This window comes from Cebidichthys violaceus, unplaced genomic scaffold (assembly GCF_023349555.1).
Source record: "Cebidichthys violaceus isolate CVI_PGR_0920_01 unplaced genomic scaffold, fCebVio1.0.p SCAF_4, whole genome shotgun sequence".
Taxonomy (NCBI): Eukaryota; Metazoa; Chordata; class Actinopteri; order Perciformes; family Stichaeidae; genus Cebidichthys; species Cebidichthys violaceus.
This window is the reverse complement of record NW_027176594.1, coordinates 9,012,098-9,156,276: the sequence shown is the minus strand read 5'-3', so window position 1 is coordinate 9,156,276 and position 144,179 is coordinate 9,012,098. Positions and strand designations below refer to the sequence as shown.

The 144,179-nt window shown below is 41.0% G+C and overlaps 4 protein-coding genes across 8 annotated transcripts; 3 read left to right on the top strand and 1 right to left on the bottom strand.

Moving 5' to 3' along the window:
* Window positions 1–912: 912 nt before the first annotated feature.
* LOC137885173 (NADH dehydrogenase [ubiquinone] iron-sulfur protein 8, mitochondrial-like) lies at window positions 913–8,693 on the top strand. Its single transcript, XM_068727331.1, has 8 exons — window positions 913–1,001; window positions 1,809–1,864; window positions 2,510–2,575; window positions 4,617–4,706; window positions 5,125–5,233; window positions 7,003–7,066; window positions 7,318–7,446; window positions 7,930–8,693. The coding sequence occupies exons 2-8, from the start codon at window positions 1,822–1,824 to the stop codon at window positions 8,059–8,061; spliced, it is 633 nt and encodes a 210-aa protein (XP_068583432.1). The 5' UTR covers window positions 913–1,001; window positions 1,809–1,821; the 3' UTR covers window positions 8,062–8,693.
* A 3,283-nt stretch (window positions 8,694–11,976) lies between these two features.
* On the top strand, window positions 11,977–38,979 carry patl1 (PAT1 homolog 1, processing body mRNA decay factor). The gene is made up of 20 exons (XM_068726769.1): window positions 11,977–12,045; window positions 14,153–14,258; window positions 14,831–15,034; window positions 15,344–15,607; window positions 18,956–19,044; window positions 21,944–22,024; window positions 24,288–24,485; window positions 24,961–25,062; window positions 25,567–25,653; window positions 26,213–26,424; window positions 26,664–26,808; window positions 29,396–29,513; window positions 29,619–29,716; window positions 31,058–31,117; window positions 32,453–32,598; window positions 34,121–34,280; window positions 35,520–35,645; window positions 36,886–36,977; window positions 37,144–37,293; window positions 37,537–38,979. The coding sequence occupies exons 1-20, from the start codon at window positions 12,031–12,033 to the stop codon at window positions 37,556–37,558; spliced, it is 2,475 nt and encodes an 824-aa protein (XP_068582870.1). The 5' UTR covers window positions 11,977–12,030; the 3' UTR covers window positions 37,559–38,979.
* Window positions 38,980–64,000: 25,021 nt separating this feature from the next.
* LOC137885391 (fibrinogen-like protein 1) lies at window positions 64,001–68,678 on the top strand. The gene is made up of 7 exons (XM_068727639.1): window positions 64,001–64,079; window positions 65,790–65,958; window positions 66,596–66,755; window positions 67,117–67,214; window positions 67,295–67,383; window positions 67,862–68,067; window positions 68,281–68,678. The coding sequence occupies exons 1-7, from the start codon at window positions 64,023–64,025 to the stop codon at window positions 68,495–68,497; spliced, it is 996 nt and encodes a 331-aa protein (XP_068583740.1). The 5' UTR covers window positions 64,001–64,022; the 3' UTR covers window positions 68,498–68,678.
* Window positions 68,679–68,680: 2 nt separating this feature from the next.
* Window positions 68,681–132,356, bottom strand: LOC137885390 (microtubule-associated tumor suppressor 1 homolog). Of its 5 annotated transcripts, none has more exons than XM_068727634.1 (19): window positions 132,174–132,356; window positions 117,678–119,227; window positions 117,191–117,595; window positions 114,017–114,242; window positions 109,278–109,475; window positions 107,062–107,313; window positions 104,647–104,811; window positions 88,077–88,118; window positions 84,387–84,505; window positions 83,370–83,717; window positions 78,053–78,119; window positions 74,248–74,371; window positions 73,963–74,053; window positions 72,968–73,073; window positions 72,663–72,736; window positions 71,586–71,684; window positions 71,128–71,244; window positions 70,780–70,877; window positions 68,681–70,108 (listed from the first exon to the last, which is right to left on the bottom strand). In XM_068727634.1, the coding sequence occupies exons 2-19, from the start codon at window positions 118,815–118,817 to the stop codon at window positions 69,895–69,897; spliced, it is 3,885 nt and encodes a 1,294-aa protein (XP_068583735.1). In that variant the 5' UTR covers window positions 118,818–119,227; window positions 132,174–132,356; the 3' UTR covers window positions 68,681–69,894. The 5 variants fall into 5 exon arrangements, with proteins under 5 accessions (XP_068583735.1, XP_068583736.1, XP_068583737.1 ...); XM_068727635.1 differs by having other exon boundaries at window positions 107,062–107,295; XM_068727636.1 differs by lacking the exon at window positions 88,077–88,118.
* Window positions 132,357–144,179: the final 11,823 nt, after the last annotated feature.

Here is a 144,179-nt window from a genome sequence, read left to right as displayed (position 1 = left end):
GAAGATGATTCATTAATGCGACTAGCCAAGAAGAAAGAGAAAGGACGCAGCCAGGTCAGGTGGAACAGAGAGTTTGTTTATTTGTTTATTAGCTTTTGCATTGTGATGATAAATAAATTCTATATTGGTAAATATGACAATGGATATGGATAGATCCCTGTTTGCAGATGAAAGTGCTCTGTGGAAAAGAGGGAGAAATCTGGCACATATAATTAAGAAAAAACAAGATGTTGAAATGTGGGGGACAAAATGGAGATTTAAATTTTCGGTGGAGAAAACCAAAAGTTATGTTCTTCACAAGAAAGAATCTCAGGACTGGTAATAATCTGAAATTATATGGAAATTTAACTTTAACCCGAGATTGATATGGAGGGAGAGACATATTAAAAGTGTGGAGGATAAGTGTAAATAAATTTGATAAATGTCATGAGATGTCTTGCATGAGTGGAGTGAGTGGGTTAGATATGCATGTAGCTCTATTCAGATCAAGGCTAGATTATGGAAGTATTGTGTGTGGATCATCACCTAGATCTGAGTTTGAGGTTAGATAGACTCTGCCTTTGAGAGTGTGTTTAGGGGCAGTGAGAGCTTTGCCACTGTACTTTGTTAGGTTAGCTTCTAGAAACTAGTTGCAGGAAACATGTAGCAGAGAAAAGGACATGGCGGAAAAATTAAAGGATTATAGCTCACAGGAACAGGACTAAAGAGCATACTGGAGTGTTTTGGTAATGTGCATGGCAGAAGACGTTTGATCATCTTCCCGAGGAGAACTTGACTGGTGAGGAAAATCTGACACTGTAGAAGTAAACTACATCCAAAGATGGCAGTAATTAAATACCAAGGACGCAAGCTGTCGTTATTAAACACCAAATACGCCAAAGAAGAAGAAGAGAAGGAGGACGTCCATGACGCCATGACGTTGGAGAACTTCCTGTACACGCAAGGTCCGTTCCGCATATCGTCCGCTGTTCTGGTTTAGAAGGCCAAATAGCGACTTTTCGGTGAGTTTAAAATAATTTAAATTCATACAATCTTATTTCTTACAAGGATAATTTAAATGTATTATTTTTTTACATTTGACATTGAAAGGAACAGAATAGCCCTTAAATCCCCTCAAGCGACCTTTGTGCAAAAGTCCTTGACAGCATTTTATGTTCTGGTACTTGGCTACTGACACACAAACTAAACCCAAAACCAACGACCATTTATTTTGCACAGAACAGTTATGATGTGCTGTGAAGTTGAGTTGTCACAATGGTATTTTGTGTGTGTTTTGCAAGGTACTATTGGCTAACGTTAGCTAAACAATGTCATGCTAGCGGAGTACGTTAGCGGGAATTGCTAGTGTTAACGTTACATCAGGGTAAGCTTAGGTCAAGAAGTCCTGTTTTACGTTAAGAGTTCAAATCAAAGTTTGATTGCTGTGTTTCAATATTAGAGTTCGTAATAGTGAGTGGGACAAGGCTAACGTTAACAGCTGTGAAACAGCACAGCTAACGTGTATGTCGGTATTCAGCGATAGTTGTTTTGGCTGTGAAGCGGGTTTAACTTCACAACCTAGCTAACGTTACAGTACCATTAACAGTTAGCAATCGGGCTCGTACTATGATCCAAAATGTCGCAATGTCATCGGATAGTGTTTGTAAGAATCTACCTTACGTCATTTAGGTTATGGCAAACAACTGGGAGTATCGAATGACTGTTTACTATGTAGAGACCAATTTTAGTTTCAAATAATAAATATACGATCATGTTTTGATGCAGCCGTTGTGTGAATAGTTCCCTCATGGTTTCTTGTCTGGTTCCAGCTTCAAAGACGTGATGGCTGCAACGTTGCGTTTACTTTCCTCCGTATCAAGGCCAGGTAAGATTTCTCAGCCAAAGGAACGGTTGCACTTTCAAAACACTAGTAATTACAGTGCAACTGATATGATAGTAGTTAAACATTTTTTTTTGAAAATAAGTATATCATTTGGAAACGACACAACAGAGTGTTAAGATCTCAAATCACATAGGTTGTCAATAGGAGCCATGTCAGATTACACAACTAGATCTGCCTGCTCTCAGCAGAAGACCAAACACAAGAAGATGTGTCTTTGTCATAGTAAGATGTTGTTAAGCACACGTCAGGTATTTGTGTGTACTATCCTTCAGTTGTATAGTCAATGGGATGTAGTATCTTAATGAAGTCTCAAGAAGTACTACCCTGAGCCTTCCACTCAGCACTTATTGTATTCACACTAGTTTGTTGTACTTATTGTATTCGTATTGGTTTGCTGCACTTATTGTATTTGTTTGTTTCTGCACTGTACTTTTGCTCTGGTTTATGCTCTGTTTCATGCTCTTAGATGCTTGTGTAAACAAGGAGATGCACTTATGGCTTCTGGTGACTAGTAGTTCTCTTGAATACCTATGTTGAATACACTTATTGTAAGTCACTTTGGATGAAAGCGTCTGCTAAATGACTGTAATGTAATGTAATGATAATTCACTTTATCTTTCTTTTCAGGCACTTTTTTGGCCAGCCAGATTCTAGTGAGGTCCTTCAGTGTGTCCACACAAAGGGAAGGATTCAGTAAGTGCAACAACAACACACAAAGGCAGCTCAATGTGTTGTATTGGAAGTAAAAAAGTATACCCAATATTGTCTCTTATGATGGGAAAAAATCCCACACTGTCAGCGCTCAATAAATGATAGATGCAGCATTTGATCAGAAAGACCCTATCAGGCCCTTTTCCTCCACTGTCCACTTTACTTTGGCAGCAGAAACAGCCTTGCAGTACTTTGAACTTTTCTAACTATAATAGCTATTCATAATAGTGTGTTCATTGTGAGGCACAAAAACTCTATACTTGTGAACATGTTGAAAAAGTCATACCGTATGTATTTAAAAAGACATATACTAAAAATAATTCCTACACTTATTTCCAGCCTGGGCCTTAAATTTAAAGTTAACCTCCTGTCAAAACCTTGCTTGTCATCTTCTGGAGTTTGACACTAGAAGGCTGCATCTGCTTATTTGGAAAATGTTCTCTGTGCTCACCTCAAATGTAAGTTTAACACCTGGATATATCCGCAGGATTTATGACTTGAAACTTGTTTGATGCCAATCGGACTGACTTTGAGAATGTAGGAGACATCCTGTGTCCAGCACAATTTAAGATATGAACAAACAATATCTACACACTCATCTGTAGGGAGGAGTTTTTTCTAAAATGATGAACTAATCTAAAGAATTGTGGTTGTTTTTTTCCAATTATCATAACAAATAATGCATAACAGGAATTGATTTCTATTTTAATTATAACTGAATATTGTTTCTAGAGCAGCAACAGAAGAGTCTCAGTCAGCAAAACATTGTAGAGAACTCTCACCGTAGTTTCCTTCCTATTCATTCGGCTACGGTGCCTTAGGTGCTGCACTGACTTTTTTGTTTTAATGGTAGGAGTCACTTTTTGTTAATTTAGCACATCTCCTATAATCTGTAATATAAGATGCTTCACCTGGCCTTGGCCTCAGTTTAGTATGTAATACTGGGGTTCTGATGTGTTTCTGAAGGAGAAGCCTCAGCACTTTTGAAACATGCTCACAGTCAGAATAAAAGGGAAGGAACAAAGTCATCTCTATGTGGTGTGTTCATGTGCTGCTGGGAAACTTGGACATTCAAAACTCATGTCAGCTGCTGCAAAGCTTTGCATTCATGGGATATATATTTTAGGGAAATGAAACCTGTCTATAAACAAACATTATCAATATGGTTTCGGACACATCCTCTCCAGCAAAGACAGGTTTATCCATAGGTCATCCATAGGTTTCGTTGCACAACCCTGTTGTACAATGACGATAATGAATAATGAACCCTGAAACCTTGCAAGTGCTCAGTCACACCAGAGAGTGGGCCATTGAATTAGGGGGTTCTTTAAGCTTTGTGACGTACAGAAGTGACTGCTTTCACTCTGTGTCCAGCAGACATTACATGGTAAACATACGGTAGTTAATTCAACCCTTCCTGTTTTACTTTCTGCTGTTCACACATCCAGACTCAAAGTAGGAGGCCCACAAGCATAGAACCTTGCAGGTATGTTTAGCATTGACAATGTCATTCGTATATTGAGCTCTATTTTGTGCAGTTCTTTTTTCCATTGTGGAACACAACAATGTAGGTAATTTCCTGAGTAATGTGTTTCCATGCATCATCTGTCTGTTTGAAGTCCTGAAACCTGTTTTTGCTGAAGAGAATTTTGAAGCAGTATACTGACAATCACGTCAAAGCTGTCAATATTGATTACTATAGGTTGGTAATGAAAATTTGCGTGTCTTTGTCTTTTCCTTTGCAAGTGAATCCACCAATTATGAAGATTCCATTAAATGGTATACATCAGGGAGATGTCATACATATTACCCAATTACAATGCAGCCTGACAACACAAAGCTTGAAGAAAAGACTTAGACCAAATGACTTAGAAAGATTGATGAAAGTGATTTCCTCTTTTGTGATATGTGCTCATAAATGTTTAGCTTTCACACATAAATAGTCATCTGTTTAATCCCCTCACAGTTTACACTAACAACTCTCAACACCAGCTCACTGACCTATTTGTGTTTGTGTGTGCAGAGTATGTGAATGCCCAAGAGATCCCCACAGACATGAAGTCCATCACAGACCGAGCTGCTCAGACGCTGCTGTGGACAGAGCTCTTCAGAGGTCAGCTGAATGTCACACTTGTACATAACGGTGCTTTTTACTCATGTGAGACTTTTCAATTGTGAATTTTTCCCTTTAACAAACAACTAATCTTGCATTTATCTTCCTTTTTACTAGTAGTCATGCCAAAAATAATGAATGCAACCTGAGTTCTACCCAATAAGGGTTTGTGATTGCTGAGATATTTGTTTATTCTGTGCCTTTTGTTTCTAGGTTTCATTTATCACTATGTGTTGCAGTGCTTCATAAGGAGGTTATTGCAGGAACACAAGAAATCTGACCAAATGGATCTCCACCACTGGAGGTGGACTGGCTGCTGGAAAATAATCTTTGTCCATGTGCTCTGTATGCGTCAGTTAAAGAGATATGTTCTCTTTTTTCCCTCATTCAAACATGAATGCTTGTGTTGTGATGTCAGGTCTGGGCATGACAATGAGCTACCTGTTGAGAGAGCCCGCCACCATCAACTACCCATTTGAGAAGGGGCCACTGTCACCTCGCTTCAGAGGAGAACACGCACTGCGCAGGTGAGGATGACCACTCAGTGGACTGTGGGTTGTATACATTTTGAAAATAACTTGCATGTTTTGAGATGTCGGTCAAATTGATTTAAAAATGATAAGATGCTCAGACGTTAGATTGTGAATAACTATTCACACAGGGATTATTTGTTTTTCACAATGATGGACTCCGCATTTAACAACACTTATCAATTTAGGAAAAGTCAAGCTCATTGCATTCTTCTTTTGCAATACGGAACAGTGCTTTCTAATACTGAGTGATTGAGTCATTGTAGAGACTAACCCAAGAGGTGTCAAGAGGAGACAGTAATGAAATAATCATGATTTACTGATTTATCATGCTAAAAATAAAATGCTCTCTAATCGCTGAAAAACAGTCCCACACTTGGCCCATTAACCACAAAATGAACTGGAATTTTAAATGTTATGCTGTTGGACTGATGGCCGGAGACTGATGGAAAGGTGCAGATTTTGTGCAGAGATCTACGAGCTTCGGAAACCCCTCCCCTCAAACCTTTCCACTGTCAGATTAGGGGGAGCTGTACCTATAACCACTTTGGATTTCAGACAACACGTCATGTGAACCAAATAGTTTTTCTTAAAAAGGAACGAACAAATGGGTGGTGTTTAAGAGACACTTCTGAAAAATGTTTAAAAAAACCTTGTTCTGACACTAGAAATAAAAGTATTAAATAAGTACATTTTGTTACTTCGAGGTGTTTGAGACAGCGAGCGGTAGCTGCCGACGTCTCCCTTTTTAACTTGACACTATAGCAGTGCCAACGGGTGGAAGGATGGCTGCAGCTCTCGTGAACTCAACTTCATCAACTTGCCGCCACGGCTCACATGGCAACAACATAAACTAAAGAAAGGGAATTAATACAGGGGCTGATTTCATGAGTACTCTTCTTCACCAGAGAGCGATCTGTGAGCAACGTCAGCTACAGAGTCCGATCGTGGACAGTAAATTTAACTTATCAAATCCTTGGAATGGTAGCCATGACAAAGTGCAAATGGAATGGTAAATGGACTGTACTTGTATAGTTATTTTCTAGACTTCCAAACACTCAAAGCACTTCAACACTACATGTCATCATTCATCCATTCACACCCATTGATGACTGGGCTACCTGCCCATCAGGGCTAACTAACTATTCATACCCATTCATATACCCAACTTCTTCTTCTGCAAATCTTGTCTCTCATGGATATCTGTGAAAGAAAGCTGCTGCGTGCCAATTACATTGCTGGCTATTATATCGATGTTGAGCAAATGTTTTTTGTATGTAGAAGGGGCAGCCTAATGTCTACAGTACACACAGTCTCTCTGCTGTGATGTGCTTACACAGCTGCTGGAGGACATTGGCTGGTTGATTTATCTTTCCAATCCAGCTTTTATGATTAATGTGCCAAATCAGAACTCATCTGTGTCCGCATATTTCTGTTCACCCTTGACAGTTGAGTTTCACCTACCTGATTGGATAGTGATCAGTTATATTTCGTGGTTAAATGTTAAATATGCTGTAGAGGGGTGGATAACACTTTTTTAATTCTCTAGAAATTCTTCACAATAAAAGTCCCCCATTATTTTTGCTGCTTACGCTTTCTCCCTGCTGTTTTATTAGACTTGTTTTATTTAGGAGGAGCTGCTAACAAAGTGTTGCTAATTCAAGGATAAACATTTTGCAAGCGTCTTTGAATTTCTCCAGATTAATTACTTTTGGGGTCCTTGGTGCAGTATCAGCGCTCTCTAGTTTGTTGTGATGTTTCACCAGGTACCCTTCAGGAGAGGAGCGCTGCATCGCCTGCAAGCTGTGCGAAGCTATCTGCCCTGCTCAGGTATTCACACACAAACGTACAGATGTACTTTTAATATGATCAAGACAAAGCTACTTCGGCTATATGTATGTTTAAACCATAAGCAACTGTCTTTACTGCGAAGTAACACATAAAATGCATGGTTAATATGCATTTTATCTCTGGTGTGAATAAATATAGCCATTTATAGTCGATCTCAATGCCAGATCAGAGAAAAGTCTGAGATGGAGCTCTGTCTGTGTCTCTTCATCTCCAACAATGTGTATATCCAGGCCATCACCATCGAAGCAGAGACTCGTGCTGACGGCAGCAGGAGGACGACTCGCTACGACATTGACATGACCAAATGCATCTACTGCGGCTTCTGTCAGGAGGCGTGTCCTGTGGACGCCATCGTAGAGGTTCGTGTATGATCACTTTTTGTTTCAACATTGCATTTTATCCACCAAATGTGATACTAATGATTCCCCAGCAGATGTCGCCATTTTGACTTCTCAAACACTTTTGCAGAATTGCTTGGTCCGTGCTTCTTTTAGAATTTAATGGTGTTTGTTGGCAGAAGTGACGGTCTGACTACCAGCAGGGAATGCAAATAATCACCAGACATGAATGTTGTGAAAACTTTGTGAAAACGAACCAAAAGCAGAATCTAATGATAATGGCTACATTTTAAGTCACAACTTGTTAAGGTCAGAGAAAAGGCCAAATAAAAAACAAGCACCATGGTAACCTGAAAGCTCCATCGTCTGTCCATGCTGAATGTGATGATCCTTAGCTTTGCTTCTGTCCTCTCCTCGCTTCCTTTTAATCCTGCTCTTACCCATGATCCTGTTCTTCTCTCTTACGTTCCCCTCTCCATCCTCTCTCTTATCTTCTTTTTTCAGGGTCCTAACTTTGAGTTTTCCACTGAAACACACGAAGAACTGCTCTACAACAAGGAGAAGCTCCTCAACAACGGAGACAAGTGGGAGGCAGAGATAGCTGCCAACATACAAGCTGATTACCTCTACCGATAGACACCCCACACACACGCACGCACGCACGCACGCACGCACACACACACACACACACACACACACACACACACAATGTACAGTTAGCACATGCAAGAATAACCTCTCTGACACACACATACGTCCATACTGTACATACTGTAAGAAGACAGACTCAGCTGTGGATGTGCTTCAGGATGGGATTTCGGTTTGTCGATGTCAAACCCAAATCTTTTATTTTAAATCAAACATCACCAACATATTTCCTCTGGTTTCAGTGTCATCCCCTTCCGATATGATGAATATACTTTGATATGTTTCTGATTTTACCATGTCACTGTTTGGATTACATATTTATTGAAGAATGATGGCTGTCTGTGTGATTAGTGTACAACAGTCCAGCTGTCTCAGCATGCTCCTGTCAGTGATCATCCAGTCATCCATGTGGTTGCGCTGTCACACAAGACTAAAAATGCACGGAGACTGAGTCATGCTGTGGCTGTATTGTTGCTGTTTATTGATTGCAGATAGAAGAATTCTGATGTCCCACACCAGTATACATGGATTATTGTTAATATCTGGATGTCAGTACAGAGTTTTGTGGTCTTTGTACTCTTTCCACTCTGACTCAAGAAATAAAATTTTGGGAGAAACACTGTGGAGTGTGAGCATTCCATCTTGATTTTCATTTCAAGGTCACCAAACTACAGACTCCATGATGAAGACTGTGACCCCTGTGTTTGAAAGCTCTTGAAAAAGCTAGTAAGTGGACTGTTTTTGTTTTGTCTGAATTGGATACATCAAGTATTATCATAAAGGGTAAGATGGCGGAAGATGCCCACCCACATGCAATTCAGCCGTGACTATTAAAGGTCACTGAAGTTAATGTGTGATATTAGGATAACTTGGTCAAATGTTTCCTTAATGCTTTTAAGATTCTGTACATTTGACAAATATTGACTTGAGTATTAGGAGATTCATGTGGAGAACTTATTAGTTTTGAACAAAATATTAAATACATTTTTGAAATATTTATAGCAGCAGTTTTGGGTAAAACACCCTGGAAAACATATTTTTCCACAATTATGTTTCTATGCAGGTCTGATTTTTGGGCCATGTGTAAAAAAATTAATACAAAAATGATCTCTGAAATAGTAAGATAATATATTTCCAGGAAATATACTGAAGTGCTACTCGTTCAACCTTACTGATGAAATATTGTTTGATAATTTTCTTAGTTTTTTTCCACATTTAATTGTCTATAGTCCCCCAAACTGGGTCTGATTATGTGTGATCATACTGTTGATACTGACATTATATAAGCCGCTGATCACATCTCAGTAGGTAGATGGTGTCATTAAGGGGGAATCTTCCCCCATTGTATCCATACTTTCGCATGCTAGTGTCACATAACATTACAATGACATAGACTAGTTCTATTATCTTTCAACATTATGAATATTAATATCAAAATTAACACAGCATGCTTCCTATTGATCAATTCCTGTTAATTGTACTGGAATGCATTTAGACCTTTTAGCAGCTTTCCGTCAGTATTCTAGAACAGCATGATATCATCTAGAGCGGTCACAGACTTTCTGCTGGATTCATCTCTAAGGTATGGAAGCCTGTTCCGCCAGCAAAAAAAAAGAAAAATAATTCAGTTTTTTTTCAATGTACTTAGAATCGAAATTATGAGATACTTTAACACAACAGTCATAGGAGCAGCTCTTTTTTTTTTTTTTTGGGAAGGGGTTGTTTTTGTTTTGTTTTTTCTCTTTTTGTGTCTGGGTTTGGTAGCTTGTGGGGTTGGCAGGTATGTTGTGTGCTGTTCTGTTTGTGGGTGGCATGCCACATGTAACCTGTGTAAACTGAAAATAAAAAGATTGAAAGAAAGAAAGAAGCAGCTCTTTGGCAGGTTACCCTACATTTGACATATAAATGGATTATGAGTACATTGAAGACTACTTTAAATGTGGCTTTACAACAGATGAAATTCTTCAACTGCTTGCTGTTTCACATGGGATTGTACTAAGCAAACACACCCTTGCATAGAATTTTAAGCAAGAAGCAGTTCTGGAGTAGAAAGAATAAAACCGATGTGGCATCCTTCATTGAACAGCAACTGGAAACATCTGGTCAGTGTTATGGTTACAGATGGATGCACCAAAAGTGTTGGTGCATTTATTTATTTTATTTTTTTTGCTGGCGGAACGGGCTTCCATACTAAGGAGATAACAGTGTAATAATAAGGAATTCTGAAAGTCACATTCAAAAACAAAAATGACATGGACTGCCCACAAAAATAACCTGGAAAAATAAGGCAAACAAAAAATAAATCACATCAAAGCCCTCCACTAAAGCACTCTTTTACTTTATATTATCATTATGCTTTAGCCTACTTTGATTCAAACCATATCCACCCTGACTGGCTGCTCAGTTCTTTTGACACTTTTCAGTTATATTTATTTTACTTCATTGTGTATTAATAAAACTACATAATTGAATAAATTAGCTCAGGTTCATATTACCTCGTAAGGGAAACGAGGATGCAATTAAGAGACTTGGGACGTACCCTTGGATGTACCCACAGTGGTGGGAAAACACACAAAGACAGGAAGTGAAGTTATCTAAAACGAGATAAGAGGTAAGTAACACAAAATAAAACAGGAAATATTGAAATGACTAAAATGAAGAAACCTTACTAGGGAACAGGACGAGAGATAACAAACAAAGGTGCTGCACAGAAAAAAGGAGGGAAACAAACACGGGACACAATAGGCAGGGAACTTCAAAATAAAACAGGAAACCAATAAAAACAAATCCAAGATCATGACAGATCTGCACTCTACTGAGTACGCCTTAGTATACTTTCAGATATGCGTTTTCTTATATCACAGCTTGTGTTGCAAATGACATAAAATCAAGCACTTAGCCTAATTACATAAAGAGGCATAGCCTATGTATGCTCTTTTTTTGTTCATGATGAGAATACTTTTGCAATGTAGCAAAATTAAAGTTTTTAAAATGTGGTGGCCCGTTGTGGATAGTGACAGCTGTTTTTGCACCGAACAGCACCTCTGAGTACCCGGCCCTCATGGAGTCTCTGGGTGGTGTCCTGAAAAGTGCGCCAACTGGGGACTCTATAGTTCTGCTGGGGGACTTCAAGGCGCACACACACACACACACACACACACACACACACACACACACACACACGTATAAAATATATGTATGTGTGTATATGTATATATATGCACATATATATATATATATATATATATATATATATATATATATATATATATATATATATATATATATAAATGTGTGTATATATATATATATATATATATATATATATATATATATATATATATATATATATATATACTACTGTATTACTACTATTTACTATATTGTTAGATGTATGTATTTTTGTACACGTTCCCTGATATAAGTTAATTTGATAAACTAAACTAAACTGCACGTTACACGATGACACAAAAACTAATTCAGACAGAAAATTATGCATTTGTACAAACGACGTTTTAAAGATTAGTTATCTTATTTCTAAGTTCTCCACAAATGGAAGAGGTGGTCACGCAGAGAAATGCCCTCGATCTCGTCCAAGCGCGAGTTTGGAAATGATTAGACCATATTGCATGAAGTAAATACAAAGCGATAGGCTACAGTATCTACAGCAACTGAGGATGGTAATGAATAATACAAGATTAAAATGATGTTGGCCAGTTTAATTTACCGTTCCTAATGTTGCCTGTGTTACTGTCTTTATTTAATAGATAGCTTTCTGATTTCCAACAGTGGAGAGAAGTATTGACAAGACGACTACAGTCAGCAGCAGCGCCGTATCAAATGCGTGCTCGTTCACGTCGTTCCGCAACGCACGTTCAAGCGGACGACGTCCCTTCTGCGTCATTTGCGCGCCGCCTCGCTCCCGATGCACTTCTTTTCCCAAAAGCCCAAAGATAGATGTTCCGATTTCAGGTGAGTATTGTACCCCAGGACAAACATGCACTTTTCCTGAAGACAATTTCAGATGTTTTACCGAGAACTGGTAGTAATTACAGAATGCGTGTGATGTAGAGAGTGAATGTTGTCTATTGTTTATGCGACTGCTGAATTCAATGCGGTTGGCGGCCTGTGAAGCACCCCGCTTGCCTGGTGACATGAGCGAGAAGGAAGATGAGCGCTCCCTTCCAATTGTGACAATGATGAGCTTGTTGTTAAATAAATTGATGAACTTTATGAAAGGCAAATGTGTGATAGTTATAAGCTGTGTCTAAACAGTATTAAATTGATTAGTTATTGGGCAGCAGTGGCAGTTTTCCATCGACGTGGTTCTGCGTGATGTAACATCAGCATTAGCATCGTGGCTAACGAGTTCTCTTGCTAACGTTACCTATAGGGTGTCAGAAGGTCCTGGAGAAGACATCCTGGGTACTACGTATTTGTATTATTTGAACTGAGTAAACAGGAGCTACTATTGGTATATGTAACGTTACCTATATTTTTCTAGTCAGTCTGCGACGCTGTGATGCTTTTCACAGTGAGAAATCCTGCTTGGTCACTGCTGACTTGGCCAACTGATGAATGTTATTAGGCTAACTTAATTGTAAATTACGTTGATCTATTTACAGATTTTCGCTTTGTAAAATAAATTTGGCACGATCTCTGTATTCCATACGTTTAATGCTACTTGACATTTTATCATGGTAGCTAAGGCTAGTTAGATGTTTTTGGCACATAGGTTAATGATTGCATTAACTTAACTTATTTTCATTGGCTCCTGTTCATTAGCTGGGACTAAAATCAAGTCATCACACTTATTACTGTGGTCTATGTGGCATTAGCAGCAGCAAATGAATGGTTGTTTTTGCTGTTAATGTCAAAATGTACAAACACTTGTTAATTTACAGAGGCCATCTGACAAATATGACATATTAGCTACTAGCTAGTATACATTATTAATCACCTGCTACGTGGTAACCCATCAGTTTCTTCATAAACTGACCCCCGACATGACTCGCATTTAAATCTACAGATTACTGAACCATTAAGCCTGTGGTGCAAGTGATGACCCATGCACTAAATGGTATCATTAATGACTGGCAGACATTAGAAAGACAACATTCAGAAAGTCTCCTGACAATTGGTCCAAGTGGTGTTTTACACTTCCGGGGCCCTTGTGTTGTGCATGTGGAAATTTCTTTCTGGGACACTTAATCAAACTGAGTCTTAGTTACTGTTATTAGCTAATATAGCCTTATTCCAGAACTTCTTGGTGTTGCATTATTCTGAACATTTTGATGTTTGACTTTTTACTTTACTTTAATTTACTATGGTAAATTATCTTTCAATCAAACCTGGTCAGAAGCAGATTTAAAGGCTAAATCTGAAAATAAAGCCAAACACTGCAATTGAAGAATGTATGTTAATGCCTGTCAGTTGATTAAAATATTGATATCATGATAAAAATTGACAGATAACATTTTAGCATTAAGTAAACTGACAAAGCATTAATGGTATTGTTTAAAAACCTTTTGTCTTTCCTCTGTTGCTGTTACAAATCTCTATTATTATTATTATTATGATGATATATATATATATATACATATACACACACTAATATTTCTAGTGTTCCTGTACAAGAAAAAACTTTAAAATGTAATTTACTGTGATTTCTTTCACAAAGGACTGTCTTGTTTTGGTTAAGATAAGAACGTTAATCCAGGAAGTCATTTAAAGTGGAGTGTAGTAAAGTGTTGTGTAGCCTGCGAGACTGCAGCTAGTGTAGCAACTCCTGCACGTTGCCATGTCTGTTTTTCAGCTCACCTCTTTTATTTGCTTCAAATCCAAAATGTTTGCTATTATGACACATCCAATTGTCTTAAAATCAAATTGGTTTAAGCTCAAACACCAGACTGGGCCATCAAAACTGTCAATTAACTTTAAACGTCCTCCTCTGTCTTTTCTCTAACAGTGTCATTTCTTTTCCCCATTCCTTGACCACGTCATCATGCCCTGCCTCTTTCCCACCTTCCTCTTAATCTGTTCCTTATCCCTTCATCGGTCTTCCCTGCTGTCTTTGCAGTCCCTGGATGAAGACTGTACGTTGGAGGAAGAAGACGAGGGACTGGTAGAAGAGGAAGATGAAATTGATCAGTTCAACGACGACACCTTCGGAGCTGGGGCCAATGGTGAGTCCTGCATACAATTTGAAATGTATTTGCATTAAATCACTATACTTAAGGGTGTGCAAAATTATCGCTCCTATGCTCATTCATAATTACTCAATTTCAGTGGAGTTCAGTTTCAAGAAGGGGGTCTAACAAAAGTCCCACTTACTCATATATTTGAAATATATGAAAATACATTGTAAACAGATTTTTTGTTCAATCTCAAAACATTTCAATCCGCCATTTTTTTGGGGTGACTGGCTCAGTGGAGCTCACAGGGTCCTCCTTCAATCAATGGTTTGATCTCTGGCTCCGCTAGTCCATGTCGGTGGCAAGACACTTAACCATGTCGTGACACCGGTGGCGATGATGAAACCGGTATACTGCCCACTACAAGTACAGGGCTGTTACAATGGTGTAATGATTGTTGGTCAACTACATGAATGCAATACATGACTACTGTGATTGTTAAATAGTTTGTCAAAGTTATAAGCCCAAAAAAATATATAGTCTCTAGAACTATACTTACTAACACAGATGATTCATCGCCATAGAACAAACAACCACTCTGTTCGGCTCCTCTCTTCTTCCAGATGACGACTGGCAGGAGGAACACAAACGTCTCGCTGGGCTCGATGAGGGGGGCGGGCTAGGAGGGAAAATGGGAGGAGAATCAGATCGAGGTGGAGCTGAGGACTCATCCTCCACCCATCTCCCTTCCTCAGCGGGCCATCTCCCCCTTCAATCTTCCCTCCCTTCACTAAAATTCTCCTTGTCTTCCTCTGGACTACCTCCAGGTCAGTGATAGGCAGCGAGACTTGACTCGACTCAGGAATCCTGTTCAGTTCTCTGTGAGAAATTCAGTATTCCTTACTTCATTGGATATTTTTTTAGGTCTTGAGATCATCTAAAATACTTAGTTTGATTTTTAAGAGAGTAAAATTGGGCTTAGCAACAGGCCAAATTTATTGAATAACTGAACAGAATTGCTGGTCACAGATTTTTCCCTGACTTATTATTTAATATATCATATGGAGAGCAATAATATACGTGGACAAAAATACATACACCTGGTTGGAAAATCCGAAGTAAAACTGTCCTTTCAGATGTGGAGGATCGAGGAGGGGGAGGTGACTTGGCTGAGTCCCTGGCCAGACTCATCCTGGAGGCTGACCCTGCCATCGCTGGGGTCGGAGCAGCTGAAAGACCTAGTCCATCCCCCAGCTCTTCACGTTCCAGCCTGTCCGCTCTGCAGGGCTTGGACCGACCCAGAGTCCCACCCCAGCCCTCCTCAATCCCTCATCCCACTCAAACACACCAGCATTGCCATCACCCCCAGCACCAGCTGCCTCCTGGGCCCTCCGCCTCAGGTGAGAATAAATGCAATAATTTTTTGGTATTGGTAACTTCAGTTACCAATCAGATAGCCAACTTAAAGATACGATGTGTAAGATCTGGCCTGAAACATGGACATTGAACATTACCACCAGAATATGAATAGGTTACAATGTTGACATTTTGTCAAAGAGGTCTAATGTATTGTGTTGCAGAGATAGTAGAGGGGAAATGCTGCCCCCTATTTGTTTGGAGCATGTGGCCAGGTATTATACGTTGCACCAAATTCGGCACATTTTATGTGGATGTCTAATCAGTTCTGATGGTAAATATAGTGTCATAGAAAAGAAGTTCAGACTGGGCCAGTAGATGAAGTCTAAACTACTGCTCCAACTCTATTCTTATTCTATACTTAATACCTATTGGTGTCCTGATGAACTTTGAAGAACGCACTGGAATCAGTCAGAGTTCGATGCAATAGAGTTTATTCTTCAAGCAAAGAACACAACCCGAGTCATTCTCCGGAGAGGAACTGATTTATTCTGTTCTTACATAGTCTTATACTGTATAGTGTGGCTGATATCGCTTTTGCCCTTTTAAGCTCTTCCTCCGTTTTCTTTGATCTGTCTATTTTTTAATTAAACCCAGTAAATCACAGTGTGTTACTTAGGGCTGGGTGGTATGACCAAAAATGTATATCACGGTATTTTGTAAGATTATACCGGTTTCACGGTATATCACGGTATTTTTTTTCTTGTGTTAACACATTAACTAATTAACGCTGAAAATTATTTTATCAAGCATTTAATTATTAAGCGGACATTTTTAACACCAACCAGCAGTGAGCGGGGAACAGCTGTTTGTGTGGCGTCTCTTCCTGCTTCCTTCACCTACATTCCCCTGGGTCCTAAGACCCTCCAAGTACAGCTTCTTATCACCCTCTATGTACCAACGTACATTTATAACAAATACCACACATATTACACTCTAATCAGCATTGCATATGTGTCTAATAATTATTTATTTTTTTGAGTTTTTAAAGTGTTTGTGTTTGTAATATGTATAATAAGCATATACCGTATTTTCCGCACTATAAGGCGCACTTAAAAGCCTTTAATTTTCTCAAAAAACGACAGTGCGCCTTGTAATCCGGAGCGCCTTATATATGGATCAATTGGTTAATTGGTTGATCCATACTGGTTGTACACGGCGCTCTGTCAAAATGTTTCAGTACGACTGGTAAACTACAAAGCCGCACCGCTTGCAGCATTACGGCTACTGTAGTCAGGGGCGTCGCCGAAGTAATAGCGGTAAACACCGGTACTGTGCTTACTCCTACTCTATTCTATGCGCCTTATAATCCGGTGCGCCCTATATATAAAAACAGTTCTAAAATAGGCCATTCATTGAAGGTGCGCCTTATAATCCGGTGCGCCTTATAGTGCGGAAAATACGGTAATTTAGTTATCGCTACTGATAATTTAACAAACAAAAATATGACCTAGATAGGTTTGCAGTTTTCAAGATTTCAGATTGCATCTATTACACACATGAAAATAACTCACTTTTTCTGCTGAGGTGATGTAAGTTGCTTGTGTTACCACCAGCAGCATCAACAGTGGCTCCAAACTCGCAAAACGTCGGATTTTTTAAAACCAAAACACTTCCAAACAACAGACACAGCTCCTCTCTTGGGCACGGACTCTATTGGTGCATCTCCGGTCTCTCTTTGTTCCGCCTGCATCGCTCTTTTCTGTTCTTTAAGTAACACGACGGAGCCTCTCCCAGCTGTTAGCAGACTGTTGTGCTAACGTGCTAGCTACCGAGTTGTACCCAGCATGCTGTTCGACGGTGAAATTTTATAAATGTACAATTATTAGTGTTACAAATTGTTTATGTGTTACAAACTGTTGTGTGCCGTGGTGTTGCCCTGTTAAAGAGCGTTAGTTGTGGGTTATTAATTGTTGTGTTATAAAGTTATAACCATAACTTAGGGGTCCCTCTCACTACATAAGTAGCTCCAACTGTAGCACTCTTCGCTGCGAACAATATATTTTGCTTCCTGTTGAAGAGTGACAACAGTTGTTTTGGCTATGAAAAATTCATATATCATCTCATCTTCGACCGCTTATCCGGGATCGGGTCGCAGGGGGCAACAGCTCCAGCTCCAGCAGGGGACCCCAAACTTCCCTTTCCCGGGCCACATCAGCCAGCTCTGACTGGGGGATCCCGCGGCGCTCCCAGGCCAGTTTGGAGATATAGTCCCTCCACCTGGTCCTGGGCCTCCCTCGGGGTCTCCTCCCAGCTGGTCGTGCCTGGAACACCTCCCTAGGGAGGTGCCCAGGTGGCATCCTCACCAGATGCCCGAACCACCTCAACTGGCTCCGTTCCACGCAAAGGAGCAGCAGCTCTACTCCGAGTCCCTCACGGATGACCGAACTTCTCACCCTAAATTCATATCATACGGGAAAATTAAAACCGGTATACCGCCCAGCCCTAGTGTCACTTTCCCTGTCATGTGGGTTTGAGTTATGTTCGTATGGTTTCTAATGTGTGTATTGCATGTACCAGTTTGTCATAGTCATTTCTATCTTTCTAATGGGGGTTGAAAGACTTTTCCTGTCGCGCCTATCACAGCTCACTCCTCCTATCACAGCTCACTCCTCAAAAAGAAATGGAATATTCTTCAATGGCCAAGTCAGTCACCTGATCTCAACCTAAGCGAGCAGGCTTTTCACTTTCTGAAGATAAAACTGAATTCAGAAAGACCCACAAACAGGCAGCAGCTGAAGGAGGCTGCAATAAAAAGTCTGGCAAAGCATCTCAAGGGAGGAAACTCACCGTTTTTGGTGATGTTTATAGGTGCCAGACTTCAGGCAATCATTGACTGCAAATGATTTTCCTCCAAGTAATACAAATAATGATTTTATTGACAGTTATGTTAGTTTGACCAATTACTTTTGAGCCTCTGAAAATGTGGGGGACTGTCTAAAAATGGCTGTAATTCCTAAATGGTTAATGTGATATTTTTGTTATATCCATTGAATTAAAGCTGAAAGTCTACACTTCAACCTCATATTGACTGATTAGTTTCAGATCCATTGGAGTCGTGTAAAGAGGCAAAATTTGAAAAATTGTGTCACAGTCCAAATACTGGCCCTGACTGTACAGCTTCTGAATTGACGTTTCTCAACTTTTACCTCGAGATTTGTCTACATAATTGTTTACATAGTGTGATAGAGACTGTGTAATGTGTTGAATGTGTCCTGGTATTGTTCTGTGTGTACCTGCCCAGGGAGATGGATGTATTTTGTGTATGGTCCTTGTTTGATTAAGACTAACAATAATATTAAAATCTGCTGTGTCCTGCTGTACTACTCCAGGCCTTCCTCCTGGCCCTGCTCTCTCGTCCATGCTCAGCTACCAACAGCAGCAGCATTTACTGCGTAGAGGGACTGCTCCTATGGCCCAGGTTAGTTTTTAACTGACTATCTGTATCTACTATTCTGTATACCAGTATTTTTAAAGCTTGCAAAGCAGTTTGTAAAAATGCAATCACCTCATATTTATTCTGTCGGATTATGCGGTGGGACATGTGGGAGAAGAAGCTTGCTATCACATAGTGGGTGCATTACTTATAATTAGTGCTGGGCAATGATAACATTTTTTAATCGCAATTAATTGCATGATTTTCTGCGATTAATTGCATTGTTATGCGCAAAGTTCAATAATGAATTCAAAAGTAGTGTATTGCGCAGTGCAATAACATTTGGTTTGCAAACACTAAACAAATTAAAGCTGCAAGCAGCGATGAACGGGCCCTCGCATCCTCCCGCACGTTGGGGGTGCCGGCGGGACTCCAACGTACGCGGCCGAGGTCGTCTGCGACCGTCGGACAACGCGCCTACGAGTCCGATGCTTTTTTCTGCTTTGACCGCGTGATGCAGGAAATAATGCTATGCAAATAGTCCACCGCTTCCTGTATCTACTCTGTGGCGCTACAGAACACGCGCAAACATGTATTATGTTGCTCTATTTCAAGTGTAAACCACATTGTGAAAAAGTCATGTAAATCGGATGCTGTTTATCAGAAAACGCAGATTTTCTTTTGCCAGCAGGTGGTGCTGTGAGTATGAAAATTAGCTTGTAGACATTGTCAGGCCATGCTTGTTATCAAGCATGTGAAGTTTGGGACTGTTTGGAACAAGTCCAGCTGAGTTACATCAGATTTTTTCTTGGGGAATCACATAAAGTAGCCGCGCGCTACGGCTAAGCCATTTCGTCAAACGTAAAGCTTTTGATAACTTTTAATCACAACAGTGTTGAGATTGTACTGATGAAATTTGAAGTGGATCTGACAGTCCCTAGGAGGAGTTCATTAAACTATAGCGACTAGAAATGGGCCAAAATCTATCCAAAAATGACACAAAAATCAAATTGGCTGACTTCTGGTATGGTTTAGAGCATGGACCCAAGAGACTTTTTTTTAGGTCTCTCTGAAATTCATCTTCCTTACAAGTTTCATATAGGTACGTAGCACTGGGGCTGCTGTTTTGAAATATTGTATTGCATAAGAAGTTTTGTGCAGATTGGATAATGTACTTTGGAGTTATAACAACTTCATTTTTTATGGTGAATGAGGCAAAATGGCTGCCCCGCCACGTCAAGGTTCTTTGATGAAAACTCTAGCTTTTGATAACTTTTCATTACAAAGGTCTTAAGAGCATCCTGACCAAATTTGAAGTCGACCGCATGAATTATGTAGGAGGAGTTCGTTCAAATACAAAGGCTGAAAATGTGAAAAATCACAAAAAAAAGAAATTGAGTGAATTACTGTAGCGCCCCCTAGTGGTTGAATGGAATGAAAATTGCAGGGTATGTTCCACCATGCGATGTGCACTTTTGCGATGGGCTTTTTTGTAGATCTAGCGCAGGGGTGCCCACACTTCACCGGCTTGCAAGCTACTTTTAAAATGACCAAGTCAAAATGATCTACCTACATTCAAAATACAAAATATCTATCTATCTATCTATCTATCTATCTATCTATCTATCTATTTGCAGCACATAAATGTAGCGAATGGCTCGAGTAAAGCAAAGTCTTGAAAGCGTTTGTCAAACTCTGGCAGACACTTGTCAATCTGCTCTGTGTAGTGCGCACTGTCAAGTTGCCCACACGTCTTCCGTTGCGTCTCCAGCTCTGACGCGAGGTTTTGGAAGTTCCCCAAATCACGGCGCTGCAGCTTTAGCTTCTGTAGTAGAAATAAATTGGGAGGCTAACTAATTAGCTCGCCGGAGTTGTGCGGTTGACCGCGCATACGTGGTGACCCATGTGTTAGAAAAGACGTGATCTCAGACTGGCTGCCATGTACTTCAATCAAGTGGCAAATGCCATGAGGACATCTAATTTTTTTTGAATGGCCTGCGATCTACCCGCACTACTTCTCGATCGCGATCGACGTATTGGGCACCCCTGATCTAGCGGATCTGGACATGTGTGTTGAATTTCAAATAAATCAGACATACCGGCCAAGGGGCGTCGCCGGTCCGACTTGTAGGGGGCGCTAAAGAGACATTTTTTTACACAGAAATATGCAACCTATCTCAGGTGGCTATTTTCACCAGACCTGACAAGTCTGCAGAACTTGGTGAGTTTTCATGCATGGAAAGTACCCCAAAAATGCTCCCAAAGCTTAAAAATAAAAATCCTGAAAAATAATAATACTCCTTACAATTTCAATAGGGCCTTCGCTGGCCCGACGTTGTCGGTTGCTCGGGTCCTAATAAGGTGCTTTTTAATAGCAGTATTCCCTTCAATGCTCTGTAACTCCGAGGTGATTATGGTTACCCAGCAATTATCCAGTAGTCTCCAGTGAGAGCAACAGTTCGTGCACGTTGTAACGGCTTCGCTTTTGTAGTCCTCTCCTTTTCATACAACTCGTGTATTCTTCTTGTGATGGTGCGTCTTGATGGAGGCTCATACGTGCCGTCATTCGTTGCGATCCTAAGAACGTTCCTCAGACCGTCATCTTCCACAATACTAATCGGCCTGCAGTTTGTAGCTATCCACTTCGCTGTGCTATTTGTTAGCTTGTTTTGCTTTTGTTTATCTATACTTCTCTTCTATAATGAATTAGTGCGTTAACTTGCCCAGCACTAATTATAATGCTTTATGACTGTTAAGATATTAATGAGGGGTGGATTCATGGTTTATATTTCCACAATTTACTAATCAGCAGCTTCTTTTCTGGATTTGAGTTTAAGCTGTGAACTATATTTTGTGTAACTGGCTGTTTGCAGTGATGTTTATTTAAACTTTGTTTGTGTAAAATCTTTCAGTTTGAAAATATATTTTCTCTCATTATCTCTAGATGAACTCTCACAGTATCTGGGAGAACAGTATGGGTTTTGGGCCGGTCAGTGTCTCCCCCGGACTGGTTACACACATGGAGGTGAGGGATACTCACTCTTCTGCTTCTACAAAACACTGAGAATGCATGTCTAGTACAGCATAACTAAAAACATAGATTCAAATGAACCTAATGGAACACTTGGCATTTAATTTGCTTTAACACATCACTAACGAAACAAATTTTAAAAATGCTAATTGCCTCTTTATTGCTAAATCATTGCATAATGGCCACCATCTAATTCCATCTACATGTAATTATGATGGCAGACCTTCCAACCTGTACACATTTTGTGTAGCAGGCCCTTGTTTTTGACATCAAAGTATTCTGGTACAATTTATTACTTAAAGGTATTTAAAAAGAGGACGGTTGTCTTTTTTTTAACACCTAAGTATAGGGTAAAAAATATAGCCGAGTTAATAGACAGACATTGGATGATTGTTTCTTATTTTTTTGCTGTGTCATCAGTATTCATATCTATACGACCAATTGGCTTATCATTGAATGATGAATCTTTGAATTTTTTTAGTTAAGTCAATAGTAATATTAGTGTAAAAATACGTAATACTAAGTCTGAATATCAAAATATACTTAAAGTACCAAAAGTAAAGATAGTACTACTGGATTATAATCATTGATATATATCTATATATATATATATATCTATATATATATATATATCTATATATATATATATATATATATATATATATATATATATATATATATATATATATATATATCTATATATGATAATTCTATACTTCTTAATAATTCATCGTTTTTTTTAGTTAATTTATATTTTGTATTAGGAATCTGAATCTGCAAAGTAGCTGGTAACCTATATTGTCAAATGTAGCGAAGTAAAAAGTATGTATGTCCCTCTGAGATGTTGTGAATTATAAAGTACAAGTGCCACTTATGTATAGTAGGTGACTTAAGTAGCCTAAATGCACCTAGTTAGATTCCACCACTGCTAGAGCACACAATTGTTTACAAGAGCCCAAAGTTCTTCATAGATCCGGCCTCTTAGTTTTGCTCTCAAAGTGCACTAGATTGGTACATTTAAGTTTAGAATGTGCAAAATGTTCTTCTAGGGTCCGAGGTCCACCCACCACAGTCTCTCAAAATTCTGTGGGAAACACTGATGTATGCAAATTATGTACAGTAATTTATTGTGCGAGGAGCAGTGATTACATTTTGACGTATATAGGTTGCCGAAGTACTCAATAAAATTGTCCATGGTTGACGGACCTGTGATGGGGATGTAAAATATCCGTAACGGACCCAATAAACGCACATAAGAAATGAAATCTTCTGAATTCGGTGTCAATTACATAGTGACCGACTGTATAGTGTGAGGAATTTAAGTTTAGAAGTATATTAGTATAATTAAAAGCACACCTAAAGAAAGTATAAAATATCACATGTTACACAATATTCAGTTATGGAATGTATAATAGGTTTACAGTATATTCACTTGTAGAGGATAGTATAAGTGTAGCATATATTACTTACACAAGTGTTAAACCATACAATCTTAATCAATTAAATGTATTAGACTAGAAGTATAGTAACTGAATGTTTAAAGTAGAGAGGGCAAGGAGAGGAAAAGCAAGGGTTTCAGAGTTTTTCATGACCATATACGGAGATGAGATGAGTCGGAGTGGAATCGGCGCCAATGGAGACAGGACCGTGGTCAAGCGAGGGGGTCGGATGGACGGAGCTTTTACGAGGAGGTGGACAGGGCAGACCAGCGGACATTATCCGGAGCATCTATTAGACCAATAGAGAGCATTGTCTGAGGCCAGGAGGAGACAATTTAATTTTAGCCAGTCACTGAAGCTGATACTAGATTTTTAAAGTAAACCACTGACTTTCGGGTATAAAAACATTGTTCGGAGTGAAGTTATTTAGTTCTTGGCGATCCTTTTTTACAGTTAACTGGCGTTGGTTGGCCTGTTGGGGAGGGGAGTGTTTGAACTCGGCTTCGCGAATCCTTACTATCGATAGTGTAATTCAGTTTGTAACTGTCTTTTAGCTTCTGTGAATTATTAAATATTTTTTTATTGTAAACCGGATCCAGCTGATTTTTTTCCTTGCGTGACTTTGTTGCTCAAACAACAATAGAGCGAGAGGTCCGTGGCCTCCTGCGAGGTCCCACAGCATCACAATAGACACACAAAATATTTCTCCGAATTTTATACAGTAGGTTCAGCGTAAAAAGGGCTCAACCAAGCTGTTGATTTTGGTTTAGTCGTCTGTATTTTTCTAATATTTTATTCACCCTTTTTGTCCTTCTCAGGATAGTCCTCTGATGTCTATAATCAAGGAGGTGGGACTTCCGAAACAACTGCCTCAGTGTAGGAATGATGGACGGGATTTGTCAGAGAGGGTACCACCTCCACGCTCTTCTTCCCCTGTGATTGGCTCCCCTCCGGTGAGGGCAGTGCCCATTGGAACCCCGCCCAAACAGCCAATGAGCCATGCTCTAAATCATCAGGTGAATAACAGACGACAGTTCTTCTCACTCTACACTTTTCCTATTTTTCCACCATCATTTCCCCCTTTTTAACGATTTCCAAGGTCCGAATGAACACTAAATCTCATGTCTCTAAAATGCCCCCATTATTGTTGCTGTTTGTCAATCTGGAAGGTTATTTGTGTTTTTTGAAGACAAAGGTTTTCAAATACACTTGCCTACAGTAAAAGGTTATGCGGTATTATGTTGGTGTTTCTGGGGTCTGTTTGCCACATCTCAGTGAGTCTGACAGTCTTAATAGTTGTAGTACTTGGCATGCTGCATCATGTTGTTTATACGTGTGTGTGTGTGTGTGTGTGTGTGTGTGTGTGTGTGTGTGTGTGTGTGTGTGTGTGTGTGTGTGTGTGTGTGTGTGTGTGTGTGTGTGTGTGTGTGTGTGTGTGTGTGTGTGTGTGTGTGTGTGTGTGTGTGTGTGTGTGTGTGTGTGTGTGTGTAGATCCACCATCCCACAGCGGTTCATGTGAGAGCCCCGGTCCAGCATAGATACCCTCCTCCTTTCCCTGAGCGAGTGTCACCCAACACCCTCCTCAATATAGCTGTGAGTGTTTTTCCTCAGCTTTTCAGCTTTGTATGCACATTAAATCAAAGAACGTTCTAGGGTTCCTTTAAGTGAAATGGCACAACACATCTCAAGAAATCAGTGTTTCTGTGATTTCATCCATGAACGGCTTTAACATTGGGTCTGCAAAACTAAAGATGCTAATTATGACTTTTTTTTCTGACCGATAGCTGACCCTCCCTAACCAATCATTTGCTCTTAATTTTAGGTTGGGAAATTAAGCTTTTTTAAAATGTGATATTAGGTTTCTAACCTTTGGTCTGAAACAGGCTAGCTGTGCCCCCATTTCCAGCTATTCTGCTAAGCTAAGTTAGTCGGCTGCTGATGGTAGCTATATATTTGCAGACATATATACAGACATGAAAGTGGTATTGATCTTCTCATTTAGCCGTTCCTTTAAAAAAGGAGTAGACAAGAGAGACAAACCAACTTCCATTTTCGTTATTCAGGGCTTTGAAGTGTTTATCTGCCGTTTTTGTTCAGAACTCTCCGCTGTGTCGCAGTCCGTTCCCTCCCGGAGTTGGTACGGTCCTGTCTCAGATTCAACGGGCCCAGCTGCTGAACTCTCAGGTTGGTATCATAGAAACACACTCTTTTTAGATTGCTGCATATAGCTCCTGGTTTCTTTGATAAGTGGTCGGCAATACCTTGGGATAAGAGGAATGGGGTTGATAATGAAATACAGAAAACTAAAGTCATTGGACAAGAAAAGTCAAATTAGAGGCAATGCTTTTTTTTTTTTTTTACAGTACTAGTAGAATGACTACGCTGACATTCTGAGAAATGCGATTGTTTGCTGTCCTGGCTGTACTTTGATAAGAAGATTGACATTAGTTTTACTTCTGTTTTTCTGAAGCATTGTTAGTATAGTATTTCTTAAGCTCAGCTTTGCTCTAGAAACAGGAGAAGACACCTCACCTCCATCAAAATGGAAAAAGCAAATCTTTAGTACAAATGGTGTCTCATTAGCTAGCTAGTATGCTTGGGTTTCTTCAGACTTATACGGCATCATAGAAACCTGGCGAATCCATGATGGGTGCAGAAACTGCTTCTCTGAGTAATAATGACACAGCAGCTCCAATACTTAAATAGTTCCCTCCTAAATCACATTGTCTCTCTCTTTCCCCAGGTGGCTGGTTTTCCTCGCGGTGGACCAGTGCCTCCTTTGTTACCGGGTGGTGGTGGCGGTTTCAGGCCATTCTTCGGTCCTCCACTCGGTCACAGAATCGCCCCCCCCCCCCATGGCCACCTCAACCACACGCCACCAATCCGGCACAACACCACCCACCTCCACCCCCAGCACCGCCGCATGCTCACCCAGCGCATGCAGAACCGGGGAGGGTAAGCAAGTGTGCATGTTTGTGTACACACAGTACATGTGAATAATGATAGAACTGTGAGGTTACACAGCACTGTAGACCTGGATCACTAACCAAGAAGCAACATTATCCTAAACACTACCTTGAGCAGGTTACAGGCTAAGATCACACTCTGAACAGAAAATGGCAGCTGTTGCTTTTCAGTTAGATTTCAAAGGTCATTGGGTAGACCTGTGTTCTTGTCTCTTTGCCTCCCTTTAGGGACCGTGGCAGGACTGGAGGGGACAGGCGAAGCAGGGACCCCTACAGTAACCTTATGACTCAGAAGGAGAAGGAATGGGTAACCAAGATCCAGATGATGCAGCTGCAAAGTACTGACCCTTATCTGGATGACTACTACTATCAGGTTGGTTTTTAGATGCTGCTGTTGCCCTGTTATTTGCATTCATGTAGGGAGCTCAAAATAGCTGACCCTTTTTAATTATATATATATATATATATATATATATATATATATATATATATATACACACACACACACTGCATTTCCAAAGTTTGGAGTTATCTGTTATATTGATTTTTTTCTGCTTTCCTTCAGTAATGACTATTTTAACAGAGACAAAACGAGTATAATTCAGGCACCAAATGTATTAACATTTTAAATAATCTGAGCTTGAGCAGCCAAATATGAATACAATCGCTCGGCACCGCCTGGCTTTTAAGACTGCGGTAAAGTCAGCAGACACTCTGATCTCCATGGTCAAATCAGCCAACACTGAAATTTGAATGCACCTATATACTGACATTCATGGTGAACTTGTTCAAATTGTCCAGGTCGGCAGCGAGCAAGAGAGTTAGCAAAGGGATCGATGTGAGACAACTTCCGGTTTTCAAAATAAGTTGTCAACAATGCGTATATACAAATTGCATGTATGGAAATGAGATTAATTGAACTATATTCTCATTAAGTATAAAACATGTTACCTGTGAGTTAAAGGTCACACATTTTTACTTAAGATATTTACCAAAGTACCAAAAATTCCTAAATTTTTACTATCAAATAGCTAATTTCTGAATATTTGAGGTGGTATAAAAAGACCTTTCTCAATAATTTCAGACAATGGCTGATGCATTTGTGTTCAGTACATCGCTGACTACACTAACCATGAAAATCAAACACTTTTACTTTACCATTTAAAAGATTTTACAATATTTGAAGTTCTACAAAAATCATTTTCTCAGTAATTACAGACAATGACTGATGCATATATAATCAGTATGTCTCAGAATTAACCCATACTGATTTTTTTTTTTTTTTTTTTTTACTGTACCAATTAATAGATTCTTTTAAAGTAAAAGTCCGACATTTCTACCTTCAAATATCTAATTTCGGTATATTTGAGGTCCTATTAAAAAAACTTTTCTTAACATTTCCAGATAATGACTAATACATTTGATTTCAGGACATCTCGGTCCACAGACTTGCAAAAAGTCAAAACATTTTATTGTTCTAATTAAAAGATTTTACAAAAGTAAAAGTCCCTATATTGAACCGTGAATTAGGTACATTTATGAATATTTCAGATGCTATAAAAATATTTTTTTTGGTAATTCCTGCTAAAGACACACATTTGTGTTCAGGACATCTCTGACTACACCAATAATGAAAATCCCAAAAATGTAATGTACCAATTAAGAGATTTTACAAAAAATCATGCAAAATACATGTTTTAGGCCACCATTCATGTATTTTCTTTCCTGCAACCCTCAAATTAAAGAATAATAAGTCCCGCACAATTTAGTTGTATTTTACCTTTAACTCACGAGATACAGGTAACATGTTTTATACTTAATGTCAATATAACTCAATTAATGTTATTTTCATACATGCAATTTGTATATACACTTTTTTGACGTCTTTGAAAATCGGAAGTTGTCTCACATCGATCCCTTCGCTAAATTTGCTAAGTCTCTCGCTCGCTGCCGACCTGGGCCATTTTGAACGAGTTCACCATGAATGTCAGTAAAATTTCAGTGTTGGCTGATTTGACCATGGAGATTGGTGTCTGCTGACTTTACTGCAGTCTTAAAAGCCAACGTATGGAAGCATTTCGCTTCTTCCTCCACCCAAAGGGCGAAGTGAACCACAAAGTAGATTTGCTAAGGATTTGCACCCCTACTCAGCCATTGAGAATCAGAGCTTTCACGCTATATTGCACACTTTGGAACCGAGATACAACATTCATCTCAACGTTTTTACAAACACAGCAATACTCTGCAAACAAACCAAAGCTAAGGTCATGGAGTCACTGAGGAAAACGGGTCGGATGGTAACAACTTGCTATGCGGGACATCCGTTACCACAGAATCTTGTGTCACTGTAACCGCGCACTTCATGACTTTATGTATAGTTTTATCACATGTTCCAGAAAGTGTTATTTTTGTACAAGAGCTGAATTTTGATTGCCTATAACAAGGGGATTTGGTTGGAAGAGAAGTCTATATTATTTATTTGTGAATAAGGGCAGCTTGTTATGTCACATGACTCAGAACATGCTGAAGTCTGTGTTTTTACTATGAGGATGCTGCTACAGGCCCACTTTTAGTTCTTTTGTTGTTGGTTATTTTTTCAATGTTGGACATAACCCTCCAGTTGACACATCTCTTCAATTTGTAACTAATATTGAAGTGATAAAATATAATGGAAGTAAATTCATCGATAATGATGATTTGTAATGATTCATGTTATGAATCATTACAAATATGCAGTGTTTTAAAAATACCAGATAGTCACAGTAAAATCTATCGAAAAAATTTGGATGCATCAAGATGAATCGTTAATCGTTTTATAATCGCATAATAGCTCTTTGAATCGTAATTGATTTGTGAGCTGCCTAGAGATTCCCACCCCTACTTGCAGAGATATTTCATCTGGTAGTGTTAAAGTTGGTTGAGGATCAATGAAACTTGTGATGCGTGTGTTGCACATGTAGAACTACTATGAAAAGATGGAGAAACGTCAGGAAAGAGAGAGAGACAGCAGCAAGAAGGAACACGCCACCAAACTGATCACTCCACAGGTCGCTAAGGTTGAACACACCTACAGACCCGGTAAATGACAACAGAACACATCAGAGTATTATCTGCCCTCCATAGTACGTGATCACATGCATGACACTGGAGACCTCTAATGAATGCTTATGTGTTTGTCAACAGTTCAGTTTGCAGGCTCTCTGGGTAAGCTGACTGTCTCCAGCGTCAACAACCCTCGCAAGATGATTGATGCTGTGGTGACAACCCGCACAGATGACGAGGTCTGTTTGCATATTTCATTGTTTCTTTTCGTGAACACAATGTTCTCTTTTTGTAAGACAGCATTATTATCTGAAGTTGCAGTTCCCTATAAGACATAGTGTAGGACAAATTCAGTGTTTACAACTGAACACTTCCTATAGCCATATACCATTGTCTTTCACTGTCGGACTGTGAAGCTGCTGCAGGCGGTGCTGAGTTTACGTCAACGGCAGTGCAACTCTCTGTAGGCAGATGGGGAAAAAACCCTACAAGTTTGAAAGGTTGTGGAGTCCCTCTGCTGCACAAACCACTGATCATTGGCCTCATAGTGTCATGGACAAAAACACCAGTCAGCTGCCCTTTGATTGGTTCTTGGTAGGGATGTGAAGGTTAACAGGTTAACCAACAAGAACATATTTGACTGGTTACACATGCCAGTCTACACATTATAATTTGCGGTCTATACATTATTTGACATGGGTACTGAAAGAAAGCTTCAATTGAGTTGTTGAAACAGGACGTTCCTTGGTGAGCTCTGTTCTGATCAGCCTTTATAGAGACCACCATGCAAACAATTTAGAACGAATATCACCTGATAACAATCTGTGGCTATTCGACCGGAGCACCTGTGACCTCATCAAAAAATAGCAATAAAGTTAAGCAGACAAAATAAAATAAAAGGCAAGACGGTTGCACCACAACAAACATTCAAATTGGATGCATATATTGCTTCGAAATGTTGCGCCAGAGCTCATTGATTAAATGTAAAGTGCCTCTTATATGTCACGTCATTTTGCGTTTTTTGTCTTAATAATCAATCAGTTAGCTACCGGTTAATGGGTGTCGGGCTATTGAAAACAAAATTGACAAAAACTGACATCCATGGTTTGTGGTCAATATCCTGTTTTGCATTGGTTCTTGAAAGTTAGACAGGCACAGGGGCTTCCACCATTATTACTGAAAATTGCAATCTAGTGTTTAATGCCATAATGTTCCTATTTTTTTTTTTTCTTGAATATTTCCTTATTAATTCTGTACCGATTAATCAATGCTACTTGAAGTATTTTTTTCTATTCAGTTTTGAACAAGGATGCATGATGGGATTTTGGGCCGATGCTTACTTCAACAGCTGGATTTGTTATTAATGACAATGGGGCTAATCTCTTCAGTGCTATAAACATTGTATGCTAGAATGTTAGTTCCGGTTTAAGTTTTGAGCAATTTGTTGCTGTATTAAAAATGTTTACTCTTAAATTGTAATTCCTGTTCATTTTGAAGATTTTTTACCAAGTTGCTGGTGTATGATTTATTATTTTAACAATTCATTTTGAAGTCTTATTAGTCTGTCTGTCTACCTCCAGGAGAAAAGAGAGAAGCAGGTTTGGAACAAAAGGCGACAGATCCTCTACACTGTGGAGAAGGTAGGACGCGGACGGCTGTACATGTTGAGCTCTAGTTCAAAGTGCAGGAAACATTCAATTCAATTTCAATTTTAGGATTGATTGATCGTCCTGGCAGTTGAAATATACCCATTTATACTAGTAGTGCAACAGCTCATAAAACTTACGGTTCAGATTGTATCACGGATCGGATCAGCACAAAAGAAAAAAGGGAGCAAATGGAACTTTTAGATCCCGGATCACGTTTTCTTTGCCACCGATACTAATTGCAGATCATTGATGATCCATATTAACAGGTACAGATCACTTTGTTGTTTGATTATAGCAGCTGGTCTACAAGTTTTCAGACTATTTTTTTGGGGGGTTTTTTGCAACCATTCAAAAAATAATTTCAACTGCCCTGAAGTCTGTAAACCATCAAACATTTTAAATGTTATCTTTTTACTTTGTTAAAGTAATTCATAGTGTTTTTTTCTTTATAAAAACAATACAATTTGAATGATAAGTTTGTATGTTATTGAATCTTGTCATTAGAGATGAATATGAGCTGTTTACCTTCCTAACACTAGCTATGATACATTATTAAAACTACTAATATCTTTTATATTCATGTGAAAACATCTCCTTCAAACTACTGGATTTATTCAAATTTCTCATCAAAACTACATTTTACAGATTACATTGAACACATGATGACGTCATAATTTACCTTCGCTCGATACTCCTTTTCACTGAACAGAGCCTGAATGCATCATAATGTAACTGAAGGGAAACTTCGTTCTCCTCGTGTCAATTTAAACACAGACTGGTTGTTTACAATGTAACATTATCAGATCTCAGAGACTAGAGAGCATAAATGCCGATGTCCTGATCATATATTTTACTGTATATTGGTGGATAACGATCGTCAGTAAAACTTTATTTCACACTGTGATGAACAACAGTGGTCCGTTACACCGCTAATTCATACATGGTCCGGGAAATTTGATGCGTCATCATTTGGTTTGAGTAGCCTTTAAATCATTATAGTTCATGTTGTTCCCCATCTTTATTGTCATGGTGGTGCGATGGCAGTTATTTTGAATTTAGGACAGGATTTATGCCTTAGGATCTACCTGAGGATTCCTAACTTGGGTAATCCTTAAGTTGGTACAGTTCTGTAATAGCCTAATTTCCATTCTAAATTATAAATAGGATTTTTCCCTGAATTCTGTTAGGAAACATGTTTCTGTAATACTAAAAATACTTAATGTCATCCTACCTGAGATAAGATGGGATTTAGACATCAAGGAGCTCATTACAGAAAATTCCTGTGTGACGCTTGTCTGTGTCCCTTCATCTACTTCTGTCCACCAGATGTACAGTATGCTGTTAGAGGTTCAAGACTTTGAAAAACGTTTTGTCCAGGCGCCAGAGGAGGACAGGGAGGCTCTTCTGGACCAGCATAAAACCAACACCATGCAGCTGTGCAGCTCTTTGCGGGAGAAGGAGTGGGACGACAGGTTAGCAAGAGGGGTAGATCAAATGGATACATAGGAATACCATAACTATCTGAGCAATCCTTATTTTTACTCACCTCAGTACATTATGCAATTGCGTACAAAACCGCTTGTAGGACAGCAGTGTATTGTTTTGAAATGTGCTACAGTTATGTCCTAAATAATAGCAGTGTGTTTATAAAAGTGAGTAAAGCCCAAAATCCTTATAATAGCTTTTATTTCCATACAAGCCAGTGCATGTGGGTGTCCGTGACTAAGTGGAGAGGAGGGGTTCGATCCCCAGCTCCTGCTCTACTAGTCTCATGTCAATGTGTCCTTGAGCAAGACACTTAACCCCAAAAATTGCTCCCGTAGCTGCATCTACGGTGTGTAGATAGATACTGAATTGTAAGTCGCTTTGGATAAAAGCGTCTGCTAAATGACTGTAATGTAATGTAATGCATTGGGAACACTGCACATTCTATTCCAAATCAAAACATCAAATTTGTTATTACTTTACAGAAAGTGAAGAAAAAGGAATATTGGGCTGTTCAAAAAAATAGCATTTGTCTTTACAAACGCAAACATTTACTGTATAAACTGAAAAATGCTTGAAGATTTAGCTTTCCTGTGAATCACTGAACTAATATTTAGTTAATAACCACTGTTTCTGAGAACTGCTTCAGTGTTTTGGGGGTCGTCTGCGGCCCCTAGACCCCCAAACACTGAATTCAAGCCACAGTACACTGTGAAGACAGTGAAGCATGGTGGCGCAAGCATCATGATATGGGGATGTTTCTCATACTATGGTGTCGGGCCTATTTATTGCATACCAAGGATCAGTTTGAATACATCAAAATACTTGAAGAGGTCATGTTGCCTTATGCCGAAGAGGAAATGTTTCAACAAGACAACGACCCCAAACACACCAGTAATCAGATTAATGTTATGGAGTGGCCAGCCCAATCCCCAGATCTTAATCCAATAGAAAACGTATGGGGTGACATCAATAATGCTGTTTCTGAGGCAAAACCAACAAATGCAGAGAAATTGTGGAATGTAGTCCTGGAATACCTGTTCACAGGTGCCGGAAGTTGGTCGACTCCATGCAACACAGATGTGAAGCAGTTCTCAGAAACAGTGGTTACACAACTAAATATTAGTTCAGTAATTCACAGGAAAGCTAAATCTTCAAGCATTTTTCAGTTTATACAGTAAATGTTTGAAGTTGTAAAGACAAATATAGACACTGCTATTTTTTTAAACAGCCTAATATTCCTTTTTCTTCACTTTCTGTAAAGTAATTTTTCTTCATGTTTTGATTTGGAATAGAATGTGCAGTGTTCCCAATGCATTGGCGTGTATGGGAATAAAAGCTATTATAAGGATTTTGGGCTTTACTCACTTTTATAAACACACTGCTATTATTTTGGACACAACTGTATATAAATAAAGTTGTTGTTGTTGTTGTTGTTATGAGGTAATTTAAACTGCTAAGATATGCCCATCTATACACATTAACTATTTTTCTCTTCCTCTTGATAAGAGTGAGTGATGAGCAGTGTGTGATGATCATGTCAGTGAGGAAGGGCAAGCGGCTCATCTCCAGGCTCCTCCCCTTCCTTCCCTCACCTCAGGCTGCCGCCGTTGTCATGGCAATTTCCCGCAACCTTCCTGCCCTGGCCAAGAAGGACAAGCAGGACCAGGTAACTGGTGCAACATCATGTTCACACACAAATCCACACCGTTCCAGTGAAAACGCCAGGTCCCAACTGTTTATTCTCACTACGTAGGACGAGTAGGCATCCACATCAGCATCTTTGTCTGTGTCGGTAAAATACATAAATGTGTAATGAAAATGAAACATATTAGTTTGTTGTTAAATATTTCAAACTTAAAAATATATCTCAATGGAGAATATCGAGTTACTGATTAGTATTTGCGGCAGATCCAGTAATTTGTTCCATAATTTTGTTTTCTCATAACCTGTGCATAACCACTGAACAAAATCTGGATCATGCATTTCACAATTGTCTAATTATTTAAAAAAAATTTGACTTAAGACTTGTATTTTTTTTTTTGTCCATCGGATACATTTGATCTCAAACATAATCAAACTTAGAATCCAATAAAATAACACAAGACTTCTTGTTGAGGTCACGAGTCAGTTGACTTAAAAATGCCTTCAGTTTGTTTGTTGTTTCACAAACTCACAAAATTCATGTTGATTAGCTACAGCTGTGTGACATTTGTCATCAGTTAAAACTTGTACTTGCTACAACTTGTTAAGACACTTTTATTATTCAGGTTATTATTAAAATACAATATCTTTGATGTTTAAAATGATGATTTTTGATCTTCTCTATATGGATAAAAACATAAACTAATTTAATTACAGCATACAGTACTAAAATATATAAAAGTATTTTAGTGATATATTAACAGTTTTGATTTAGTGTTTATTTTAGATGTTTCCTTCCTCAATAACTCATGTCGCAGGGTTTCTATTGACTTTTATAACACATGTGGGAAGCTGTCTAGACCCTTACTTGGTAACTAACAGCCTAAACAAAAACTGCTTTTATTAAATGCATGCAGTTGCTGGGGAAAATACTTTCAGGAGAGCTAGCCCGCAGCCACTCTAAAACTCTATGGGAAACCCTGTGCTGGTGTCACGTGATTAAAAACAGCATTGTGTTACAATCGGATGAAATAAGACAAATGAATTGTACCTGTACTGTAAGGTTTAATCTATTAAATGCCACTTAAAGACATCGATGCCCTACAGTTAAGAGTTATTAACTGTCTTGTTCTGCAGTTTGTCATTCTATCAATAAAACATGTCTCCTACACAATGGAATAAAACCAGTTTAATAAACTCTGAAGTGCTCAGAGCTTCCTGCTACCAGCAGCTACCTTTCATCCTCAGTCTGTGCTCTGTTCAGGTGCTGTGCTGGTTAGTGGAGCCGGTTTCTGCAGTGATCCAGTCATTGTCAAGCTCCGCCCTTACAGACTTGCTCCAGGAGCTTCAGGGCAGTGAGGGTCAACTGGCTACAGTACTGCACAACAAGGTACACGCATGCACACACACACACACACACACACACTGCAGAATGATCTAAAATACAAAGTAATTAATTAACTTTGGAGCAAAGATGAGAGATAGTTGATCCTCTGGTCAAACTGATAAGTAATGTTCTCGCTTCAACATCAAACCAACTGACTACGGATTTAAACATTTGGAACTACACTACACTGTAGTTCAGCAAACTGTGTGTGCTGATTCCTGCTCAGTCCAGTTTGATGTTTGTAGAGCATGCAGTTAACGAGTACTGCATGTCATGTAGTAAATGTATTAAACTGGTGTCATGTCACTAGACTGATAATCATCAGTCAAGGCTGTCGATCTTCTGTATTTCCTAATCGACAACAAATGGCATTAAGAGACCAACACCAGCAATGAATGTATCTACTGACAGGTTGCCTATTGTAAATGTATTCCTTGATGCCATAGTTGTCCAGAAACTATTAAACACGCATCAACTGTTGCACTGGGTGATATGTTCCTTCATTACTATGGCCGCTGTAGTTTTATTTTTTGTGAATTCCACATTCACTATCCGGCTGCCATATATACTCACTAGCACACCACTTGTGTATTAATCCTTATCTGAAAAATGTACTACTATTTGAGTAACATTTGCTAAAAACTAAAATGCCCAGCGCTTCACATTACCGCTTTTAATAATCATCACGGTCTCTAAACATATGAGACATACTGGTTTTAAACTGTCCGTGGGAAGAATGAACCTGTAAGAGTCTGTTCATTGTTGGTTAAAGACTCTGGTCTCTCTGACCACTTTTCTCTTTTTGGAAAACGTCATGTGAAATAACTTCTCTGACTCACGTAATTCTCCTTCTCTTCATTCTCTTTCCTTGTCTCTCCCCTGTGTGTGTAAATCTCACTTGAGTCGGGAAACCTGCCAAAATACACATATTTGATTGGCTGAGCTGCATCACGTGATGTGATTTACAACGCATGTACATTAATTGGTCAGTGCGTTTCCTGCACTGCTGAATGAGCTGTAAAGGCTAGAAAAGCTGCGTCGGTTAAAGTAGAAGTGCTCCGTCAAAATTGAATAATTCTCAGTTATTTATCTAGGTCCTGGGTCTGGATACTACTGCGCTTGGGTCCGGATCCGGACCGCGGTCCACCTATTAATGACCCCTGTTGTAGATGATCAAGAGAAATGGGAGGCACCGGAAAACAAACACCAAACATACACACACCTTTTGTTTGTTTCTGTCTAGTTCGGTGTGACACTGCTGTATCTGATCCTGGGTGAAGGAGAGAGGATGCAGAGCTCTGATCCCAACTGTCAACTCATGGACGACAATCGATGGTACGCTATTGGTGTCAGTGATGTCATACTGACTCATCCCAAAATGGTTCCATTCCCTGAGACAAAATGTTGCCATCAGTTATTTGTTGTTCCCTCGTGTCTTCTCCTCTGCACACTTGCTGCTTTTTCTTTTTCCACTTCTGCTGACCACCACCTTTCCGTCCAGGACTGAGTTGGTGTTTTCAGTGACGAGGGAGTTGCTCAGCGAGCCCAGTTCATCCCTCTCTCCTCCCCTCTTCATGCCTCCCAACCTGCTCTCCCTCTTCTCACGCTACGTTGATCGGCAGAGGCTGGAGCTGTTACAGGACAAGCTACAGTGAGTTCCATCAACAGACACAAAAAGTGGCATGTTGCTTTTTTGTGAGTTGCAGCATTCAGTGTTGTGTTGTGTGTTTATTTAGAATATTTGTTATTTAGTTATTTACTGGTCACATGCAGATCATCATCGTCAGAGCAAACCGCTACTTGATTGAACATGTTCAATTATTTCACTGTTGCAGGAACACAATGTGCACATGTATGGAATTAAAAACTAATAGTTTGTTCCTTTCCCTCACAGGATCACTTCTTTGTCCAGTTAGAAGTTACAACAGATATTGAAACAACTCCTGTGTGTGTGTGTGTGTGTGTGTGTGTGTGTGTGTGTGTGTGTGTGTGTGTGTGTGTGTGTGTGTGTGTGTGTGTGTGTGTGTGTGTGTGTGTGTGTGTGTGTTAAATCCCTCGTGGATTGAATTTTAATACCGCAGAATCTCTTGTCACTTGTTTTTCTTTGTCTTTAGTCTCTGGAGTGTGTTGGTCTGTGTGAGTGAATGAGTGACAGCGCATGAGAGACACAGTGTGATGACTATAATGAAATCTGCATTTTTAAATATCTTGTTTACGATTATGCCTGTGATGAACCTTCAAATTAAAAAGTATTTCTATTTCTAGTGTTTCAGTCCAATCTTACAGTACTAGGACCAAACATTGTGTGAAACAACATTACGTGCTTCACTTACAACATTGTCACACTCACGATGGACAGTTCTGAGAAAAAAAAGAACCAGAAATGTCTTTTCCAAGCATTCTTCCACCGCCTGCATTACCCACAGTGCAAATCGACTGCATACAGTAGTTGGGTTTTATGCTAGTAGCAGCTAATGTAGCCTCTTGCCTGAGGCAGTGATGAGCAGCGGGCTACAGAGGTCTATTAGGCTCACTTCGTTTCAATTCCACACCCCCAGATTTTCTTTCATTTTGAAACCGTGTTCAGCACCAACAGAAGACTCAAGGTCCCCTACATACAACAAATGACATGAAAAACCCATAACTCTATCTAGAGTTCATGTGTGCTCAAGATTCATGTTTAAAAGTTGGTGTTTGGTGAGCCTAACTGGATTAGCCATCAAAAGATTCTATGGCTGGCATTAATATTTTAAGTGTTTCAAATGGTCAGCATACCCAGATGCTTTCTAATAAGAGGAATTAGTTGAAAATACATGTTTATACTTTTTCAAAATTGATTGTATCGTAAAGGGACCCGACTCCTATAAAGAAAAAAAGATTAATAATCAAATGGAAATACAAAAGTGAATGTCTTCAAGACTCGTAATATGTAGTAATGCTTATGACACCAGTGTATTGGATCTTTCAGACTTTGTATTTAATAAAGCTGCAGAACATTTTTAGACCTCACTTAGCCATAGAATCCTCTGTGCCATCTCCAGGGGTCGCATAAAAGCAAATGCTACAGTACAAGTCCATGAAAGTCAAAATGAATACTAATTTATATTGTCTGATTCTGAAGAGTTTTTAAATTCATGGATAGGCCATCGCAACACTGGAATGTTATTAAGCCACACTGCTCAGTTGTTTGTGATGATGTACCGCATTCAGAGGTGTTACTGTACATGACTGACAGTAACACGCCAAGGATTTGTAATGTTCACAATATAAAACAACCCCGCACATGTGCATCTGTTCCAGTAAGTACAGGGGAATAAATAAAATGTATTAAAATGTTTTTATGCTTCCAGAGAATGTGTAATTTGAGAATGAGGGGTGTTGGAGAGGAGGCAGTAAACAAGGAAGTGAAGGATTCAATTCAGTTGCCTTCACTGAGTGACTGTGGCTCAGTGGTTGAGCAGGGTCATCCTTCAATCAGCGGTTCGATCCCCGGCTCCTCTAGTCCATGTTTAGTCCTTGGGCAAGACGCGTAACCCCAAATTGAAAAGGTTGGTTAGTCCTGATGGGCAGGTGGCACCTTGCATGGTAGCCCCTGCCATCAGTGTATGAATGGGTGAATGACAAGTACAGTCCATTTAAAATATTCCAGTGACGTGAGTCACTAATGTCCAAAATTTGAAATAAACCATCCAAATGCAAATCATTTAATTACTGTTGCAATTAAATCATTTCTAAAATATAAGATATGGTAAACATTCACATTATTTGTACAAGCCACAGTTAAAGCACAGCTGTGGAAATGCAGTGAGTAATGAGGTTATGCACGGTACCTCTATCTTAGTAAAGGAAATTGAAAACATTGAGGCTAATGCAAATGAATCCATGGCATGAGACAATTAAGCAACATTTTTTACAACTAACAACTCAAATTAGAATGGATTATTCTGTTGGTACTGTTATGGCAAACATCAGTTAGTCCATGTTAAAATAACGAGTACATTTGTGAATACCATTTGCTTCTCATAATCATCACGTCTTCCCTGCATTTTTTGTCCCGGTGTACGCACTTCAATACATTGGCTTTAATTGTTAAACACTAATATAGCGTGCATTGCGGCCGTGTCTGCCTGTCTTCAGGGTGAGGACCATCCTAGCTTCATGCCCCATCTGCTGCCCCCTGATGGCCTGAAAAGGCAGCACAAAGACTTATTTTACATTTGCAGGGAAAGGAGAAAATGGAATGGTTTCAGTGTGCTCTTGAACAGTTAAAGCACATCTGATGCAATCTGGCATGGTATTCAAGTAGGGACGATAATAAAAAGATGAAGCTGCTTCGCCGACATCAGATTTAACCCTTGGAATAACAAGGCCAGAGACGGTAAATAGATTACAAAGTCGGTTTAGGAATATACAATAATCAATGGTGTCACAAGCTCTACTGAGATCCAGCAATAGAATTTTAATTCATAGTAAACAGAAGATCAGTCACCACTGATCAATAGAATGCAGTTTCAAAAGAATGACAGGCCCTGAAAGCAGACTGAAAAGATAAGAAAAAGATGAAATAGTTGGGCTGAAAGTTGCAAAGTACTTTTGAATAGAATGGAAGGTTAGAGACTCAGAAAGGTGTGGTTTCTTATAAAGAGCTTTAACCGCAGCAGTCCAGTGGGTGTGAAAGAATCACTCTGAAATTTCACTCAGCTTCTAAATTGAAGAGAAGAATCTTTATTTGAACTTCAGAAGAAAACAATGATTATGGTGAACATTTTCATGCAGCAAGGACACACACACACGCACTTTAAAACGTTTCGCTGGTAGGGGTCGAGGAGGCAGGTGGTAGTAAGGCAGTGTTACAAGGATTTATTTAATCTATGTTTGGTTCTAATCAGAGTTCAGCAAAGCTATGTTTATAATAAGAAAATCCAGATTTAAAATTAAGTGGAGCTCTGTTGCACAATTACTAAAATGGATTTACTAAACTAGTCTCTGTTTAGTAAATCCAACTATAAACCAATAGAGTTTAATCAATACATTGCTTACCCAAAGATGAATGAATTCTCAATTTACTTGCTGTCAGGACCAGGTAGGCTCATAATGGCTGAGCAGAGACGCTTGTAGGCTAAATTAAGCAGCAATATGGCCAAATAATAGTTAATGGGGTGTATTGCTGGGGACCCAATGGAATGCTGTTTTGAATTCGGTGCAATCTGCACACTTTCAATAAACAAGCACATGGCATTCTGAGCAGCTGGGGGCGGAGCTTTGGGGCTCTGCCAACTCGCACATGTAGTCTGCAGTGGGCGGACCGTTATAGGCTGCGGACGCTACATGAATGTAGGACAACGTCCAACCAAACCTTTTCTTCACGTCCCTGGAGTCAACGAGCACCTACGTCAAAATAACTATGTTAAGCCAGGCAACGCCTGTGAGTCCTTCGGCTGTGTTCAAAATATTAAGTATAATTTTACAAGCACACTGCACACAAGCACACTGTTACATTACATTACATTACAGTCATTTAGCAGACGCTTTTATCCAAAGCGACTTACAATAAGTGCATTCAACATTGGTAATCAAAAGAACTGCTAGTCACCAGAAGTCATAAGTACATTTCCTTTTCCAAACAAGCATCTAAGAGCATGAAGCAGGGCATAACTTAGAGCCAAAGTACAGTGCAGAAACAAGAAAAACAGTTAGTGCTATAAGTAATACGAATACAATAAGTGCAACAGGCTAGTATGAATACAATAAGTGCTAAGTGGAAGGCTCAGGGTAGCACTTCCTGAAGAGGTGGGTTTTCAGCCTGCGCCGAAAGATGGGCAGCGACTCCACTGTCCTGACGTCAGTGGGAAGTTCATTCCACCACTGTGGGGCCAGGACAGAAAACAGCCATGACCGGGTCGATCGGCCGCCAGGACCTCTGAGCAACGGGGCAACCAATCGCCCCAAGGCAGCAGAGCGAAGTGGTCGGGCGGGGGTGTAAGCCTTGACCAGGGCCTGGAGATACGAAGGAGCTGTTCCTTTCACTGCCCTGTAGGCTAGCACCAGAGTCTTAAACTGGATGCGAGCTCTTACAGGTAGCCAGTGTAGAGAACGGAGAAAGGAAGTTGTGTGGGAGAACTTGGGGCGATTGAACACCAGGCGAGCTGCGGCTTTCTGGACAGAGGTCTGATGGCCGACGCCGGGGCTCCGGCGAGTAGAGAGTTGCAGTAGTCCAGGCGGGAGATGACAAGAGCCTGGATGAGAACCTGCGCTGTCTCGTCAGTGAGGAAGGGACGAATCCTCCTGATATTGTAGAGCAGGAATCTGCAGGAGCGTGTAACGGATGAAATGTTTGCCGAGAATGACAGTTGGTCATCCAGGGTCACACCCAGGTTTCTCACAGTCCGAGTTGGCGTCACCACGGTATCATCAATGGTGATGGACAGGTCCCGGTACGGGCAACCTTTCCCCGGGAGGAACAGTAGCTCAGTTTTGTCTAGGTTGAGCTTGAGGTGGTGTGTCGTCATCCACTTCGAGATGTCAGCCAAACACGCAGCGATGCGCGTCTCCACTTGGGTGTCACCGGGGGGAAATGACAAGACCAGCTGGGTGTCATCGGCATAACAATGGTAGGAGAAGTCATGCGAGCAAATAACAGAACCCAGAGATGTGTAGAGCGAGAAGAGAAGGGGGCCCAGGACTGAACCTTGCAGAACCCCCGTAGTCTGCATGCGTGGTTCCGACACGGCCCCCCTCCAGGTCACCTGGTAGGATCGACCCGTCAGGTAGGATGCAAACAGGTAGAGTGCAGAGCCTGAGACGCCCATCCCCTCGAGGGTGGAGAGGAGGATTTGATGGTTCACAGTGTCAAACGCCGCAGACAAGTCCAGGAGAATCAGGACAGAGGAGAGAGAGTTAGCTCTCGCGGCGTGAAGCGACTCTGTCACCGCAAGGAGGGGGTGGGGGTTGGAGGAGTGAAGTGAAAGTTTCAAAGAGTTTTTTAGGATTGGAAGCAGAGGTTAGGATTTTAGAGCGGAAGAACGCAGCTTTAGCAGTAGATAGAGAGGAGGAGAAAGTGGAAAGAAGAGCTTGGAAGTTAAGAAGGTCCTCCAGGAGTTTGCCTTTTCTCCATTTACGCTCAGCCTCTCTTAGGCTTCGTCTATCAGTACGCACTGAGTCCGACAGCCACGGGGCAGGTGGAGTTGGGCGTGCAGGCCTGGAGGTGAAGGGACAGAGTTTGTCCAAAGAAGAAGTAAGGGTGGAGAGGAGAAGATTAGTAGCAGTGTCAGGGGATAGGAGAGAGAAGGATTCAGGGTCAGGGAGAGCAGAGGTGACAGAAGAGGAAAGATCAGCAGGGGAGAGGGAGCGGAGATGACTCCGGGTAGAAACCATGTGGGTAGTTGGAGGAAGTGATGGGGCAGAGGATAGGGAGAGGGAGTAGGACATGAAATAGTGGTCAGAGAGCTGGAGGGGAGTGACAGAGAGGTTAGTAGTAGAACAGTGCCTAGTGAAGATAAGATCCAGCTGGTTGCCGGCCTTGTGGGTAGGAGGAGAAGAAGAGTGGTAAAGGTCAAAGGAGGAGAGGAAGGAAAGAAGAGGTTCAAGATTATTGGTCTGGATGTTGAAGTCACCGAGCAGGATGCGCACCGAGCCATTGTCATGGAAGTGCGAGACTAATGTGTTGAGCTCCTCCAGGAACTCACCAAGAGGCCCTGGTGGGCGATACACAACAGCAATGGTGAGCTTGACTGGATAAGTGACAGTAACAGCATGAAATTCGAAAGAGGACGGGGAGAACTGAGAAACAGAGACAAGAGAGTATTTCCATTTTGGGGAAATTAGCAGGCCAGTACCACCACCCCGCCTCGCAGCTCTGGGAGTGTGAGAGAAAGAGTACACATCTGACAGAGCTGCGGGTGTGGTGGTGTTTTCTGGCGTGATCCAGGTCTCAGTTAGAGCAAGAAAGTTAAGGGAGAGCAAGAAAGCGTAACCTGAGATGAACTCAGCTTTCGGCACTGCCGACTGGCAGTTCCAGAGCCCCCCCGCCACCACTTGCTCGCCCCGAGCTGAGAGAGTAGGATAGATGAGGTTAGTGGGGTCACGGCTCCTGAAAGCTGCCCAATGTCTACGTGACCGCCGGGCAGAGAAACGGACAGAAATAGGATGCAAACACATGGTAGTACACGCTGGAGAAGTCTTAGCTTGACGAAGTCGGGCTTGAAAAAGTCGGCCTATTGCCTTTGTTTGCCAGACGCTTCCAGCAGTGGTTAAGTACAGCTATCTACTGATTGCTCATTGTCTGCCAGGAGTGGAAGCTCCGCCTTTTGCAATCAGCAAACAAGGCTTGATCAAACAAGCAGTTTCAAACAAGCAGAAACTCAGACAGCACTTCACAACTGAGGCCACTGAGAGTACATCCACATTACTCCGTTTTCGTTTGGAAACGCATATGTTTTGCTACAGTTACACTGAGCGTCCACACTACGCCGGCGTTTTGGAGCACCGTAAACGGAGGAGTTTAGATACGATCCCGAAGCCGGATAACTTTGGAAACTCCGGGTAGCGTATTCGTGTGGACGGACGGAAACGCATACGTTTGGAAACGATGACGTAACACCCGCGATCGACTACCAGGTTAACTGACAACTGATTACAGGCATTGCTGACCTTGTTGTCTTTACTAGCAGCTGTTGTCCAGTTAAAGTCTGCATGTCTGCGGAGGAAACAGCTGTTATTGTAGCGATCGGTGAGCAGAGAGAGAGAGAGAGAGAGAGAGAGAGAGAGAGAGAGAGAGAGAGAGAGAGAGAGAGAGAGAGAGAGAGAGAGAGAGAGAGAGAGAGAGAGAGGCAGCGCTGTAACTAACGTTAAGTCTCAAAAATAAAACGTATTAAACGTATTGAGTTTATAGAGGAAGATTTGAGAGAAGATCTTAAGTATCAAACACATACTTACGATCATTAAAGACTACTTTATTACTCTGGTTGCTTAGTTACAAAATACGACAATTACTTCCTGTTTACATCAGCGCATGCCCAGTGAACGTGAAGAGTCACGTGATATTCGTTTCCAGGCGTGTAATATGGACGGAGATCACTTCGGAAACGATGGCTGAAACGCCGTGTGGACGGAGATCGTTTTCGTTTGAAAACTCTGTTTCCAAACGAAAACGGAGTAATGTGGATGTAGCCTGAGACAGGCCTAAGTACAGCTATCGAGACAGTTTATAGCAAGTTACTTTAAAGCAGGCCTAAGTACAGCTATCAAGACACTTTAGTTTAGAGTAAGAACAAGATACTTATCAAATGCAGGTGAGTTTAGAAGTTCAGCTGGTCCACCAGGAGATGGATACACTGAAGTTAAAACTTCTTACTACTACTTATATCCTTGAGAGGTGGAAGCTCCGCCTTTGCAATCAGCAAACAAGGCTTGATCAAACAAGCAGTTTCAAACAAGCAGAAACTCAGACAGCACTTCACAAGTGTTCACACCATGGGTTCACTGAAGAATGCAAAGCCAAGGCGATGCCAATTTAAAGGCTCTCACATCTCTTAAAATGTTCGCAGCAAATTTCCAAACGTTCAAAATGGCTACTTTCTTGCTTGAAAACATATTTAAACTTAATGAGGTGACATATTCAAATTTAAAACCACAAAGTAAAAGTCCTTCATTCAAATGTTTCTCTCAGGTGAAGATTTAAAGAGCACTTTGGCATTAGCAGCACAAAGTGCTTCAATGTTTTTAGTGAGTTTGGCTATAGTGTCAAAGACAAATCTAGGATTGTGCTTATTGTTACTGATTAAACGAGAGAAATGAGCTGCTGTGCGCTCCGCTTGTAATTCGTGCCATGAGAGGGAGACAACTTCCACTTTTGAGTTTCATCAATAAATCACGATTTAGACCTCTTTAACGTCCTGTTTTGGTAGAATGAGTTGCAGTGAATCCAGGAGACTAGAAAGAGCTGTGTTTAAGTCACTGGGGCAGTGTTCAACAGGACCTGTTGCTGCAGTGAAAGGTGCCAGAATCAGAGACTCACCAAGTGCAGTTTAAGTTGACGGACGAATGTACAAGTGCTTGATGATCAACAAAAATTGAAAGCTACCTGCTCTAAGGTGGTTAAAAGTCTGATCCGTGGAAAAACAATAATAAGTCAGTCATCATTTGTGTGTTTATCCTTCTCGTTTAATAAGGCTACATCCACACTTTTACGTTTTTGTTTTGTTTTCAAACCCAAATCTTTTGCTACGTTTGCGCTTACCGTCCACACCACTCTGGAGTATTAGAACCCCTAAAACGTTTGAAAGTTTGAAAACGCTACCAACGGCTTTTTAGTTAGAAAACTCTAGGGTTGCGTTGTTCGCTACTTGATTGGGTCCTAGCAGTCATGACGTGTCCTGATTCGTCACGACGCCAAAAGAAAACAAACAAATATCAGCCTTGATTACCAATTGATTATCAGTGGTTAATTCAACATTGATGACAAATCACAGGCGTTCTATTTCATCCTTACTGACCGCCAGAGGCAGTGTTTAACACTGGATATCTTCTGTCTTGCGCATGCGCAGGTCGAGTCTTTATATCAACAAAGTCACCTGTGACCTCGGATGACCCCCGTCGTCTATAAGTTCCGGTGTCATCCTGAGATCAGTCCTTTTTCATCTTCTCGCTACCATGGTAGTAGAAGCTTAAAGCGAAAATTAACTGTCTATGATCAAGACACATTAGAGTCTGTCGCGGTAGCCTTGTGACCACCGGTCAGAGTTGCGGATCTTCGCCCTCCAGAGGCTGCGACAAGCTGTCTCTCTTAAGAGGGAACGGCGTGTTTCGCCGTTCGGCCCCGGACTCAGTCTGATACGGGCCACCTAAATCACGAAGACAACAATCGGTGAGATCGATTAACATTGTTTCTATAACCATTGTTCGTTTTTTCCACGGTTGGCAGAGCGCTTCCGCTCTAGCTAATCCAACGGCGGCGTGCTAGTGGGAGCGTAGAGTTACGCTGTCGGGCCGCCCTTCACAGTTAACGGAGCGCGCTCGCTCCGGCTAACTTGGTGCTAACTAGACTACGGTAATACTCGGATGGTGTCCATTGTTTTTGTAAACATTACGGCTATCAAAGTTAGCAGAGTGCTCTCGCTTAGGCTAACTGGTGGGACACCAATAGTTACAGCAACTGTCCAAGTGAAGAGAGTGTCCTCGCTCCCCTCTCACTGTAAGGACTGTTTTTTCTTTGGCCTGTTTCCACAGTGGCAGAGTGCTCTCGCTCAGGCTAACTGGTGGGACACCAATATCTGCAACAACTGTCCAAGTGAAGAGAGTGTCCTCGCTCCCCTCTCACTATAAGGACTGTTTTTTCTTTTGCCTGTTTCCACAGTGGCAGAGTTCTCTCGCTCAGGCTAACTGGTGGGACACCAATATCTGCAACAACTGTCCAAGTGAAGAGAGTGTCCTCGCTCCCCTCTCACTATAAGGACTGTTTTTTCTTTGGCCTGTTTCCACAGTGGCAGAGTGCTCTCGCTCAGGCTAACTGGTGGAACACCAATATCTGCAACAACTGTCCGAGTGAAGAGAGTGTCCTCGCTCCCCTCTCACTGTAAGGACTGTTTTTTCTCTGCCTGTTTCCACAGTGGCAGAGTGCTCTCGCTCAAGCTAACTGGTGGGACACCAATATCTGCAGCAAATATCCTAGTGAAGAGAGTGTCCTCGCTCCCCTCTCACTATAAGGACTGTTTTTTCTTTGGCCTGTTTCCACAGTGGCAGAGTGCTCTCGCTCAGGCTAACTGGTGGAACACCAATATCTGCAACAACTGTCCGAGTGAAGAGAGTGTCCTCGCTCCCCTCTCACTGTAAGGACTGTTTTTTCTCTGCCTGTTTCCACAGTGGCAGAGTGCTCTCGCTCAAGCTAACTGGTGGGACACCAATATCTGCAGCAAATATCCTAGTGAAGAGAGTGTCCCACTTCGGCCCCCCGAGTCCGTGCTCAGCCCCCAGCTCACACCAGTAGCCATCACAGGCCTCAGCGTCCCGCTGGGAGGCCAGCTCGCTACCCAGACAACCCTACTTATGCCCCCCCCCCAGACAACCTCCGAACTTGCGGACTAACAGTCGCCCCCCCAGAGCCTCCAGAGGCAGGGGTGCCAGGAGATGATGTCTCCGGGCCGGCCGGCGGTTTTTTCTCTCAGCAGCAGATCAGCTACTGGGCAGCTCATGCTTCAGACCCCTGGGTGGTGTCCACCCTAACCCAGGGGTACAAGCTTCAATTCCGACGCCGGCCCCCAGCCTCCAGCCGGGTCAAAATGACCAGCATCACCGACCCGGCAAAATCCCTAGCCCTTTCCCAGGAGTTAACCGCACTCCTAGCCAAGGGTGCAATCGAGAGGGTGGACCTCCTGTCACAACCCGGGGGGTTCTACTCAACTTACTTTCTCGTAAAAAAGAAAGGCAGTGGACTGCGCCCAGTCCTAGACCTGAGGGGACTCAACAAGTTCCTGAAGGTATTACCATTTCACATGCTGAGCACAGCAGACGTCCTTCGGGCTGTTTCCAGGGGAGAGTGGTTCATGTCTGTCGGCCTGAAGGATGCCTATTTCCACGTTGCCATTGTACCTCACCACAGGCAGTTTCTGCGTTTCGCCTTTCAAGGCCGTCACTTCCAGTTCAGGGTGCTCCCATTCGGACTCTCCCTCTCCCCACGGGTGTTCACAAGGTGCGTTGCTGCTGCCCTTTCCCCCCTGCAATCACAGGGCATGAAAATATTGCCGTACTTGGACGATTGGCTGATCTGTGCACCATCCCGTCTTCAGGCAGCACAGGACACTGCTCGCCTCCTCTCTCACGTGGCCCGGTGGGGCCTCAAGGTGAACATGGAAAAGAGCTCCCTCACCCCTTCCCAGAGCATAACCTTCATTGGTGTGGCCCTGGATGCAGCCACTATGAGGGCCTGCCCGTCACCCCAGCGTGTGGACGACATCCTCCACAGTCTCTCCTCCTTCCGAGGGGGCAGGCGGTTGCCCTACATTTTCTTTCTCCACCTGTTGGGCAAACTGACCGCTGCCTCAGCTGTCGTTCCCTTAGGCTTGCTGTCACTGCGCCCCCTGCAGAGATGGCTGAACAGCCTTCACTTGGACGCCAAGTGGCACAGGCACAGGGCAATAGTAGTGGGAAAACAGTGCCTACTCGCTCTATCCCCATGGAGGGAGAGAGCATATCTTGCAAACGGTGTCCCCATGGGCTCGGTCCCATTCTGCCGAGAGGTGGTCACAACAGATGCCTGCCTCTCAGGATGGGGTGCAGTGTGGCAGAACAGGACTGCTCGAGGGCAGTGGTCTGCTCACGACCGCATGGAACATGTCAATGTTCTAGAGCTACGGGCTGTGCACCTAGCGCTCAAACATTTTCTGCCAAACTTGAGGGGAAAGCATGTGCTTGTCCGGTTGGACAACACCTCTGCTGTGTTCCACATAAACCATCAAGGGGGTACCAGATCCCTAGAGTTACTACGGGTGTCCCGTGCCCTTCTGACTTGGGCTGCCCCTCGCCTTACCAGCCTTCGGGCAATGTACCTGCCGGGAGAGCGGAACCAGATTGCAGATTTCCTGTTCCGTCACAAGCCTCCAGCGGGGGAGTGGCGGCTTCATCCAGACGTGGTACAGAACATTTGGGGTTTCTTCGGCAGAGCAGAAGTGGATCTCTTTGCCTCGGAGACGTCGACCCACTGTCCCCACTGGTTCTCCCTGACGGAGAGGACCAGTCCTCTGGGTCAGGATGCCCTTGCTCACACATGGCCAGAAGGGCTTCTTTATGCCTTTCCACCGTTCCCTCTGATTTTGCCAACGCTTCTCAGAGTTCTTCACCAGGGCCACAGACTCTTGCTAGTGGCCCCCCTGTGGCCAGCCAGGACTTGGTTCTCCCTACTGCACAGACTCTGCTGCAGGACACCCTGGCGCCTCCCCGACAGGAGGGACCTCCTGTCGCAACTTGGAGGCCAGATTTGGCATCCCAATCCCAGCCGCCTCCAACTATGGGTCTGGCCGCTGGAGGGCCCGACCGGCTGCTGACTGGCTGCATAGAACCAGTCAGAAGAACTATCCTGAATGCCAGAGCACCATCTACCCGTCTGCAGTACGAAAACAGGTGGAGGCTGTTTTCTGACTGGTGTGCAGTTCGGAACAAGGACCCAGTACAGTGCCCCGTGCCTGCTGTACTTGAGTTTCTGCAGTCCCTCCTAGATAAGGGCCGGTCTCCCTCTACCCTGAGGGTATACGTGGCGGCTATTTCGTGGCAACATGCTATGGTCAACAATGACACAGTGGGGAGCCACAGACTGGTGTCCCTCTTCCTAAGAGGGGCTCTGTGATTGCGTCCCCCGAACGCCCCAAGGGCCCCTGCATGGGACCTACATTTGGTGTTGGACACCCTATGCTTGCTGCCTTTTGAACCCCTGGCACAGGCGGAGCTGAGATGGCTGGCGACCAAAACGTTTTTTCTCCTTGCCATCACTTCAGCTAAACGTGTAGGCGAGCTGCATGCCCTGTCGGTGAGTGAATCTTGTCTGAAGTGGAACTCGGATGGCTCGGGGGTTACTTTGTGGCCTAATGCAGCGTTTCTCCCAAAGGTGCTGACACGCTCGCATATCAACCAGCCTATCCAGCTTGCACAGTTTGACCCCCCATCAGGAGAGGAGAAGTCAAGGCTGCTGTGCCCAGTGCGGGCCCTCAGAGCTTATGTGGAAGCCACCGTATGCATACGCCGGTCGGAGCAACTCTTTGTCTGTTATGGTGGGCCTAAGAAGGGCTGTGCTCTTTCAAAACAGCGCCTGTCCCACTGGATAGTGGAGGCTATTGCCTATGCATACAAGGCGAGCGACCGTGCTCTCCCATCCGGAGTGAAGGGCCACTCTACCAGGAGTGTCTCCACGTCATGGGCAGCCCTGAGAGGTGTGCCTGTGGAGGATATATGTGCTGCGGCCTCATGGGCATCTCCAAGCACATTTACCAAACACTACAGAGTCAACGTTGCCACCCCTCACCCATTGGGGAGGGTTCTTTGGCCAAGTTCCTCTGCCTGAGCTATATGAAGTATGTACTTGTGCTTTCTCGTGACTCTGTTGATATAAGTCATCCAGTGTTAAACACTGCCTCTGGCGGTCAGTAAGGATGAAATAGAACGAAAGTTACGAACGTCACTACGGTTCTATGAATCCTGGATGACCGCCAGAGTTCTTGGTCACTCGGAATCCCGTGAGCTCGCGAGAAGATTTCGTAGGACTGATCTCAGGATGACACCGGAACTTATAGACGACGGGGGTCATCCGAGGTCACAGGTGACTTTGTTGATATAAAGACTCGACCTGCGCATGCGCGAGACAGAAGATATCCAGTGTTAAACACTGCCTCTGGCGGTCATCCAGGATTCATAGAACCGTAGTTACGTTTGTAACTTTTGTTGTTGACCTTGTTGTCTATGCTAGCAGCTGTCTGCATTTTATAACTCTACTACTGCCGACATGCTGAGGTAGCAAGCTATTATTGAGCAATTTGCGAGCGGCGTGTCCACCGGTGTTATCAGTCCTATGAAGCAGACGTTTGAAGTGGATGCTGCTTTGAGGAGGTCGATGGACACCAAATGAAGGACTTTCCTTTTTTTATCAATGTTTATTTTATTCTATACAACTATTGTGAAGTTCACAAAGGAACAAAAGCAGAAATGCTCTCCAGTACGATGGAGATTTCAGCCACCAGCAGAGCTACAAGTGTGAAAACAGACAACGACGTTCGTTGACCAAATTCTTGACCCATAATCTAGTAAAACTTTTGATTTGTAAATGTGATTGATGTGTGTGTGTGTGTGTGAGAGAGAGATCTGCAGCCTTGTTGCTAAGTTTGAAAAATAAACAAGAATAAATACATTTCCCCACTAAATTTTTTTGTTTGAGCATGTGTGTAGGAAATATAGAGGTATCATGCACAACCTTTTATTATTGGTGTGAATGCTGGATGCATACACAGAGATAAAGAGTACAATAATACTCTGATGTATTTTCTGTAACCTAGCAACCAATCTACTTCCTGTTTACAACGGCACCCCTGTTGTGTTCGTGAATGGTCATGTGATATTCGTTTTCAGATGTGTTAGTATGGACGGAAATCGTTACTAAAACAGAGATCGTTTTCGTTTTCAGAAGTCGTTATAAAACGAAAACGTATTAACGTGGATGTAGCATAAGACCTCACCACCTCAACAACAGAGGAGAAAAACCACAGCGCTACAGTTCCACAGTCCAGCAGTGCAGACTCGGATCCATCACAGTCAGAGAAAAATTGCCCTACAGGTGTCTTGTTGAGAAGATCAATCTTTTTGGTTGAAACGGTAGAGCCACAGCCCAGCTGTCTGCAGCAACAGAAGCATGTTTCATGTCCCAGACTGTGGACTCTGCGCTCAACTGGTGTTCTCCAGACATCAACAGTTTGCCTGCACAGGGTTTGCTGTCGTCCTCCCTGAGCACTCCATCGTCCAACATGTTATCCATATACTAGGGATAAGCAGAAAAGGCCCAGGTACGTATGTATACCAGTAGGATATCATATCTAACAATCTTTCATTGTTTTATTGCTGTATTTTATAATATATTCTGTTATGAACACTATGTATGATCGATGCAGAAGTTGAGCAAAATTCCATTATCCTACCTTTGACAATGAGAGAGAGGCCCTGGCTCTCAGAGGAGAAGTTGTGATTTAAAACAAAGTTGTGATAAACACAGCTGTAGTTCCCTTGGTAGGCCTCATCTGCAGCACTAAACATGAAGCAAGCAGAGTGATTGATAGCAGGTTGGGTGTGGCTGTGGATTTGGTTGAAGCCAGTGAAGATGAGGCTGAAGTGACCTCCGGGGTATTGTGGCTCCACAGAGCAGTTTACGGTGAAGCTGTAGCCTTTGGAGATCAGAACATGTGACATAAAGCTGATGCAAATGTAACTTTATAAATGTAAGAGTGTACTAGCACTAGCACCCCAAGAACACTGCTTCGTCTGGATTTTACACAGTCGGGAAGTAGAGTAGTAGTAGATTATTTAATTAAATTGAGAAGTAGTGTCTGTCTTAATGTTATTTCACTTGACCATGAAGTTGCTTTTTAAATCCCAAAATTTGATGTAGCATATTTGCTAGAAAGGGATTCTGGCAGAAGAGTACAATGTTATCTGAGGGGCAATCACAGCACCTTTTGATGTGGTTGGTGTCAGTCACTCTGGATCATTGAATGATAACAGTAAACATGATTAGAAATTGGTGTACTATTAACTCTTAAATGAGATATGTATGGTTGACAACAATCTATAAAACTGTTGTCCTCTTACAAAGGACAAGTGTATGTCATAAGCAATAATCCACACTGTTGGTTGATTCTGTACCCTCTTTGCTGCTTCAGCCTGACTAGTAGCTTATGGTGGCTAATGTTAGCCAACTTTAAATACATATAACGGACATTACTGAGTCAGTTTGCAGACTATGACTCTTCTCTACCAAGGATTATGTCATTATTGCCACTTGTGACCACAGTGGCTGCACTTCAGCAAAACTTGCACAGGCTCACTTAAATTATGCTGAAATCAGATCAATAAAAATGTTGTGAAATTAATAATTCTGTTTAGTAAAAAATAATTGAATAATGAAAACCCCCAACCATTATAAGCTAAAAGTAAAGATGGTCCACTCCATGCAGACTTTTGCCTAGACTGTTAGATACAGTAGCTTAGGGTTATTTTTACCAGGGGCCTGTACTGTTTGGGGCTAGGACTGGGAACTAAGTTAACAATGTTGAATCTTGCTGCAGCGGAGTGAGATGCCACTCGCAGGCTGCATCTATATTCCAACACACACAAAAGTGGTGTGGTCCGACCTTGAAGTAACCTGTTGAGTAATATAGCTGCTGCATTTTTACAGTACTGTACACAAGATGGAGAGCAAACGGAGAGGTGCTGCTGAGAGAATATGTGACAAAAAGAAAAACATCCTGTAGCAGGATGCTTTTAAGGGCCTTCAAATAACAGAAACATTTTGGGCAGGTGGGCAGTGCAAATGCAAATGTTGAATTAGTTCAAATAAATGAATGAATGAATACTAGTTGTTAGATCTTAAAAAGGTAAGAGCTTTTTCAAATTTTAGCTATCACACTATCAAGTAAATTGTAAGTAAAGTGTTGTATTCTAATTTAATTTAGATAAAATATTTGTGACTGAGTCATAGGACATTGAGCTATATATCATTTATTGTTGTCACTGTTACGTTTTTATTGATTCTGATGATGACAGATAAAGTTGTATTTGTCAGGATTTTCTTTACCTTACAGACCAAGAGCCTAGATTTATTTAGTAGGATGTATTTTTTCAGAAGCCAGAATATTTTAGTTGATCTCTCGATGAACTGTCATGTATTTTAGTTTGCTCGGATGTCAAATTAGGGTTTATTAATTCCACCTCAGCAGATTTTTCCTGCTTGAGGTGGGCCACTCTGCATTGGGCTGAAAGTGAGAACCACTCCGCCCATTTTTTACCAACTGGACTATCATAACTATATAAATGTAAATAGGGATATAATTAAAAGCACTGCTTTTGAACACTCTACACTGTTAATATTTTTGAGTCAGTCCAATAGAGAAAGCCTTTTTATATTTTAAATTATTTGAAAACCTTGTCTTGTTTTCCTACCATGTGAACAGCCAGATACCTATAAACCTCACAATAATAGCATTAATAATAAGAGTATGATTTCATTAAATATCAGTGTGTGGCAGGTTGCCAAATAACTCAAATCATCATCAGCTAAATGTCAAAATAACATGGCTGCTATTCTCCCCTGAGCAGACCACTTGGACAGTGGAGGAGGAGGACCACTTCTTCACTGTCCCACAGTCCATCAGTGCATGTTCGAAGCCCTCACAATCAGAATAAAAGCGCCACGCAGGAAGAGTTGCAGTATTTTCGACTTTACTGGTTGAAACCATGGAGCCACAGCTGAGCTGTCTGCATGCCACAGCTGCCTCCTTGAGCCTCCAGGAGTGCAGGTGGCTCACTGGTCTCCACTCTTTGTGATGCTCCACCTCCAGTCTACCAGCGCAGCGGCTGTCTCCGTCCACCAGCCTCACATATTTGTTCTCTGCAATTAAATCATCAGCCACGAGCGATGTAGAATCCATCAACACCCATGGGAAGTAAAAAATACAGCAAATGAGTGCCGGCCTCATTAAAGATCTGCTGTACAGACATGCTCTCACAGAATCCCGGATCCTTACATAGTTTGGTCCCGGTGCTAACAGTTACTATCTTGATAACTACTACTAAGAAAATAAATAGCTGGAAAATGACTTTTTACCAACATTCTGTGGAACAGCTATAGACAGGATGTTCAAAGAACTACTATTTAACAGGATACTTTGTCTGTTGGATTGATAAATTCAGGTTTACCTTTGACAGTGAGAGACAGTCTTTGGCCACGAGGATATTTCTGAACTGAAATCATGTAATGGCATTGATAGGTCCCTCTGTGGGCATCCTGTGCAGCAGGAAAGATGAAGATGGCTTCCCCATCAACAGGTTACTGGGTCTGCTCAGTGGGGTGTTCACTGTATACACCAGATCTCAGGCTAATGGAGGATATGTTGTAAGGTGAATAATGGGAACAAGTGATAGCAAAGCGATGGCCCTTGAAAATGTGTGCGACATTGTCAGAAACACGCCATTGTGGGGTATACACGGACGGTGATAACAGGCTCACGTGGACGTTCTGCAAAGAAATACAAAAGTTAATTGACTACTTAGATTCTTTGAAAATTAGCCAATATGCATGAATATTGAATCTATACTTGTTATATAGGAGGAGCCCAAAAATGCACAAAAATATTTTTTTAAGAACAAAATTGCAAATCTACAAGAAATGTTACAGAGTTTCTGAAGCTGTACATTTCTGCAATATCTGACTGTATTCAGACATTGAGTGTTGCAAGGGCATTTGAATATACATTGTCAAATAATTCACGTTTAATATTATCCAAAGCAGTGATTTATTCCAGTAGCATGAACATTTTCTAACTAAATTAAAAACAAAACATAACCTGTGATTATTACCAATACAGGTGAGGTAGGTATCGTCACATTCGCTCAGTGACTCTTCTGTGGCATTGAGTGTAGAGGAGGGACAATCCACAAGGCGCTTCTCTCTGCCTTCACACTTAAAGAATGTGTTCTGTATTTTTCAAATAAGCATAATTCATCCTCCCATGGTATTCATCAGGAAACCCACACTTATAGCTCTCTACAGTCAGCTAGTGCATCCTCTGCGCTAAAGACAGACGAACATACTGAAGCCCACGACTGACCAGACTTCACTTCTAGTTTGCCTGAACATCTGCTGGGCCCTTTTACAAGTTTCACAGCCTCTGGGGAGAGAGACAGAGACAGAAAGAGAAAGAGAGATTGTGTTTTCTGCCATTTTCTTGAATTCATGTATTGTACATTTTTCTTTCTTTATAATCTCATTATTACTTATTGCTTTGGCAATATTGTCTTTGTTACATTCAGATCAAGCAGAACACATCTTTATCAGTTGTGAAACGTCGAGCAGCTCTCAATCAATTAATTACATGTACTACACTCTGTTTTTTATCTGCCTCATTGTTCTGTTTTTTTGAAATCCTTACATTTTCTCATGGTATGTTATTTTACTAATGCTCAACCCTTTACTAATTTAAGTTTATTAAGCTGATTTAGTTTATGTGATCTCTTTAATATCTCCAATAACAATTAAGCCTTACAATCGAAAGCAGCTAGCTTCCAACCATTTAAAAAGTAATTGAATTATACTAAATTTCAAGAATGGTAGCAAAAAGTAACCCTGCTGTTGGTTTAAATCCAGCAGAACTGACAAGAGCAGGGACAACAAATGTATGGAAAGACATTGCAAACAATGGCAGCAGTCACAGGTGGTTAACTAAAATGACCCTATTCTGGATTATACATAGCCAACATATTTTTCATCATAACTAATGCAGTCATCTCTTAGAATGTATGTGTTGGCTTCTGTTTATGTATTGCAGGTGTTTAAGACCCAAACATGCTACACTTGAACTTAAGTTTAGAGTTTTAAACAATTTCTTATAGTAAAAAAAATATGATAAACGGCTTTTATTCCTAAATTTGGAGTGATACAGTAATACAGAAATATTTGTACTTTTATATCCTACTATCATTTTAATATGGATATGAATTAGTGCTGTTAACCAACAGCAAACACTTTCAGCCCATTTACTGACTGTACTGAGCCTCAGTAAATGTAAACTATAATGGCAAACTCGTAGAAATGGAGTCACATTCAGGTAACTTCTATTAGCCTTCTATTGCTTTGAGCTATGTAATCCTGACTAAGGAAATTATCATGAACAATAGAGGTCGGACAAAAGGTTACACAAATATATACACACTATTACCTTAACAAGACACAATAATGACTGATGATGAAACAGTCTCACTCCACAATTTACAATACGGAGAACCAGTGCGACCACAGTTAGTTGACAGCTGCCACACACGTTGACTTTTTGAAAGATGATTCGTGGATTGCACATCTCCGTCCTAATGGGAGCTTTTACATGCATTCTGCTTATGGTTTGCATCAAAAACTGCTAATGTGAAAGCTTTATTGAACCTGGATGAGGACCAAGAGTGAGGTCTTAGCATGAGTGGTTAGATTTTTCCACACAAGATGCCTCCCTTCTAATTTCTAGTGGCTTCATTAGCCACCATTCCTGTAGCTGTAGTGATTGTAAAGAGTCAAACTTAACTCAAATATTCACTCTTCTTTGTGCTCTTTTTTGGTCTCCACCGACTCCTGAGGACAATATCTAGCTCATTAGCTGCTAAATCTTCCACTCTGTTCACCATAGTCACTAACTCTGTCTGTCTGCTGTTTAGTAGTGTACAGTGGGTTTCCCAGAGCTTTTTTCACTTAACTGTTGCAGCCAGCAACAGGGTTTATGAGTTGTGAGAAAGCTGAAGCAATGATCCAAATGAAATAGACTTGACATAATGTGAAAAGGGGTCACTCAGTGACAAGCCCACAACCAAACTTTAGAATTCCCCACTGCTCTGTGGAACCTTTTAGCATCTTCCAGTTCATTGTTTTGGTTTTATGAATCACAAATATGCTTTATCAACTATTTTCTGCCACAGCAGGTGTGCCCATGTTTACTTCCTGTCAGCTTATCTCATTTAAATAAACTGCAATAGGACATGAACTGGGACACACTGGAAATGTTTACATTTATATTGATTGTGATGGAAAATTTCAACTATGCTAATTCTCCTACACTGTGACATATTTACCTGTTTCTATTGTCAGCCGTTTTGGTTGTTTGACCTTTTTACTCTCATAGATAACACCTCAAGGTGCATTCCCAGGGATAAGCAAGGGTAATAAAAGCCAGATGTCATAGTGTGACAAGGCTCAGAAGAGGAAGGGGCTGAATGGAGGTGAATATGGGCAGCTAGAAACTGTTGACCAGATGTTTAAGTGTGAACTCCTGCATCACACCCTGGGCTGAAGTATACTTTATTAGCTATAGAGACACTGCACTCTTGACTCGTCCTCCTGCAGACTGCACAGCACTCTCTTTTTCGAGTATTTATTCTCTGCGCAGAGAAGGCTCCATCGTCATACTAAGTTCTTTTCTCAATGTTTCTTATTTCAGTATTATAGGACTCACTTGTTACTATTAAATAGTTTTTCCACCACATGGTTTATATGAGCTAACAGTGATGTCAGATGTTGTGTTTTCAGCTTGTTATGATGCCCCCAAGTAGCCCAAAATGTAATGCAGCTTAAGACAATCACTGCTGAGAAAGCACTGAGTAAGGCAAGAATGGTTATTATCTTTTTCATGTTAGTAAACTATAATTTATTATTAGATAATTTATTCCCAGATGATAGATGTATACATACTAGTGCATGAAATTCCAGAAGCTGGTCTGCAGTCATTGCGAGTTGAACTGGCACAGTCCTCAAGACGAGACTCGTTGCCTTTACATTGGAATTGTTTGAATAAGACTGGTCCTTCTCCTTTTCTGAAAGACCCCATAAAAGATCTTTGAGGCCCACAGCCGAGCTCCCTGCAGACCACTTTTTTAGCCTCAGAGTCAAAGCCATCCTCACACACTGAGGCCCAGCCCTGATCAGACTTCACCTCCACACTGCCTTGGCAATTATCTGATGACCCAACAAGCTGCACAGACTCTGAAAACAGACAGACAGATCAAGCTGTACCTTTAAAAAGAAATCTGTGTTGAATGAGTATTTTTTGAGTATGTTTGTACGGTTTAGACCACACTAGCTGTTGGGATGAACACAGAAGCTGTGTCCCAAGTTGTCCCCTAACAGAGATAGAGCAATCATGGCTCAGCAAACATAACAAGGCACAACAGGCCTGTCAGGCCTGGATTTGTCCATATGCTTAAGTGGTATGCCTGGGACTGCAGCAGGAAAAATAGTTATTCTACATTTAAAGAGTTTAGAGGGTGGTGTCTTTTGTTTTTTAATCTTTTAAAAACCAAAAACACAAGAGCAAAGTATTAATTAGTGTGTCATCTAGGAGTGTTACTTCTAAGGCTCAGAGGCACTTCATTGACTAATTACATTAATGTGTGGGATTGTTTTGGGGAGGTATGTCAGCTAAGCAGCCGAACAGGATTATGTTGAGAAGAAAGACTACCTTTAAATAATTAGAATGTGCTGTATATCATTTCTTATATTGACTACATGGATCATGAAGCGATGAGGATGGCTATTTTTTGCCTTGTCATGCTACTTTAGCCTCAGTCTTTTAGCATGATATCTGTAGCCTTCAAGGGCATCTTTAGCATCACTTTTACAGGGTTTTAGGACTGTTTAAAAAAAAAAGTGAAATGGTAACATTACAATGCCTACAGAAAGCATTTTTAACCAACTCCCGGAGCTAAATGTTTATTTAGAGAGCTGCAGCTGATAAAATGTAATTTCATCAAGCAAAGTTGAAGGTTACAAGCTTGATGTTCGATAATTAGTCTGCCTCTGTCTGAAATCCATTTTTTATTTCAATTGGCATTAATGGCAAGAATTTGAAGTTGTAAATCCACATATGTGCTGTGCAAAAATGTAAAGCTTGACAGCCACAGCAGCAGTGACTGAGGGGGGCAAGGCTTAACGAGTGAAACTAATAGTGTATTGAGACAGCACTTATGTTGAGAACTGGGCCAAATTACCTGTGATTTTTTATCAACTTACCAAGTTTAATGGTAAAGTGGTCTAGTCTTTCCGACTACTCAAATCGCTTTCACACGTTCACAAGTTCAGGGTTGCCTGAACATTTGTCCAGCATTGTGGAATTCTGAGGTCTGCCAATGATACACATGTATCCGCATAATCAAAGAATGCTGCATTTTTTGATAGCATTTGGAGGAGCCTTTGACATGTTATAGGCCTTATCTGACCATTTTGATGTATGACAAGTATGTAACAAGATAAAAATCATACAGTATCCTGCTTCCTCTCGAAATTTGAAGAAGTACAGATGAAACATGATTGTGAGGAATCTGGAGAAATATTTGATGTGAATACTTATGCAATATATGAATCCACAAGGGATTTTACAATATGAAAGAAATGCTCTAAAACTGTTATTTGAAATGTGACTTAAAAATACGTCCCGATGCCAATTTGCATTTTCTGTATTACCTGAGCAGATCACCTCCAGGCTGAATGCAGAGGTATCTTTCCCCTGTACTCTCCTTCTGCTGTGCTGTGTGTCAAGGAAATGACAGAGCCACAACCCATCTGCCTGCATGCCACTAGTGCATACCTGACTTTATTCTGGGGTTCAGCCTTTTGGTCCTTGATGTTTAGAGCTCTCCATAGTCCCTGATGCTTCATCTCCAGCCTGCTGGAGCGGAGACTGCCTCCCTCGGCCAGCCTTGCATCAACAGGCACTAAACAAGGAAGGTGAACAGTAAAAGCTCTGATTCAGTTTCACTGCACCAAATTCAAGAAAGTTGTGATGTTGTGGATATTACACTCGAGATTTTTTTCTTCAGAAATGTGAAGCTGAATAATGGGTATTTGAGAGTAAAGTAAAAAGTCTGATTTATTAATTACAAACAGCTACTTTTTATTTCATATTATACATATATTTCAATTTAGTGGTTAAATGTGAGCAAAGCCATTCTCATAATTTATATAATCTCTGCAGATATTTAAATGCCATGTTTTCTATGGCTGCACCAGTTTATCAAATGGAAAATACTCTATATGTCTTTGGCAGAATTAAATACACAAAATAATGATATTGATTGTCAATCAATAGAAACATGTTTTGCAGTGGATTTTAGGAGTTTAAAACAAAGAATTGCATGTAAAAACCTTCAACCTTAAACCTATAGGTCACAACAGCTGTACTTTCTGTGAATACATCAAGGCAACATGTCTAGATCCTGTAAATGTTTAAATTCATTACATCATACTGTATGTCGGCTAATCCATGAAGGTACTCATTGATTCTGATGTCTTTTGTCTAGTTTTAGACTGGAGATCTCTGTCGTCAGCAGAACAAAATACCAAAATACTTCTGATCTGAAAATTAAACTATGTTGGATGGAGAGCATTTTTAATTTAGCTCTAGTTTCATGTAAACACAAATCTGACCCTATGTTCACTTTTGGTAGCTCACTGAATACAGCAGGTCTGGACTCTGCACTCTTTTATGCACGATTTTGTTTGCACAACTGTTTCTGCAGCCTCAGCGCGACACAGCTTTGCAGGAGCAATCCTAAAAGTTAGCTATGGCTGGAAAAAATCTGTATTCTACATCTGTCACAATTAAGTTGTATGCCCTCTGTCATTTTTGTGTGAAGACTGGACTGTGTTGCATCATCAAGATCTATTTCTAGAGGATTTTGTGTTTTTGGTCTTCAGTTTGTTTTTTAATTTTATTCATTCAGGTTTAGTGTTTCCTGCATTTATTTTGTAAGTTCACTCTCCCCTTGTTCCTGTCTGGTTTTACTTCCTTGCCTTTTGTGTGTTTTCCTGCCTTAGTTGATTATCTGCCCCGCCCTGATTAGTTTCACCTGTCTCATCAATCCGTCAGTCACCAGACCTTCTGCTCACCTTTTCTACTTCCCCATTAGCCAGTAACTACATATACAAGCCCAGTTACATTGTTCTTTGTCAGTTTGGCTTCATTTCTGTCTGAAGTTCTGTTCCAGCTTGCTGATTGAACAATCAAAGTGCAAAGTTGACATACAGTATACTGACCACACAGGATTACATACAACAAATGTACCAGTACCTTATATTAACAGATGTAACAAATTGCAGTTTGCCACGTCTGCCGGCAGGACGATTGTAGTTGCTGGGACTGTATTGTGTTGTCACCATGTGGTTGGAACAAAGGGAGTTGGGAGTTGGGCCTACATGGGCCTGCATGGTAGTCAACAGCCAGAAAATCAGAGTCACCTCCAGCTCTGTGCCATGCCGTCCGACTCGATTTGGATGAATGGAGGCACAAACAACGTTGTTGCTTTTAAGAAAACCTATGAATAGTTCTACATTCGATGGACGAACAATAGACTGTTTTGGATCCTGAAAGAGAAGCGGACAACTTTAACCTGCAGAAGGAAGGAGCCCATTCTTCAGAGGAAGAGAAGAATAAGTTCTCTCCTTGTTAAAGTCAACATTTGACAGTCGTAAGGAAGAAAAATTCCCGTAACTTCCGAGGAATCCCTACTGCCATACAGAGGATTCATCGCCGCGCAGCTTGAAGCTCTGGATCCCGAATTTCAGAGAACCACATCGACCGCTACAAAGGCCTCCATCGTGGCCCCACCTCCATTTCGGTAGTCTCGCGCCATTTTGTAGTCTCACGTGGCGTGGTCACGTACGAGACCCCCCCCCCCCACACACACACACACACACACACACACACACACACACACACACACACAGACACACACACACACACACACACACACACACACACACACACACACTTTGGGATTTTAGATCGTAGGCTCGTAATTGTATAGTAGTTGTTGATAGTTTTAGATATTATTTGACATTATTGTCAACATTGTTGGAATTAAACAGGATTTTTAAATTGCTAAAATTCTTTGCACTGTTAAAGAGTTTGGCTTGGTCACTGTTTTAAGGTCAGGGGCCCACGCATGTAAAATATTGTTGGATATCTGATCTGTCTCTTCACTTTAATGGTCTTGTCACCTGATCAGTGATCCCACGCCAGTATTCCAATGCTCATAAGCTTTATGTACACAGAATATTTTGTATTATTTTTTACTGTATTACCGATTATTTAAATTGTTTCTGTTACAATTTAATATTATTATTGTTGTTATCATCATGTTGTTGTTGATTCAACGATGTAGAAATAGACAACAGGTTCAGACATTTCTGTGTTCTTGATTTCTTCACTTAATTTATGTTGCACTTTACTTTTCATTACATTACATTTTATTGCACCTTTTAGTTTATTTATACCTTAAGTCCTTTATGTTACACTTTATTATTATCATTGTTTTTGTTGTTATTGTTGTTTTTCTATAATATAAAAAATATAAAACCGACTTTTCTGTGTTGATAACTTCTTCATCATCTTCTTCCTATTTATTATTATTATTATTATTATTTAGTTATTACAACAACTTCACTCAAAGAAATTACAACTTTGAATATCTACCCAAGAGAGGATTATCTGAACTCCAAACTATGTTGATAAATAATAATAATCCTGCTATTTGTCACAGTCTTTGCTTGCTTCATCATCACATAAGGTCCTTAGTTTGGGTCTGCAGGCCTCTTAAACAGTGATGGACAGTAACTAAATACATTTACTCAAGTATGTACTTAAGTACAATTTTGAAGTACTTGTTCTTTACTTGTGTATTTACATTTCATGCTACTTTATACTTCTAGTCCACTGCACCTCAAAGGCAAATATTGTACTTTTTACTCCACTACATTTTTTGATATCTTTAGTTACTTTGAAGATTCAGATTAATAAAAGAAAATATAATCAACTTTCCACTAATGCTTTAACATAGGCCTAGTTAACATTTATATGTTATTTTAGTTGCTGACTTACATATTTCTAGATTATCACAACGAGTCAAAAGAGAAAGAGCAACGAACAACATGAAACATCCAAACAGGAGAGAGAGAGAGAGAGAGAAAGAGAGAAAGAGAGAGAGAGAGAGAGAGAGAGAGAGAGAGAGAGAGAGAGAGTGAGAAAGAGAGAGTCTGTGAGACTATAAAGATAATGCAAGACCAGAGAGTTTGGCAGTTTGATTCAGTCACCAATCAGATCACTGATTATGGGAATGCTGAGGATATTAATGGCCTTTCTTCTTCACATAGCTGCCTCTCTGGCGGTAAGAAACACCAGCTCATTTTCTCTATATTATACTGTACTACTGTATTCTAATCATTCCTTATTCCTAGTTCCTAGTATTTTTTGTGCACAGATTTAAGTAAAGTAAGATTTCTGCCTTCAAATCATAGTACAGAGGTAGTTAAATGTTTTGTTTCCTCAAACTATGTACCTGTTACACTGGCTAATCCACAGACCCCACAATGGACAGTTTTTTATAGGGACTATTTGTTTGGTAAATTACTAGTTCCAATGCAAAACTGCTCATGGTGCAATGTGTGGATTATCCAAAGTAACAGGAACTTTGTTTCTGGAAAGATGTGCCGCTATTCATGTTCTTAATGTAGTTTTTCATCGTTAAACCAATAGCTGAAGACAAAGCAGACATGGTAGGCCAAACATCTCAATTGGTACCTTTTTATGTATGCTTGTTGCTGTGAGATTCAGTACCTTGGTTTTGGGTTGGGGGTGATCAATTCATGTCTGCTCTCGATAGTTATGCTACTTGTGTGTCAACTGACCCAGGTGATTACAGATAAAAACCTATTTAGCAGCTTTACTCTGGGTAACACCGGGTCTCCAAATAAATTACATACTAAAAAAAAGTGCCTTTGTAACAATACAAGAATACATCTTGAGGGCAGCCGTGACAATAAACCTCAACAAGTGTCAGCAGCCTAAGATAAAAAGTCATAATTATGAGGTAGAAAGTCATAATTATGAGATAGACAGTCAAAATTATGAGATAGAAAGTCGAAATTATAAGATACTTAAACACAACAGTCATAGAAGCAGCTCTTTGGCTTAGGTTACCCTACATTTGACATAGAAATGGATTGTGAGTACATTGAAGACTACTTTAAACGTGGCTTTACAACAGATGAAATCTATGGGTAAATGGGTGCATTTTTGAAGCAGTGCATGCTAAAGGTATGTGAGCAGGTGTGCTCCGACCAGATACAGACTTTTAAAAATGTCAGTTTGTGAAGAAACACCATCGCATACAGAGTTCAGGAACTAGCAGGCAATCTGACAACACAGCTAGCCGAAGAGACGAGCAGTTACTTGTCTTTTTCATTAGCTGTTGATGAGAGCACAGACAACACGGATACATCATACATCTATCAGTCTTTATAAGAGGCTGAAGGCAGACTTGACCATCAGTGAGGAGCTCTTGGATGTAGCTGCATGAATGGGACGACGACGGGGAGGAACATTAGTGATGCAGAGAGGTGACAAAAATAGCTTTGAACAAAGTTAATGTAATAACTTGTGTTTGATGATATTTGTCTTTGATATTTTCTTTAAAAGTTTGATCTTTGATAGAGAAATGTGAGTTTCTTAACCCTAAATTTAAAGGATTTATGTTATAATAACAGAAATGTGCTTAAATATATATTTTACATTTATATAACTGCATGTTTAGTCAAGTATTGTTACACTTGACTAAACAATAATCAAATGCAGAGACAGTTATTTAACAATAAGTTAGGGAGTAGTTACATTTATACAGTCTTACAGTTACAACCGGCCCTTTGAGGGCAACCATAATGCTGATGTGGCCCAGAGTGAAAATGAGTTTGACACCCCTGACTTAAACTGTCAAGAAGCATAACAGTTGCGTTTTTATCCAAGAAGCAAGTTGTTGACTGGTTCTGACTGTAACCCTGGATGTACCAGTTACTAAATTAGTCTTTCTTTCTCTGTCCAGGCTCCTGTGCCATGTGAGGAGAAGGTGACCCGTCTGGAAGCAGAGATCCGGGGTCTGATGAAGGTGATCAACGACCAGCATCGCTACATCCAGGAGCTCCACAACAGCCAGGCCCAGCAGCTGGAATACATACCCAACTCATACCTGGGCCCCAAGAACCTCTATAGAGGTAGGGAGAGATTTCCATTTGTGTTAATTGTATCTGCCTTCACTTTAAGGCTTCTTATATTGTATTAATATACCTGTTGGCTGTCCTACCTGCCAAGCTACCTACACATTAGTTATTAGCTACTTAGCTACCGGTTTAAGTCCTGGCAGTCTTTAGCACAAGCGTTAGAACTATGCTAATTAGTGTTTTTAATTATTCAATAATAAAGGGGCTGCCTGTAGTGGCAAACCCACAGAGAATAATCCCCAACTCTGCAGTTTCTCCCGTTACAGAGCCATTTAGCCTCTTTTAGCTCATTGTTTTGTTTTTCTGGCTTGCAGAAAAACAAAACAATGATAATTGTATGAACTATCCAGCTGCAGCAGGTGTTTTAAACATTAAGCCACAGTAAGCTACCTGCCCAGCACCAAACGACAGACAATGTTTGGAACTAACTGGTGAACATAGTGGAGCATTTAGCGGCTAAAGAGACAGGAGTTGGTGAAGACCCAAACAGAGCTCAAAGGAGAATGAATGTTGAACTTACATGAAAGCTGAAACGTACAGCTTTGTGTTTCTGTTTGCATCTATTGTTTCCAAAGCTATTCTTTATCTACCTGGTTTTAATATTTCATCTTGTATATCTTTGTGCATTCAGACTGCTCTGAGGTGTTTGCAGACGATAACGTTGCCAGTGGGCTGTATGTGATACGTCCAGACGGCTCTCACACCGCTCTGAGCGTCTACTGTGACATGAACAACGGAGGAGGATGGACTGTCTTCCAGAGGAGGAAAGACGGCAAAGAGAGCTTTGACCGGTGTGTGTGTGTGCGTGTGTGTTCGTGTTTTTTCTTCGACACACATGAAAAAAAATTGGAATTGACAATCTGCATGTGTCATTACAATACGGTCAATTAGCAGATGCTTTTATCCAAAGCGACTTACAATTCAGTCTCTATCTACACACTGTAGGCACAGCTACAGAAGCAATTTTTGGGGTTATGTGTCTTGCTCAAGGACACATTGACATGAGACTAGTGTAGCACGAGCCTGGGATCGAACCGCCAACCCTGTGATTGAAAGGCGGCCCTGCTCTCCACTAAGCCACGGTCACCCTGTCTCGAGAAAGTTGACATTGTGATTGAATGTAAAATCAGTTTGTGCCCCTGGTGTGTGCAGAGCATGGGTGGAGTACAAGCATGGATTTGGAGACCTCTACTCACCTGATGGAGAATTCTGGTTGGGCAATAAACCTCTACACGATCTCACTTCACAAGGTGTGTCTATCTGTATGTGCGTGTGTGTACATGTTTTGCTCATAATAGGAGCGTTGCCTCTGTAACTCAGTGTCTTCTAGGAAACTACGACCTGCGGATCGACATGGAGGACTTTGAGGGAAATCAGCGCTATGCAGAGTACAAGAACTTCAAAGTGGATGATGAAAAGGTGAAACAGGGACACTGCAAAAACAAACAAGTAGGAGAGTGTACAAATAAAAAGAGACCTTGTCTCATAGGTGAGGGTTGTAATATGAGTTATAGCAACAAAAAGTTGGTTCCTTCAACAGGATTCAACATTTTGAAGCATTCTCCTTTGTGGAATTAATGCATTTTTGAAAAATTATTTAAATTCTGCAGACTGTATTACATCAATTTCTGTCTGTAATCCACTGCATTGTTTTTCTATCTTGTAAAAAGAGTTTGTAACCCTCTCTTCTGTCCGTCTGTCTCTCTTCTGCTTAGCATTCTTTTTCAGTCTTTAACCTTGCCCTCTATTCATTTCCCATAACAGTAGGGTCCTTATTTAGACTATGTATGGAAACAACAGCAAGGACGTCTGGCTCCATGTAAAAATACCAAAACGCTTTTGAAACATCAATGATTTATTCAAAGCTCTTTTCTTTGACTCCCCTGTTCACTCAAAGGACCAGTACCAGTTACATATGGGAGAGTACACTGGGAATGCAGGAGACGCCCTGGCTGACGTCCACGTTTCCCCCTCTGCTGGGAAGAAATGGAACGGTCCAGTCAGTGGGGTCAAGTTCAGCACCTTTGACCGGCTAATTGGCGGCGATGCGGAAAACGACGCCAGGTGTATCAGACACAGCAAGTCAGGCTGGTGGTTCAGCAGGTATACTTAATACTTAATAACGAATACGAAATACTTCAGTCTCACTGTGGCACTAAAGTTATGCTCTGAAGAACCACGTGCAAATGAACAGAGGAAAAATAAGGGAGCAAAGTTCAAAATGGCAATACATATCACACACCAGTATATTTATACAATAGTTACTGCTGGCCAAATGTCTCATCTATTTCTTTTTATTTTACGTCCTCATAACAGGTGCGATTCAGGCAACTTGAACGGTCACTACTACAAAGGGCCATACCAAGCGATGACCGATGATGGGGTGGTGTGGTACACATGGCATGGTTGGTGGTACTCCATCAAATCCGTGGTCATGATGGTACGAGCCGCTGACCTCGAGCATCCGCCACCAGTTCAACTCGACCCCAGCAAAGCAGCAGGCAATGTCATTGAAGTTCCTCATGGCCGATAGAGAGCAAGTGTGGAAGCAACATGTGTCTCCTTACTAGAGCTGAAAACACATTTGCCTTAACATTTGACACTGGGTGAAATCAGTGTCATCTCACTCACATCCTGTACTCGCCTTTTTGACTTTTTCACAAATGTTTCATTGCATTTATTTTTATATTGAAAATTAAACAATATTGCCTTGATCTAATGTCATTTTGTATTTATTCCATGTCAAAAATAAAACTGAACATAGGGAATTGAGGCAAACTGGGTACATCTGAGGTTTTACAGGACAGACACTAGACAGACAAAGTGATTCCGTAAAACTGAGGCCAGTTACCGGCCAGTTAAGGAGAGTCTGGGAGTTTTCTCTGTGGAAATGATCACTGGCGGGTTTTCACGTGATGCAAAGCAAAGACAGATATTAACTGATCAGCCACTAGTTCAGCTTTGCCTTGTTTCTGTTTGGGCACAAGGTGATTTAGAGGCTGTGGGGCGGGATGGGGGGGTCCTACTTCTTCGTTAATGTGAGATTGAAAGGATTTGGGAAAGGGGGTGAACACTGTCCCGGCCAGCACACTTCTTCTGCATATTTGGTTCTGAGATAGTGTTTCTGTCTCTAAACTGGGCTGCTCAGATTAACATCCAAAGGTGATTACATTCCACATAGTAGATTCAGGTTGAGGTTGTGAAGAGTTTACATGGAGGAACAGACATCCATTGGATCAAAGGATCATGTCAGTAATTCTGGGCAGTTCCTTAGATGAACAAACTGAATATGAGTTCCTGTTTGCCCACAGAAGGACACCAAGTTCATCCAGAGGTCCAAAGCAAATAAGTGATTGAACTTCGCTCTTTGGGGGAAAAAACGTCCTCTTTAAAAAGAAGGGAAAAGGCAAAAGAATCCATGCTAATCCACCGAGAGGTACCCGTCATTTTATGATTTGCCAAACCCAAACAACTTTGAGTCTCTTTCCACAAACCTACATACGCCACAAATCCAAGGTTTTTCTCATCCACCTCTTAAGAAAGAGCGGTATAAAAGAACAGGATGAGTGGGGCATAAACTGTACAACATATTGGAAAAACAGGTTAGGATAGTCATAACAAGAGTGAGGCGCCTTGTACAGACCCTGAGGTGTGCCTGTTATGAATGCTTTCTTCACAAAAAGAAGAAAGGTTTGTTGGAGAACCAGGCGTTTGATAGAGAGCAAGGCCAGTCCCACTCTCAGACATAAGTGCATCGGTGCCACTGCAATGTCTTTTTACTTTCAAGAGCAGCGTCTTTTATGCAATTTATTCCAAATGTACAAGTTTATCATTAATATCCAGCAACACTGCTGTGACTGAAGTCTTTCTCTTTCTCAAGTACAAGCAGGATGTCACAGAAGAGGAATGGGTAGTCGTTCATTGCTGGGGTTATCTGGGTGATAAGGGTGCAGTTGTGGGGAAGGAGACAGAGTTGCGTGGTGAGCCGAAGGGCGAGGTGGGGGAGAGGCGGCGGGGACTCGCCAGCAGGTCACCGTTGTGCAGCTTCCACAGCAGCTCCTCGTTCTCCATGGACAGACGCTTGTTGACCTTGGACTCTTTCTGCAGCGTCTGTTGGAGTTTGGCCTGTTCACTGGACAAATGCCTGCAGGGGGAGACAGAGAGCTGGAGTGAGCTGAGGGGAGAAACACTGAGGCAATCAGAGTCCAGGTTCAGGACGTTAAAAAAACGATTTGAAAGGAATTAAATTACTTGGATTTCAATATCTGTAATAAGTGCTTCACGCAGGTCAACTTTTTCAAATCGTAAACTGAACTCTCAAACAGAGGTCAACCGTCCATGTGTCATCCAACAAAATATACCCCTGTTATTGCAACAAATTTCCATGTTTTCACCAGTCTGCTTTAACTGGAAATTGTCTTTACATCCCAATAAATCAGATGCTATGAGAAAAGGACAAGGTATCTGTGGTTACCATCAGGTATCTGTGGTTGTTGCAGGACTGCAATAAGCCCATGCAATCATTTCATGCCTGCCTGTCTACCTTCCTGCACACATGCACTGCTATGCTGACAGCTTTGAGTCCTCACAACAAAAACAATAGCCATATTTGTTCTTTACGTTCATGATGATAATTTGGGTTGAGTTACAGGTCTAATTGAGTCATGAAGCAGAGACGGATGGATAACTGAGCGAGAAGTGAAGGAAAAACAGGAGGCAGACTTAATAATCCTGCTGTAAGAGCAGATGGTAAAATTGACGTCTCTGCAGAGAGATGAGTCACCATCTCACACACACAGCACCTGGAGTACGTACTTGGAGAGAGCAGTGTGTTTGTCCATCCTGGCCTTGTAGTCCTCGTTCTCCTGTTGGACCTTCGTCAGACACTCCTCCAGTTTCACATTAGTCTCCAACTGTGACAAACACCACCACACAAAAAGACTGGTTGGGTGTACAAGCATACAAGTCTCTGAACAGTGTCAATATGGCTTGACTGCATGTTTTGTGTTTATCTTCAATTTGACCAATTCTCCCCTCAAAATAATGTACAAAAAGTGATGTTATTTTTGGAATATTGGACTCTTCTGAAACTGAAAATGCCACCGCAGCGGTGCAACCAACACTCCAAGATGATAATAATATGTGATAAAGACTGGTGCCTACCAGTTTGTCCATCTCCATGAGCTTCTTCTCCTTCTGGTGCAGCTGGTTGTTCTTGATCTCCAGCACCACCTTAAGACTGTCCAGCTCCTGCTCCAGGTAGACTGTGTGGGAGTCCTTCTGCACAAACAAACAAACACATGAAACTTGAATGCTCTCAGTGGGGAAAGCACAGACAAAGATATTAATATTGATTACTAAGTCACCATGCGGTCATGCTTATCATATCGTTTTTGTGAGCTAAACATCCTACAATGGATGTGAATTAAGTCAAATGTGTTTTAAGTCATACACGAGAGGTTGTAAGTGTGTGAGTCTCCGAAACCAGCAGGGGGAAGCAGAGAAACAGATTCACACCAACATTGTCTATCAATCGCCACTACCTCCAAAATCTTTGTGTTCCGTCTGAGCAGAGAGTAACAATGACAGAAAGCTATTACTGCAGATGTAACCATCTTTACCAGATTCTTGTCAGTGAGTATCTGCCTCCTCCTCTCCTCCTCTGCTTTAAGCTTCTCATTCAGAGCCCCTTTCTCTGCTGACAGCTCACAAATCTTCTCCTAGTAAGAGGGACAGAGGAGGACAAAGAAAGAAGAATTATTGGGTTAACACTGAGCTTTCTTACAAAGTTAGGACACCTTAGAGTGAAAAACAGTAGCAGGTAAACTCATCTAACTGCTGCTTCTTAAGTGTGGAACTGCCAATATGAAGAAAAGAAAAGAAAAGGAAAAGACTCCAGACATGCTCCAAGATGTGACAAAGTGCAAAAAAATATTGCTGTGTTATCAGGCATTTTTTCAAACCAAACTGAAAAAGTTTATTGTTTGATAGCACCTGTTTAGTGAGCAAACACTAAACATCAAACCACCCTACAGTGAGTCACTAAGGATACAGTAAATAAGCATGTGCATACCAGGCTCTTTCAAAATTAGGCAAACAATTGAAACTCACCGTTAATACTTACTCTCTTCTTAAAGGATAGTTAACCCCAAAACAATATAAATTGTACATAGTACCCAGAAAAGATTTTCTATTGAATGGCATTAAGGAAAGCGGAGAGCCCGAAAATTGTAAGCATATCATTGCAAACTTTGGAATTGTTGGAAGCCGACTGAAATACAATTTTTTTTTTTATAAAATGTAAAAAACTTTCTAAACTATTGTGCAGAATTATCTAATTTTCTGGTATCCATTAATGGGCTCATGGAAATCCAAATTTTGCTAAACCATTGCTAAACAAAGCATTGCACAGGTTAATCAGGAAATGTTTTGTTTAGCAATGGTTTAGCGAAAATGCGGCTCCGTTCCCCTCAATGTCATTTGATAGAAAACCTTTTGTGGGACCAAAGACAGCCTAGGAATATACTATATACAGTTATATTGTTTTGGGGGGAACTACACCTTGAAGTACAATATGTTTCTGGTTCTAGACTAAAAAAGTAGATTTTTTTTTTACGTTACAATAAGCGTCTGTTTGTTTCATTACAACACTGACGTTGTACACCTTCTTTTGAAACTTCAGTGTTAAGGTCTCTTACAGAAAGAGATGTTTCAGTATCCTTCAGTGTTTTGTTCAGGTTCTCCAGGTCCGTCTGCTGGATCCTCTTCAGCTCTGAAATGCACAAACACACATTAGCGTAAAATGATCGAGCAAACTGCCTGACAAATCAGTAATGACTCATCTTGAAAATTTAATTCAATATATCAAAACGATAAATGCCTGAACAGTTCAACATATAAATCGCTTAAGATGGTTAAGTGCGTAAAGTTTTGTTTAGCCGGTAATAGACTATTCCAAATGTTGAGCTGTGAAAGGTGTTGTATATGTTGGTCCTGCACACACCTTGTATGGAGGTCTCATACTGCAGTTTAAGAGACTCCATCTTCTGGCTGTGACTCACTTCCTGGTTTTTCCTCTCTGCTCCCTGTCGGCTCCTCACTTTCTCCACCTAAAGGATGCGGGCACAAATCAGGGAGGTGTGCAAAGGACTTAAGTGAAGCCAAGTGAAACTAAGAAATGTCTGATCGAATCTCTCCCTCTTACTGATAGTTCGTTTGAGATTCTGGTACTGTCCTTGTCATATCTGGTTATTAGAATAAGCATTGTGAATCTCCTATTACAACTGTAGTGCAGACTGTTGGGTCACATCTTTGGATTCAACAAAAATTTTAAAGTGTCTGTGGGTAGGTGGGTGGTGTTGCTGCAGCACAAACACAACGTGTTTACTTGGATGAAAAGTGTGGACATTATTTTGAAAGGCTCCTCTCTGATCAATTTGTGTACACATATACGCATAAAGTAACTTAAGCCTCACGTTATTGTTCAGGCTGCAGTACGTTTACTGATAACTTCAATCAACTAATTCAGAGGCGTAACCATGGAGACAGTCGTGAATCTCTGGCAGAGATTTTTATATGAGCGGCTGCGTGGTGTCTGCTAAATCTAAGCACTGCGAGTCACACTAACCTCCTGTGAATCAGTCTGAGGAAGGGCGGGATGATGGTTCCATCATCTCAGATAATAACGCTCAAGATTCAGAGATGATCAGACAAACATGCACTGACCACATATCAAACTGTTTTCTTGCACACGTGTTAGATGTTCATCGATTTATGAATCCATTAAATCCATGTATGACATATCGCGTTGCATTGTGTGAGGGAGGGTTGTCTTTGTTACCTGTTGTGTTCAACTCTGTCAATGTTTCATAATAAGACTTGGTTTTATGTGAGAGACGTAGGCTCTAAAGATCATTTTACAGGTAACTCCTTGTTACTGTATACACTTAAGAGAAGTGACTGTAACAACACAGTGTGTGTGTGTGTGTGTGTTCCGACCTGCTGTTCCATCAACATGCGGCATTTGTTGGCCTCCTCCTGGTACGTCTGGTGGACTTTGTCCCACTCCGTTTGGTAAAAACTCCTCAATCTGACAAACAAAGAGGAACATTCAATTCGAGACACAAGTTACATGCAGAGAACAGTGGAATCAGTGCAGGCTTTCATTTCTAAACAACGGCGTGGTAACACTTAGGAGTTATATATTTTTTTTCTAAATTCCATGTACTGTGTGTGAGGCTGAGTGTCCAGCTGTGAGCACATCAGCAGAAGTAAATGTCGCACCTGTCCTCCAGCTGCACAAGCTCCTCCTTGTGCTGCTTCCGCAGCCGGTTCAAGGCCTCCTCCAAGCTGACGCGCACCTCGTCCTTCCCCTTCTGGAGACGCTCGCAGCACTGTGATGATGCGACTGGAAGGAGACAAGAAGAGCCGGAGCAAATGTTAGTATGTGCTTCTGACTGAAAACACTTTACTGAGCAGTGAAAGTACCTTCAGTTTAGGGATCACTATTTCATATGAAATTAGCAGTAAAGCATTCTTTTATTAAGAATGTACAGTACAAGAAGAGCATAAACTCAAATAGAATTAAACATTTTGTGAAACAATATCTAAAAAATACAGTGATAGAAAACAAAACTGAATGACTAATTGTATTAGAGCACAGGGCTGCACAAAGAGATATATACACTATATATATACAAGAACAAAACATATCTTGGATGAGGAGAGAACAGAATGACCTGATTTAGAATCAGCAGTTTATTACACAACATAAGATCTGTTAGAAATCCTTTTTGAGGGCAGATGTTAGGGGAGTCAAGGCCAGATGTGAAGTTGGTTAGCCATTACTGAGCAACTATTTTTACCATTTACCATTTTAACAGCAATCATCATATCACATTATGTTAGTCCAGACTATACTGAGATGGGACATGTCTGGAACAGTCAGTGTCTCAAGAGGTAATGAATAACATATTTTTCTTTGTGTTTATGTGTGCGTGTCTTCCTCAGCATTCCCTGACAACCACATTCCAATTTAATTACTCATACAGCAGACAACCCTGAAACATCTGCAAGTCAGCTCATAAGTATGCAGCAGGACTCATTCTCTCTCTCACAAGCACATACATGCTTCTCTGTCTTTACGTCATTATCACACGCCATTTTGATTCAAGTCTGTTTCTATTCAGTGCGTTATGTATTGGAGCAGCAGAACCAGTCATCCAACATATGGATGCCATTGCTTGAAAGGTACATTTGATAAAAAAAAAAAAAAAAAAAAAAAAAAATGTACACACACACTGACTGTGCCTGGAACAACAAGATATAACTGCTTGCTAACAACTGGCTGTAGCTGGGACAGTTGCTGTTTCCCTCTAAATGGAGCCCTATAGTGTGAGTGAAAGCGCCTGTCACCATGGTGATGGAGACACAAAGCCAGCGACAGCTGAGAGCAGCTTAAACACAAGCTTGCTCTCTATCATAGACTGGACAAACTGTGTGTGTGTGTGTGTGTGTGTGTGTGTGTGTGTGTGTGTGTGTGTGTGTTGTGTGTAACAGCAGGTGCTTGGCAGGTGGTGGGGAAATAGTATGACATAATTTCAGAAGAGACCCCTCTTCTTCTCCCTAGTGTGAAAATGTCTACCTGCACACATTTACAGGCTTATCTTAGAAGTGTCTGTCTGAATCACAGGCAAGAGCCTAGCACTTGCCATCTAATACATTATTGGATGGCTTGCACTCTTCCCCTCAGTTGCAAGTGCAGTGCCTACAATTTCTACATTTACGCCAGTGTAACTCAAGATTGTAAAACTTCACAGGCAAACTATTAAAACCACCTAGCATTACCCAATGAGACGGGAACAGGTCATTCCCGTTCAGTTTGACTTGGAGACTATGAAGGTTTAACAGAAAACTGTGTGTGTGTGGTAACAACAGAGCTGACATTCCTCAGATCTGTGTGTAAAGAGATGGGCCACAGGTCAAACACGCAGTAAAAGAAAAGATTATAGTCACTGTGGCTCAGAATGATGGACAGAGGGACAGTGGAAAGAGAGGGGGTGTTTTAGGAAGAAAGTGATGGTGAACAGGAAAAAGGCTTTCGGGATGTACGCTGCTGCTGCGTGTGTGTGTGTGTGTGTGTGTGTGTGTGTGTGTGTGTGTGTGTGTGTGGTGCCTGGCATGTGCAGCAGTGTGCATGAAGTGTGAGTGTACATATGGAAGCCAAATTTAACATGGCATTCAAAGCAAAGTGTACTGAAATGCTTATACTTAAATTAGTCACGGTTACTCTATACAGATATGCATGTGTGTGAGTGCTTATTTCCGTGTGCATGTTTGTTTGAAGAAATACATGCCTTCATGTTGCCATGTACAATACAGTGCACTGTTTGTGTGTCACTATGGTGTGTTAGCTTGACGGTAGGTGTGTATGTGTGAGATCTTTTTTAATCTTGTTGTATCAGCCAAACAGGCAGAGCTGCTACTGACATGATACACACTCCCAGCTATCTGACTAAATGCATACATACCAGTATCAGTTATTATTTAGCACACAATGCATAATTATTTCCAGTGGATTGTCAGTTGATGTGTTCAGATCCCCAAATAGAAACCAACAAATTGTAAGGACATTGTTTGTAGAACTCATGCAACGTCTCAATGACAGACTAAATGGCAGACTGCCAAACTACTGAGTCACATACCTCAAACACACACACACACACACACACACACACACACACACACACACACACACACACACACACACACACACACACACACAGACATTTTACAGGAAAAACTGTTTCCTAATCATTTTCTGAACATGATTAGGAAACCAGCAGCAGTGCCAGGTCTCTTGTCATTCAAGTATTACTTATCTGCCACAATTATGTTGGATGTTTCACTTGTGACCCAAGATGGTTGTGCAATGCAGTGGTGGAATTAGGAGAGGCCTTTGTATGTTGATACTCATAGTAGTAGACTTGTGTGGGCAAATAATAGTTATCTTGCTAGAGAACAAAACACTGTACAATGGTTCAACCAGACTGACAATTGAAAGGGCAGAAAGAGATAAAAATCCTACAAAGCAACACTTGCTTAAGAATAGAACAAATCACCAGTCATTGGTAAAATAAAAAAATGGAAGCCTAGTATCAAAGTGAAGCCTAGCATCAAACTTCTTACAGTACAGAAGATAATTTCTTTCGCTGGGACTTTAAACCTCTTTAATCTAACCACTGAGAAGAAAAATAGATTAACTCTATATAGGGTTCTATAAGTATTTAGAACCCAGTTGCACCGTTGTGGTTCAGTAATAATGGAGGGTCACTTACTGTTTTCTGGACTGGAAATCAAATTAAAAATTCAAGTTCCAACAGTGGGAACATCAACTAAATTTAAGTTTGAATGATTTCATTCTTCTTTTAGGGCCAAAATTATTTCAAATGTAGATTTTGTGTTTGAATTATTCAGGTTTTTTTCATTTTTTATCTCTGTTCAAATAGTTATCAGTGAAGGAAAGAAGAAGAACAGTAATATAACAGCTGATTCCAAACTTTTGAATGATATTCAAAAGTTTAAATCTGACTTTACTGTTTTCTGCCATAAAAAAAAGCAACAATCCAGATTTAATTCTAAATCCAACCCAGTTGCACCGACATTGTCAAATGAAATGTGGCGACTGCTTTAGGCTGTCACATTGTTTAACCTGTTCATTGTAATTAAAATAATGTCTAAAAATTTAAACCCGAACAACTCATTGATGTTAATGTATAATGTACTGGTCCTCATGTGCACATAATAAACTCAGAAAAACACAGGTGCACAGTGCAGATGACGGATATGTTGGCAGGTTTCATCCTGCGCGGAGGCTTCTCTTGCTCTGAGCCTTTGCTAAGAATGAGAAGCAGCTGCACCTCAGTATTACAACAGAAATACACCAGCTTTTAAATGGCAGTTGACCTGTCCTTGATAAGCTTTGTATTTGCGTGACATATGCAAATGCAGAGAAAGAGAGAGAGAGAGAGAGAGAGAGAGAGAGAGAGAGAGAGATGGTGTGTGGATGTGCAGAGAGACCGTCTCTTACCCAGTTCGTCTTGGAGGTTTGCCAGTTCCAGCGACAACCCCTTCTTCTGCTTCAGGGCTTCCTCGCGCTGCACAGAAGAGAATATGAAGATGAAGAGACTCTTTAGTCATATATGAGCAGAAATTGATCAAATTGAACAGTACACACTATATAGGGAATTCTATGTGGACGACTATATAGTGTGTTGGATATAGTCAGGTCATTCTATCGCTCCCCCTGTCTGTGCAGCTCTCAGTTAGTGACCATGGATTGTACACTTATTTCGATGATGCACTGTGAGATAATTTCAGAACACTATCAAGGGTTAAATATTTCTCACCATGACTTTGGGAAAGCATTATGTCATGAACTATATAGTGAACAATGAATGATTGAATGACATTTGCCATTGTGAGTTTGAACATTTGTACTTATCACAGATATGATGCAATCTCTGGCCTCAAAGTTCACTACAGAAAACTTTTGTAAACATCAGCTGTGGTTAGAGAGGTTGTGACCATGTGTAATAATGCTGATAAAAGCCAAATATTAGAGCAAGTTTAAGATTATATCTTGTCTTAAAACAATCAAGAAAATAACATCCATCATGGCTGAAAACACCCAATCTTGAACTGCTCACATCAACAGCAGCTTTAACTGACCCGAAAAAGTAAGGAAAGAGCATCCCAGTCAAATACAACTTTTAAAGGTTGCCTTCAATTAAGAATGAACAAAAGAAGATCCTGAAAAAAACCTGCCTGTGATATCACATCCCTGACCTGAAGGAACAGGATCACACTATTAAGTTTAGACTTAGAGACTAACATCAAAGAATGCCCTTTATATACTGTATTTTAAATTAATTTTACTCTACCACAAAGACTGTAAAGCTGCCTACACAAGACCACAACACACACACACACACACACACACACACACACACACACACACACACACACACACACACACACACAATTTTTACAACAGTTGTATTGAAATTTACAATGGAAACCAAACGTCCATGCTCCTGCCTACTTGCTTTCAAACACACACATACAGAGAGAGAGAGAGCCATAAAGTCCCTCTGTTGTCTGAGGGGTCAGTAAAGTGAAAGAGCAGACAGGCGGCGGCAGGAAAGAGAGAAAACAGAGAGCCAAAAGGTTTCTAACAGACAAAATGTAAACTGTGTAGAAATACAAGACATTGTTGGAATGGTTAGAGAGAAGATGATGGTAGGAATAAATAGAGTTCATGCCCTGTTGTGGCCTTAGTGTAATATTTCTGAACTTTTCCATGACATTCCTGATCCAAATGAAACAGTGTTATGTTTCTTTAAAAATGTTGTACTGAAACCCAACAGCTAACATGGTCAATGTGTGAAATTACTTGCGGCCAGCTACCTGTAAAGTGACCCAATTACAAAACAGCTTCCTAATTCCTGACTTCTTTGAGTTGATGACACAGCTCAGGCTGACAGACCAACAGAGGTGAAGAGAGAGAGAAAAGAGCAGCAACAGATAAAGCAGAACCCCATCTACTGCAGTAAAAACACACACACCTTGTGTTTCTTCTTGCGTCGATGTGGGAGGACCTTGCTGGGCTTTGCATTGGTTTTGCTGGCCGTGGAGCCCATGTCTCGTTTAATGAGGACACACACACACCCTTCAAAATGCCTTCAGTCCTCTCTCTCTCACACACACTGATTCTCTCCCTCACCAGTGGAAAACACTCTCACTCTCTCTGCCCTCCTGCTGAATGAAGCTCTCTCTCTTTCTGTTACTGACTTCCACTCCTCCCACTCTCTACCTGTTCACCACCCGGTCCTCCCTCCTCCCTCCATCTGTTTCTCATTCTCTTGCCAGAATACTGTGCGATAGAGGAATGAGAGTTATTTCTGCACCATCTTTGTCTTATCTTTGTTCTTATCTCCCTTTCTCTTGTTCCCTATCAGTTGCTTACACACAAATCTGGTGTCTCTGCATTTCAGTCATACCTTTCTTGTCTGTACTCATATCCTTTTTAACTTTCTACTTTCTTTGTCTATTTAAAGTTTGCATTTAAAGAATCAGTCAAATAAATTCATCCTGTTGGAGGTTAAAGAAAGTTTGAAGGGACAATTTCTTCAAACTTAAGTTTTACAGCACTGGAGACAAGAACATAAGACATAAACATATTTTTAAATTCAGAGTAGTACTTTCTCCCACCACAAAACACTTTAAAAGAGGATTTGTCATTTGTAAATTAACTTTCACTATGTCTTGTTTGTTTTCAAAACAGTAAATACTTAATGTAACTGAGAAAATGGTAAATGAGAATTCAAAACGAAAGAAAAAAAGCATCTGGAATACAATCCTAAATGATGGATTGTATTCCAGATGCTTTTTTTCCTTTCGTTTTGAATGAAGAGCGTTAGTGTTAAGATTTTAATTATACTCCCTTACAGAGTGTCAGGGTGTTAAAGTCCTTTACAACTCTTCCTTCCATGTATGGTTGCCAACATATGAAACACTCCCAATGTGGACAAAATAGATGGTAAAGAAGTTGCGCTGAAAATGTTAGACCAGCGTGGGTTTTCAGAGTTAAGTAGAAGTCTACAGATAACCCCAGCCACCCAAACTAAAATCCCCAACCCCTTTCGCTAAACCAAAGCCCCACCCCTACCCACAGCTCAAGGAAGAAAATGTGCAGTTTATATTCATCAGTCACCTTTCAAGTGTGTAGGACAGATTAGTTAGCATTGGTATTTGTGCTTTCAATAAAAACATACACACACACACACACACACACACACACACACACACACACACACACACACACACATCATCTCAGACATGCATTTCAAAGAGTTTCAGGGCTTGAACTGCAGCTGCTGCATTCCTCCACTCCTCCCTCACTTTTCCTCGTCACTCCCCCTTCATCTCCAGGGCCATACATCTAATAACCCAGTCAGGAAGGCTCCTGCGCTGCAACCATCTGAAAGCTCTCTCTCAGCTGATCTTCACATTACAATCCTTACACAATATGCCGCTGAGAAACATCCACAGCAATGGAACATTTCTCCTTATACATAAAACCATTGTAATCAGGCCTTGATTCAAAATGCCAGCGCTGAGAGTTATGAATCAGTTAATCACATACAAATACATTACTGTATGTGTGCAGGGTTGTTCCTGCTGATAATAGCTTATTGAACAGATAATGAGCTGCTTTCCCTCAGAGGGAGACATGCAGGCAAGTCATATCTGTCATGCGCTTCTCACACACTCACTGAGGACAAGTGTGTGTGTATGTGTGCCTCAGGTTTATGTACATTTTCATTATCTTCAAAGCAAGAATATAACGCAATTTCTTAGTACTATTTGCACATCATGTTTTATCAGTGAAGGGTCACCTTGTATGTGTGTGTTGTTGCTGACTTTGTCACCACAGGTAAAGATAATGATTCTGACTACATTAGCCAACTTTACTGTTTTATATTTTGCTTCAATCCTTCGGTTTCATAAGTATGTCAAAGCAGTTATCAATAACTATACTTACGTAACCATGACCTGCTTTTAATAATATATAAAGATATACAAGATAATATTTTACTTCAGGCCTCTGATTTCCTTTTTCTTCTAAACATTAATAGTGTAGTTATCACTATTGAGTTGACAGAAGAATGTGACGTCAATTCAATAGTGAGGTGTTTCATAATTTTAATGAAAAGCAGCTAAATGCTAATACACGTGTTGTACATATGAGTTTGACAATACAGGTGTGTGTGTGTGTGTGTGTGTGTGTATGTGCTCCACAAATATAAACAACTTACTGTAAGTGTCTGAGCTACAGAGCTGCTGAGCCTGACTGAAGTCACTCATGAGAGAGAAAGTTGAGTAAACTTCTTGACAAATTTCATACAGGTTCATTCTATACACACACATATTTACAAATTCATCCAAAGCACATCAGTGTCACATGGCAGCGAGATGTCTGTTGTTGTTAATGGCAGCTAGGTGTGGACTCAGACAAGCCTCTCCTTGCTGCCTACTAAAAACAGCCATTACTCCACTACCACTCAACATGCATGTCAACCAGCAACTTAAAAAGCAACACTGCTCAATCACTAACAACTGTGAGTGATGCTTTAATCATAGGCTGTGAGTGCTTCACTCTAATTCGCCAAAGGGGAAGGATGGTGTGCAGATACCTGATCATTTACCCTCATTTACCCCCTTGAAGCTGCACTAGACGATAATGTATTTACATGTACAAACATGTCCACCTTATCTTCCTTTAAAGTGGTGTGGTGCTACAGCTGAAGAAAGGGACCCATCCCCACTAAATTATGCTGCAGATCCACCTTATTTACCAGAATCACTATTATTATTTCTGGGGGAACTCTCATTAGCTGGCTGCATCCAACATATATTCATTGAACAGCAGAGCAAGTTCCATCCAGAGAAAACGTATTTGAAAAATAAGTCTGACCCATACAGCATACTAGAAAGAAACACCATTTTTTATGTGTAAAAAGGCATAGCAACTAATATTGGCAACTAATATTGGCCTCTACTGGATACCACAGTGAAAATCTCCGCATTTCCTCCCAGCTCACTTTTGATGTTTTAAAACACAGGTCACAGTTGAGATCCAAAATATTTTAGAGGCCCTAACTAACAGAATGAGAGGGGGTGTCTCTGTGTGCAAAGCAAGATGCAATTGCTCAAATAGTAAAGTGATCACTGTAGTTGTCCAGCTATTAATGTTCACTAGCTAACAGCTATGTGTGGCTCAGTGGTAGAGCAGCATGTCTTTCAATCAGAAGATCGGCTCCAGATGTGTCCTTAGCAAGACACACCTACGGTGTGAATGGGGTTAGATAGTCCTGATGTGCATGTGACACCTTGCATGGTAGCTCCTGTCATCAGTGTATGAATGGGTGTGAATGGGTGAATGATGACATGTAGTGTTAAAGCACTTTGAGTGGTTGGAAGACTAGAAAGGCATTAAAGTCTAGAGTCTTTCCTGGAAAGTAGCACTCCTTGAGTTTGTTTCATTAAAAAAAGTCACTGCACAGACATATTTGCAGTGCAAATCCTGCATTGCCTTTCTTGCCAACACTACTGAAAACCACTATGACAAAAACATCACCACTGACAGCAGCACTGGATTATTGCCCTTTTACTTGACACACAGCTACACTGAGTGCTCATTCTTTGCATTGTAGACATTTTAACAGACTATAACAATGTGCAAAACATCTGTTCTGCCTCGTAAAGGATGGAAGCTTTCACTCCACAGCCGGTGGTGTGAGTGTGTTTTGGCTGTTTGGTAAACAAATAAATAAGCGGAGTACCTCAGTGAAGAGCTGTTGGATGACTATAGCCAGAGCCTCCACTCTCTTATTCCCCTGGACCAGCAGTTTCCTCAGCTGGTTAATGGCCTGGTTCTTCTTCTCTGCCAGCTCATTGCTCTGGTTCTCTTTGGCAGTGACCATCTGGTCCACCACAACAGCCCCCGCTGTGCCAGGCTTGGATGTATTCTGTAGGTGAGATGCTGTTTTGGGGCTGGATCTTGACCCGTTTTTTGCTTTGAACCCAAGACCAGAGGCTCCAGTGGTGCCTGAGCCAGTGTTAGTAGTATCAGGGGCCGGCACTGGGAGAACTGCCATCACTGGTGAATTAGCATTCACCACGTCTGGTACCTAGCAAGAAAAAATACCATATATCTTCTTCATTAAAGACACTAATTAGAAGACTTGATTATTAGGGAAAGATAATATTTCATAAGTAATATGAAAAAACAACCCAAATGATTCTGAAGGACTTGTCTTAAGATGAATCCAAACACAATTTTATTCTTCCTGATGTCCACACACAAGCACTCATTTGAGAAAAGTCATCTTTTTAAAATGCTAAACCACACCTGGGAGACAAAGTCTTGTTAACACAAGAAGAAGATAATATGCAGTCAAGAAATACAAATATAAAGATAAGCAAAATTAGCCATTACATTATAAATAAATGTGCATTTCGCTACTTTCTGTGACTCACTGATTGATTGATTGATTGATTGATTGATTCAACTTTTATCCATTTCAAAAATGCCTGTGAAACTTTAGAACTCGTTAGCATGAACAGTGGCAGTTTCTTTGACACCACCTAGACAAACTGTGCAGGGACACCTCACATGAAGACAAAGAACAAAGGAACATCTTGTGGATTACCACTTTAAATATTCCCATCAAACAACACGCCTTATACTTCCTTTCATCAATCAGATCCTGCTCGGTAATGTTCTCTGATGTATACTGTCTTGCCCATGACTGAATTCGCATCTTAAAGCTCAAAACTTCAAAAAGAAGAGGACATACCAGTTCTGGTGGAAAATGCTGTTTTCTATGGTTGTTTCCTCCTGCAGGTGCTGCTACCAGTGAGCTGGTGTTGGTTTTTGTGGGTCTTGCTGGTGCCTCCCGGGGCTTGTTTTTGTCCACTGCAAGAGAATGGTGACCTCTTAGCATGTAGGTAGCAGGTACAACATTCAACATGGTGTCCACACACACAGAATACTCACTCAGCCCATTAACAATGTGGAAGTCCACGCCACAGCAGGCAGGGTCACAACATAGAACTACAAACACTCATCCATCCTCCGAATAAAATAACAATCAAATGCATGTGTGTGAAAAAAACATAATAAAGCAAAATGAAGCACATAAACGCATACAAAATGTCGGTCAGTCTAGACTGGACTACCACAACATCCGAACACAGAAAAAAAAAAACTCAACACACACACACATACACACACGCACACACTTGTCTCATACATCTGCTCTCATCTGGTAAATAAGAATACGCCCGACTCAGGGCTGAAGCAGATGCATCATGGGATGCGTAGTAATGGTGGCCAGTGTGTGTGAGATGAGCCTTCGGCTGCATTAAGGAGTGCATTACCAGAGACAAAGCTATTAGAGAGAGAGATCAACACACATCTTTTCTGTCTCCTCCTCTGCTCCACCGTCCTTCACTTCTTCTTTCCCTGTAGTACATTTCTCTCTCTCTCTCTCATCATGACATTTGTCATATGTTGCCAAAGCACTATAATAATTATAAAATACAATTAATAAAATGAGCAAAAACAAAATGAAACAGAACAGAAAAAATACAGTGAATAACAATATTATATAATAAAATAAACAACAAAATGGGTAGATCAAATAAAAGAAAATATTACAAAGTACATATGAGTAAAGGAGATGGTGGTGGTAATCTTAAAATGTAAGATTATGGTACAAGTAAATCCCACTGCTTGTTTCTTTTGTTGTGGCAGGAAGTGACATATTTAGCAGCCAACACTGGACATACTTTCTTTCCCCCACAGATTGAGACTGTGAGACTGAGAGATCATGTCTCCCGTTCTGTCAGACTCTGGAAATCTGAGCAATTCTTTTCAAATTCCAGGAGGAATTCCTCCCTTATATTTCTGTAGTTCTGACATTGTGTGTCAGTCCTTCTCTATTGTCAACATTTTTCTTAGGTTCTTATCAGTTACAGTCTGCTGTCTGTTAAGGGACAAATATGTTTCTAGTGTGTGTTGTAAGTGTGTGATGTCTTTTTCTTTAGTTATAATTTGAGACTGGCAGGGTTTTGTGATGTCAGAAGGTAAAAGGTCAGCAAGCCTAAAGACCAGTTGGCAGAGGTGATTACTTTTTACGTTGTAATGATACGTTGTAATGATAACAGGAAAGGTCGCTCTTTTTAATATGGCTCCAGAACTTGGCAGATCTTTTTTGAATACTAAGATAATAAAGGATATTGGCATAATTCAGCCCTGCATACATATTTATTTATTTTTATCTGTGGGAAAATATATTAGCGGAGTTTCAGCCAGATTTTGTCCCATTTTGCCCAATAATCACCTCTATAACTGATTTAAATATTTTTTAGCCATGTTTTAGTTCCCTTCTCTCTCTCTCTGTATCTATTGGTAGTCGTTCCAGTTTCAGTTGCACACTGACACTGAAAGCTCACCGTTCTTCAGACTGGGGAAATAAACCTAAGTCATCAGCAACAATACAACCAATGTCAGTAATTACATATTAAACCCCACTAATGCTCCAGTGACTGACAAGCTCTTCTCTCCCACAGACAGCCGGGCTTCCTGACAAATTACAAATCACACTGGCTACAAAGAAGTCCTCTAAATGATTCAATACAAACCAGCAGACTTTGGTAGAATGTCACAAATGTTTTCTGTGCAGATGTGCAGCCTTTGTGCAAGTAATGCAGTGCAACCTGCATGACCATAAGTGTTGCGGTGTTATCGGAAATTAAATGTTTTAAAGGTGAGTATTATTAAGTTGAAAACTTTAAAAAATTTTGTTTGCAAAATGCAATCAGTCGTAGCTGAAACTGTCTCCAACAAAATCGTTGGATTCCAATGGAGAAAATCATTGGGTACAAGTCCTGTTTCCTCCTTATTGAGTGAGAAATAGTTGCACCCAATTTACATTACAAATATAATCCAAATGCTACTGAAGAGTGTGTACTCTTTCAGTCAGCGCTGGTGTTCAGGTCTGCTCCTGAAGCTAGATACTGCCACCTACTGGCAACAGAACATGCTGGGCCATATCAGTTTTTTTGATCAACATAGCTGTGAGCAGAGCATGTGGGTGAGGAACAAAAAAGGTCGCACATAATTGAAATGGATTGGACTGCTGAACACTTCAGTATGAGAGTGATTAGGAGGAAGAGAAATCACTAGCACACACTGACATCTAAGCCTGCTGCTGCAGCATCTAAGCCTGCTGCTGCAGCATCTAAGCCTGCTGCTGCAGCATCTAAGCCTGCTGCTGCAGCAGCATCTAAGCCTGCTGCTGCTGCAGCCTTTCCTTTAGAAAATGAAGGAAAAGACACTTCTCCCTTGTGTATTTTGACTTTTTACAATCTTGTTGATCAGTTCAGGTTCATTACAACAAACCTACAGCTTGATAGATCACACAGCTCCAGATTAATTACTAAAACACAGCATTTGTTTAACCAGATGAATATTCTGATGTGACGCATATTTACCATTTTAACAACAATATATGCTAACAAACTATGATGTTAACAAACTACACACCAGTTGTGAACACTGATGTGTGCTGTAGTGAAAATAAATGCCTTTTTGCAGGATGCAGGGAAACAATGATTATTACAAGTTAGTGTATGTGAGAAAGATACAGTACTGTCACATTACACAAACACACACGCACTGTTCCAAATGCTTCTGTGCATTACTGACAGAGGGAGAGATTTACCAACAGTATGTCCATCCAACATCCTCTCTACCTCACTTAACATTAAGACTATTGTATACTGTGACACTGTCAATTGCATTTAATTGGACAGTCAGTAAACATAAGATGCCTTACAACTTGCCTCTTTTGTTTTTTTTGCCTCAGATGAAAGCATAAAATATGACAAACTGACAGGCTGACTGAGTATCTCGGTTGGCATTAATGCATATACACAGCATTTAAATTTAGTAGTAACGCTACTTAAAGTGTGCTAACTTACTCTGCTAATGTTAGCATCGGTTAAAGAGTATCACTATTACACAATATTTAACAATGACTAGCTCCAAATCCACAAAACCAGCCTGAAAATGATGAAAACCTGAAATGATTGCATGAGAGTCTTTGGAGCTCTGCTGGACAGTTGTCGGACTCTGGTCGGAGCTGGCTGATGCTACGCTATGATTGGCCAGTCTGCATTCCAGGGGCGGGACTTAATGAAGGGTCGATTGAAAGTTGCAGAAAAAAGAGAAGCTAATGAATAAATCTGATGTGCATTCTACACCTGCAAGACTGAATCACAAGGGATGAAACATAAACACAACGGTAAGCTAACATACATGTCAACCAATGCAAAGCCTATTGGAAGCATGGAAATAAGACCATGTTGATGTTGACATTGCAAGGGAGCTGCGAAGACAACACACCTCTCGATGGTCTGTGTGAGTGTGTGTTTGTGTGTGTGTGTGTGTTGGTGATGATGATGATGATGATGACTTGTACCTGGAGTCTGCCAGGCAGTCATGCAGAGCTGCTGAGCCCAGACTGAGAGAGAAACAACACTGTTAGCATGCACATCATGTTACAGAAGTAAAGCGGAAAAAGAGAGGACAGTCCCTGCCGTGTCATGAGAATCTTCAGTACACAGTAAGATGACCTCCACAATGAGAAAGGGATTCATCATATGAATTAGTGGAAGGCTGCATGATAAATGCAAGCTGTAGCTCAGTACCTCAATGATGGGAAAATGTGAATAGCAGCTGAGTAGCCTGTAAGTCTATAGTTTCAATCATTCATGATTATGAGAAATACAGTATTTAACATGTTGGCAAATATCTTTGTTATAGAGTGTATGGGAGCTGTTTTATGATAAGTATCATTATCATGTCAGCCATCTTACTTGCACCAGTCTCATGATCACTTGGTAGGTCTCCCTACTGTGTATTTAATCAGTTAAGGGAAAACCAGTGAGGGACTGGGAAGTGGAGGAATAAAAAAGGTGGAGGAGGAGTGGGGGCTTTGCTTCGAGTTGTTGTAAAACAACAGAAACGGTGTTGTGTCTTCTATCTAAAATAGCTATATTGTGTCCAACTGCCTGCCAAATGATTTCTCTCTGGCACTGAACAAGTTCCTTCATTTGAGGGTGTTGATCTAATCACACATGAATAGCATGATCTACGGTCGAACAGGATGACATCAACTCAAATTATAACTATCAACAGATCAGTTGATCGGGTGACATCAATCTTTAATTAGATTAGGTATGCTCCTTCATTAACACAGAGCCATTGGAGGGAGAAAAGTGAGTTTACTGCATGGCCACATGGTGCTGGCCAAATTAAACACCACTAAATCAGACTGAGACAGATTAAAGCTGGAATTTTTCTGTATGTCTGTTTGCAGTACAAAAAAATGTGCCAGCAAAATAGGAAAAACACAAACACTACTACTACAGGTAGTTGTAGCAATCCTAATCTCCTTAATCTGCTGTATTCAGATCACTTAAATGGATACAAATATAATCCGTTTTAATGAAGAGGGAGATTCCAACAGAGGTTCGATTAGGGTGGGTGATTTGAATTTAGTTCTGATTTGCACTCTGACTTTGTTGGATTAGACTTTTTCAGATCTTAAATTGTCATCCTATAATGAGCTACATTGAAGGGGAATACCATCTAATTGAAGAATTCCAGTATGTTAGGCCTAGGGAAGTTCAATCAAGCCAGAAAGTAAGCCAGACACCATAGAAGTACGTCTCAAACTTCTGATGTCAGCAAGTATTAAGTCTGTAGCTGCTCCATAGACAATGAATGGGAGACTGATTTTGTGGACCCACAAAATGTTTATTTTCTTTTTTTTGTGTTCTCAGAACATTCCCTGGGGACTCTCAGTGCCATCAATAACATCTCTCCAATTCATTATCTATGGAATAGTTCCAAACTTTATAATTTATTATGTCACAAATTTAAAGTTTCAGCACTTTAGTTATTGGATTTGGGAAAGAGTTGTTTATGTTTACTAATATTTTTGAACCGTTTTAGAACATAGGTTTAACATGTATGAATTTTGAAAAAAGTGCATTCCCCTTTAACTATCAAAGTCAGGTGGAATACTTCAAACTTAGATTACAAAATATTGAGCATGTTATCATGCAGATAGATGTTATGAGGGGCAGGTTTATAAGGGGGGACAGAGATTTGGAGGGTTTAGGACAGGGGTCGGCAACCCGCGTTCAGCCCCTCTGTTGCGGCTCCCTGAGTCTACATCCACACTAATAAAAAAAAAAAAGTTTTAACAAACAAAAACGATCTCCGTCCACGCGGCGTTTCAGCATCGTTTTCGAAATGATCTCGGTTCAGACTACAACGACTGAAAACGAATATCATGTGACTATTCACGTACACTGGGCATGCGGGTGGGGCCGGTGTAAACAGGAAGTAGATTGGTTGCTCAAAGCCACTACGTGACTTCAGACGGCCGCTCCATAGGTCTGATAACTCCGCTGGAAACGCCGCTCACTAATCGCTACAATAACAGCTGCTTCCTCCGCAGACATGCAGACTTTAACTGGACAACAGCTGCTAGTAAAGACAACACGGTCAGCAACGCCTGTAATCAGTTGTCCATGTTAAATTAACCTGGTAGTCGATCTGTAATCAAGGCTGTGGTTTGTGAATTTCCGGGTAAGAGTCACGTGATAGGGGCGTGACAAATCAGGGAAGGACACGTCATGACTGCTAAGAACCAATCAAGTAGCGAGCGTGAGTGTCTACTGTGTCACTGAAAATACAAAATGTTTTAATATTTTGTCAACTAAAATGTGACATCCTATTACAGGCCTGGCCAACCCGCGGCTCCCGAGCCGCATGCGGCTCTTTGCCCGGTTTCATGCGGCTCTTACGTTTATATCGAAGTTTGTATTTGTGTTTTTTTAATGTGCGTGTTCGCTTCGTTTGAGTTCAATACGGTGTTTTCGTCAAACGCGCATGTGCGTGTTCGCTTCGTTGGAGTTCAATACGGTATTTTCGTCAAACGCGCATGTGCGTGTTCGCTTCGTTGGAGTTCAATACGGTATTTTCGTCAAACGCGGATGTGCGTGTTCGCTTCGTTTGAGTTCAATACGGTATTTTCGTCAAACGCGCATGTGTGTGTTCGCTTCGTTGGAGTTCAATACGGTATTTTCGTCAAACGCGCATGTGCGTGTTCGCTTCGTTTGAGTTCAATACGGTATTTTCGTCAAACGCGCATGTGCGTGTTCGCTTCGTTTGAGTTCAATACGGTATTTTCGTCAAACGCGGATGTGCGTGGGATGAAAATACCTCTGTGTGAAGTTTGCTCTCAAAATGTCAGGAAAAAAATGCACAGAAAAGCGAAAATATGAAGATGAACACAGGACGTTTTTAACAGAGTGGGAGAGTTTATATTTTTTTGTTGAACGTAATGGAAAGCCATTCTGCCTTATATGTCAGGCGTCATTAGCGCATTTCAAAGCTTCAAATCTTCAGCGCCACTTCAGCTCACTCCATGCTAACATCGACCAGGAATTTCCAAAAGGGACTGAACTTCGCAAGCACAAGTTGGTCACTTTGAAAAGTCAGGCAGAAAAGCAGATACAATTTTTCCAAAAATTTACGAAGCACTCAGAGACTGTAACGCTTGCATCGTATCAACTGGCTTGGAACATTGCACGGGCCAAAAAGCCATACAATGAAGGGGAGTTCGTTAAAAAATGCCTCGGTGACGTTGTTGAAATGTTGTCTCCTGAAAACGACAAACTAAAACGAATGGTATCAGACGTCCAACTGTCCCGCCACACTGTTGAACACAGAATATCGGACATTAACAAGGCTATTGAATCACAGTTGCACTCTGACCTTCAAGCATGTGAGTATTTTAGTGTCGCATTGGATGAGAGTTGTGACATACAAGACAAGCCTCAGTTGGCAATATTTGCACGGTCTGTGTCAAACGATTGTTTGATCAAAGAAGAACTCCTTGATATTGTGCCATTAAAAGACAGGACCCGTGGCATAGATGTGAAAGAAACAATGATGGCTGCATTTGCGAAGGCAAATCTGCCCATACCAAAACTAACTGCAATAGCTACGGATGGAGCGCCAGCCATGATCGGATCTGTGAACGGGCTTGTGGGGCTGTGCAAAGCTGACCAAACATTTCCCGAGTTTTGGAATTTCCACTGCATCATCCACAGGGAGCAACTCGTGTCTAAATCATTGAATTTAAACAACGTCATGAAGCCTGTGATGGAAATCGTCAACTACATCCGCACACATGCGCTTAACCACCGGCAATTAAAAAATCTCATCGCTGAGCTGGACCAAGGGCTTCCAGGTGACCTGCCGCTGCACTGCACTGTGAGGTGGCTGTCAAAAGGCCAGGTACTCTCTCGCTTCTTTCAGCTTTTGGATGCCGTGAAACTGTTCATGGAAGAGAAGGACAAGGACTATCGCGAGCTCTCGGACCTCGAGTGGATTATGGATCTGGCCTTTTTGGTCGACATGCTGAGTCACTTGGACAGACTGAACCTGACCTTGCAGGGTAAGTTAAAAATGCTGCCTGACCTGGTGCAAAGTGTGTTTGCATTTGTCAACAAACTGAAGCTGTTCAAGGCGCATATTCAAAAGGGAGATTTAACACATTTTCCCACTCTGCTAGAAGCCAGCGGGCAAGTCACCAGCGCCGCCCTGAATAAGCAAAGAGTCAGATATGCAACACTGGTTGAAAACCTGCACGAAAGCTTTGTGGCCCGGTTCCGTGATCTACAACTGAAAAGGCCACAGATTACATTCCTCGTCGACCCATTTAATGCTGAGACGGACTGTTTGAAAGCCCCGCTAGTCACAGATGAGGCTGCGGCTGAGTTGGAGATGATCGATCTTCGTGAGGAGGACCAACTGAAACCTGCTTTAAGGGAAGATACCATTGAGTTCTGGAAAAGTGTGCCAATGGAAAAATACCCCAATGTCAAACGGGCTGCGCTTAAGATACTGTCAATGTTTGGGTCAACATACGTCTGCGAGTCTGTGTTTTCTACCCTGAAACACGTGAAATCAAAGCATCGATCTGTTCTGACTGACACCGATGTGAAAGAATTGCTTCGAGTGGCAACAACGGAATACAAGCCAGATTTGAAGAGGATTGTTCAAGGCAAGGAATGCCAGAAGTCCCACTAAGTAACATGCATAGTAAAAGAAAAACGGTATTGTAAATTATTATATTTTAGTTTGTGGACTTGGTTGAACTGAGAGTTTGTCTGTGTGAGACAGTGCACACAATGTTCATTGTTGAAAATGACTGGCCTGTGGTCTTAGTACTGTAGGAGTCAATTTCTGTCATCATGTTGGTGTGTGACATTTACAATCAATCTGGCTGAGCAAAGGTATGTGTGTGTGTGTGAGGAAGGGATGGGGTGATGTTCATGTGTGCCCATGTGTATGATGTGGCTCTTTGCGGTAACACAGTAAAAAATGTGGCTCTTGGTCTCTGACTGGTTGGCCACCCCTGTCCTATTACGATGCTGTCAAGCGCCTTTCCCTGCAGGTGGCTAATCATGATTTGCAGACCCCCGCCCTCGGTAAACTATCAATGGATAAATCCAAAAAAAGAAAAGTCATCGAGGAAAATAGAGAGTTTAATTTTGTGTGGACGTATTCATTTGCTTTCACTGCTAACGATGCCGGCTTACCTGTATGCTTGATATGTGCAAAAAATGTAATGTAGAAAGACACTTCCAGAACAAACACACAGCATTTGCTGAAAAGTATCACGCTGGAGATGAGCAAAAAAGAGCGATTTCTCAACTGCTGCAGCAAACTCTCCTCTTCATAAGAGTTTGATATTGTTATAACAGGTAAAATAGCAATAAAATGTCAAGAATTGTCTTTATTCTTGTTCTATATTTTCATAAATACAACAAACTATAGTTTTTGTTTATATAATATAACTATATTTAAAACTTTATAAACTGTGATATCAAATAGCTTTTGCGGTTCCAGACGAAATTTATTTGGTGGAAAATAGGGCAAAATGGCTCTTTGGATAGTAAAGGTTGCAGACACCTGGTTTAGGATAATAGTCTTTTCTTGGTCAAATCCCCGGTCCCCTGATGGGCAGGGATGACTTGAGGAACATAAACATGCAAAGATGGCAAATAATCTCTTGACAAACATTGATTCAAGACTGCTGATGATCAACTATCAGAATAGATTCATTATTCAGAGTCACATGACTGTTGCCATAGAAACAAGTGTGCAGAGCATGTCACTGTTTGCAAGTGTACTATGTCCCCCTTTTGCATTTCCATGCAAACTAGACCATCTGGTCACCTAGCAACAACCCGTGAGTAATTTTTGTGCACCTGTCTAATAATGATGTCATCTAGCATGAAGACAGACACTGCTCGGTCCACATGTGTCAGATCATTTCTACAAAAAGATGTTGACAGTAGAAAGAGGAAACCACAAAGAAACTGACAAACACATGGACTTAACTGTGTAACTGGTTTCTATATATGCATGTTACCATGCTCTGAATTTTAGGATGCATTGATGAGGTCATTTTGATATAATGTTGGCAGTATAAAAAACTAGCATTGTAGGGTTAGGAATATACTGTATATTATATAGCCAATCTTGAAATATAGTCAGCATCAGCAGAGATCAAATACCCCTATTTTACCAATACTAATCTATTCATGAGGACTTTTTCAATCTTTCTGCTGAATGGTTTTTTTCTTCATATTAAAAAGTCTTCATTGAAACGCATATTTTTGGTGAATCTTCAAAGTAACACAGCAGTTGAGATTATCTAACCAGTCAGTGGGATTACAAAACTATAGTACTATTAAACCACAGGAAAGAACTCCTATATGATTATCATGAGCCAAACCACTTCATGGCAAGGCATCCCACTGAGAGAAACTGAAGAGTCTAAAAAAAATGTTGAGTAAAAAAGACCAAAAATAGATATTTTCAGTATGAAAATAATACACTGCTCCTCATTCAAGACACGGTTAAGCAACTACTGTGACATTAATGTCGAGATTATTTAACCAGTAAACCACCGGATGTTTTTCTGTGAAATATAAAGCGTTTTTTTGGCCTCAGACACTGTGTAAAACAACTGTTACTCATTTCATATGAGGTTTCTAGATCAGATGCAGCTCCAGATGTGAAATATACTGTACATCTCTGCTGAGCCTAGGAACAATAGTCCAGTCCAGCAGATAGAACCTCTAATGTCATTAGGAAAAAAACAGCAACCTCCACATCAGATTAAAGCTTGCATGACTGGCCACCCTCAGCTGCACCATTGTGCAGCGTGCAAGAGTGTCTCTGACAAGTGCTTGAGTGTGTGTGTGGACACATGTGGTGACTAAAGCCCGCTTTAACCTACATTTCAGGGCAATGGCAGGCAGCAGCAGGGAAGTGGGTCTGTGGAGCACATGGAGCACAAGAAAACACACTGCAGCCAAACACGTGCTGCCAGGCTCAGATGGCTCAGCAGGAAGACACAGTACAACTGAGAGAGGAACATCACGATGGCATAACAAAATCTGAAGGTGAAATCAATAAGTCATGCTCTCAAATTTAAGGAGAACATGTTCTTAAATAAAGATAGGAAAAAAGCTTCATAAGAAGAGGAAGGAGCAAGTTCTCATGAGCAAAAAACAAATGAGAAAAATACTGGCTGCAGAACATAAACTGATTTGTACATACCTTGTTGCTGAACATTAAAAGAAAACATATTTAGTAAGTTTAAATGGATAAAGATGATTTGTCAAAGAGGATGAAGGAATTAGTGAGTCATTTTGCCAAAACACATGAAGAAATTAATGCTTCAGTGTAAACCCAGCAGGCCTAATGATACTGGCAAAACCCACGTGAAACTGTTGAGATCCAACTTGGGAAATGTTAGCTTAGTTTCTTTGCTCCTTGTAAACTGCATAAAAGTTCAATTCTCTGGTGTCTTAGGTGGATTATTTTAGCTCTGAACTCTTTCACAGCTGTTCTTGTTCTAAGCCATTTCATATGCACATCCAACATATGGATATATTATATTCTGTATCCTCGCTAAACAGAATTCTGATCATCCAAGAAGGGTCAGTGGATCCTGTTTTTGACTTTAGCCTCCTAAATTTAGCAGCTTTATTGATGTCTCCAAATGTTTAGCTCTAGTTCACTGTGATCAGTTTAGATTAAAGAGCTAATGCAGCAGCCTAAGCAATGCTTAGCATTGAGCAAGAAACAAATAGAAAGCCCTCTTTTGATGGTTAAATAAGTAAAAGCCAGATGCGGCTATTTCTGGTTTGTGTATGTGTGTGATTCACATCCTCTGTGCCTCTCTATGCATGAGTACAATGGCTAAAAGGAGCCCGCAGCCACGGCTCTTTATCACGTCACTGCTCAAGCTCTCGTGCAGAAAGCATCCACACAAACACATGCACAGACTCGTGTACACACACTTGTGTTAAGACAAGTGATGTCACTATTGTAACCTTATAAATCCATGACGGCTGTGGTAGCCCCCACAGTGGTGGAGAGATGGAGGCAACAATGGCTGCCAACACCATGCAGGAAAACAGGAGGAGGAGGTGGTGTGAGAGGGTGAATTGGCCTTTGAGGCTGATCTGGGCTTGCCATTCTCTTGACTAAAGAGGAAAAATAAAATAGGCAAGTAAGCTGATCCTTCAACATTATTCAAAGGCAACCTCATCCAACAGACAAAGTCAAAGAGAAGGAGAACAAATTGAAAAGAGGGATGAAGTAATATGAAAAAGGGTAGACAATTATATATATATATATATATATATATATATATATATATATATATATACTACATATATATATATATATATATATATATATATATATATATATACTACATATATATATACTACATTAGGTTAAAGACATCATTTCAAAATCATTGATGCTTTGAGCTTATGAAGACTATGCTATTAGGGATGTATGATTAGTCTTGAACACAATTAGCTCATTTGCTAGGGTGTGGTAGCATCCCACTTATACCAAGCCATCAACAGTAGATGAAGAATTGATGACGAATTAGGATTTCTCTGAGAGCACATCGTTGAGAATAAGCTGAAGGGAAGACAGATGGATGGATGAGCAGATTGATGTAAAACTGTACAAAATCATAACTTTCTCTGAGAATTCTGACAGCAGTTATCGAGGATGGGATGGTTTGAAGGTTTGTGTGGCACTACAGTGATTAATCTGTTGGCCTGACACATGTGTTGATTGAAATGGATGTGTTGAAAGGATGGAACAATTGATGGCTGGATGATGGGAGGGCAAGGAGGACAGTGAAATATCCAGACCTGCGTGGAAGACCACAGTGTTCTTCCTGCATCCCGACAGCAGCTGAAGGTTTCGGAAAAGTCCTTTGGCTGTCAGCTTCACATGGAAGTTGGAAAGCGAAAGTCTGGGAGACCATAACATTGTCTTCTTTTGTCTTCAAACACTCTTCAAGATTTGATTTAGACTGATGTTTCCAGTCTGAGTTGTCTTTTGTGTAGAAACTTTGACTTTTAGCAGTTTCTCTGCTCCTCCACACTGGGTTGAAGGAAATATTGAAGCAGTTTTGTTGTTCTAGTTGTCAAAATTCCCAAAGCATTTTTCTACAACAATAATTTGAAAATGCACCATAGTTGCTCCACCTGACGTCTAAACACTCTGGACGAAATTTTTTTTTCCTCTTTTTGTCTTTAAATCAAGCAGTAAGTGAAAATAATTTCACATGAAGAATAAAGAAAAGATTTAGAGATTTGTGCTGCTGAAAATTGTGCCTTGCATCTCCATAACAGCCACAAGGAGATCAGGAAAAATTTGAATTTAAAAGGGAAAATTTTGCCTTGGAATAGAGGGAAATAGAAGCATTAAAAGAACGAAGAGGAAAAAAAAGAGAGTCCATTAAGGCGCTCACTGTGCCCATCAGCCATTCAAAACCAAGGAATTGCCACTGAAAAACAATAAAATAAAAGCCAAAGGACAAATGGTATCTGTAGACCAGCCGATAGAAAAAGAAAATGGCGGCAAAAATAGCTTTGTGCTTCACCGTCGTCCAGGTGGTAGTGAATCACCCGGAGATAAAAAATGGTGAGAACGAGAAAGGCAGTACTCACATGTGTGTGTGTGTGTGTGTGTGTGTGTGTGTGTGTGTGTGTGTGTGTGAGAGAGAGGAGAGAAAATCTTCATTGCGGTGATGATTAGTAGTCCATCTCTGCTGTTACGTGCAAAACACACAGCGATCCGTCCCACTGAGGTATGAGTGCCCTCCCTTACAAACACATGCTGGGTGGTTGGACAAAGACAAGCATCTCTCCACTCCTATTTTACTGCCGTTTCAAAAGCTCAGTGAAGCCAGTACATACACGCACACACACACAGAGGGATGTTGCAGGGGAGGAGGGGGAGTGAGTGGTATTTGAATAATCTGTCTCAGCTGCTCCGCTGGCTCGCTTCCTCCGTCCCTCCTCCCTACCTCCTACCTCACTCGCTCATTCACTCTCCCTCGCTCCCTCACTGCCACACTCACTCACCCACTCAATTATTTTATCAGGTCTCTCATCCTCTCTCTGCGTCTATTTGAATGAGAGAAGTGTCAGAGATTAATCATGTCAAGGTTAGATGTGATGATGTGAGCCTCTCTCATTCTCACACACACACACACACACACACACACACACACACACACACACACACACACACACACACACACACACACACACACACACACACACATCTGTTTCTCTTCATCACTCAGTGGCAGGTGCCAGCCACTGAGTGTTATTACAGCATAACACTTGAGCTTCCTCTGCTTCCTCCTACAACGCATACATTATCTTAGACTGTATTCCCAAGATACAAGTACTGCATGCATTTAACTATCAAAAGGCATTAGTAATTATCACCTACACTGTAAAAAAAGTTTAATTTTACATGAAATGTTCTGGATTTAAAAAAAAAAAATATTTTCCCCTTTTCCCCACTGTCACAGGGTACATCCCAAGTCTCTTATTTGTCATTTCCTCGCTCCTTGCTCCTCGATACTCGCTTGAACCGGAAGTTGTTCTGCTCCACCATATTGACGGCCATCCCAAAGCTCTTATTTAGCTTGGAGGAGCGAAGATCAAGGAGAGAGAAGGGATCTCTGAGGAGCCATGAGTGAGGACGCACAAGAACAGCCTTCCAGGCAGTGTTTTAACAGCGGACACGCCCCCTCTTTGTTCATCAGTTATGTGATTGGACGCTGCAGCCGATCGGACTGATACGATTTTTTTCAACATGTATACAGTGAAGACGGATCGCAGATTAAACTCAAACTTTATATTTGAATAGTTTTCTGATTCACCATCTGGTTTAAATATATGTTTGTTGTAGACTGAACAACAAAAGGACCACAAACAACTTTCTTCATTTGTTTGAAAGATTTGTCTTTTCATGATCTGATATTTCCCTCAATAACTTGTATTATGAATACAATTAAAGTCAGAGAGAGCTGGAGAGATAAAACACGTTTTACATAATTTATCATCATTTCATTCAGTCACGTGAGGCTGATCATTCCTGAGTGTCTGGTTTGATGAGTTATCATTTAAGAGAAACCATAATCATATTCTGGGTTATTTAATAATCACATCACAATCACAATTTCAAAACGTACAGACGTCAATCGCATTCTGAGTTTATAAACAGGACACAGTTTGTTAAAGAGGTAACAGGCTACAGAGCGAAAACACCTCTACAGTGATGATTACTGTGTCTTTATTAGTTATTAGTATTATTAGTTACTATTATTAAGTACAGTGATCATGTGTACAGACACAAACTTCTCAAAAGTCTCTCCAGCTGTGAAAGCCCACTGACAGCTGACCCAGCTGTGATCTGCCATCATCAGAAACAGACGTTGCTTCACATGACGCGACTGAGGAAACGTCTCATGTGTCTTAAAACATATTTCCTCATTTCTTCTCTCCTTGCATGGTTTCCTCCATGGGTACATCCCAAGTGTCTTAAAGTACATCCCAAGTCTCTTAATTGCATCCCTGTTTCCCTCACTTGGCTCCTTTCCTTGAATCTTAGTCCCTCCCACCAGGGATGCATGGAGGAAACCACAAGAGGAGAGAGGAATGAGGAAATATGTTTTAGGAGACATGAGACGTCCTTTCCTCAGTTGCGTCACGTGAAGCGACGTCTGTTTCTGATGACGGCGGCCACTGATCACAGCTGCATCAGCTGTCAATCGGCTTTAACAGCTGGAGAGACTTTTGAGAAGTTTGTGTCTGTTCACATGATCACTGTACTTAATAGTAACTAATAATACTAAAAACTAATAAAGACACACAGTAATCACTGTTTTCTCTGTCACCTCTTTAACAAACTGTCCTATTTATGAGCGCAGGATCGATTTCTACGGCAGAATGCGTTTGTCATATTTATGACTTATTTCCATCTGTACGTTTTGAAATTGTGATTGTGACATGATTATTAAATAACCCAGAATATGATTATGGTTTCTCTTAAATGATACAACTCATGAATGATCAGCCTCATGTGACTGAATGAAATGATGATCCATTATGTAAAACGTGTTTCATCTCTCCAGCTATATATATATATATATATATATATATATATATATATGAAAAAACAAATCTTTCTAACAAATGAAGAACATTGTTTGTGGTCCTTTTGTTGTACAGTCTACAATGAACATATATTTAAACCAGATGGTGAATCAGAAAACGTATCAAATATAAAGCTTGAGTTTAATCTGCGATCCGTCTTCGCCGTTTACATGTTGAAAAAAATCGTATCAGTCTGATCGGCTGCAGCGTCCAATCACATAACTGATGAACAAAGAGGGGGCGTATGAAGGCAAATCACTGTCAAAATCTGAGAGCGCAAATGAGATCCACGCGCGCACAAATCAAACAGCCGCGCGCATATTTTACTTTGACGAGCGCTTTTACATCACTTTTAAGATCAAAGAGCTTCTTTGAGCTGTTTGTCACAAGAGGTTTGACTATCAAACACACATTGTCTGTAATAGAATGATGAGAGAATTTAAATCAATCTAAGCAACTTGACTCGATTTACAAGAGACACATAGTTTTAATTATTGTATTTCAAAACGCTATTAACATAGTTTGTATTTCATCAGCCTCTACAGTCTGAAAAGTTGACAAAACCTGTCAGACAAATGTAGAACATTCTGAGTAGTGGAGTAGGGTTTAGTGGCGGATTGAAAACCACTTCTAACAGACCTAGCGTCTGTGTCACAGTAATATCCGGTCTATCCAAAGACGAGGATTGTAACCAATTAGATGTAGAGATACAACGGAGACTGGGTCCGCCCACTTACTGTCAAAAAGAAAAAATGCGAGCGAGCGAGCAGAGTAAAGTTTCGCGAGGGCGCGAGAGGGAATTTCGCGAGCGGAGTGATGTAAAAGTGCTCGTCAATGTAAAGATTTTGACTGATTTGCCTTTATAGGGGGCGTGTCTGCCGTTAAAACACATCATGGAAGCCTGTTCTCGTGGGTCCTCGCTCATGGCTCGTTTGAGTTTGAGTTTAATCTGCGATCCGTCTTCACTGTATACATGTTGAAAAAAAATCGTATCAGTCCGATCGGCTGCAGCGTCCAATCACATAACTGATGAACAAAGAGGGGGCGTGTCCGCTGTTAAAACACTGCCTGGAAGGCTGTTCTTGTGCGTCCTCACTCATGGCTCCTCAGAGATCCCTCCTCTCTCCTCGATCCTCGCTCCTCCGAGCTAAATAAGAGCTTTGGGACGGCCGTCAATATGGCGGCGTAGAACAACTTCCGGTTCAAGCGAGGATCGAGGAGCAAGGAAATGACAATTAAAGAGACTTGAGATGTACCCATAGAAACACAAAAGGCTCTCTAGAGCCAGTGTTTGATTTGTTATTGGCTTCTGTAGAAACCTGGCAGTTCAACATGGTGGACTCCATGGAAGGGGACCTGTTCCCTATGTAGCTATGAAGGACTCATTTTCAGTTTCAGGTGATTATACACTAATCAAACATAGTTATGAATATTATATTTAATTTGTTAATAGATCTCTTTAAATCCTACACACAGGACGTTTCAAAGGAAAACATTGTAACATTACTGTGCTGTATTAATAGTTTTACTAACAGTTGATAGTTCTACTTTAGAAAGAAAGTTTTGAGTACAGTTAAGAAAAGCTGTTAATATTTTGTTTTCGTGCAAGAAAGCAAGTGTTAGTAAGACTTCCAATATGTGGTCAGTTTCTCCAAATAACGCCTGTATGGAGTCTGTTTTCAGAGATGTAACAGCTGCTACAGTGAGCCTTAAATACTTGATAACATCATACTCACTATTTCTAACACAATCGAAAAACTCAAATGTACAGGCGGCTGTGTCCTGCTTGTTGCTGCCTGTTATTTTGCCAGTCATATACATAACTTGTGATGATACTGCTCCCCAACATAAAATTAATGTATAAATATTTGTATATATTTATATTATTTGTTGTCCTTAGCTGTTATTTTCTATTTCTATAGTACATTGAGAGAGATGCAAATACCCTGTATGTGCACGCATACTTCAACAATAAAGCTGTTTCTGATTCTTGAATGGAGCACAGGAAGGCTGTGTCTGTTTGTGGCCCTGTTTTAAAAAGGCACTGACAGGCCCCCACCCTTTGTTTACTGACTCAGGAAGGTCGTCCGCGACTGCTCAGGCACAAGATGGTGGGTCATGAATTTGCCGTATTAGGAAAGAAAATTGCTTACAGGAGAGACTTTCTCACACGCAGCGAGCCACAGCTTATGCTTTTTCTTCAGTTTATATTATTATATAATCACAACTGCCTTTGGCCACATGGTGCTCTCTTAAGAAACAAGGTGGTCACTCAGACAAACAAGCAAAAAAGAGAAAGTTAGTCATTCATAGCTGGACCTGGCAAATGGAAGCAGGAGGTAACTGAACATGAACCACAAATCATGTGTTTACATTGACTCAACTGCTGGATATGAAATATTTGTCTTTACTGCAGTGATTGGTGATGCAGTGGTTAAGATGCATTTTTACACGAAAACCTTTCCTGGCAAAACTTTAATTTGCAAGTTACTCCTTGCAATACAAGTAAGAAAAAAACACGGCCTTCAAAAATTACAACCCATGACACATTGTCCCCTTAGAGCACAACACAGCTCATGGACAATAAAGCCCTGTGTGTGTAAGTAAGTAAGTCAGTCAAATGTATTTATATAGCGCTTTTCACATACAAAAAGTGCTCAACAGGAGCGGTATTTGAAAGAAGAAAACATAAATAACAATGTGAATGGTCACATTGTGTTTTTAAAACATGAAACATTTTTAAGAAGGCACAATAAACAGTAAAATACACAATAAAAACATAGATTGAAAGCAGACCTGGAGCATGAATTTTACCCAAACGCCAGTCTAAACAGGTGTGTCTTGAGCCGATTGAGCTGCACTTTACGAACTAGACAGCTTCAGTAAATACGACCAGGGCTTTTAATGCTCCACGTTAAGACACCATCTGTGAGTGCACCTGTATCTGCTTGTATTACTATGTGAAGAACCTGTTTGATTCCAAAATCATTTCTAAAGCTGCTTCAAAATGGCTTTTTGGTGTGACATGATGTCAAAAGTGTGAGACTTGGTAATTTCCTATTACCAATTACTTGTTTCAACTAGTAAACAAATGAGTGTTTACTGCTTAAAACTGAGTGCTTCCACAAACTAAACTGCACTCAAAGAATACATTTAAATATTGCTATGATGCAAATATAGTTCCACTCTCAATTCAAAGAACATAATTTGAGTGTGTGTGCAAATACAAGCAGTGTTTCCCCTACCATTATATTAGCCCCCACCACTCTTGAAGGTCAAGTTCATTTTGTTTAATTTTATTTTCTACATAGTGCCAGATCACAACAGAAGTAATTTGAGGTTACCTATCCTATAGAACAGGTCTATACCTTGTTCTTTTATTAAACAAACTAAATAGCCTTATGTTATTTATGTTATTTATCTTATTTACACGACAGCATGTAATTTCTGTCTCTACATGGTCGCTCGTCTACAATTCTCCTCTGCTCTCTATATCGCGCACGGCGGAGTTCCGCCCCGATGCGCACACACACACACAGACACTCTCTCCTGCGAGTAGCAGCCAGAGTAGCTCTCCTTCTCCGGGTCTAAGTACAGAAAAGAGCCAAAGTGCTGCATGCCCTGCCCCCCCCCCCCCCCCCCACAAGCAGCAAAAGTCCAGACACTACCAGATGACAGGTTTTGACCCAGCTTGGCTGTCAGAGGGGAAATACTCCCCCTGGCTGTACAAGACTGATCTTGGTGAGTAATTAAGTAAGTTAATACATACATTACATATATACATTCATAAGTAAATATCAAAAGGCTTTGGAAATGTTCTTCCAGAAGCCCAGAAAAATACACTGAAGTGACAAAAGCTGCACACTTACTTTACTGCCATGAAAAAGGAATGTTCCGATGTTTAGTTCAATGTTCAGTTCAAATAATTGTTCAGTTGTTATATTGACTGCTGTCATTAAAAGACACACATGAACACCATGATTCCTTTAAGTGTTTGTGTCGGTGTCCACAACCACGTCGTTCAGTCTGAGAATTGTTTGTGTTTTCATCTTACAACTTTAACCCTTTCACAGTTTGTTCAGTTCATGAAAGTTAATTCTAACATTTTGGTCACCTAAAAATGTCTTGTTCAGAGTTTATTTTTACTTAGCTCTACCCTCTCTGGTCACTTCTGGTTGCATAAAAAATAAAGGTGGCGACGGACAAAATGCCGAACTCTTGTCTTCAAAACGGGAATCCACAAACCAATGGGTGACATCACGGTGACAACTTACACTTCTTATATACAGTTTGTTGCCAATACACAAAAATAGTACTCAAGCACACACACACACACACACACACACACACACACACACACACACACACATACACATACAGAGACAGCCTCTCAGATACCCGTACCTGTGCTGTTTAGTCGACTGAATCTTGCTGAGCTGCTTCTTTGCAAGGGATACTGGGCCGCCTGCTTTGTCAGGCCCTGATTGGCAGCAGGAGCTATCTTTTCTGCTATTTGATGGGCAGCTGCTGTCTTTGCTGTGTTATTGGTGACTGTTGGGCCCTTCAGACCTGTGAAGAGGACACAGAAGAAGTTAAAGCCCATTACAGAACTTCTCTAAAGGGTTTTGTGTCACTCGTTGGCCAGATGTTGAAGCTCAAACTTTCGTGTTGCAGTTAAGATAGCTGCAATTGTAAAAGCAATTGACCCTGATCTATGTTTCCACTCTGTCCTGAGAGGTGCTGGGTCACAGAGTTGAACAACTAAGACAGAAGATTTGAATTCAGAGAAGCCAGATTATGACCAGGAAGTTGTTTTTTTGACTATCTTCTACCATCCTTCTCTTGTTCATTAGTCTTCATTCGGTTCTCAATTTCTAACAGCTAGTTTTTCAGCTGGAGTCACTATTTCTCTCCCTGGAGTAGGATCCCTTGTATTACCCCGTCTCTGACTCATAGGGGATACGCCATAGAAACAGCCGTCTGTTTCTTTCCTCCAATGTAAAGATGAAGTACCCAAGTCTCGTGTTATAAAGCCAACATGCTAACCAGTAGGTGAGTCTGGGGTACCCTTTACATTGGTACAAACACGTAGTTGTTTTTTTGTCTAGACACACTAGGTTTATTGGTCGGTGCCCCCTCTGTATTTGTTTTGGTGGAATAATGTTTAGAGAAGCAGGAAAAGCCGTTTTGTTTCAGAGGTAGTTTAGTCAGACCTAGTTTTGTTATATTGATTTTGATTTGTTTGGCACGACCAAACCATCCTCTCCCACTCTGTTTTAAGAAGTAAAATAAATATTGTATATGGTTAATTCCACGTTGGACTATTTATTTGTTCTTTGGGTTGGTGTGTGTTCATCCCTACACATCCCCTGGACAAGTAGAAAAGGGGGCGTAACTGTGTGTGTATATATATATATATATATATATATATATACACACGCATTATATATATGCATTATATATATATTATATATATACAGATTATATATATATATATATGTTTTATACACATGTTCCTGGACTTTCCTAGGAGAAAGCACCAAAAATTAGGAGTAACTTTTTCGTAAGACATCTTATGAACCATTGTATGAGGCTTACATAAGGCATATAAGAAAAAACAATTGTTTAACAGTGAAAAATCCATTCTCCACAGATAACATTCATTTTTTTCTGTAAAACGTCACTGTATTCATTAAAATACACTAAAAGATGTTGAAAAGGTTTTTGATACACTTATTTTTTAACACCTAAACTGCCACTATAAGAAATGTATTATTTTGCCTGAGTTGTTTATTCTTGAAGGGGACAGCCTTATAAATTAAGTGTCACAATGTCATCCTGCCCTGCTGGTAGAAAGTTAATTCTAGTGACAGGTTCATGTGGAAACCAAGAACAGCATTTTGATTAATGTTCCCTTTTTTCACACTCCATTGACACTTTCACTTCCAGTTTGTATCCCAAACCATTAAAAAAGTACTATGACACAATCACTGCTCAGGAGTGTGCTACTACAATTGACCCTTCGCTAAGCCCCACACCCCGCTGCTACTCTATCAAGCTTTCAGAGCCACCATGGAGCCCATACAGTCACTAACCAAATTCCCTGAAGAAATATTAGCCAATTTCTAGAAAAACAAAAAAGTGATTTCAAAAAGAAACTGCTCAGCAGTGAAAACAGGTTAAAAAAATGTATTACTTTCTCTCTTTTACATTGTACCCAGGCCATATATATTTCATCAAAGAGCAGAACTGTTGGTTGTGGTGAGCACATGTACTCTTTGCATGTATTGTGTGCATTCAAACTACGCAGCATCCTGACTAGTTTAATCCAACACATTATTGCAGTGATGGTTGAACAAAAGAGGAGCATCGTTTCGAACTATTTCACATTTGGCCTATTGATTATGCATTCATCTCACAAATCATGCCACGCTACTCTCCCCTACATGACAGTACATAAGCAGCTTTTAATATTCTAAGTATTGATATTGCAGATTCTAGCCCTGTATTACTTGGTATTGAATTGTAATCAATTTTGCGGAATTGCCAACCCCTACGTCATCAAACATGTATATCATTTAAATCTTATTGAAAACAGTAAGTAAATGGGTAAATGTGTTTGATTTCGGTCACTCAATCACAAACACACACACATGTACACTCAAGATTTACTGCTACCACCCTAACCTTAACTTTACCGAACCTTACCTGACCCTAACCTTAAACCCAGTTTTCACCTTAAACCGAGTCCCCACAATGTGACAGTGTAAATTGATTTATGTCCCCACAAGATGGTGAATCACGCTCACACCCACTCACCTGTAGCAATGGTCCTGGCCTGCAGTGACAGAGCTCTGCTCCTCAATGCAGGGGGATTTGGAGCAGCAGTGATGCCATTTGTAATGGCATTTGTAATGGCGTCACTGGGAGTGTTGGTGCTGCTGGTAGCTGCAGTGCTGGAGATGAGGGGCTTTTCCGTGCACTGGCTGCCCACAGGAAGTGTGCTTTTGCTGGGCTGCTCATCTGACTTGGTTCTTGTTGGTGCTGGAGCTCCTAGAGATGATGGAGAAGCTGGAGGAAATGGGATACAAAATACACTGAGCAATATTAAGCCCCCCAGGAAATTCTGTAATTATTCAGGGAGTATATTATTATTATATCATGCTAATTCTGAAGTTCTTTCACGACTGAATGAACAAACACTGTTATCTGTCTGAGGTAGTTATCACTCAATTTGTGCTAATGGAAGACAACAGAAATGAGAGCATGTGGGGTGTCAAGGCTGGAGACTCAAGATTCCCAGTATCTCATTTGTTAGAAGATATTACTACAGATGTAATAATCAGCGATTTCAGTGTAACATCAACATTCTTCATGTCAGATACGATCATATCTCTCCCAGGTGTGTGTGTGTGTGTGTGTGTGTTAGAGGATGTGTTATGTTAATCTACTGGGTTTTATGAGGTACAAAAGACAAATAAAGAACAAGGAGTGTCTAATGTTCATTATGTGTGTTTCATTCACCAAGTGGACACCTACAGCTCACTTGTACCTAATCTGATTTATCGGGAGAGATTAAGCAAATGTGGAGGTATAAGTGCAACAGAATTGCACCGAGGGAACACGTGCTTATAACTCACAAAGGCCCCCCCTCTACTGGACGCTTTGGGTATTAGTCTCCTCCAAGAACACACATTGGGCCACTGAAAATTTGCATAAGCATTGCCGGCCAATCAGGACTACCCGAGTAAGTGAAGACCCGAAGTATATAAAGCAGCACACATCGCTGCTCAACACCCTTTTTCTCGCACTGACTCCTGCTTCAAGAACCTCTTCGGTCAGCCACAAGCCTGTCTGGTTGGTCTGCAGAGCACTACCAAGATTTGATGCCAGCAGAGCAAGGCCCCCCCCCCCCCCCCCCCCCCGCACTCCACAAGACCTTGAGCGTCTCCCACCGATCTCACTCATTCTATGGTGGCTAAGTGTCAAGCAAGGGCCCACAGAGCATGTTGGAGAACCAGAGGATGGGCAGTAAAACAGACCTGTTCTCAACTCTGCATAACCGATGCATTGCCCACAAGAACTTCCAAATGTAAACCATCAAGCAGTTACTGGAATTGGTTCAGCCGATTGGGTCACCACCTTTTACAACCTCACCTTTTACAAAGGTGCATACTTTCAGGTCAAGGTGACTTAGAAAAACCCCCGAATATTCTTGCATTTCACCTTCAAGGGAATAGCCTACGAGTACACAAACTGCTGTTTGGCTACGCCCTGGCCCCCTGCACCTTCAGCAGATGTGTGGACACAATGCTTCAGCTGCTGCGCAATTGAGGGTCTTCTTTTTTCTCTGTATTAGGAGCCAGGGTGCAATAGGCACACTGCACGTCCTCTTCAGGCTTTGCTCCTAAAAAGGATGGTCTGAGGAGGGTTGAACTGTCTGTACAGGTGGAGCAGGCCATCCAGATGGCAAGAGCGAAGGATCCCCCATTGGCTGTTACAGGACAAAGTGGTCAGAATTCCAACGTTGAAGACAAAAAATAACAATGTGCATGTGGCAAGGCATGTCACAGAGCAGTAGATGAGGTCTGTGGAGTACAGTCCAGCAGCACATGCAGTCTGTCACCAGTGCAGCTGCAGAAAAAGGATATTATGCACAATATGTTTTTTTGCCAATTTTCTCATATTCCCGGCATACACGCACACACACACGCGCCACGCACACGCACACACGCACACACGCACACACACACACACACACACACACACACACACACATACACATACAGTATAATGCCTTCAGAGTTATGTTCATGGACCAGATCTGTCTGTAAGGTGTAAATAAATGAGTCATTAAACTAACTGTGTGAGGATATACAGCACTACACTAACGCTTTTCTGTGATACGACTAAATACAGAACGTAAATATTATCATGGGAACTAGGTGCATGTGTGTGGGTGCTTGAGAAAGTGAAAGTGAAGTCAGTTAAGTTGTGTTTGAGTGAGAGGGGAGAAGAGAGGCCCACCACCTCACCTTTGCTTGTGGCTCCACTGATCTCGGTGCTTTCCAGTGATGAAGTGAGGCTTGTGGGTAGTCCCTTTACAGGAAGTTTTGATGCAATGTGTGCAGCAGGTCTTCTGACAGGCCCCGGTGCCTGCTGATTGGCTGATGGTTTAGAGTTGAACGTTGCGGGACCCAGGACAGCTGCAGTGGTGCGAGGTTTTGGGATACCTGGGAGACAGAGTAATACAGAAGGCAATAAATGAGCTTTATTCATCATTACAGACACAATACAGAAATGGACTTTGGAAATAATATTTGGGCGAAAAGTCTGATGAACTTTGATACTAACTGGGAACATAATATTTTGTATGTATCACATATTATGTGTATGCAACTAAGAAAAGAAGAGACGTCAAAAGATATCAGCTGAGCAGTGAATGGAAAGCTGCTGTTCTTTTTAACGCAGACACAAGAGTTTGAAACTAAAGTACATTCTAGTAAAGTTGAACATTTACTAACACATGACATATATACAGCTGTTTCTGTGAGCTGACCAATTATAATATAAAAGAGGTAGGTATTCATCCAATGTAGGTAGACAATTAGCTTCACTACATCCATTTAGAACCAAACCCTGACCCAGAAATCCCCTCTCTCTTTGATCAGAGAACAAACAAGGATCTAAACCTGTAGATGAGTCGTAAATGCAACAGTGTAATATTAGTTTAATGTCACACGTTATGATATTCATTGCCTCATAGCTTCTGAACTATTTAAACAATAGGAGGAAGACTGAGGTAAGAAAAAAGCGTTATTATTTCACTTTTTTTTTAATTCACAAATTTAACTCATGGCATATTTAAGAATTTGTCTTCCAAATCAGAGAGCCCAGTACTGTCATTTCAATCAGGAGAGACAAGTGACTGATTAGTAGTTAACATTTTATTATGACGGAATGATGCATTAATTAGTTACACAGAAATTATTTGGCGCTTGAACTCGCCGAGGAGATTTGTGATCGAGTTGTGATTGCCCTGAGCGGCAACAATATCAATCCCCCCGAGGACTCCAGACACTGGTGGTGGTGGCTGGAGGATCGGCTGGAGTTGGCTGGAGATGGTGATGGAGTGCTGAATCGGCGAAGACGGATGGTGCTGGGGAGGAGGAGGGTCGCATGAAACAGCAGCAGACGCTGGCGGCGGGGATGCAGCACCTTTAAAAGTAGACAGCAGCATGCTGATAGGCTGACGAAGAGGGTGTGCCAGAGCGCTATTGGCTGAGGGCGACCCGGCTGACAAACAGCTGATTGAGTCTATGACACCTCTGACTGTGACAGCCGGTATAGAGTATGTGCTGCTTGTGGGAGAGCCGTATGGAGAAAGGCCTTTAAGCCTAAGCATGAGGGGATAGTCTTCCTGTCTGAACTTGCGCTAGAGCTTCATATCACTCTGGCAGTGTCTGTGTTTCTCAGGACATGCAGCCTGATTTCCAGTTAAGCAGGGAGGCCCCGAAGGTACTGCTTGTCTGCTACAACAGATGGATGGACAGGGATCTGCAGTGTGATTTGTCTGGCCTTTAAGCGATGCTTCATATTGTGGGCGGACACTAAGGTGTTTGGATTGGCCCCTTCCACAGTGATGATGTGCTTGTAGTCAGTCACAGTCTCATCCACTATTCACAGAAGACTGAGGCTGTGTCTACTGGTTTCACTGTTGAGTCCTCCTATAGCTCTCCACAATGTGCCTGTGGGGTCCTAAGTTCGTCCTCCATTCCTTATACATTTCCTTGTAGAGCATTTTACTGCCTTGGCTAATTGCTTTTCAGGCCGTTGTTGTAAAAGAGAAAACAGGCATTCTGTCTCTTGTCCACACACCTTGCCTCCCTCTGAACTACATGAACTCTTGCAATAAGAAGAAATGTATTATCATTTGACTATCAGTGATGAAACAGACAGCATCTCAACAGCCACAGCTTCGTGCCATTCAATTATTCATTAAAAAGGTCTAGAACAATTGGTTTTGTTGATCATTTTGTCCATTCAACAGAAGAACATGTGTTAAACATGTTGTGCTATACTTAGGGAATACCACTTTTTTGTTTAATGACCTGAATAAGTGTCTCCTCTACAGCATGCATCACAGACACTACACCAGACAGCTAACTTAACCCCCCCAACAACATGCAAACACTGACTTGTTGCTAAAAGACATATAGACATCACACAAGTATTCTACTGCATTTAGCAAAGCTGCTTTGATGTGTGGCTTACTTTCTGTATGACAACAACAACAACAACAAAGACAACTTAACAAAACTGTATCTCATTCTTGAAAACCTTTTTAACTACTAGTATTCAAAGATCAGTTGTTTGGGACCAACCTGATGAACTGATCCTGGAAGACAGGCACAGACTAAATACCGTCACATAGAAATAGGAAGGTCGTTGGCAATCAGAGCTCTTCTATCTAAAACATGAGACATCTTGCCTCTAGGTCTATTCTCAAAGTTGACGTATGGCTGTATTTGCCCCTGCACCTATTTGAACTAGTCCTGTTAACAAACGACTGATGACTAAATATGCAAGTTATCCCAGTTCTTTTTTGGCCCCCAGGAAGGATCTGACAGACACGTTTTCTCCTGAATGACCTCATTAACACAGACTTACTGTTGTTCTTTTGTGCATCCTGCAAGTGCTGTAAATTATTTTCATTTTATACATTTTGTACTTAATACTGTTGGTTTTGTATGTTTACGACCAACAATTTTTTCTATCATTCTGGGCCATACCCTATTATTAACTGCAATAAGCTCATTTATCCACAGACATCAGTTTCTTTAACAAACTTTCTACAAACATGAATTCTGGCTGCAGAGAGGAGAGAAAGAGACAGACACAGAATGCACAAAGAAAAAAGGCTTGTTATAAAGAGTCCTCACCGCAATTACATTACATTATCAACGCGCGCGTGAGCGCTCTCACACACACACACACACACACACACACACACACACACACACACACACATAGTCTCTATTGGTGAAGGTAGAGCAGCCGTAAAACTTGTACTGCAACTGAAGCCAGTAGGAAACATCTGGCTTCATTTGGTTTGAGTTGTGATGAGAAGCTAGCCAAAGGAAAGCATCTGGATTCTGTTACCCAGGAAATCATTGTTAAGTAAGAGCTGGCTCTCTAAAGATTTGCCTCGTGCTTACTGTTGATACACAAAAACACACATGTACACACAGTTGTCTGACTACGCCAGTCCAGACCTTTCAGTGACTACATTCCTCCTGCAATCCCTGACTTACAACATTTTTATACTACTAAACTTGACAACATTGAGTCATGTATTGTGAAAAACCCACAGAGTGTATGATAATACTCTCTTATAATAAAGAAAACTGGTGGCTTAGTGTCTGTGGTTCATAATAGTTGATGGCACCAAATGCAACAAACATATTCAGACATCTTCCTCAGGTCTAAATCCTTCTCAATAAAAGTGTCTCCTGCTCTGAAGCTCTCAGGCATATGCTATCTACAAGGATAAGGTTGTGCGTAGTATAGCATGTGTTCTGCCTCAGGTACACCAAAGCAGTAAAGAGTTGACTAACATAACCAAATCCACAGAAAAGTCAAAGTATGAATCAGCATAGCAAATAGGAAAGACGACCGTATGCTGCAGCATACATGTGGCCAGCACAGGACACATTCAACTTGTAAGTGACGTGATGTGCTTAGCAGTTTAACAGATAGTGGACCATCTATTGACAGGTGTTTTCAAGACCTGACCCTAATCCGACCACTTGATAAAATGTTGACTACTCAGTTTACTCTCATTTAGGTGCATTTATTGTATCTTATAAGCAGATACAACTGTTTACAAAAACCTATAATATCTAAGTACAGATAAAAAACACTACGAACATAAATAAATTGGCTAAACCTGTAATGGAAAAGATTTGTAATGAAGTCAGGACCAAATTCAAAATGGCCCAATGCAGATACACACACACACACACACACACACACACACACACACGCACACGCAAACACACGCAAACACACACATAGACTACAGGCTACAGTGTCAGGATGTTACTGACATGACACCAAAAGCACAAAGCGACAGACAGGAAACAAACACCAACCTGAAATCCCTTTCAGGATAAAATAAGAGAAGAGAAAGGTGAAACAAAACAACAAAAAGAGAATGACAGAGAAAAAGGTAAAAAAAAAGATATAAGCATTAAAGAGGAAAAATTATGCCTATGTGTTCTTTAACTTCCTATTTCAAAGAAATAGAGAGTTTTGCAGTTATGCAACACTGCAGCTGAAACACACTAATATGACACAACCTTAAGTCACCAGCTGCACACACACACCTACACACACACACACACACACACACACACACACACGTGGAAATAAGTGTGGAAATCACAAAACAGCATGTTCTAGGGCCTGAAAAACAGAGTGTGTGAGTGTGTGTGTGAGTGTGTGTGTGAGTGTATGTGTGCGGTATGTGGAAAGCATTTTAACTCGCAGCTCTGCAGTGTCAGCCTGCTCATTTCCTGAGTCTGTTGCAGAGACACTGACACAAGTCTATATGCCTGACAGACAACTGAGAAGCGTGTTGTCAAGCAGAGCAGACATACAATCCATATGCTACTGTGTGTTTACATTCAAGGGATTATAAAGTAAATGTGTCTTGTACTGAAATACCTCATGTTTATGTCTCTACATCCGTGCAGAAACCATAATGACTCACCCTGGCACTGACTTTGGCTCTGCCTCGTTGGAGGTCTGCCTCCAACGCTCTGTCCACCCTCTCCCAACGTGTAACCATCACTCTGGTTTTGCCTGGGTTCAGGAATCCCCTGTCCTGGAGGTCCAGTCCCTGAACCTGGAGGTGGAGCCGGTCCCAAGGGCCCCTTATCCACTCTGGTGCGTCTCCCTTGATGCCTGGAATTGGGCCCCAGCTTTGAGGAGACTTTCTGTAGAAAGAGATGACGTTTAGTGACAGCGTCCCAGCCGAGTGACCCCAGCTCCGAGCTGCGCATTGAGACCATGGTGTTAGCCATTCCCCGCTCAGAGTCAGAAATGTGGACTATAGGGAGGAGGTGAAGGAGAAGAGGGGAGGAGTGAGGGAGAGTGTGTTAATGCAGAGGGGGAGGAGGAAAAGAAAGAGCAGGAAAGAAGAGGTAGGAGGGAAAATTGCTGCAACCACAAGAAGGGTAAAAAAAAAAAAAATTGGTATTGTGTTGTACAATCCTGTCTCTGACCAGGCCTATTTTTTCTCTCTCTCTGTCTTACCCTCACCCCCAACCCTTTGTCTTCCACCCCCTCTGACTCTATAAACACCAGCACACATGGAGTGAGTTTGTGGACAGGGGCCTGGCATTTTTCGCAGACTTTTTAAAGCAAAGACTCAACATATAGCGACTGCTTTGTTATGTATTTATTACCTATTTGTGCAGTCAGGCACTTGAGAGAGTGAGGAAGAAGTTTGAGAATGTTCACAAATCCAAGTCAACTTAAGTCAAGACATTCACTAATAAAATCGCTTTTGCCTTGTCACCTCCCTACACAGAATCACAGAGCAGAGCTCAGTCAGAGGGGATGAAACACTTTAAATTGTTCTTGTAACTTACAGCCTCCTCAACTTTTCAGCTGAACCAAGAGGCTGAGCCCAAGGATTACTGTAGCATACCAATACGCACTAAATCATGTGTTGACATGTGAGCTGGCAGCTGGACTGGGCCTAACTGATGCTTTGTTTGGTAATACATGGATGGGTGGATAGTGAATGATACTGCACACGTGTAACACCATTTCTCTGAATTTCAATAAAATAAAGTTGAATCATTTAGACATCTGAACTCATGCCAGTATGAATGGGAATATCATCATATCATCAAATCATTAGGGAGGTATATGACAAATACTTATGACCATAATCATGAGCATTACAGTATAAAGGCTGATGCACAGAAAACAGCATTGACATGTGTCTTAGAAACATATTTGTTTCTATTGGTTACTGTAAATGTGTTCTAAACACACTCTGCACTGATATAACCCTTGAGGCTACCTGTGAGAGGATATGCTGGGGCAGTTTTTAAACCTGTCCCTTTAAAAAACACATACCAGAGACAGAGCACACACACTGTACACATACCACTCCCTCATTTAAAACGCACTTTAAGCACTTTTGACTTTGTCTCTCTCTGTGTAAGTAAATTATATTAAACAACAACAACACAGCTTAGGGGATCAGGCAACTTACAACTCAAAAGGCAGATTTGCATCAGTTTTTATTTAGTTGAATATATTTTTCATAATTGCATCCTACCTACCACTGAGTAAAAATGTTAATGACAATGTTAAACTCCAGTAAACTCTGCTTGAGCACATACCATGACTGTTATTTTCCATTTAGCTGCAAAGCTGGAACTACTTTTCATTGCACATAAAAATTGTTATTCCACATATAAAAAAAATAAGATTCACAAATATATTTCTGATGCACACACAAATATTATTGTTTTAAATAAATGTAAAATAAATACACATGTTTTTTTTCAACAGGGAATTATCTGTAGCCAATCAGATGGCACCTCCACTTTCAACCAATCACATGTCCCCACGAGGGTATATCTTACGTCATACTCAGCTACCCGATCTCTCTCTATAGCTTTCATGGCAGGGCTAAATGGTTGCATGGACTTTAAGTGTAGATGGGGCCAAATTTGTATCTTCCAATGTTTGAAGGTAGGTTAACTTGTTTTGCCCAAGGACACATCGACATGGAGTGGAGAAACCGGGGATCGCCAATCTTCTGATTGGAAGATGACCCACTATCTCTGAGCCACAGCTGTGCATTCTCTCTGAACAGATTCACCTTTGCCTTACCAAACCCATCACCCAAGATCGAAACTGGGTGTGTGGGACTCGGTTTCCACTTGTTGTGGGATGGACCTCAGCAAGATATTCTGCAGCGCAGTACTGTACCCCTGGGATGTACACAGCTCTGATGGTTGAGTAAGTGCCTATGTAACCACAGCAGCCGGGCTGAGCGCAAGCCGCCCTGGCAGTTGATTAACTTTTAGTACAGCTCCAGACAGTTTATGTGAAGGGATGGAGGATTCCCCATTTCCTCACAACTTGAGACTGGCACATCCCAACCCTTTCAGAGAGGGATGATCCCGTGTCTGATGTATGGGAATTCACTCGACGGGAAGAAGGGAGAGCCAGGAAGAGAGTCTGCCATGGAGAGAACTGAGCCAGCAGACTCATGCCCCGTACAGCGGTGCTCAACCGGGGTGTCCGGAAAGTCGCAGATGGAGATGTTCAGCTCATCCGTTGGCAAAGTATCCAGACAGTCTGCCCGGCTGTCGTCCCGCCAACTTCAATACAAAGCGCTGTGAAATCCCCTGCTCGATACTGCAGCTCCTCTGTAGGCAAGAGGGCACAGATCTGGCAAGCGGCCTGCAGGGTAGCTGCTAGCCCGGCATGGACAGCGCAGAGGCAGCTTTCACACCTGAGGTGAGGGGCAAGATGGGAGGAAGTAGCCAAGCCGGCAGCCGGTACACCGATGGACACCACTAGACCTTTTCATCTTCTTTACTTCTTCACTTGTTGACTGCTTGACGCTGAAGAATAACTAGGAGAAGAACTATGGTCGCTAAGCTGTTATATGTCACATGTGCAGACGTAAAGGTGAGCCCTTGCATATTATAAAGGCGCAAAAAAATCGTCAAGACTGTGCATGCTTGCGGGAATAAACCCAATAGTGACAGCTCTTAAGAGGGTGAAGCCGATACGATATAGAACCTATATCATCATGCCAGATCTGGTTTTGGATTCTTGACTGATCACACAAGTCTAAGGCAGACAAGCTTAGTTTAAACACAATTTAACATGATTAGCACATAGTACTTACCCTGCTAGGATTCATTGATTTCCCCACAACAGCCTCAGTCTTTAAAGTTTTTCCAGTACCTTCGTGAGCATCTTCACCTAAATGTTTAGTCTCCACACATCCAACTGTGTCATATTTATCAGTCACTTCTTGGACAGCCATCCTGGGAGTTTCCAGGGGTCCTTCCTTAGCTGCCTCAGTTGGTCGACTGACAGCCAAACTCTTCTTCTCTGGCTGAGCGGAGCCATTGGCTGCTGTCTGGTGGTTGGTTTTGGGGTTACTGCTCTTTCCTCTGATAGATTTCAGCACCACGGCTACTTTGACTGGACCTGCAGATGACCTTTGCTTATTACCCCCATCCCCAGTCTTTGCTTCATCCTTCCTAGGAACAGCTCTCTTTCCATTGGCTGGAGCAGATTTGTTTTGCTGAATAAAAAAGGAATTAGAAATGTTAGACAGAAGACAGCTCTACAAAAATGTATGCATGTGAGCCTTTTATAAACACTACCTGGTTGGGTGTTTTAGATGGAGACAGGTTGGGCCGTGATGCAACTTTAGCCTCAACATCTTTCAGATCTAGTTTGGAAACTCTCCTTGCCTCCAGACTGGACGCTTTGATGGCTGTGGACACAGTTGTCTTGGGAGCAGTTGAAATGGCAATAGTTGGTTTGGTTTTTGCTGCTCTGGCTGGCTGACTGGTGTTAGGGTTGGATGGTTTGGGTCCCTCAGCACATTTTTCAGTTTCCTCAAGTTGAGCAAATGCGACTTCGTTAGCATCTTGATCTGGATTGGTAGGAGAGGGGGACAAAGATAATATCTGAGTGGTTTCACAAACGTTCTCAGAGGGAGGCTCTGTCTGGTCTTCCACAGGTAGACCAAGGGGACATGCCCTCTCATCATCAACTACACTCACAACCACAGTCCCCTCTGTCGGCACAGCAGAGCCACCTGGGTTCATCAGGTTGTTGCTGGATTGACTGATTGAGCCGAGGGTTATGCTGCTTTTCCGCACACCCATGTCAGAGCTCACAGACAGAAACAAAGCCTCCTCTTCATCGTCATCAACATCAGCAGGGATTTCTGTTGCGTCGGAATCTGGAGTCGAGGAGCCATGCCTTCTCCCGTTACTGCTTTGACTACTGAGGTCATCATTGCCTCTGTTCGTCGTCAGGGACAGTGGCAGTGTCAGGTTGTCATTGCCGTTCCAAGTGTCTTGGCGGTATTCAAAGCTGTTTGCGTCAAGGTAAACAGACACTGAGTTGTCATTAGATTCTGATATCTCTGTTGCTTTTTGTATCTTTCCCACAGAGATGTCATCATTGTCATGTGGTATACTTTCCTCCTCTGGTATCCATTTTGAAATTACAACATCAGTCATTTTGTCCGTTTTGGTAATCACTGTTGTCGTCAGGGTGACCTCAAACATGTCATAGTCCAGAGGGCTGTTGGTCTGGCCCCCACTGAGGCTGCTCAGACTCCTCAGTGACTCAGGAGATGACTCTCCCAGACATGAGTAGGAAGAGGAGGTAGAAGAGGAAATTGGGAAAGCATTCCCATTGTAGTCTCCTGCACCATGAAGAGGAAGCTTCATGGTCGATCCATTTTTCCTTCTGACAGGTAAACCCTCAGTGGGCTGAGAAACACTCATCTCTGGACCAGAAGCTACAATGCTGTTACTTTCTTCTGATCTGTGATGTGCAGGTTTTTATTTGCCAATTTGCTTTCTGTTGTTCTTGATGGTTGTGCAACAACTCTGAACAGTCCTCTTTATAGCTTTAATCTTCTTTATACTCTCTATATTGACATTTGATAGAACGTCCAATCCATTCTCCGTGGGGCAGTATTGGCAGATTTCTACAGCTATGTTTAGATAGTATATTTAGTATGTTTCTGAGTTGCAATCCATCCACTTATACATTTTAAACACTGCACACAGATGCTGCAGTATTTCCAAAAGGGCTGAAAGACATTGTGTCCTTGTCAAGTGCAGAACTGTCATTTAGAGAATGTTTGAATACGAAATTCCACATTTTGTCTTTACTCTGCTGTTGAAGACGTCTGAAAAACAGCAAGAAGACAATGTCATGTTGAAATTGTTTAAAACTTGTAGTTTTGACAAAACAGCATAACAGTATCAATCCAATCAATTTACTTAATCTCAATTTGTGATAATCTGTTATACTTTACAAAGATGATTCATTTTGTTCAAATTGAACCAGCAGCTGAAAAACCTGAAACAAATAACAAATACACGCACACACACACACACACACACACACACACACACACACACACACACACACACACACACACACACACACACACACACACACACACACACACACACACACGCGCGTATACTGCCATGTTTATTTAGGACATTTAGTAGGAAACTCATATTCAAGTAAGCAGTTTTAATCTTAACGTGATATCTAGAACTCCAGTAAAGAATCAGCTGCAAATATTAAAAATCCAAATTGTTGCTAAATTTTTTATTTTTTTAAGTACATCTTATCTTTTGCATAACTGTCTCTGTGTTTGCTGATGAGACAACCCATTGTTTTCACACTGATGGTGAAGAGTTGAGAAACGCTGCCCTCTGCAGGCTAAAATGAACAAGTTATAGATATAGAAGTTCATCTTTGCATCACTGGCTGCAACAACAATACTGGTGAGACACAAACCGTACCAAAATCTTGGAGGTGTTTCTGATGAACAGCCTTGTGAAATAAGTGTAAAGACCAGTCAGAGAAAGTCAAACTCCTTAGAAATGATGCACTTGGTGTGGAACAGTGATTTAGACCGGCATTATTAATTTTAACAACCAGAAGCACCATGTTTATACGAAACCCAATTGAATGTAACACGGCTGCCTATGCATGAAAGCGTGTGCATGTATGTGGGTCAGGGACAAAGAGAAAAGAGAGGAGCAACTATATAAAGGCAATCAGATCCAGGACGGTGTTCCATCTTCGCTATCCACTGATAACAGCAGGGTCACAGGGAGTTGACTCAGTTCCATGTCGACAGATAGAGAGAAGGAAAACAGCTAAAAGCCTTCAACTGCTCAGGAAAACGTTACTTCACTGAAACAGGATATCTGAATCTTTCCCCTTTCCAAATGTTTTTTTAGAGGGGTATAATTACAAAACAAACTACTCTCCATACAAACACAGATATCATCAAAATTAGTGACATCAATTTCTTTTCATCTGAGTGAGCTATACCTTTCTGTGTATTGATCAGGATCAACAAGCACTAGAGGCAGAAACAAAATGTCAAAGTCACAATTTAAACAACAGAAAAAAAGTATTTTATTGCATTAAAGCAATGTAGAAATGTTCCCAGCCCTTGCCACAAACACTACATAAAACAAAAGTTTTGTATGAACACTCACAGCCTTACGAAATAGTCAGACTCTTTCCTGCTATACAATTAGTACAGCCGAGTCTACCTCTGAACTAATCCAAAACGTATGAGCAAGGGTGAGAGAGAGAGATGGCCAGACTCAATCATGGCCTCATCAAACATGCCTGTCACCTTGGTTTCACTGATAGGATTGGTTTACAGGATTGATTACAGGGTTTAGGCAGGCATTATAGCCATATTGGTGTCTAGCGGATAAGATAATGACACCGGTCAGAATGCAGGTATGAAAGCAGTATGAAGGCAAATCACTGTAAAAATCCGAGAGCGAAATTCCCTCTCGCGAAAGTCCCTCTCGCGAAAGTCGCTCGCGAGTCTTTTACCTGCTCGCTCGCTCGCGAGTAGATTTTCTTTTTGACAGAAAGTGGGCGGACCCAGTCGCCATTGTATCTCTGCATCTAATTGGTTACAATCCTCGTCTTTGGACTGCCCGGATATCACTCTGACACAGACACTAGGGGGAGATTTTCAGATTGCACTACAGGTTAGGAGCAAATAATGTACATCTTACTGCACGGGTACTTTTACTTTCTGCACTTAAAGTACATTTTGCTGATAATAACATACTTGACTAAGGTTTTGAATGCAGGTATTTACTCATAATGGATTGTTTCATCAGTATGGTATTAGTACGTTTACTGCAGATCTGAATACTTTTTCATCCTTACTTGTCAGTGATTTAAGTTGGGCAAACAGTTAATATACAAACTAATACGTCCCTAATCTTGGCTACAGATCCTTGAGTGGGTCCAAATTGTTGCTCATATTATATACAACCACATTATATATCTTCTCTAAACACAACAGTATGATTAAATATGATGACATCATGTTTTAATCAATTAAGATCAAAGAGTTTCTTTGAGCTGTTTGTCGCAAGAGGTTTGACTATCAAACACACATTGTTTGTAATAGAATGGTGAGTGAATTTAAATCAATCTGAGCAACTTGACTTGACATTTATAAGAGAAACACACCTCTAACAGACCTAAGGATAAGGATGTTTATTGTCATTATAAAAATATACAACGAAATTGAGTTCAGTACAGCAGCAACAAGGTAAAACAATTTATAAAAACATTAAGACAAGACATTTCTGATTTAAAATAAGACATTAAATACAATACATTAAATAAATATATACAAGATAAAACACAGGCATCAATGGCTTTAAGGTGAAAAAGGTGCTTTGGTTAAAGTGTTGTGTTATTGCCTATTTTTGTTTCTTGAGCTGGGTGGGGTGGTGGGTGGGGGTGGGGGGGTGATAGAGGAAACCGCTCTGGGGAAAAAGCTGTTCCTCAGCCTGTTAGTCTGGGTTTTGATAGTCCTGTATCTTCTTCCTGATGGCAGTGGAACAAACAGAGAGCGACCCGGGTGTGTGATGTCATTGCAGATGTTGCTGGCCTTCTTCTGGAGGCGACCAGCATACACAGTGTCCAGGTGGGGGAGGGTAACTCCCACAATCCTCTGTGCTGTTCTAACCACCCGGGCCAGGTCCCTCCGGTTCTCTGCTGTGCAGCTGGCATACCACATAGTAAAGCACTGACAGAGGATGGTTTCAATCACGCTTCTGTAGAAGTTTACCAGAAGATCAGGGGGCAGGCCAGCTTGTTTTAGCTTCCTCAGGAAGAAGAGCCTCTGCTGGGCTTTCGTCACCAGGTGTGATGTGTTCAGGGACCAAGTGAGATCTTCAGTAATGTGGAGCCCAAGGAATTTGATGCTGTCCACCCTCTCCACGTCCTCCCCACTTATGTAGAGTGGAGAGGGTGTGGTCTTCCTGGATCTCCTGAAGTCCACTATGACTTCTTTGGTCTTGGAGGTGTTCAGGACCAGGTTGTTGTCCGAGCACCACTCAGCCAGATGTTGGACCTCCTGTCTGTATTGTGTCTCGTTGTTGCTGGAGATGAGTCCCACCACAGTGGTGTCGTCGGCAAACTTCACTGTTGTGTTGGAGGAATAGGTGGGGGAGCAGTCCTGGGTGAAGAGGGTGAAGAGGGCCGGGCTGAGCACACAGCCCTGCGATGCACCAGTGTTCAGGATGGTTGTTGTCGATGTCAGGTTCCCTATCCTGACATTCTGTTTGAGAGAAAATCCAGAATCCATGAACAGAGTGATGTAGAAAGTCCAAGGTTTTTGAGTTTATGCACCAGTTTATGGGTGATGGATGATGGTGTTGAAGGCAGAGCTGAAGTCAATGAAGAGCATCCTGAAGTATGTGTTAGGGTGCTCCAGGTGAGACAGGGCCGTATGAAGTGTGATGGAGACCGCATCCTCCGTAGATCTGTTTGCTCGGTAAGCAAACTGGTGGCTGTCCAGGTCTGCTGGGAGGACGTCCTTGATGTGCAATAGTATCATCCTCTTGAAGCACTTTGTGATGACTGGGGTCAGGGCGACTGGGCAGTAGTCGTTGAGGCACGTGACTGCGGACTTTTTCGGGACAGGGACAATGGTGGTGGCTTTGAGGCAGGTGGGGACTGCAGGGACTGCAGACTTGTTGCAGGGAGTGGTTGAAGATGTTAGTGAACACCTCTGCTAGCTAGTCGGCACAGGTCTGTACGTCGGTGTTAGAGTGATATCCGGTCAATCCAAAGACAAGGATTGTAACCAATTAGATGTGACCGGATATCACAATGGCGACTGGGTCCACCCACTTATTGTCAAAAAGAAAAACTACTCGCGAGCGAGCAGGTTAAAGTTTCGCGAGCAAGCAGGGTAAAGAGAGAGAATTTGACTGCGCAAGAGGGAATTTTGCTCGCAGAGTGATATAAAAGCGCCCGTCACAGTAAAATACGCACGTGGCTGTTTGATTTGCGCGCGCGTGGATCTCATTTGCGCTCTCGGATTTTGACAGTGATTTGCCTTCATAAAGCAGAGAGTAGTATATGCCAAAACTGTGCAATATTAGCTTCAAAATATGTTGACTGGTGATCGATTGCATCTGTAAAAGAGGGTATAGCCACCACTACTTATCAAATAAATAAAAGAGCACCACCTATAGAAAATCAGACCTCATCACAGGTACATCTTACTTGTTTACTGCAGGTGATTTAAAACCAATCTGGCCCGAGCGCCCCCACCGGCGGGGGCGGAGCATGCATCCAAAAATGAATCCACTCATAACGTGCACTCATCAGTAACTTATTTATTTATTTGTTTATTTATTTTGCAGGGACAATGCACACCAATCGACAGTGAAACTGTAGGTGAGCCAGAGTTAGCCAGAGAGGCTAGTTTTCATCTGCTGTCCCCGGCCAGATGTTCGAAGGCTGCCTAAAAATTACAAAATTTCAAATAAAATGGAATTAAAATTCATAGATAGACAGTAACGTATAGACAAAACTAATACACATATAAGCAAAAGAAAAGTGTACGACACTAGAGCAGAGCAGAACAAACCCACCTACAGTACAAGCACATATCTAACACTGAGACACATAACACACATCAAACATGGAAGATAGCAACACTGAACAAGACAAATGCACATATAAGCATCATTATAACGAATGCACATATAGGCATCATTATAACGAATATAATGATGCCGCATACCTGCTCAAACTGCAGCTCCTGCACTACAAAGTCATCTCAGCTGTTTGTACACACTCCAAACACAACATATGACAAAGCTACGTATAATACCAAGTAACACAATCGATATAGCGCCCCCTAGGCAGTCCCACTCGCCACATTTATGCCAATAACGTTTTGAAAAATGAATTCAATGCTAACACCCGTTAGCTCCGGAGATCGCTAGCGACCAGACGGTCGCAGCAATTTTGTCACATTCCGCTACGACACAGCCTCGCAGTTTTACTTACAAAACAAAGCCATCATCATAATCCGCATAATCGATCACATCATAAACCAGTTCCTTACTTTGAGATGTTCTGCAGCAAAAAAAAAATTAATCCGTTCATGTTTCCTGTCTAACTGTGCAGGGGACACCCCTCTGTTTGAATTCAAAGCTGGCGCTGCCGTCGTGTGCCTTGTGTGCCTGCTAGCGGAAGAGGCAGGGTTATACGTCTCAGCAAATCGGATTTGAGAAATTTGACACTCGGGTAATTTTTATTTTATGATTGGATTTGTCATTCAAAGTCACGTTAGGTTGTTTCAACAGAGCAGGCTGTGACGTGTCTATGGAACGTTCATTGGGTCAAATCGGCCCTTCGCACAGGCTGAAAGGCTTTGGAGGATAAAAAAACTGGAATTCAGACGATAAAATCCCATGGATGACAAACATTAACAGTCTCAGAGAGGATCCAGGCTCTCAAAATGATGCCAAACTGTTGCATATGGATAGATTGAACACTATTAGTGATAAAAGAAGTGAAATATATAATTATATAGTATTTAAAATTACAATGAAACAGCTGGAACAAAATTACATTTTGGTTGACCTCGTTTGACCTCTCCATACTAGATCAAGATGTACTAGATAAAGCTTCACTTTATCAAAGTAAAAATTAGTTTAGAGACCCTCAACATATAGTTCTATGATCTGGGAGAGCTGGAAAGCTTGTACCTACATGATTTCTAATAAAGAAATATCCTGAAATTGCTTTTTTTTTCATTCAAAAATTTGAATTTTCAATTTGTGCTGTGTGCCATCTTAATCTACTCTTAACCAGTAACATATATACTGATATTTACACATATCAACACATCTCACAAATGTTAGGGTTATTTTACTACCAAAAGTATTAAAATAGCCCTTACAGTTGCAACGCTACACTCATCATCGTATGGGTATGCTATTTTCGAGCTGAGGGCCTAAAAATCGGTCTAGGGTCCAATTAAGAGTAGCGCAGATGATGGATAACACCTCCCACCCCATGTGGGACGTCCTGGCAGCTCTGTGCAGCTCCTTCAGCCACCGGCTGATTCACCCCCGGTGTGTTAGAGGTACCGCAGGTCCTTCCTTCCTGCTGCTGTCAGGCTGCACAAACAGCTGTGCTCCCAGTAGTAGTAACGATTCTCTTATATTATCTTAAAAACACCACATCAATCAACAATCAACCGTTTACTGACGGTAGACAAAATGAATTGGCCCAACAGCAACCTAACTCCTGCATACCAGGGTCTCATGCCAAATTTTGTGACATCCGCACCCAAAAATCCTAAACAAATCTCACATACATATGTGACAAGTGTGGCTCACATTTAGTCCTCTGGTGCCAGAAATCAGCCTACTTCAAACATTGGAAATAGTGGCGTAAGGTAGTTACAACGTGCCCCCAATGCATATAGTTACTAGTTATGAAGTATGCCTGCACACACACACACACACACACACACACACACACACACACACACACACACACACACACACACACACACACACACACACACACACACACACACACACACACACACACACACACACACACACACACACACACACACACACCATTAACCATATTATTTATGTTTTACCAACAATGTGTTTGATTTTACAGATGCAGGAGTCACTTAGGCTATTATATTGGGGAAGTAGAGAAGTCAAAGAGAAAGTTATCAGGACATCTCTTCACATTACATTGGACATCAACTTACTGTACATATTACCCTGCAATTATCTTTGTATATCTGATTATGAAAAAAATACCAAAAAAAAATATTAATTTAATTGAATAGTTTGTTTTATAGTCTATGTAGAATAAGCATTATTTTGTCATAGATTCCTACTGACATTAACAAAAGAAAAAAGAAAACCATGGGTTTGTATTTTCAAGGACATATATAGCAAATGGCACCATTTCAAATGAGTTCGAACAAAGTTTCTAAGGTGAATTTCTCCCAAGGACCCATTCTCTGCTCAACACATTGTAGGAGGCCTGCTCTCTCTGGGCTACCCCACCAAACGGGGCCCAGTGCAATTGCAGATAGACTGCTCTGTCTATGTATATATGGACCTGGTTGGAAAGATACAGGCAAAATAAAACTTGTTGACTCCCACTTCAAAATGAAAGTGATGAATTCCTTTCTGCTGAGTTGGCCTGTCCCATCTACGAGAAATTGTCAGGAAACAAGACAGCGGCTACCCTCTGGCATTTACCGGGCTATAGGAACATTGCTATTCAAACTCGCCTGATGAAAGATATTTTCATTTTGGGTTATGTGTCACCGAACATGCACGTTCCTGTCTTTCTTATGGTGTATACAAATAAAGATTACTTTTATTAAGCAAACACTTAAGGACAGAAAGACACCAAGTAAGAGACCGTCCTACATTACACTCAGACTGAGTGAGCAGCCTGCTTTCTTTGACATGACGCCTCTAAAACTTAACTGACTTTCTCTGAATGGTCAGAGACCAAAGGTCTCATTCACTCCTTTTAGAATCAGCTTCCCCATAGGGGGCCTGCGGGGGCTTCACTGTGACTGAGTGTCATTGAAGGGAATAACAGGGCTAATCCACAAGTTTAATGACTATTGTTGAGCGGTTGGACTCTGCAATGCATACTTGTCAAGCAGGCAGTGCTGGAGAATGTATTCAGATTTTTTACTCAAGTGAAAGTAATAATACCACACTGTAAAAATACTCTGTTAAAAGTAAAAGTTCCTGAATGAAAATGTTAAGCAAAAGTAAAAGGGCAAACAAACAGAAACTCACATGCACTAAAATGCTGTGATGGACATTGATATCATGACAGACAGACCTATGTAGATATGCATGTGTGTACGGATATGCATAATAACTGAATGGATAACATTAATCTGAACATTTCACCAGAAATCAGTGTCCTATGTGAGAGACAAGAAAAGGAAGGGGGAAAGAACATTCCTTACTTAGAAAATGTAAGTTACAAACTTGTTAATAACTGCCTGCAGTCAGGAGTAGTCTCTACAGGCGAGCGCGAGCACTATTCCTCCAAGACCCGTTTGAGAGAACAGGTGAACGAGCTGATCCCAGATCAACCTGACCTCACAATCAGACAGCAGACTAGCGGGAAAGGGACGCAGTACATGCGAAGCTTCTCTAGTAGCTGTACACCAGAAAGGTTTGGCTAGCTGGATGCAGTCATCCTGATAACTTATTTAGCTTTTTAAAACAACAGGGCCAGATCCAGCATGGACAGTTACGGGAGTGAGGGATATGAAGCACCTGTCTGAAAAATGGATATAGATAGTTATAAATAAATAATTTTATATATATATATATATATTAATATATATATATATATATATATATATATATATATATATATATATATATATATATATATATATTGATATTAGTGGTGGGCAACTTAACGCGTTATTATCGCGTTAGCGCATTTATTTAATTAATGCCGACAATTATTTTATCGCGCATTAATGCATTTCTTTTAAAAATGCAATACACACCGTGCACTATCTTGCACAGATAGTGCAAGAAATATAACTGCTACTGTGTAAAGGGAATACTGCTGTAAAAAAGCACCTTTGTTCATATAGCAGTACTTTTAAAATAATAATTTTTAATCATAATTAATCGCGATTAATCGCAGCAAATCATGCGATTAATCGTAGAAAATCATGCGATTAATCGCAGAAAATCATGTGATTAATCGCGATTAAACATTGTAATCATTGCCCAGCAATATTAATAATGTTAACAATTCAATCAGTTGCTGTTAAATAACAAATGTTCAATCATTTATAGTAATTCACACATACATATATATGTATACATACACATATATACTGTATACATATATATACATACGCATATATACATACACATATATATATATATATATATATATATATTTATATATATATATATATATATATATATATATATATATATATATATATTTATCAATGAATCTTTCTTGTAGAGAAAAGATACTTGCAATCCTAAAGCAGAGGAAATCAATCAAGACAGTTAACTATAACAAATTGCAGTAACACATATGCACACACTTTATATTATTTTCTATAAATCCCCCCCCCCCCCCCCCCCCCCCAGGCACATTTTCTCCAAAATTGCCCAAATCACATTGAGAATATGACACATTTTACACAGCAGAATATACACAAATACACACAGAAAGACATTTACATGGATGTCTTATTGTGGGTTTCAATAAATAAAAAAAGGTGACAGTCACAACTGTCATCTCTGTGACAGCAACAATAAAACATCAAAAGGATCTACTGGTTGTCTAATTAGTAAAGGCTTTGTATAGGATGAGAGCTAATGTAACTGTAACCTTAAGTACAAGATGGTCAAATGGAAATATTACAAATGGACTAATAGCTTACTTCCAAGCTACGGTTGCTGAATGTTTGGCCATCGTTCTCCCCCTCAGCTTGATGAACTGAGTAGTTTGCTCCTGGCTCCCTAAAACAAAATGTAGAGTTGGTTTTGCTTCACACCACAAAACAAAATAACCAAGTTCAGTTTATGTGTGTACTTAATCTCAACGTTTGTAATGTTACCGGACTTTGAAAGTGATATTTCAGGTTCACAACTTGTCTACCTGAGCTCACGTTGGACCATTAATGGACATAATATGAAGTATAAACCATCTGTAAAATCGTCACAATCTCAGTAAGATATTAGTCAACCTATGAGGTTTGAAAGTGAAGTTATTAAAAGTTACTTACTTAAGTTACGAACTGCCGCTAATAGCGGAGCGGTTAACGTTAGTTAGCTTGTCAGTTTCCAACGTCGAGTAACTTAACCGATCATTTGAACACACGTGATGTTATAAGATCGCTTTTTTTTGTTTTAACATTTGTATCGGTGACATTCGAGTGAGTTGAAACCCAATACTTACATTTAAAAGTGAATACTGCGGCTTCTCCAGCTTCCGCTTCAATGGCCGTCATGTTGGTTGAATTCAAATTTTCATCGGCACGCAATGCATATTGGGATATGCTGGGCCGCGAAGGATATATCAGATGTGTCCTCCAAATCTGGGAGTTGAAGGCTGCATTTGTCGGCTGCATTTGAAGGAGTCTTCAAAATGGGACAGCCAGTCGCAGCTGCTGTGATGCAACCGGTCTACAAATGTAGCCTCCGAAGGATGCAGCCGCTGAATTGAGACACAGCTACAGTCTTTTCCTTAACCTAACTAAGTGGTTTTGTTGAGGTGGCACAGTGACAGTGGGATTAAATATTTTTTGTGGCAAGTAGACAATTGAAGAGATACAGCTTTAATAAGAGCTTTAGAGCATCATCTCTGCCCCTGCTTTCAAATGTACATTTAGTACAGCCAGCACAACTAATATGATTGGAATAAAACTGAATGACACTAAACTTGAACAATCATATTATTACTAGAGATGAAGGACAGTGATACTCTCTGTTAACTGCTTGGTTTTTCATCAGTTGAAAAAAGCAAAAACACTACGCTGAACCTTCTCAAACTACTATCACATAACATTTAAATTTAAAAAAACTCATTACAAGCTTTAATATATATGCAATATTCTGTACTTGGGTACTTCACTTGGTGCGCATTTTTTTTGGCAGCCAGAGACACAGCCAACCATGAAGCTTGTTAACAGGCAGGAGGCAGCAGGCTCACCTTTCCTTCATAGAAATACTTGGTGAACGCCACCACTGCATCACATTACAGCAACACACACCGACACAGAGCTCGTATCACTGCTGTGTATGAAAGACAGCAGTCAAAGTTACTCTCAGCCTATCGCTGCAACGCACACAAAGAACACCCCCGATGCAGGAAAAGTGGTTGCCATAGAAATAAACGGACTGCTTAGTCATTCTGAGAGAAGAGGACTGCGACTGTCTGAGTGACTTAATAACCAGCTTGTGTCATTCCCGCCTACAGTCACTGTGGAGGTGTGTATGTGTTTACCGGCGAGAGCATGTTTGGATGTGCATTTCATTTTATTCTGACGTGACAGAAACAGTGCACGTGAGGTTGCAGCAGGAAACGTGACACTACTGACAGGGTGTGTGTATTGTGTGTACACACACTATGATTCCACAAAGAGGATGGTAGGAACTGCGCTGGTGAGAGACATAACCAGCTAGCTGTCCTCTCCAGCTCTGATACCACCACTATCTTAATGGATCAATACCTGGATATGTGGCAGTGGACGAGGACTTATTTGGACGGTTGCAGTGACGTACCGTTGTAGTGATTATACAAGTGGGTAAACTACGACGCTATTTACTTCTACCCAGAATATAAATGATCGGCAATCAAAACAAAAATGGCCAAATTGCAATAAAGTATAGTAGAAAACAGGGTTGAGATAGGTCATTCACCACAACCCACATTATTAGGCTATACCACTAATTCATTATGATTCTGATAAATGTTCCAACTTGCCCAGTATTTGGTACTGCTCCCAAAAGATCCCTGCAGTAGTGCTTTGTGAGGGTGGATATGAAGTGTTTCCCATCATTAAAATATAAGAACACGTAATCTGTCCATACATGGTCAGAAATGTTTATACAGTCTGATAGTGTTTCTGAACCAAATTTCTGAAAGGAGAACTCACTCAGCCCTGTGAACAAACCCTGTTGGCAATAGTTTCAAAAATGTAATTGTTTTTAAGAAAGTTTTGGCAGTGTATAAAATATGACCTATAAATATGGAGCTTTTCAAATCATCAGAAACATCTCAGTCTTCCACTGCTCCTATGATGCCTCTCTCTGCCTCTGTTAGATGTGTTGCTGCTTTCTAAACTGCTATGTGATCCGGTTTATACAGACTGAGCCTGCTCTTGGAACAGTGACTCTTCGGCTCCTGCTCCTCCATCATTAGAAGGTTATGTCATCCTCCGATGGTAATAATCATCACTTGTTATTAACAAATTGTTCGAGTTAATTCATTACTTACTTAAGGTCTCATGCCAGAAATTAAAAACATTTTAATTTAAATGCATCCCTATTAGCTACTTTGAACAAAGATGTTGACGTTAGCAATTTGGATTTCACAAATTAATATTGTAAGTATGTAATGTTAGTCTGCATTGGCCTTTATGTTAAATCGCACTGAAACACAGACAACTGTAAACCTGCCACATGCAGTCAGTGAAACAATGCTTCGACTGCACGTACGTACATTTTAAAGGGATTTAGTTGCATTTTCAATCATCTTAACAAAGCATCTGGAAACCATCAAACCCACCAGAGGAAAGACCATAGGACTGCTTTGTATATTCAGTTCGGCCAAAGCACTATCACCTTTGCAATTACTATTTTCTTATCATGATCAACTATACAGGAATTTGCCCAGGGCATTTACATTAACTTGCAGGATTTCTCAACACTGTACTGAAAAATGGGAAGCATGCACGACAGGAAAAAGTTCAAACACTTAAAAATCGACATGACATCCAAATGTATCGTAATTATACTATTTTGTAGAAAAAAATTGGTTCATGTTAAATAATTGACTTGTTTTGCACTAGCCAACATCTCAAAGTGTCTATCATTTACTTTCTAATAGACCTTTGCTCCAGAATACACACACACACACACACACACACACACACACACACACACACACACACACACACACACACACATACACTAATGAAGTGGAAAACCCACAATACACACGTGCTGATCCCGTGCATAACTGTTGCCACAGCCACAACTTACTCTCAGCTTCTTTTCAGACTTCACTGCCGCAGAAAAACACATCCAGATAAAAATCATGGAATCACTCTTCGCTTCAGAATAGACACGCATTTGGCTGCCTGCCCACCTCGACACACATCCTCCTCGCTGCACTGCACTGCACGTCCACGCGTCGTATCTTATCCCATCACTTCTGTGTGTGAAAGAGTGTGTCAGCACAGGCGAGGTAAGACTACGCAGGCTGTGACGATGGTCGAGAGAGAGGGAGGAGACATTGCGAGGGAGAGATACACCTCCCTCTTTGGTTCTGAAACACGAGTATACTGCTCAGTGCTGCAGTAACAAGAAACACACAAACACACTTTCCTCAAAAGTCTAGTGTGGAGGGGGGGAAGTCAGTCCCATGTCTATGTTTACAGAGAGCTAGTGTGTGTGTGTGTGTCTGTGTCAGGGTGGGGGGGAACCTAACCTCCACCCTCCACCCCCCAAATAAGTAGGAGGGGCCAGTACTGACTGGTCCAAATGGGTTGGCTGTTGCTAAGCAGCGCTGGGCTACCTCCTTGCTGAGGGGAAACAGAGAGGGTGGCTTTGGACTGAAGAAGAAAGGGGAAATGAGAGTAATGGAAAAGTAACCCATGTAATCTGATGGAGAGGGAGGTGGGAGGAGAAGTAGAGGGACTTGGGGAGGAGTATAAAGGCACTGGTGAGCCAATGGAAGGATCAATCCAAGAAAAATTACAGAAAATTGTTAATATAGAGTATGTCCTGCCATACGACTGAATAATAACCAAACCAGTGGATCAGCAAAGGTCTTGATCCAAGAACTAAACTACCAGTGGTGATGTTTTTTTACTTTCGTATTGATTTCCAACAAGTGCATATCATATTCTTACAACATGCTGCAGCTGAAATACCTTTAAATTTTGGTCTAAAACACAAACTGTTTTTTACAAGGATAGAAGAAAAATCAGTCATAACAATCGCCTCATGGCCGTAGCCAGCTATGAGGTCAATGGCGTCCGGTCCTTTTTCCTAAAAACAAAACAAAAACACTGTCTCTCTGCATCTGAATGACGTGAAACCGTGTGAAACTGACAATTATTAATAAGACAACTGTGCCGGGTGAGGTGAGCAGAGTGTGGCCACCATGGTGCGCTATGTGGCGCTCTGGCGGACAGATATTTGGTCACGGCAAAGATTTTACACCCAAAAACCATATGTAGACGAAATATGATACACTAATGACACTAATTCTGTCACTCTCCAACAGGGTGAGGCTGTCAGGAGAACCCATTCTGCAGAAAGAGGTCCTGTCATAAATGAGCCAGCACCTGGGCCTGTTGGGTCCAAGGGTTGACCTTGGAAAAGTAGGTTTGTGCAGGGTGTGGGCATTTTGTTCCCATTTAATGAGTGATGGGTGTCAACTAAAATGGATAAGATGCATAAGTTTTGCTCCATTTTGGATACATTTGTGAACATCTGAAATGTCACTATTGTATTACCTAGAAGCTCTTATGAGACTTCCTGAACTTAAGTGACAAAAATCATAAACTGCTATAAGAAATGGACTTTTTTTTTTTTCACAACCAGAAGTGACAAGGTGAAGTTAAGTACAATCAAACGCTGAATAAAACATTTTAGGAAACCAAAACGGTTACAATTAACTTTAATGAACTGAAGACACACAACGCGGACAACACCCAAACGGAGAGGGCCGTCGCAGCGACCTGTCAATCACAAGGTAGGATAGGCCCTATGGGGTGGGCAATTATTTTTCCCAAGGGGCCACAAGAGTTAAAATGAGCCCCACCTTAACATCTGCAGCAGGTAATATTCATATATGATAATAAAACACTGACAGGGATCATGTTTCTTCAAAATGAGTACATTTATCACTATTGTTTGTAGTCCAATTACCTAATTTTCTATCTTTCAGTTCAGTGCGACAACTATAGTATGTTGGGCTTGAACAAGTGCGCTGAAGTCAGGTTGACTGTCTGAGGTGAGATGTGAAGGACAGCTGACAGGTGTGGTCAGTGAGAGAGGATCTGGATCTGGATTTGTTCAACTTCATCACGGAGAATGTTTGTTTGTTTAGGTCGATAGATAGATAGATAGATACTTTATTCATCCCGCAAGGGGAAATTTGTTCGCTACAGCAGCAAAAACATATACTTAAGCAATCAAAGTGACAGAGTAAAAAATGTAAATATTAAGTATATAAATGCACAATATATAGAATGAAATAGTATAGTATTAAATTAACTAACTAAACAGTAGTGCAAAGATTAACAGCAAACAAACAACAGTGTAGCGGTGTGGTTATTGTACAGTCTTATTGCAGTGGGCAGGAATGTTCTCCTGTATCTGTCCTTGTGGCAGCGGAGCTGGATGAGTCCGCTCTGCATCAGTCAAATTCTCGTATTTCTCCGTGTGTTTCATCTCGTAATGGCGATTCACATTGTAATCCTTAAACACTGCTATCTGTTCTCCACAAACTTTTTTAACGCAGGCTGACATTTTTGAGGGCTAACAGCTAGCTACAGTACGTATGTAAATTTAGGGGGAAAAAACAGCAACAGTCGTTTTCAAAATTAAAGCAATGCAGCTATATTCCGTACATGATGTACACTTATTTACGTTGTATTCCTAATTTCCCATTGACGTCCCACGAGCCGGTCGGCGACAGCCAAATTGCATGCCTAGAGCATACCCTGCTTTACTATCTCTTACTCCAAATTAGACCATCATTTACTAAATAAACATCATGTTGTATTGAAGAAGACTTAAAACTATCAATTGAGAGCATAAACTAATGTTAACAGAGGTAAAATAACAAGTGAGAAGAAGTGTCCTTTTGTCATAGACTTCTATGCAATCTGACTTTATTTTGGCAACTAGAGGAGACACCCCCTATTGACCATTTGAAAGAATGCAAGTTTAAGGCACTTCTGCTGAATTGGCGTTGAGGATGCCGCCTATCAAAAAGTGATAATCAGTGGGAAAATAACACAATATGCATTAAAGAGAATATATCATGACAACTCAGTTTGTTGTCAGCTGCCTCGATCAGAAAACATGTGATTGAACAAGCCATTAAGATTTAGATCATTAGAATATATCAGAGCAGAATGGGCTTTTTCAGGGGAGGGGGCCTGAAAGACACAATCGCAAAAATGGAGCGTTTCAGTAAGAGGGTGACTATAGGTATATTCAGACAGACAGTATGAGAGAATACAGCAGATATGTCCTCTTTAACCAACCAGTAGGCAATGCAAAAACATACAACCCTTTGTTTCACAGGTCTGACGCAGTAGGCCCTAGCCACCCTATCTATTTGAGTTAACAAAGAGTACTCATAAAGAATAAGCGTGCTTATTAGAGAGAACTGTCAGGAATGTTTGAGGTTTTCTAATCTTTTTTGCTTAAAAGTGATAAATGGTTGTTTAGGGTTGTCCTGCATAGTGAATTATGAGGAGGTCAAATTTCTTCCCGCCTCCAGCTCTCAACAACACTCTTGACAGGAGTCTTCATGGAAAACACAATTTCATAACAAGCGTTGCACTTGGTGGACGTGGGATTTATTTGGAGCCAGTCCTATAAATGCTTAAGTCTGTCATTGATGGAATTACACCACTGTTTATCGCACATTCAAAATGAATATGCACCACAATGTTTCCGTTAGTAACGTCTTTGTGATTAATCATATGGAGCATGGAAAGCTGATGAGGTCACTATTGGTCTCCTATTTCGATGTTTTAATAAAGTTTTATACAACCACTGTTAATTAAAACGTATGCCTGAATGCCGACTTGCACTGCAAATACAATGCCAGTGTGCGTCTGTTTACACCGGTGAAATACATATCTTTTTTATAGCATAAATCATCCACTTTTACCTACTTTAAATAATACAAAAGTTCAAACAGACCTCTGTAAAACATATTAGTTACAATATATTCTGATAAAAGTAAATAATTTGAATTTGGAAATAATATAGGGTTATAATAATAAATAATAAATACATTATAAATATATAATAAATAAATTACATAAAAAAGGATTGTCTTATAAAAGTATGTAAGAGGGGATAACTTAAATTAACCAAATTATTTCTTAACTAAATGTTTAAATGCTTCAAAATCAGGAGATCTACCTGTTGTTTGCAGCACCAAATCTCAGTGTGTGTGATGGAGGAGTTGGAAAGAGTCTTGCAACACCAAAGGTTGAGGAGAAAAGCCTGCATTTTTTGTTATGTTATGGTTGAGCCACTGCTATTGATCAACAATGAAATGTACGAAACTAAATAGTAAAGCCCTGTTGTTATGTTGATGTCACGGTGTTCCCAAATCTCAGTTATAAATGTTTGATAGTTCATTTTATTGTATCCAATAGTAGTGATGGACTGAAATAGTAAATAACGGGTGGGTATGACTTGTTACATGCTGATGTCTTCACATAACTATTTCTTTTGGCAATACTTTATTAAGCTAAACTTACATTAATAGTTGTAATACTAACATTGAACAAAACTCAGCAACTAATGACAGGCCATGCATTTGGAGGGCTCTGTATGTAGTGAAGGAGTGGCGTTACGTCCAATTAACTACTATTTGTATTTTGTATAAGCTTGGATAACATTGCATGTTAGGTGGCTATCTCCTGGCTGTGACACGGTCAGAGTAGCCATAGCCAGCTGTGATCACTGCCGCCAACTTCTCAGACCTGCAGAGATGCAATGTATTCTATTGGAGGCAAGGCTCAGGATGATGGCATTGCCCTGGCATCAACACAGAGCTGAGGTTCATGCGTTTCAGTTGAACCACTGCGGCTGGAAGATCTCCTTCTCAGCCGTCACAGCATTAGGCATTTTTCCATGACAGATAAACCCTTGCTTGTAATAGTGCCATGGGTAGGTTTCGGATCTGTGCTGAGGAGCAACTGCATCAACAGCCTCTCTCTCCCTCTCTCCGCTCACTGATCTCTCTCTCTCTCATGCTGCTCACTGATCGCTACAATAACAGCTGTTTCTTCCGCAGACGTGCAGACTTTAACTGGACAACAGCTGCTAGTAAAGACAACAAGGTCAACAATAATTGTAATCAGTTGTCCACGTTAAATTAACCTGGTAGTCGATCGCTGGTGTCTATGTCATCGTTTCCAAACTTATGCGTTTCCGTCCATCCACACGAATACGCTACCCGGAGTTTCCAAAGTTATCCGGCTTCGGGATCGTTTCTAAACTTATCCGTTTACGGTGCTCGAAAACCCCGGCGTAGTGTGGACGCTCAGTGTAAACGGAGCAAAACATATGCGTTTCCAAACGAAAACGGAGTAGTGTGGATGTACTCTGCAGGGGCCACTCTCAGTGGGGGAGCGTCACTGGGAACTGGGGAGAGCACAAAATGTCCCTGCTTGCGCACAAGTTGGCCACCAGCTGACCAAACAAGCCCGCCTGTTGTGGAACCAGGGAATGGTCAAGGCTCTTATTTAACAAAAATCGGCTATCAGACTTCTCACATGAGCTGGGGGAAACTTGCCCGTTCAGGTAAGCCACCACTGTTATGTTGTCTAACCTCAACATGATGACTTTGTTGGTAACTGGTGGAAATGGAGAAGAACTCTCTCTATTGTAGTGACTTCAGAAGGTGGTGAGACAACTGGCTAAATCCCATATGCTGAGCTGACTAACCATCCTACCCCAGATTCCCCTAATCAGCAGCATATCCATCATACAAAAATTTCTAAAACACTCACCGACAGTATGTGAAGAGTAATGTCTAATGGTAAATGGGTCTTCATTCTACTCTCAGCATCAGCCTTGTAACGTACTTATATTGGACTTGATGGGAGAGATTTTCAAATTTTGAAAAAGGTAAAAGGTTTGGTTATCAGCAAGTATGAAAACTAAATCATTGACTTCAATAAAATGATTAATATCAATAACATTATTATTAACAAATATGAATAATAACGGTGCACCACCCTGAGATTATGGACCAATAACCAAACTATAAATTAAGCCAATGTCAATAGTCAAAGTACTATTCCAGATTAAGAGTGAACAGTGAAGGATTGAATTCAAGCACAGGCCAGGATAGCTATTATCGCAATACACATGCACAAAATAATCACTGAAAGCTTTAAAGTATAACAGAGTTTATAAAATTCTAAGAATACTGATCATGTCAAAACTCTCTAAAACTAACAACTACTTTGCAATTACAAACCTACAATCTAAAATCAACAAAAAAAATATGTGTGTGTATGTGTGCGTGCGTATAGGGGGGAAAGGGAGAGCAAAAGAAAAATGGTGGCCATGCGAGACTACAAAAATGGCGGAGGAGAGAGAAAACTACCAAAATGGCATACATAGCCTCGTAAGTGATCACGCCACGCAAAACTACAGCGGAGGAGGGCGAAACTACCAAAATGGTGGATAAGGCAAGACAGATCCTTACCACAGTAAACAACAGCAACTGTTCACAGTTCACACAGAAACCCGACTGGCGAACTCAGATTCGGCAGCCGCAGCACTGGTCTTTCAACAATGGAATATTGAATATGGCAAGGAATAACAATTTTAAAACAGCATTGAAACAACACAATTATCGCAGCATCAACACAAGAGTGATTTTACTCAGCACTAACGGAACTCGTGGTCTGTAAACATTCACAATAACGCGTTAACATTAAAGTTAAAACAAGACAAACAAGGTTACAAACACACTATCACCAATCTCTGGCCAGACACAAGCCTCTTACTTTAAGATAGCAGTCTAAAGAAGAAAGAAATGTGTTAGAGTTGTCATTAACATATACGAAATTTAACTTCTGCATAACCCATCCCTAGCTTATTGGGAGCAGTGGGCTGCTGAGAAGCGCCCGGGGAGCAGTTAGGGGTTCAGTGTCTTGCTCAGGGACACTTCTGCACAGGACATGTAGCAGCCAAGGATCAAACCACCGACCTTGTGGTTGCCGGACAACCCTTTCTACCCATTGAGCCATGGCCGACCCCGCCTCTGATATTAATAACTCTATTAATGTCAATAATTTAGTTTTTCATATTTGCTGATAACTCAAACACGCTCCTTTTCATTCCCAACAGCCGTATCACAAGGAACCTAGTGAGGAACAGGGACTATCTGGTTTGCTGAGAGTTAAGCCTTTAGGGGACTGAATGTACTTGAGGTTCTTATGATCAGTCCAGATAAAGCTTGTCCACTTCCACCACAAACTGTCTCTCAGGGTAAGGTATATGGAGAATTGGTGGCCGATTGCTCCCTCGTCCCATGATGTACACCAGGAAGGAGACAGTTGGTTGATGGAACTAACATTTCTCAGCCTTGCTGAAAAGCGAGTTTTCCAGGAGGCGCTGCAGGACTGCCTGGATGTGGTGCACATGTTCTTCCTTGGACCTGGAGAAGATCAAGATGATATCTAGATAGACAAACACGTGTTTATGTGTCGTTAACCAGGGCCTGGAAAACTGCCGGGGCATTGGTGAGGCTAAAGGGCATCACCAGGTAGTCACAGTGTCCCGTAATAGTGTTGTAGGCCATCTTCCACTCATCTTCCTCCCGAATGTAGGGCCTGGTGGAGCTGGGGCTGGCGGCAGTGGAGCTGGGGCTGCCGACTTGGCTGCGGTGAGCTGCTGGACTTGGGCGGCTAGCACAGCAGGCGGGGTTGGCAATGGGAAATCAGTTCAAGGATGAGTGCTGGATGGTCTTGCAAAGAGATGGCAAAGAACAATCTGTCAACACCTGAGTGAGCAAGAGAGGCTTAAGTACTGGCTTGATTGGGTAATTGTTTGTGTTTTTTACTTTTTTTTTTGCATGTTCAACACAACAGAACAGTCCTTGACATAAAGCCTCCGAAAACACTACACATGACTTAAAAATAAAAATAAAACTAATATTAGTACCAATAGCTTAGCTAGTAGCATATGCGAACATTTACATACATTTACACCGACAAATATATATAAATATGCATCTACATTTACATCCACATACATACGCGCACAGCATACCAATATATATACAGTTGTGGTCAAAAGTTTACATACACTTGTAAAGAACATAATGTCATGGCTCTCTTGAGTTTCCAGTTATTTCTACAACTCAGATTTTTCTCTGATAGAGTGATTGGAACAGATACTTCTTTGTCACAAAAAACATTCATGAAGTTTGGTTCTTTCATGACTTTATTATGGGTTAACAGAAAAAGTGATCAATTCTGCTGGGTCAAAAATATACATACAGCAACATGAATTTGCAATTTTGGTGACTTAGAAAGTTGTGTCAATGAAATGAGCTTCATAGCATGGCCTCTTAACTTCTTGTGAGTGATTATGAGTGACTACAGCTGGTGACTTCTCTGAGGCCATTTAAATAGGGCTCATTGGATACAAGCACCCACAAACGCTACAATGGGAAAGTCAAAGGAGCTCAGCATGGATCTGAAAAAGCAAATCATTGACTTCAACAAGTCAGGAAAGTCACTTGGAGCCATTTCAAAGCAGCTGCAGGTCCCAAGAGCAACAGTGCAAACAATTGTTTGTAAGTATAAAGTGCATGGCACTGTTTTGTCACTGCCACGATCAGGAAGAAAACGCAAGCTATCACCTGCTGCTGAGAGAAATTTGGTCAGGAGGGTGAAGTGTCAACCGAGTACCACCAAAAAGCAGATCTGCCAAGAATTAGAAGCTGCTGGAACACAGGTGTCAGTGTCCACAGTCAAGCGTGTTTTGCATCTCCATGGACTGAGAGGCTGCCGTGCAAGAAGGAAGCCCTTGCGCCAAAAGCGGCACCTTAAGGCTCGACTGAAGTTTGCTACTGATCACATGGACAAAGATAAGACCTTCTGGAGGAAATTCTGTGGTCAGACGAAACAAAAATCGAGCTGTTTGGCCACAATGCCCAGCAATATGTTTGGAGGAGAAAAGGTGAGGCCTTTAACCCCAAGAACACCATGCCTACCGTCAAGCACGGTGGTGGTAGTATTATGCTGTGGGGCTGTTTTGCTGCCAATGGAACTGATGCTTTACAGAGAGTAAATGGGATAATGAAGAAGGAGGATTACCTTCAAATTCTTCAAGATAACCTAAAATCATCAGCCCGAAGGTTGGGTCTTGGGCGCAGTTGGGTGTTCCAACAGGACAATGACCCCAAACACACATCAAAAGTGGTAATGGAATGGCTAAATCAGGCTAGAATTAGGGTTTTAGAATGGCCTTCCCAAAGTCCTGACTTAAATCCCATTGAGAACATGTGGACAATGCTAAAGAAACAAGTCCATGTCAGAAAGCCATCAAATTTAACTGAACTGCACCATTTCTGTCAAGAGGAGTGGTCAAAGATTCAACGAGAAGCTTGCCAGAAGCTTGTGGATGGCTACCAAAAGCGCCTAATTGAAGTGAAAATGGCCAAGGGACATGTAACCAAATATTAGCACTGCTGTATGTATATTTTTGACCCAGCAGATTTGATCACTTTTTCTGTTAACCCATAATAAAGTCATGAAAGAACCAAACTTCATGAATGTTTTTTGTGACAAAGAAGTATCTGTTCCAATCACTCTATCAGAGAAAAATCAGTGTTGTAGAAATAACGGGGAAACTCAAGAGAGCCATGACATTATGTTCTTTACAAGTGTATGTAAACTTTTGACCACAACTGTACCTTCCCACATACATATACTTTTAAACATGTACTCAAAAGGGAGTATTAGTAAAGGAGGAGGGAGGGGAGGACTGAATGACTAAATTAAGTACATTTAAATAATATATGCAGTAAATATATAAAATAAAATAAATAAATAACTAAAGTAAACCAAAATGAAATAAATAAGTGGAAACCAAGTTAAATAAATAGATACAAATATTGAAGGAAACTAACAGAAGGTTGACATTCATATCTAGGCAGGATTAGTTACAAGTTGGCTTAGCAATGGTAGTCCTCATAGTACAGCTCAATTTTGTTACAACAACCCATCTCAGTTGTTCAAGCATCTCGGTATAATGTAACAGAGGTCCACTTTCTTATAAATGTGTCTACTGTCATTTGTAAATTTGCAGTAATTTTTTCCATTATATGAACATGTTTTAGTCTCTGCCGCCACTGAGTTATGGTTGGTGGTTTTGCATCCTTCCAGTTCACAGTCATCATTTTCCTGGCAATCATTAAAAGTATACGCAGAATATAACTCAGATCGGTGTCCCCTAAATCTTCCGGTATAGACCCCAGCAGAAATATCAATGGATCTAAGGGGACATCCACTTCTACGATTTTATCAATTTCTGCTTTGATATTTTTCCAGAACCTTTGAACAACTGGACAGTCCCAAAAGATGTGTTTGTGATCTCCTATTTTTCCACAATTTCTCCAACATAATGCTGCCGAAGGATCCTTCACATATGAAGAGATTATAAGAGGTGTATTGAAATATCCAGTCAAATTATTTTCATAATTGGCTATTGATTCCTTTATGACAGTTGTTGCACATATCTTCCCACATTTTATCTTCAATTATAACATTTAATTCCAATTCCCACTTGTCCTTGATATTCCATGTATTTTGCGATTTGTCAGCTGTAAGCTTCTATATATGTGGGAGACATGGTTTTTAGTTGGAAAACATTTTTCTGCAATACTAATAAAATAGTCTTCTATTACATTAGGGTTTTTACTGACTAACTGTCTCTCTTTATGGTTTGTCATGTAGTGTCTCATTTGAAGGTATTGTTCTTGCAGGTGGGAGAATGATTTGAGTTCTGCTCTGTCAAATAATTAATTGACAGTTTTAAGACCTTTATCAGCCCATCTTCTAAATCCACTATCCCACATCGGGGGAAGGAATTCTATGTTGCCTACTAGTGGCATAGCCCTTGAGAGTGAGCTTGGTCCTTCAAGTGTTTTTTTTAAATTATTGTCCAGATCTTCAGAGTGTGTTTTATCCATTCATTTTCAATTTTGATTTTATTAAAGGACTTTATGTCAATAAAGGGCAATGTTGATAGAGATATACCCTTAGCTGTGCTTTGTTTCATCCTGTCTCTTGGTCATTTCCAATCCATGCCACTATGGCTTAGTTGTGGTGCCCAATAGTAGTTTAAGATTTGGTAGGCCCAGGCCTCCCTTATCTTTGGGTAGAAGCAAGGTTTTGAGCCTTATCCTAGGTCCCTTATTCTGCCAGATACATTTTGATATTAATTTATTTAACATGTTGAAGATAGAAACAGGTACTGGCACAGGTAGGGACTAAAACAAAAAGAGGAGTCTGGGTAGGAGATTCATTTTCACCATCTCAGGTCTACCAAATAACGAGAGAGGAAGGATTTCCCAACGTGTCATGTCATTTTTTATTTGTTTGATTAACTTATTGAAATTAGCATCAAACAGCTGTGTGGAGTTAAGATTAATTCCCAAATATCTAAATCCTTGTTTGGACCAGCGAAAGGAAACAACCTCATTCAACTGTGTGGCCCAAGTCCCATATATCATCATTGCCTCTGATTTGTTTTCATTAATTTTATACCCTGATACTGAGCCGTATTTGTGCAGGCACTGCATGAGTGCAGGAATGGAGAGAAGTGGGTCTTTTATAAAAAGCAAAATGTCATCTGCAAACAGAGCTATTTTATGGGCTGTTCCACCTTCATCGACTATTCCTTCAATTTGTATATCTTGGCGTATAGCTTCTGCAAGAGGTTCAATACTAAGCACAAAGAGGATGGGTGACAGTGAATCCCCCTGTCTCATGCCCCTCTACACCTTGAAAGATTCAGAACAGTGACCATTAACTCTGACTTTTGATCTTCGGTCTCTATAGAGCAATTTGATCCAGGTAACAAATTCTTGTTTGTTCCAGGAATAACCAGTCAACTCTGTCAAATGCCTTTTGAGCATCTAAGCCAAGAAGCGTTGAGGGTTGTCTGTCTCTTGACGCTATTGATTGTAAGTTTAGGGCTCTTCTTATGTTGTTTGTTCCTTGACGGCCTAGAATGAATCCTATTTGGTCTGGTTTT

Coding starts and splice junctions, on each gene's coding strand:
- LOC137885173 (XM_068727331.1), top strand. CDS start 1,822: ATGGCTGCAACGTTGCGTTTACTTTCCTCCGTATCAAGGCCAG. Junction 5,234..7,002: donor GGAGAACACGCACTGCGCAG/GTGAGGATGACC, acceptor ATGTTTCACCAG/GTACCCTTCAGGAGAGGAGC. Junction 7,447..7,929: donor CTGTGGACGCCATCGTAGAG/GTTCGTGTATGA, acceptor TTCTTTTTTCAG/GGTCCTAACTTTGAGTTTTC.
- patl1 (XM_068726769.1), top strand. Junction 25,654..26,212: donor CCCAGCTGCTGAACTCTCAG/GTTGGTATCATA, acceptor CTCTTTCCCCAG/GTGGCTGGTTTTCCTCGCGG. Junction 32,599..34,120: donor GAGAAGGAGTGGGACGACAG/GTTAGCAAGAGG, acceptor CCTCTTGATAAG/AGTGAGTGATGAGCAGTGTG.
- LOC137885391 (XM_068727639.1), top strand. CDS start 64,023: ATGGGAATGCTGAGGATATTAATGGCCTTTCTTCTTCACATAGCTGCC. Junction 64,080..65,789: donor ACATAGCTGCCTCTCTGGCG/GTAAGAAACACC, acceptor TTCTCTGTCCAG/GCTCCTGTGCCATGTGAGGA. Junction 67,384..67,861: donor TCAAAGTGGATGATGAAAAG/GTGAAACAGGGA, acceptor GTTCACTCAAAG/GACCAGTACCAGTTACATAT.
- LOC137885390 (XM_068727634.1), bottom strand. CDS start 118,817: ATGAGTGTTTCTCAGCCCACTGAGGGTTTACCTGTCAGAAGGAAAAAT. Junction 78,120..83,369: donor TCCAACAGCTCTTCACTGAG/GTACTCCGCTTA, acceptor TCTTCTGTGCAG/CGCGAGGAAGCCCTGAAGCA. Junction 70,109..70,779: donor AAACACACTGCTCTCTCCAA/GTACGTACTCCA, acceptor CTCCCCCTGCAG/GCATTTGTCCAGTGAACAGG.